This window comes from Danio rerio, chromosome 5 (assembly GCF_049306965.1).
Source record: "Danio rerio strain Tuebingen ecotype United States chromosome 5, GRCz12tu, whole genome shotgun sequence".
Lineage (NCBI taxonomy): Eukaryota > Metazoa > Chordata > Actinopteri > Cypriniformes > Danionidae > Danio > Danio rerio.
Window position 1 is genome coordinate 72,188,954 of NC_133180.1, and position 144,179 is coordinate 72,333,132.

A 144,179-nucleotide genomic window follows, 5' to 3' on the forward strand; every position below is an offset into this window, starting at 1 on the left:
TGAGGAAAGCCAGCAACTACTGCAATCAAGGGTTTTTGATCACTTAAAAGGGGGTCAGTTACAGTGCTGTGAAGACATTTTGGCCCTCTCATCTTTGCAGAATTGCTATAATTTAGCTACTTTGGAGAGTTTTCGAGCATGTACTGCCCTATTAAGGTCATGCCACAGCATCTTAATTGGATTCAGGTCAGGACTTTGACTAGGCCACTCCAAAGTCTTCCTTTTGTTTCTCTTCAACTGTTCAGAAGAGCACTTTCTGGTGTGCTTTGCATCATTAATTGGTGAACTTCTCAACATGTGCTTTTTATTTTATTAGTCATTATAAACTTTTTTTTGTGTAAACGTTTTAGTGTGTTAATTAACTTTCAGTTGGGGCTAGCCAGCAACAACTGCAATTAAGGGTTTTTGCTAACCTAAAATGAGTCAGTTACAGCTCTGTGAAGGAATTTGGCCCGCTCATCTTTGCAGAATTGCTGTAATTCAGCCCCATTGGAGAGTTTTGAACTGCATTTTAAGGTCATGCCACAGCATCTCAATTGGATTCAGATCAGGACTTTGACTAGGCCAATTCAAAAATCTTCATTTTGTTTCTCTTCAGCTGTTCAGCAAATGTGCAACAAATGTGCTTTAATTTTATTTTATTAGTCATTATAAACTTTTTTATTAGTGTAAACGTTTTAGTTTCACTTTGAGTTTCAGTGAGCCAAAGTAGTAAAGATTTGGAACAAATGTGGCAATCAATACCAGATAAAATGTACCAATTCCACACACACTAACACACACACAAATTTGACTTTGGTTACAAATTAATGCTTTTTTATAGGCTATATTGAGAATATAATTTTATTTTTAACTGATTTGATAGTCACACACACACATACACACTCATAAGTGCTCAAAAGTTTTGTCCAACAATTTATTTGTGTTGTGTATAAAATGTTCCTCTTTATTGTGATAGAACGTTTTATTTTAGCCTTAGACAACATATTAAAGTGTTGTTGAAATATTATGTTCAAATTAAAAACCCATTTCCAACTTTTTAGCAATTGTTTTTGAACCTTCTGTGAAAACTCATACAGCAAATGAATGTGAAGAACTCCAGTGCACTCTTTATTTTATTTATTTTTTACACTGCAGCATTAAACATCTTTATCATCACAATCACATTAAAAACAAGATAAGCCATGGTACTTCATATAAAATGATAACAAAAAACACACATGGCTTGCATTCCAATTCACACAAAACAGCTGCACAAATGTCCAGAATAATCTTGTTTGCCCTTGTATAGTAAGTCAATGTTTGACTCAAAGTAAGTCTTTACTGCGGTACAGCAGACCATAAATATTCTATGATGAGTCCAGCTGACCAGTCTGTCTTTAGCTTTGGCTATAAGATTTAAAAAAAAACATCAAAAAGCCTGCAAACCATTCTGGGCTAATTGCCCCTTGTGTTTATTTAAGCGGTAAAAGTGGTTAGACTTTCACAATCTTTTCATTCCAATGATTTTACACAGATCTAATCTATTATTTGACATTTGTTAATTCTAGGTATTTTTTACACTGCAAACAATTGTAGTCCAATTATCAAATTCTTAAACCAAGTGAAACATATTGTATTGTTTTTAAAAATAATAAGTCAAAATTAGGTGAGTTTTTCATTAATCCTTGTGCGCTGTTGAGGATGTTTTCATCCACTCTAGGGTGTTTTTGAGTCTTAATTTGGCCACATCTTTTTCTGTGTTCAGCAAGCAGAATGATTTATTGTGTCAAATCTTATTTTCAAAAAATATATATGTTTTTTAAGAAAAAACTTAACTATACACTCTGGGCAAATTTACTATTTTGTTATATTCGGAATGAAAATGTCCACTGAATTAAACTGTTGTAAAAATGCATCAGATTAATATTTCTTTCAATTATTATTATTATTATTATTATTTATTTATTTATTTATTTTTGCATGTATCTGTTAATCAGCCTCAGTCCTGATCAAAACTACTGAATGTTCTTAAACATTACAGGATTTTAACTCTTTAATTGCCAAATATACAAGTGATGTCTGATGTGGTGAAAAACACAAATTGACGTATTTTCAAGATGAAAAATAATTGTGGACTGGATTTTTTAACCTTTTATCAAAGTCTTGGACGTGAGTGATAACAACATTGTCTTTGATGCATTGTAAGATTTTCATTTCTCCTCCCTGATTTACTGTTGGTGGCTGTTTCTGCCCCATTGACTTCCACTATTGCCACATTTGATAGTGCAGAATTACACAGTCTTTGTTTTTGTTTACTCCATGTAGTTCTGAGAGCTGAGATGCATATTTTCAATATAAAACCTAATTATGGACTGGATTTTATTTTATTTTTTACCTTTTCTCAAAGTCTTGGACATGTGAAACAACATTGCCTTTGATGCTTGTTTTTGATTTTCATTCTTTTCTCCCTAATTTATAGTTGGTGGCTGCTTTCCCCCCATTGACTTCTGTTATAACCACATTTTCTTGATTATAAAACCATGACACCATATAATCAAGCATTTTTGATTGTTGCTGGTTTTCCCTCTTGGGAAGAGATAGAATTTGTAATTTTTACTGTTGATCATCAGTTGGGACCATTAACCCTTTAGATAGGCCTGTGCAAAAATAAAAGTTTACTATGTAGAATAACAGCAAATTAAAGTGTGTGTATATGGGTCTGTGAGTGTGTGAGAGTGAGCTTTGCGCACCTATCTTGATGTGTCTGAGAAAATCAATATATGCATCTCAGCTCTCAGAACTACATGGAGTAAACAAAAACAAAGACTGTGTATTTCTGCACCATCAAATGTGCTTCTAATGGAAGTCAATGGGGCAAAAACAGCCACTAACAGTAAATTAGGCAGAAAAAAATAATGAAAATCTAAAAACGCATCAAAGACAATGTTGTTGTTAATCATTCACATGTCCAAGACTGTGATAAAAGGTTAAAGAATTCAGTCCACGATTACAATCTATATTGAAAATACGTCATTTTGTGAGTTTTTTTTTTACTAAATCAGTGACATCATGTATGAATTTGGCAATTAAAAGAGTTAAAATCCTGTAATTTTCCAAACAATTTCATAGTTTTTATCAAAATTGAGGTTTACAGATTTCTGCCAAAAAATTTGAAATAATATGTATCTGATGCATTTTACAGCAGTTTAATTCAGTGGATGTTTTCATCCTGAACATAACAAAGCGATAGTACATTTGAACACTGCGAAATGGTGTAAGCAACCTGATTTTATTTAAAAGCCAAAAATAAATGTTATTGGCAGATTATTCAGCTTGTTTTAATTTAAAAAAATACTCAATTTTGACCTATTATTTCTGAAAACAAGCCAATATATTTTGCTTGCCAAGAAAATGCTTCATAGTTTGAGACTTTTTAGATATTTGGACAAGAAACGAGACAAACTCTCACATATTTTGCAGTGTAAGCTCAAAAATCTCATGAATTTGGTTGATAGTGACTGTTCAGACTATAACTAGTGAATATTGATTCACATTTCAACATTAAATCAGTGTTATAAATCTAGATTAAAGTATGAATCGAACGGTTTGATGTTAAAATGATAGTTCACGTTCAGTATAAACAGTTAAATCAGTGATCGTCTTGAGCAGAGAAATCTCACACTTTTTACATTCACAGTATCATTGATTGTGAATAAATATACAACAAACAGAGTTTCCGAACAATGCTTAATAATCAGTCAACTATAAAAATCAAGAGCAGCGAGCGTTGAGGAAAGTGCCAGGTTGGAAACTCCAGAGGTAGCTGGTTGAAGAGACATTTCCAGAGGTTTAACAATTAATAGAGTGATTTCCAGAGGGCTATTTTTTAACTGCGGCTGGTCGATGTGTAATGGTTTGGAAAGACGTTGCCTTTCAAACTCCTTTCAAGCATTACTGAAGCTTCTTGTAGTTTTAAGCATGATTGACCCACAGAAAGGGTTCGAGCTGTGTCTGTAGCTGTGCAGATTAACAGATAGAACATAACAGAGGTGAGTCACCCGAAAACCTCATTACCTATGGTCCTAAAGTCTGTCATTCCTGAATATGTGAAAACATTCAATGAAATTTTACACTGCCAAAGTAATTCCAATTAAATGCGTTTTCGATTATCTGTATTGTAAGCTTGCCAAAATAAAAAAGAGCTTGTGAATACCAAAGAATCACTCTAAAAAAATGTTACAAAATCCACCGTATAAATAGCAAATGATATAACTGACTCTTAAAGGGAATGTGAGATGAGACTCCGATTGGTTTAATGCATGTTATTCTCAAAACACACCCATAACTCATTAATAGAATAAGCACAACCCTTTTAAACCATGCGCCAGGGCGCACACCGTATTTTTCTGTTCTTAAAACAGCAAAATGGATTTGGACAGGCCCTTAATGCTTTTGCGCCATGCACTTTAGACTTTGTGCCTAGATCATTAAAATAGAGCCCATAGAGTTTTTGTCTTGTCTCTAGTCTAAATATGTAAAGATTCTTAAATCAAGAAGCATTTTCTCGACAAGAAAAAACATTTTGCTTTCAGAAATAATACAAGCTAAATAATCTGACAATGGGATAAGACAAATAATCTTATTTTCACTTGATATAGGGTCATTTTTTTTCAGATTATTTTGAAAAACTCAATTATGAAATATTGTTTCTGAAGACAAGACAATATTTTTCTTGTCTAGAAAATGCTTCTTGATTTAAGAATTCCTAGATATTTGGACTAGAAATCAGACAAAATCTAAGTAGGAAAAGCATTTTTGTACGATTGTGAACCCTCGGGGCGTAAAAGAATGTATATATACAGTTGAGGTCAGAATTATTAGCCCCCCTGAATTATTAGACTGCTTGTTTTTTTTTTTCACCCCCAATTTCTATTTCTGTTTAACGGAGAGAAGATTTTTTTCATCACATTTGTAAACATAATAGTTTTAATAACTCATCTCTAATAACTGATTTATTTTATCTTTGCCATGATGACAGTACATAATATTTGACTAGATATTTTTCAAGACACTTCTATACAGCTTAAAGTAACATTTAAAGGCTTAATTAGGTTAACTAGGCAAGTTAGGGTAATTAGGCAAGTTATTGTATAACAATGGTTTGTTCTGTAAATTATTGAGAAAAAATTTGCTTAAAGGGGCTAATAATTATGTCCCTAAAATGGTGTTTAAAAAATTAAAAACTGCTTTTATTCTAGCTGAAATAAAACAAATAAGACTTTCTCCAGAAGAAAAAATATTATCAGACATACTGTGAAAATGTCCTTGCTCTGTTATACATCATTTGGGAAATATTTAAAAAAGAAGAAAAAAATTTGAAGGTGGCTAAGACTTCAACTGTATATATATATATATATATATATATATATGTGTGTATGTATATATATATATATATATATATATATATATATATATATATATATATATATATATATATAGCGATTCCTTTTTTCTAACCCAGCAATAACTTTTGTGCTATTTAAGATCTTTTTTTTTTTTTCCGGTTCAGAACTGATGGAGCTAGCAACTAACCCCAGGCTCTGAACCCCCTTGGTGGATAAAGGGTACAATAGTTATTGTGCTGGTTGAGGTGGTCTCTATCACTAAACTCATTCCCAGTTCCTGCAATGTACACCGAGTTCACCGAAAAAGCAGGTTCTTCCACCAAGAGATTTAGAAACTCTGAGAATGTTCCTCCAATGCCAAAAAGCCCCCTAAAGATCCTTCATGTAACTATAAATGCCAGTAAAGAGCCTTTCTTTTGTATTGTGGTTAAAGGCGTAACTTACCCAAAACGGAAAGTGTACTCTATCCGCTTGTTGAGTGTGACGTCACGCGGAGCGGCTTCCGGGTCCAAGCGCTCTATTCAACTGAATAGGGAAATTCATGAAATGGTAACAATAAACGTTTACAAAGCGATTTAATACTTTCGAAAGTCACGATCGCAATATATATGTCCATGCCTAATATCCGATGGCCAGAAAGTGATTCATTGTTTTATAAATTGTTAAAATTTTGGTATTTTTTATGCAGCAAGCCCAGAGATTGTTGCGTACACTATGACTTTATGTAAAATTAACTATAATGTGTGATAGGAATAAAACGCGATCATAAACGAATGATTTCTCCACTCAAATGAATGGCGGCTTGGACCCGGAAACAGTATTACAAACGTCACAAACACGTCACCACTTAACAAGCAGATTTACTTTCCCTCAATTGATTATCAACCTTTATGAGTTTCTGTCTCCTGTTGAACACAAATTAAGATATTTTGAAGAAAGCTGAAAACCTGTAACTTCCATAGTAAAAAACAAAACAAATGGAAGTCAATGGTTACAGGTTTCCAACATTTTTCAAAACATCTCCTTTTGTGTTCAACAGAACAAAAAAAACCCATAAAGCTTAGAAACAAGTAAATGGTGAGTAAGTAATGATAGAATGTTAATTTTTGCGTGAACTATCCCTTTAGGTTGCATCGTTTCATAGGAAATGCACACCAAGTTGCTAAAACCCTCGTATTTCCACTAACAAAGTGCTTGATGGAATGAAACCGGACAAATTATTCATTCATTCATTTTCCTTCAGCTTAGTCCCTTATTTAAAAGGGGTCGCCACAGTGAAATAAACCGCCAGCTATTCCGGCATATGTTTTAGACAGCGGATGCCCTTCCAGCTGCAACCCATCACTGGGAAATGGTCAAAGTAATCTCAAGCTTTCAAAGATCCACTCGAAAACGTTTCCAAGTAAGCTCAACGACACAGTTCAATTCAAGACATATTTTTTTTTACATTTGACCTCTTTGTGTTCCTGTACAGGGATGCTGTCTTGTAGTACAAGCATATTGTCATTTATAACATCACTGACCACACTGTAGTCCTTCTGGTCTGGTTGCTCTCTGTCGACCTCAACATACCCCGTAGGTCCGGCAGACGTGATGTCGACGTGCTCACATTTGCATTCGGAGCTCATTCCAGTGTTTCGGTCATGAGCTGTTACACTGCAGTTAAGGTGAAGTGGCTTTTGGGGCTCTCCAAAGACAACGCCGTTCCCTTTGCTGCTTTCTGTAGCGTCTATAAGACAGATTTCTGCCTTATGGATCTCAAAATGAGCTTTGCCCACAGTCATTTCTTCATCACAGTCGGACACCACCAGATACTCCACTTGATGGTCCGTGCTCTGGGATATTTGCGGATATAATCCTGGTGTAATCAGAGCACTGAAGATCTCCTCAGACCTCCCGCTCTGTCAAATGACAAGAAACATAACGTTTTGCATTTCTGAGACTACAGCTTTTCTGGGGTCAATATATAGTGTGGTGAAAATGTAATGAACATGGCAGCACCTCTAATTTCAGCACAGATTGGCAAAATGTAATGTGAAGTTGGCAAAAAGACTGTTGTTTGTTGAGGTAATGGATTAATGAGGTAACCTGAAGATGGTTACTTATTTTAATGTACAGTTCACACTATTAACAAACCATTAACTAAGACTTTTAGCTCAATAAACTACTAATAATCTGCTTATTAATAGTTTGTTAGGTAGAAGTTGGGTTTAGGTATTGATTAGAGATGTCAAATAAGATAATACTCCATAACTTTTCAATCCAGATGGATGTGTGAAAAGCCTTGGAGTAACGATTGATGACCAACTAAACTTCTCTGACCACATTTCTAGAACTGCTCGATCTTGCAGATTCGCACTCTATAACATCAGAAAGGTCCGACCCTTCCTATCTGAGCATGCAGCTCAACTCCTTGTTCAAGCTCTTGTTCTCTCCAGACTGGATTATTGCAACTCTCTACTAGCCGGGCTTCCAGCTAACTCTATCAAACCTCCTCAGCTGCTTCAGAACGCAGCAGCACGAGTGGTCTTTAATGAACCTAAAAGAGCACATGTCACTCCGCTACTCATCCGTTTGCACTGGCTGCCAGTTGCTGCTCGCATCAAATTCAAAGCTCTGATGTTTGCTTACAAAGCGACCTCTGGCTTTACTCCTTATCTGCTCTCACTTCTGCAGATTTATGTGCCATCCAGAAACTTGCGTTCTGTGAATGAACGTCGCCTCGTGGTTCCATCCCAAAGAGGGAAGAAATCACTTTCCCAAACTCTCGCATTCAATCTGCCCAGTTGGTGGAATGAACTCCCTAACTGCATCAGAACAGCAGAGTCACTCGCTGTCTTCAAGAAACGACTAAAAACTCAACTATTTAGTCTCCACTCTCCTTCCTAATCTGCAATTGCCTCTCTGGCTCCACCGCTAACTGTACTCAAAAAAAAAAAAAAAAATCTTACATTACTAATACTTTCCTTCTAAGACTTTACACACCTGAAACTTGCCTATAGCACTTATTCATTGTTGCTCTTATAGTTGTGTAAGTTGCTTCCTTGTCCTCATTTGTAAGTCGCTTTGGATAAAAGCGTCTGCTAAATGTCTAAATGTAAATGTAAATAAGTGCTAATACAGTTAATATCGTATTAATCAGCATGTAATAAGCCAGTAGTAAATGGTGTGAATTGTCTCATAATTTAAAGTGTTACATCATTTTTCTATAAATAAAAAACAGACACTGTCAAAAGCGACAAGTTGACTGTACTTTAGAAGGTGAGTAAACCTGAACTTAATACTGCTGAGTCGACAACTTAATTTTTAGAATTATGCACATAGTTCATTAACTTCATAATAGTAAGGCAATGAGCTTTCTCCATTTTTTTTTCAAGTAAACTCAACTAATTGCTTTAAAAGCATGGGGTTTACTCAGTATTTTATTCAACTAATTGCTTTTTTATAGGGTACAACAGCACATTTAGTTGATAACCATGAGGTTTGCCATTTTAAGCTGACCTCAGAACAGTTAATAATGTCAGTCCCTATAAATATTCGCTAAAAACCCAAAGGTACAACTAAACTGTGCTAATATTCTACGTGAGAAAATTATCCCCATGAACCAGTATTATATTGTGATTTAGTTCATAGAGAAACAGAATATCATATTAAACAAAAGTGGGCGTGGCTTGTTTTTCTACTGGAAGCTGATTGGATGTAGTTAAGTAGGCATGTCATTCAGAAAGATCAGGAAAAAGGTTTGAGGAGTCATTACAACCTAATAGACACCTCCTCCACAACATTTCTGTTTGTTGTCAAAACCGACAGCTGGAGGGGCGTGGCTAAGTATGTTAGCTACCCCCAATACCTCAGACAGACCTAACCTGAGAATTTAACTGAAAACAAACAGGAAGTGCATTTTCAGATTTCAGTTTTAGATTACATGAGCAAACTATGTTTTGTTCTTAATGACATGCACAGGTGAATTGTTCACCACAAAACTAGCAATGTGAGCTAACTAAGGGTGCTTTCACACCAAGACTTTTGTCTTGTTTGCCCAGTTAGCGTGGTTCGTTTGGCATATGTGAATCTAGCAATCGCGCTCGGAACAATCGGTCCAAGATCTCCTGAATGAGGTGGTCTCTGCTCGATTGAAACAAACTCTGGAGCGGATCGATTGTAGTGAGAAAGCGATATGATCTGAGCCCGGCTTTATCACAGTGTGTTATGGATATGTAATACGGCTATTTAAAGACAGAATTATGAGTAGGGTGGGAGGTCATTCCAGACATCCCAAGTCATCTGGAGGTTTCGGAAGTCTCCCGCAAATGAACAGAGGCTCCCGGATGCCCGCAAACAAGTGATAATCTCCTGGTAATCACGCATCTCTCCCTCCCGGTCCTCAAATACATTGCACACCCTTCTCACCCCTCCCCACCGCATCTCTCCTCACTCTTCAAACAAGTCGCGCGCACCCTGTCAAACACCACCAACCCCCCAACAGCTGAGCGTGACTCTGCAAAACAAACCGTGAAACTGACCAATGTGAGGAAAGTTTACTCACACGTGACTTGTTTTAGCTCTTTTGCTCCGTTTAGAAACTCTGCAGTGTGAAAGCGAACCGCACCAAGAACAAAGAGCAACAATGTAACAATTTGAATCCCTGTTTCAGGACAGCTGAATCAGCCTGAATGGTCAGATGTCCTAATCTGATTGGATTGGTCATTGCTTACTGTGATTGTGATGTGATTGGTTATTGCTAATTACGGCATGTGTCACAAACGAAATGCCCATTACCATATCTGACAGGAAGCTTCCTTCCCTCTTCAATTTTGTTTTGTTTTGTTTGTGCTACATTATCAGATCGAATGGCGATATCATAAAAAATAATTAGTGCTGCTTGTTTAAACAACTTATTTAAAATGAGTTGAAAAACACAATTCTAAAGGCACAAGCTAATTGTTTATGTACAAACTAAGGCTGTGCAATTAATCGAAAATCCATTTTTGATTTTGGCTAAACGATTATTAAACGATTATAAACGATTATTGCATCATATACCGCCCACTTTCCAGTTGTACACATTTGTTGTTCTGCAAAGCTCAGTTCCACATGAAAATAACTAAAAGCATGTACTGTAATGTAAAGTTTGCAGCACGGGATGCGGATCAATCATATTTTTAAAAGCGTGAAAGAGCACATGCTATTGTGTGCGCGCGCCGCACTCATGCCCCATTCACACAGGGCTTCAGCGTTAACGCTTGACAGAGGGCACGTCTGAAGTTGGGGCTGACGCGATCGTCATAGCAGCGTCAGCCAAATAAATAAGTCAGCAATAGGCCACAGTCTGAGCTGGTGTATTTGCATACAGCAATCTGATTGGCTGACGCTTCCATCAGCACTTGAAAAGTTGAGCAAGTCCCAACTTTTGCAGCGAGCAACGCCTTTGAAGTGGCGCCGACGCATCCACAATGCAGTTCGGCAACGCCTGACATCACCCATTCAAAGCGTATTGGAAGTGTTGAAGCTGACACCCCGTGTGAATGGAGTGTTAGCCTTGGACAGGCTAGGAGACGAGCAGATCACACACATCTAACGGCATCTTAATGCGAGCGCTTTAATGGTCAAATACATGCACATTAGTGTCAGAGCGCGGTGTTTAGTGATTATTCATATTAACCCTCATTTGTGTAATAAGCAAACAAGTTGAGAATCAAAAGACATGTAAAAAAGAGAAACCATATCAGAGCCGCACTATTCTTAAAGTGACAGCACGCAATATTCCTGCTGCCGCCTGTTTATAATCAAACAACAAAAGGAGAAAATCCCTCACTGCTCTTGACTGAAGGACTGCTGTAGCTAAAGTTTTTTCTTACAGTGAAGATGAGTTTAAACAACAGATTTAATAACTCATTTCTAATAACTGATTTCTTTTCTCTTTGCTATGATGACAGCACATAATATTTTACTAGATATTTTTCAAGACACTAGTGTTCAGCTTAAAGTGACATTTAAAGGCTGAATTAGTGTAATTAGGCAAGTCATTGTATAACAGTATTTTCTTTAGCAGACAATTAAAAATATATATTTCTTAAAGGGGCTAATAATAAAGAGCGATTAAAATCTATAAAAAAATATTTAAACCTGCTTTTATTCTAGCCGAAATGAAACAAATAAGCCTTTCTCCTGAAGAACAAATATTGAAGGATATACTGTGAAAAATGTCTCTGTTAAACATCGTTTGGGAATGTATGTATATATATATATATATGTATATATATATATATATATATATATATATATATATATATATATATAAATTCACAGAAGGGCGAATAATTTTGACTTCCTCTGATAATCGTTTTGAATAATCGTGATTACAATGATGACCAAAGTAATCGTGATTATGATTTTTCCCATAATCGAGCAGCCCTAGTACAAACCACTTAAATTTGTAAAAACTATTAAGTTAACTTAACTAAGTTAATCGGTTTGTGTTGGACCAACATAAGGGAGATGTGTGGAACCAACATTATTGTCATGTGTATGCACGTACCATCATTTCATAAATACAATACTTTTTACATTGACCGGTTGCAGAAATGAAACAGAAATTCCTGACCAAATGTTTCAGCGCTGCAGAATCAGTTCCTTTTTTCATGCACAAACATCCACATTATCCAATGCATGAAAGATGATATTCAAAAAAGCATATTGGGGCCACTTAAACAAGCTGAAAATGCACAAAAGATGGAGTCTGCTGTACCTTTAGGAGCTGAGTATTTAAGCCGCTGATCTTTGGTTCTGGAACTGGTGGCAGCAGAAAATGCTTCACCCTAGAAAAGAATATGGAAACATTCAATTATCTTCATGTTTCTACGCACTTTGTTTTAATCTTAGAGCTGCACTTTTTTGACTTGGCCCATCAAATGGCTTCCAGAGATTTATATACTGCAGCTATTTAATGCAGTTCTTTTTGTAATTATAAATACATTGACCTGCAGAGACGCATGGATTTGAAGTCTTGCGAATTTTTTGTTTAGTTTGTGTTATGCATTAAAAGCATACAAGATTTTTCACCCAGAAATTACAAATGAAATATTTGAAGAACTTTTTTCAGATGCAAAATCTTCTAAGTGCCGTCTAAGTGTTTTTCTCAGAAACATATTATTATGTTCAGTTATTTACCTTTAAAGGCAATAAAAATCCCCTATTTTAAAAATACAAATAAAAAATGTAATTACTGAACCTGCACACAGAAGCCTGAGAAAAATGCTAATTTAAAAAAAAAATCAGGTTTTGCTTAGAGGGTTTTCCATCTGAATGCTTCAATTCTGTTATTAATTACTCATTCTTTTGTTGTTTCAATCTCCTGAGACAATTGTACATCTTCAGAACACAAATTAAGAAATTTTAGAAATCTCTTATCCTGCATAGAAAGGCAACCAAAAACATTTCTTGTAACCACACAAAGCTCAAAGAACACTATCGTGCACAAAAAACAACAACTTTGTTAGCCAATGTCAACCGTATGCAATGTCAATAGTAAGGTTGCAGAAGACAAGAGAAAGGCAAAGAAAAAAAGAGAAGTCATTTTTACCTTTTTTTGGCACACAAAAGTGTTATTGGACCTTTTTATACTTACAGTTGAACAACTAAAGTCATGTTTTGACCGTGTTTTGTTTCCTTTTCTGCACTTTGAATATCTTATTGCTGTTAATCGAGGATGAGAGAGCTCCAGGATTTCATCAAAAATATTTTAATTTGTATTCTGCAGTAGTGTTGTCACGATACTGGAATTCGTTACCAATCGCTACCATGGCAAATCAGTGATGTTTAGGAACGTGATCAACAGTGCTCAAATGTTAGTGGAAAATGGACGTTTTTAATATCTCAGTACTGATTGGTACCCAATTCCAATATCGTGACAACATGGTTCTGAAGATGAACTAAAAGGTCTAAAAGGATTGGAATGACTTGAGGGTGAGTAGTTAATAACCAAATTTTCATTTTAGGGCGAACTAGCGCTTTTTATAATACATGTACAAAATGGTGGATTATGAAGGAAGTTTTGGAGAAAATGTCTTGGTATTTACAGTAATCAGTTTAAACTCTTTTGCGGTTGTGATGTGGTAGGATGTCATGCTTACTGTGTCTTCTTAAAGGTCATTACTCCTGCCGTCAGCATGAAAATGACAACAGTTAGTGTGACGGCACAGATCACAACTGTATTCTGCATGACAGTCATATCTGCAATATAAGAAACACAAAGGCTTACTGACTGTTCACTCAAGAAACTTACTTTAGCTGCTTGTTCAAACCAATTATTTAAAATGAGAATTCGTTAGTTTTTTTTTTACTTAATTATTTTTAATTTTTTTATTCTTTTCTTTAACTTAATTGTTTTATATTCAATCCACTTAAATTCGTAAAAACAATGCAGTTAAGGTAATCCATTTGTGTTGGGACAAACTGGAGGACTTGTGTGGAACCCAACATTTTTTACCCCTTTAATTGGTTCTTTTCTAAAAGCATCTAAAAAAAACACCTACGGGCTTTGTAAAGAACCTAGGAGGTCATCAAGTTACTGTACAACCCTTTAAACAGGATAATAAATAACTGACAATTCCTAGTTACGACGTAGTGGCGCAGTGGGTAGTGCTGTCGCCTCACAGCAAGAAGGTCGCCGGTTCTAGCCTCAGCTGGGTCAGTTGGCATTTCTGTGTGGAGTTTGCATGTGTTCCCCGTGTTCGTGTGAGTTTCCTCCTGGTGCTTCGGTTTGCCCCACAGTCCAAACACATGCGGTACAGGTGAATTGAGTAAGCTAAATTGTCTGTGATGTATAAGTGTGAATAAGTGTGTATGGATGTTTTCCAGAGATAGGTTGCAGCTGGAAGGGCATCCACTGCTTAAAACATATGCTGGATAAGTTGGCGGTTTATTCCATTGTGGGGACCCCAAATTAATAAAGGGACTAAGCCGAAAAGAAAATTGAATGAATGCCTATTTACGACCTCTTTAATTGATTCTTTTCTGTGTTATGCTACAAATGTTGAGTTAAGTAGCTCAAAGGCTGTCAGTGTGATGATAGAGATAAAGGTAGAGTTGCTGGTGCTGGTATCATCTTACTGTCTGGGATCTGGATGAAAACTGAGGGGCTCCAGTCGCTCCAGAGTCCTTGGTCAAGTTTGCAGCGCACGTCTACCACATAGTTTGTTCCCGGGTGAGGACTGTAGATGCTAAACTCCAACTGTTTTCCAGCACTATATGACTACAGCCACAAGAATCGAACAAAAATGCGTCTCAGTCAGTTTTAAAATGCAAAAATATTCTCTCATACAGACAACAGGTTTGGGATAAAGCACATCGAGGCGGTTGTTATCGCAGAATAAACCCCAACAGGCTTATCAGCTTTATCAAGTCAAATTAAAGACTTTTATAAGACCAGTATGAATGAAATGTCATTCATTAATTCATTTCCCTTCGGCTTGATCTCTTATTTATTAGGGGTCGCCACAACGGAATGAACCACCAGCTATTCCAGCATATGTTTTATGCAGTGGATGCCCTTCCAGCTGCAACCCAGTACTGGGAAACATCCATGCACTCACTGACACACATACACTACGGCCAATTTACGGCCAGTGACCTTTTTGCTGTGAGGCCACAGTGCTGACCACTGAGCCACCGTGCTGCCCAGATGTATAGGACTAAATGGAAAGGATTTTTTTTTCTAATGGCCTGGTTGGGTCAATGGAAAAGATTTTTGAAAAGGAAAATCTGATTGATTTATTTCTAATATGCACACGTTTTTTCCAATATAAAGTTTCTTTTAATTTAAATGATTATAGTTGAATATATATGGAAAACTTGTAAACAAATGTTTTTTGTAAGGAAGATAATTAAACCACATTGTTTTTTGTTAAAAGTTTTATTGAGACTGATTGTTGGTGATTGAATGGGTATTAAATGTGTACTGATTGGGTAGATTTACATAGACAGAAAAATTAAGACCCATTTTAAATGATTTAAGACATAAAACCCAATATTTCAATTAATTTAGAACTTTTTAAGGCCTAAAATAAAGTAGTTTTTGAAATGTAAGACTTTTTAAGACCCCACAAGCACCCTGTTTATTTGGCGAAAACAACCACCTGGATATACTTTACCCTGCTTATTACACAACTACTTGAAACTGCTATTTGAAAAAAAATAATTTAAAACACTAATCAAAATTAGGCAACGCAGTGGCACAGTAGGTAGTGCTGTTGCCCCACAGCAAGAAGGTTGCTGGCTCGATTCTGTGTGGAGTTTGCATGTTCTCCCTGCTTTCGCGTGGGTTTCCTCTGGGTGCTCAGGTTTCCCCCACAGTCCAAAGACATGTGATACAGGTGAATTGGGTAGGCTACATTGTCTTTAGTGTGTGAGTGAGTGTTGAAAGATTATGTACATTTTAGTTCAGTTGCATTTACATTGATTAAACTCTGATGTGATATGATGGGTTGACCTGTGCCTCAACCCCCACTAACTGATATGTGTGAACTAAATGACCCTTTAACAATCTCAATGGGTATTAGCGAAACAACAGCTGAAACATCTGAAGAGGGTCCTGCTGAGCCTCGTAAACAGAATGGTTTGTTTGATGCTAGTATAAAGTACTGTCTCACAGACAGTACTTTGAGTTAAGTTACTTGAAAACCGACGGGTTAACATCACTGCTGAGGAACTGCACTATTGATTGTCTTCAATAAAGTCTTCTCTCCGTAAGAACTTTGGTCAGCTTACTTATTTTATGTATTAGAGTAATCTAATACATTGGCGAGCCACCCAATAACGGTTAAGCCAAATACAGCAAAATCTAACAGTGTGTATGGATGTTTCCCAGAGATGGGTTGCAACTGGAAAGGCATCCGCTGCGTAAAACGTGCTGGATAAGTTGGCGGTTCATTCCGCTGTGGTGAACCCAGATTAATAAATGATTGAATGAATGAATCAAAATTAGAAGGCATTTTAAGAGACTTAATTGTCATTAAAGAGGACCTAACATGCAAGAATCACTTTATTAAGGGGTTTAAACACCGTTGTGTGGCCATATGACCACACACAACCACAATTTGAATATAATGGTAAAAATTAATCAATTCTTTTTTTATATAATCACACCTAATAAAATCTGCAGAAACACTTTGATTGAGATTCTCTCTTTGTCATCAGAGGGGGAAAGCGCCACCCATAATTGACCATCTCTCCCTCAATAACATAGAACATTAGTCTTGTTTTGAATCTGCCACTGTGTTACTTTGCTTCCCTTACTTTACTTTTTTGGCAAAATAAAATTAATTAGTAAGTAGTTACTATTGTGGCTCAGTGGTTAGCACTGTCACCTCACAGCAAGAAGGTCGCTGGTTTGAGTCCCAACTGGGCAGGTTGGTGTTTCTGTGTGGAGTTTGCATGTTCTCCCCGTGTTCGCTTGGGTTTCCTCCAGGTGCTCCGGTTTCCCCCACAGTCCAAAGACATGTTTTATAGGTGAACTGGATGAACTAAATTGGCCGTTGTGTATGAGTGTGTGTGAATGTGAGAGTGTATGGGTGTTTCACCAAATTGTGGCCGGAAGGGCTTCCGCTGCGTAAAACACATGCTGGAATAGTTGGCGGTTCATTCCTCTGTGGAATCCCCTGATAAGTAAGGGACTAAGCCGAAGGAAAATAATGAATGAATGATTGAATGAACTAGTTACTTTCTAACTAATTACATCCAACACTGCTTCCAATCAAGCTTAGCTTTTGAAAATTTCAATTTAGGAAAGAAAAATTAATAATGGGGTGACGGAGAGGCGCAGTATGTAGCACAGCAAGAAGGTTGCTGGTTCGAGCCTCAGCTGGGTCAGTTGGCGTTTCTGTGTGGAGTTTGCATGTTCTCCCTGCATTCCTGTGGGTTTGCTCCAGGTGCTCCGGTTTACCCCACAGTCCAAAGGCATGTGCTATAGGTGAATTGGGTAGGCTAAATTGTCCGTAGTGTATGAGTGTGCATGGATGTTTCCCAGAGATGGGTTGCAGCTGGAAGGCCATCCGCTGCATAAAACATATGAAGGCACTAAGCCGAAAAGAAAATGAACGAATAAATAAAATAATAATAACGCTAATCATGAGAACCATGCATTTCTCAAAACTACTTGAATCTTACCTCCCAACTGCTGTCCTCCTCGTCTCTGCTGTTCAGGATCTTTGAGCGAACTTCATATTTGATGGTTACCCATCCGGAGCGCGTGTCGACATCATGCGGAGGCAGCCACTTCACCAGCACATACTGACTGTTCTGGCTCTGCATCAAACTCACATTCACGCTCTCTGGAGGATGAGGCTGCACTGTAGTGTTCAACAGAAGAAAGAAATAAACGTTTAGAACCACTTTCAAGCGTTCACACTTAGCTGATGATTGTTTATAAAGCTTGTTTGGCATGCTGTCCCGGGAGAGAGCCCTGAGCTCACAAGATCCTCGAGCCCGGGGCTCTCTCCCGTTTGCAAGGCGAGAGGGGAGTTTGAGCTCAGGTAGATCTCGAGAACTCCCCTGCTGTAGTAGCTAATGAACAGATAGTGATTGCTCTTAAGAGAGAACCACTTACTAGGAGCATGTCTATGGTGCCGATTTGGATTAGTCAATTTACTTAGGTTGCATGTTTTTTGAGGGTAGGAGGAAACCAGAGAACCCGGGGGAAACCAACATGAGTATGGGAAGAACGTGTAAACTCCACACAGAAATGTTGGCTGGCTTGGTAAGGACTAGAACCAGTGACGTTCTTGCTCTAAAGGAACAGTGCGAACCACTGGGCCACCGTGCCACCCATCTAGGAAAGGAGGAGAAGTAGGGGTGGAAGGGGGGATTCTTCAAAACGAAGATGGTTGTCATACGGAACTTGGGGTATTTATAGTGCCTTAGGAATCATCTGATTGGTTAATCATAAATTGAATAATGCGGGTCCAGCTGCAAGCAATCCTAAGCACGTGATCCTCTCGAAATTAGTTTCTAAATAAACTTCAGTTAGTGTGAGGAAATCTTTATTTTCAGGTGAACTCCCCCTTTATTCATTCATTTTGCTTCGACTTAGTTCCTTATTTATCAAGGTGTTGCCGCAGGGGAATGAACTGTCAACTATTCCGGAATATGTTTTCCACAGCGTATGCCCTTGCAGTCGCAACCCAGTACTGGGAAACACCCATACACACTCATTCACACACACAACAAACAATTTATTTTATTCTATTCACCTATAGCGCATGTCTTTGGACTTTGGGGGGAAAAAGGAGCACCCGGAAGAACCCACGACAACAAGGGGAGAAAATGCAAACTCCACACAGAACTGCCAACTGGCCTAGGCGGCAACAGTGCTAACCAATGAGCCCCGCACTCTCCCTTTTTAAAATCATAGGAGCAAATTGTTTCAGCAATCACGAACAAACTGCCATGTTTATCATCGCCTTTTCGACTATTATAAACTCGGAATGACGGAATTACTCTCTAACAGAGGCTACCTGTACATGTTCTTGTGAACATTGCAGACACAAATGAGAGGTTTGCACTGACTGTGGGCTATATTACGTGTGTTTTTGAACCCAAATAAGGACTAAATGTCTGCTGTGTGCAGTTTTTCTGTAATTGGTATCATATCGGAGACTGTAAGGGTCCGGATGTGTTCATATATGTTGCATTTATTTATTTATTTTAAACAATTGCAGACGTTACATTAGGCTTTTTCGCTATTTTCGCTATTTCATCATTGATTTGCAGTTATAATCAAATTAAGTTCATAGAAAAGTTAGTAATAAACATTTATACACAAGTATTTGTGTATAAAACATCCGTTTTGTGAGAAGTACTTCTCATATGATATGTAAACGATCTGTACGGCTTTACTGTAGACATTTATTCGAGCACGAATGATGTCAAAACTTTTTGTAATACACCATACCCACCAAAAAGGTTTCCTCAGTAGTGGAAAAGCAAGCCTGATAAAGCTGACCCGTACCGACCCGTACTGTACCAGTCAGAGAAAACATGCCATTAGTCTCTATTTTAGAGGTTGTCACAGTGGAATGAACCGCCAACTATTCCAACATATGCTTTACACAGCGGATGCTCTTCTAGCCGCAACCCAGTACTGGAAAACACCCATACACACTCATTCACACACTCTCAAACACTACAGCCAGTTTATTCAATTCCCCTACAGCGCATGTCTTAGGACTGTAGGGGAAACTGGAGCACCCGAAGGAAACCCACGCCAACCTGGGGAGAACATGCAAACTCCACACAGAAATGCCAACTGGCCCAGCCAGGACTCGAACCAGCGGCCTCCTTGCTGTTAGGTGACAGTGCTAACCACTGAGCCACCCTGATGCGCCAATAATAAAGTCATAATAATAATAACAGTTCATATTTAGAGGCATGTTAATATTGATAAACACAATAAATGAACTCACCGATATCCATAACATCAACTTCCACAGGCTCTGAATAGGCTTTTCCTAGTGCATTAGAGGCCACCACGGTAATGTTGTATATGATCCAAATAGCAGTGTGGCGCTTCTCAAAATGACAGGAATTGATTCCAGCCTTGTGGTAATCCGGGCATTCAAAGACTTCCAAAGAGCTGGAACAGATTATCCATTAACATTATACAATTTGTATTAATATAATACTTCACATCCTTGAGGCAATTTGACAAGAGCTGCGTCCTAAATCGCATACTTATGCACTATTCTACGCCATTTTGTAGTATAAATAGTGTAAGTAGTGCGTTCACACTGAAAACTCTAAAAATAATAAGTGCACTTTAATTACCCGGATGATGCACTCATTCAGCCGCTAAAATGAAGTGTGTAATGATAGATACTTCACGCACTCAACGACCGCAGGTTTGCTTACGTAGCGGAAGGGGCGGAGCTTTCAGACGCACATGTTAAATAACTTTATTTATTTTGGATGGTGAAAGCAAAACTCTCCTACGAGAGTGATTATAGCGCCTCTCGATGGTGAATGTGGCAATACTCACGGCAGGTGTTATTTGATAATTCTGTTGTTTATTTCACTGATTTGGCAACAGTCAAACGTCATCAGGGAAACGGTTTGAATTTCCGCTTAGTAAAAACACATTAGTGTGCCATTTGGGACGACACTACATACATATACTATCCTGTTGAGTGTGTAAGTGCATAAGTACATAGTGCATGAGTGCATAGTGTATAGTGTGCCATTTGGGACGCAGCTAAGGACTTTTCTTGCTGCATTTACTTAAAGCAGGTACAAGTGTTATCAGCATAACTATGAAACGAAATGCCGACTTTGTTAAATATAGCTCCCAAAGCAATGATATAGAGCAGGGACGTCCAAACTCAGTCCTGGAGGGCCAGTGTCCTGGAGAGTTTAGCTCCAACTTGCTTCAACACACCTGCCAGGAAGTTTCTAGTATATAGTAAGAGCTTGATTAGCCTGTTCAGGTGTGTTTGATTAGGGTTGGAGCTAAAATCTGCAGGACACCGGCCGTCCTGGACCGAGTTTGGACACCCCTGCTTTAGAATGTAATAATATTCACATGAACAAATCCACAAGATAAGCCCAATTCTTAGATATTTTCTTTGTAAGCTACATAGTTAGCAGGTAGAGTGATGAATGGAGATTTAGTCTGCACTCACTTCTCTTTTCTGTAATAGAGCTGGTATCTGGTTGGCAGTCCACCGCTTGATCCAGTCTCCCACCAGCAACTGAAAGTCTCTTTCTCAGGCGATCGGCATCTTGTTAGTCTAGGCCTCCCTGGTGGAGAATGACCTGGACAGATATTGTCATTGAAAAGCAAGATATGATATCGGTATTATGCAGAATATAATAGGGCTGCTCGATTATGAGAAAAATCATAATCACGATTATTCAGAGTGATTATCAGAGGAAGTCAAAATTATTCGCTCTTCTGTGAATTTATATATATATATATATATATATATATATATATATATATATATATATATATATATATATATATATATATATATATATATATATATAAATATTTCCCAAATGATGTTTAACAGAGGATTTTTTAACAGTATTTCCTGCAATATTTGTTCTTCAGGGGAAAAGCTGTTTTGTTTTATTTCGGCTAGAATAAAAGCAGTTTTAAATATTTTGAAATCTTTTTTAATAGCTCAATAACATTAGGTCCTTTAAGAAATATATATTTTTGATTGTCTGCAGAAGACACTACGGTAACACTTTAGAATAACTATCAGTTATAACTAGTTATTAGACCATTAATAAACTGTTAGGTAACAAGTTATCAATGACTTGTTAAATAAAAGTGTGTTAATTATTTATAACTGTGCCTTATAGATGGCTAATGGATAACTTACAAGCTGTTAGTTAACAAGTTGTAAATGACTTCTTAACTGTATTTTAATGATTTATAACTATACCTAATAAATTAGTAATAGATCAGTAAAATTAGTAATAGACCATGTGATGGTTCAGTATGTGTGTTTCAATACATTAAACACAACGTTTAACATTTCATCTGTGGAGTTTCTTTGGGAAAACACAGCACACAGAAAAACCTATAAGTGGAACAAGGTTAAGATACAAACATTTTATATTTTAATTATCACATCAAATTTCTGTAGCTTGAACTTGTTCCATCCATTTGCTGTTCTACAAAGTTTCACTTGTATTAGTAGGTGGTTAACAAAGATGAACAACTTATCTGTAAAGTGTGAGTAAATATATTAGTTAAGCGTTAGTTATTAGCTTAAGCATGTTATTGGGTTGTTATTCTAAAGTTGCAACTATTCCTCATTTACTAACAGTTAATAAATGAAAAATAGCTGCAACTTTAGAATAACGTCCCAATAACATATATACACTATTAACTGATACTTAACAAGTCTTTATTAAGTTATTTACTAATCGCTTGTTCATGATCTATTACTAATTTATTAGGTATAGTTATAAATCATTAAAATACAGTTAAGAAGTCATTTACAACTTGTTAACTAACAGCTTGTAAGTTATCCATTAGCCATCTATAAGGCACAGTTATAAATAATTAACAAACCTTTAACTTTTATTTAACAAGTCATTTATAAATTGTTAACTAGCAGTTTATTAATGGTCTATTAACTAGTTATAACAGATAGTTATTCTAAAGTTACCGAAACTACTGTTATACAATGACCTGCCTAATTACACTAATTAAGCCTTTAAATGTCACTTTAAGCTGAACACTAGTGTCTTGAAAAATATCTAGTAAAATATTATGTGCTTTCATCATTGCAAAGAGAAAAGAAATCAGTTATTAGAAATGAGTTATTAAATCTGTTGTTTAAACTCATCTTCACTGTAAGAAAAAACTTTAGCTACAGCAGTCCTTCAGTCAAGAGCAGTGAGGGATTTTCTCCTTTTGTTGTTTGATTATAAACAGGCGACAGCAGGAATATTGCGTGCTGTCACTTTAAGAATAGTGCGGCTCTGATATGGTTTCTCTTTTTTTGGTTTCTCACAAATGAGGGTTAATATGAATAATCACTAAACACCGCGCTCTGACACAAATGTGCATGTATTTGACCATTAAAGCGCTCACATTAAGATGCCGTTAGATGTGTGTGTGTGCTCTGCTTGTCTCTGAGCAGCATGCACTCTTTCGTGCTTTTAAAAATATGCATGATTGGAATGTACATCAATAAATGATGCGCATCCCGTGCTGCAAAAGTTATATTACAGTACATGCTTGTAGTCATTTTCACGTGGAACTGATCTTTGCAGAGTGATAAATCTGTACAACTTGAAAGGGGGCGGTATATGATGCAATAATCGTTTATCTTGATTAATTAGTTAGAAGCCAAAATCGAAAACAAAACCGGATTATCGATTAATTGCACAGCCCTAGAATATAATGCAATATTGGTGCAGATTTTCCACACATTTAAGTATTTAGAAGCATCATGTGATGATATCGAGAAATCTGAAGTGGGCTGTGTTTGTTGACCCTATCGCAATTTAATCTGGAATAAAACATGCAGGAAATCTTATTCTTCAATATCTGTGATGGATTTTTTATATTTATGATCATATATTGATAAATGTTTCAAACAACTTAAATGTTATGTCTAAAACAGGGGTGGGCAATCTCGGCCCTGAAGGGCTGGTGTCCTGCACAGTTTAGCTCCAACCCTATTCAAACAGACCTCCCTATAGAGTTCAAGTGATCTTGAAGACACTGATTAGTTTGTTCAGGTGTGTTTGACTAGAGTTGGAACAAAACTCTGCAGGGACACCGGCCCTCGAGGATCAAGTTTGCCCATCCCTGGTCTTAAAATACTACTAATATTTTTAAATATGCTCTTGTTTGCATACATTTCTAGCACAGAAATCTGAACAATGCTGCCTCTGTAAGGTATGGTGTACCTCAGGGCTCTATATTAGGGCCACAGCTTTTTTTTCTCTCTACTCTGTAAAAAATTAATCTTGAGGCTTGTAATTTTCATTAAAAAATTGATGTGGTCATTAAAAATAATGTGCATATTTTCTTTAAAAAATTTTAATTCTGGATTTATTACAAAATATTGAGAATATTTTGCTAATATAACAAAGATTTAAATTTCACTTATTTTTTTAAGCAAACTAGTGCAATTATTAAGCTTAATTTGAAAACCAATTGAGCTAATAATATTGAGGAAAGATGGCTTCATGTTTATTTTAAGAAAATTCACCCAATTATGTGGATTTCATTGAGATGTTTGCATTTGAATCTCAACAACGGCACTGATCAGATGACATTTTGAAGGAGCAGATCAACCGTGAGATTTAACAAATTTGGAATTCCATTTGATAGTTATATGCTGAAGACATGAATTTGTACCTGCTTTTAAAAAAAAATCCTTGTTAAATAGCCTTGAGGAGGTAAAGTATTGGATTTATATGATTGCTGATTCAGGGGCTTTTGGTATTTTAGTGCTTTTAGACTTAACCGCAGCTTTTGATAGTTTCTCATAGCATACTTTTGCACAGACTTTATAACTGGGTTGGTGTGGATAGGATTGTGCTAAATTGGTTTAAATTCTATCTTTCTGGATGTCACGGTTTATCTATGGGGGTGGGGGGGTCACAGATCGCGTACTGTTCCTTTATGCCATGGTGTCCCCCAAGGGTCAGTACTTGGTCCACTTCTCTTTAGTATTTACAGTATATGTTGCCAGCAAAAATTTGAAATTAGAGATCATTGTTATGCCGATGACACGCAAATCCATATGAGCACTTCTCCCAAGTCATCAGCATCAATGTCATCGCTTAACGCATGCTTATCTGAAATTAAAGCTGGGATGCAAAATAACATTTACATTTATTCATTTAGCAGACGCTTTTATCCAAAGCGACTTACAAATGAGGACAAGGAAGCAATTTACACAACTAAGAGCAACAATGAATAAGTGCTATAGGCAAGTTTCAGGTCTGTGAAGTCTAAGAAGGAAAGTATTAGTAGTATTAGTATTTTTTTATTTTTATTTTTTTGGGGTACAGTTAGTGTGACATTCAGAGAGGCAATTGCAGATTAGGAAGTGAAGTGGATTATAATTATCTTAAACTGTATAGTTCAAAAACAGAGATTTTATTAGTTACACTCCTTCTAACATCAAGAGGTGTAGTGAATTTCCGTTAATGTTTGATGGGTCTGTCTTATCACCAATCCGCAGGAGCGTAATCTTGGTGTTTTCCTGGACTCCCTGAAGCCTAATTTTAAACATGTAGCTAAAACGGCCTTTTATCATCTTGGAAACTGGAGGACCCGGGGAAAAACCCACACGAGCACGGGAAGAACATGCAAACTACGCACAGAAACGACAGCCGGCCTGACAAAGGACTAGAACCGGTGATGTTCTTGCTGTTAAGCAACAGTGCTAACCCCTGGGCCGCCGTGCCGCCCTATGAAGGGAAAGGTGGAGAAGTAGGTGTGGAAGGGGGGATTCTTCAAATCGAAGATGACTGTAGTGAGAAACCCTGGCTCTTTATAGTGGGTTAGAAATCGTCTGCTTGGTGGATCATACATAGCTAAAGCAAGACCAGCCATGTTTAATCATAAGCATGTGATCCTCTCGAAATGAGCTTATAAACAAACTTCACTTAAAAAACTTTCATCAAAACCATAAAAAAATCAGAGTACACAATTTCAGCTTTCTGCATTGATTAACTGAATGATGGAGTCACGTACACATGCTGTGTGGGATCCCGCAGAGGAGCCACACCAGAGTCAGCACCTGCTCTGCATCTCTCATTGTGTCCTGCATGACAAACACAAAATCATTAAGGCGTCCACACGTTAAGCTCCACCTGTAGAGTTTGTTTCTACTTTAAACAGCAAGCTAGACACGCAAAAACAACTTAGCATGTGTAAACACCTTCACTCATCACTTCAGCTGAAAGGTCATTATGGGTGCAGTTTGTTTAACTAATTCTTGGCCACGACAAGATGATTCTTATCTGATTTCATAAATAATGGCCATGATGGCATTAGCGGACTTTCCTTTTCATAATCAATATAGTAAATACACAAAGTCAATTATAATCGACACTGATTTGCTTTCCCGGGAGATTCAAATAAAAAAAAAATGCTATATTTAGATTTTTTTCTATGGAGACTAAAATGATTGGTCGCTAAAAGCCAGTGAATAGCTCAAATTCTGATATATTTTTTATATTATATACAGTTGAAGTCAGAATTATTAGCCCCCCCTTTGAATTTTTATTCTTTTTTAAATATTTCACAAATGATGTTTAACAGAGCAAGGACATTTTCACAGTATGTCTGATAATATTTTTTCTTCTTGAGAAAGATTTTTTTATTTTATTTTGGTTAGAATAAAAGCAGTTTTTAATTTTTTAAAATCTATTTTAGGGTCAAAATTATTATCCCCTTTATTACATTTATTATCATTATCGCTGGTCTACAGCAGTGGTTCTCAAATTGTGGTACGTGTACCTCATGTAATATGTACATGCTACATATGTTTCAAAATTTATCAAAAATGATTTCTATATGAATGTGACATATAATAATATTCATTATATGACATATTGCCATACTTCTAAGGTCCAGGCAACATTTTCAGGTATTGATGAATTGGCTACTATATGTTAATATTTGGGCGAGGCAGTGGCACAGTAGGTAGTGCTGTCACCTCACAGCAAGAAGGTCACTGGGTCGCAGGTTCAAACCTTGGCTCACTTGGTGTTTCTGTGTGGAGTTTGCATGTTCTCCCTGCCTTCGCGTGGGTTTCCTCCGGGTGCTCCGGTTTCCCCCACAGTCCAAAGACATGCGGTACAGGTGAATTGGGTAAGCTAAATTGTCTGTAGTGTATGAGTGTGTGTGTGAATATGTGTGTGGAAAAATGAATGAATGTTAATACTTTTCATTTAAGTAAAGCTCTTTTCTTTTTACCTTTTACACATTTTAATTTAAATGTTGAATCTTTTAGTTTGTTTTTTTTTTACATATAAGCACAGTACAGTGTTAACGTTCAGACTATTTATGTTTAAAGTGGCTGACAATAATAAATATTCTTAATAATAGGAATTAATCTGCCTTGTTTTTGAACTGTGCAGAACTGTAGCTGCTTCAATGGGCTTACTACGCTACTCTGTAATTCAATTCTGCTCATTATGGTGGTACTTGGCGACAATTTTTTTCTGAGGTGGTACTTGATGAAAAAAAGTTTGAGAACCACTGGTCTACAGAACAAACCATCATTATACAATGACTTGCCTAATTACCCTAACCTGCCTAGTTAACCTAATTAACCCAGTTAAGCCTTTAAATGTTACTTTAAGCTGTATAAAAGTGTCTTGAAAAATATCTAGTCAAATATTATGTACTGTCATCATGGCTAAGATAAAATAAATCAGTTATTAGAGATGAGTTATTAAAACTATTATGTTTAGAAATGTTTTAAAATCTGCTCTCCGTAAGACTCTTGGGAATCTAGCATTTTACCTTTGTAAATTTTCATCTCTAACTCGTATATTCATGATACTGACTTTGTAAAAACGTGAATACTTTCATATTTTATTAATGTTTATGCTACATATGTCATGTATATATATTTATGTATATTTGTAAATTAAATTATTTTGTATTATTATATTTTTTCTTATTGGTATTGTACTGTTTTTGTTAAATATCTTATAAAAAATGTCAAATAAAACAAAATATTTTAAAAAACACACAGTTACACACCCCTTTCATTGATTTCTGTTTAACAGAGAGAAGATTGTTTTTAGCGCATTTCTAATCATAATAGTTTTAATAACTCATCTCTAATAACTGATTTATTTTATCCTTGCTATGACGACAGTACATAATATTTGACTAGATATTTTTCAAAACACTTCTTTAAAGCTTAAAGGTACATTTAAAGGCTTAACTAGGTTAATTAGGCAGGTTAAGGTAATTAGGCAAGTTATTGTATAATGATGGTTTGTTCTGTAGACTTTCAAAAAAAATCTAGCTTATAAGGGCTAATAATTTTGACCTTAAAATGATTTAAAAAAAATAAAAACTGCTTTTATTCTAGCCGAAATAAAACAAATAAGACTTTCTCCAAAAGAAAAAATATTATCAGACATACTGTGAAAATGACTTTGTTCTATTAAACACCATTTGGGAAATATTTAAAAAAGAATAAGAAATTCAAGGGGTGGGGGGTAATAATTAGGATTTCAACTGTATAAAAAACTATATGAAAAATTAAATTATGAATTCTAAGAAAAACTTACAAGCACGTTTAGAAATTCCAGAAATGAACTGAATGATAAATATTTTTTACAGCATGGCATTGTAAAATGTTATGAACACAAGGCATCAAAAAAAAAAAAAACCAATAAGGTCAAACGTGGCAAACGCAGGTGCAGAGAGAAGACTTCATGGACATGTACTGCCTTGAAAAAGACGAGTTCAACCAAAGTGTTTTATGTTTTTGGATTGGTACTGTATCATCTGCTATCTGACAATTCAGATGTGATTGCAAATATTCACATTTCCATTTTTACAGACGCACCAGCAACATTATTTGCAGACAATCATAAAATAGTCAGTTTGATCCTTTATTTTACCACATCATATGCACTTATTGACAAGGAAAAGGATTAAAGTCCGAGTCTTCAAAACATTTGACATTAACTTTCTATTTTGGTGCCAGAAAATATAAAAACAAATTAATTTGGTTGTACAAAAGCAAAATGGAACCACCCGACAGCTCAGTGTTCAATACAAACAGGGAAACATTTGGCATAATATGCATATTCTTAAAACAGCCTATTTAAAATGTAAACAACAGGAAAAACACATAAAAGCATAAACACAGACATGCATGCGCTATTTGCAAACAGAAATAATTGTCCCTGAATCACCACAATTGTCATTTGTCACCAAAAATATATATATATAAAAAAAAAACTATTCAGGATCACAGTGCAGCAATCAAATATGATTTATTTGTCATGTTATACCTTTATGCTTTGCCACAACCCTTCAAGCTAATATTTCTAAGCAAGAAGCTTTAAATCAGATAAATTATACTTCAAATGTAGCATGACCACTTACTTTTTATATATCGTAATAGTGCATCAGAACAGGTCTATCTTTTTGACACACAGTAGTCAACATTTCAAATGGATCCAAAATGTTTTTCGAAATAGTCCTAAAACAATAAAGGTTGCTGTTCAGCAGATTTAGGACAATTTTGATGAATGGTTTTGAGCCACTTCAGATGTTGACTTTACTTTTAAAAAAATGCAGGGTTCCACACAATTCATTCATGTTGCACAACATAAAAAATTAAGTTGTCCCAATGAAATCTCAAGAATTGTGTTGTCTCAGCTCATTTTAAATAATTAGTTTGAACGAGTAAAAACAAAACTGAGTATAATATGTATTTGTTAGGCCGAATGACACTGAAATATGAATCCTAAAATTAAGTTAGAATTTTAAAAATTATATTTAATTATGTATAACATAACTATCATTGCAGTTGTCTGAGACGATCTCATATAATAGGCTTTCAAAGTAAAATCAGCTTTGTAAAATAATTTAATGTGAAAGCCAAAATGGGACATTCATCTTTGAATCATGTTAGATAGATAGATAGATAGATAGATAGATAGATAGATAGACAGACAGACGGACGGACGGACGGACGGACGGAAGGACGGACGGACGGACGGACGGACGGACGGACGGACGGACGGACGGACAGACGGACAGACAGACAGACAGACAGACAGACAGACAGACAGACAGACAGACAGACAGACAGACAGATAGATAGATAGATAGATAGATAGATAGATAGATAGATAGATAGAAAGATAGAAAGATAGATAGAAAGGTATATAGATAGATAGATAGATAGATAGATAGATAGATAGATAGATAGATAGATAGATAGATAGATAGATAGATAGAAAGGTAGATAGATAGATAGATAGATAGATAGATAGATAGATAGATAGATAGATAGATAGATAGATAGATAGATAGATAGATAGATAGATAGATAGATAGATAGATAGATAGATAGATAGACAAGACAATAGATGATGAGACAGACAGACAGACAGACAGATAGATACACTATAAATCCCAATAAGTAAAGGTAATTCAAACCATTTGAGGAAACTGACTGTAACAAACCATTAAGTTCAAAATATAATCCTAATGAGTACTGTGAACTTAATCCATTTGATTAAACAAAGCATTTTGAGCACAGTAAAACCCAATAAGTTAGGGCAACTCAAACCGTTTGAGGAGACCGATTGCTACAAACCATTTAGGTTAAAAAAACAAATCTATTTGAGTACTGTGGACTTAATTTATTTGAGTTTAAGTAATGACATATTTAATTAATTCATTACCTTCAACACAGAGATTAAAACTCTTTTCAAGTGAGTAGAATTAACTTTTAGTACATTTTTCAGTTAACTGAATTATTTCATTTGATAAAGTTGACTGTTGGGTTTTACAGGATAGATGGATAGATAGATAGATAGATAGATAGACAGACAGACAGACAGACAGACAGACAGACGGACGGACGGACGGACGGACGGACGGACGGACGGACGGACGGACGGACGGACGGACGGACGGACGGACGGACGGACGGACGGACAGACAGATAGATAGATAGAAGGACGGACGGACGGATGGAAGGATGGGTGGATGGATAGATGGACAGACAGACAGACAGACAGACAGATAGATAGATAGATAGATAGATAGATAGATAGATAGATAGATAGATAGATAGATAGATAGATAGACTCAAAAATATTTGTTTTACTTGTTCAAACTACTTAATCAAAATGATCTAAAACAACACAATTCTTGATAGTTCATTTGGGACAGCTTAATTTTTTAAATGTTCAATCCTTATAAATTTGTTAAAAGTGTTAAGTTAACTTAATCGATTTGTGTTGGGATAACACAAATGAATTGTGTGGAACCCGGCATTTTTTACAGAGTAGATAGATAGACTTATAGCTTATTGCATGAATTAGTACATCACTAGTATGTTTCTATATAGATTAGTATGTTATTAACATGTTTCCAGTATAAATTAGCATGTTTCTAGTATAGATTAGTATGTTGTTGTTTCCAGTATAAAATTTGCATGTTGTTTACAGTGTTTAATTTTTAGATTCACTTTCATTTAAACATTTAAGAACGTATGTGTCTGGAAATGAACGAAGTTGAAAGGTCTTTTCTAAAATCAGTTTATCTAATGTTCATAACATTACTAGAGAACGGAAAACTCCACAATGGCTGAGCTCTCCGTCCTCCAGGGGCCAAATCAGCCACGGCTTTCTCAATAATAATGCGATAATCATAAACAAACGATGTTACAGAAAGCCAACATGAGGAGGTTTAGACCGTCAATCCATTTAAAAAAATCTATTTTGGAAAAAAAGACGTCTAATTAGCCTATTTCTATACATCACGTCTAACAATATATATAAAAAAAACTATATTATGTTTTTAAAAATAATAACTTAAATATGATACAAGGCAATAATAAAGGATAACAATGAAAACAATATAGAGAGCCGACCAAACGTGGGTTAAACTTTCAACCTAGGCTATAATAAAATGTGAACCCTCCGATATTTTATTCGTGACATTGCTGCGCAAAATACATACATATTTTTAACATAATAAAATTGACTATCGTGTGTGCAAAAACATACTCAGAAAGTATCTGCAGAGTTCTAAAATATTAATATCATAGCGTTTGATGGAGACTCACCTGGATCCGCCAGTTCATATGAGTGGAAAAACACACAGCTTCTTCACCTGTGATTCTCCCATAAACCGCACGCGGGCTGCATGTCGGACTGATTTTACTTTTTAAAACGATTTTCCCGAAACGAGGTGTACTATAAGAGGACAAAACAAACACAAAGTCACCCTGTTGACACCGCAGTCCTTCTGGGTCTCTAGTTTCACACAAACAGCCCTAAAGAGACTTGAGGAGTGACGTATTTGTTGTGTGACGTTACTTAGTCGTTACCTACCAATGACCCGGTGTCTCTCTCTCTCTCTCTCTCTCTCTCTCTCTCTCTCTCTCTCTCTCTCTCTCTCTCTCTCTCTCTCTCTCTCTCTCTGTGTGTGTGTGGGAGAGAGAGCAATTGTAAACCAGAGGTGAGTAATCCAGTAGGCTATAACACTTTTATCATCGCCTGATAACGCATTGTTTGTGAGTTTAAATGATTTTAAATGATTTTACATTTAAAAGCCTATACAAGGCCCTTATATACATATTCATTCATTTTCTTGTTGGCTTAGTCCCTTTATTAATCCGGGGTCGCCACAGCGGAATGAACCGCCAACTTATCCAGCAAGTTTTTACACTGCGGATGCCCTTCCAGCCGCAACCCATCTCTGGGAAACATCCACACAAACATTCACACACACACTCATACACTACGGACAATTTAGCCTACCCAATTCACCTGTACCACATGTCTTTGGACTGTGGAGGAAACCGGAGCACCCGGAGAAAACCCACGCAGGGGGAACATGCAAACTCCACACAGAAACGCCAACTGAGCCGAGGTTCGATCCAGCGACCCAGCGACCTTCTTGCTGTGAGGCGACATAATTATTATTATAGAAATGTTTATTAATATATTTTTATGCCAGAAATGTATGCATATTTAAAAAAATAATTAGCGTGTTTTGGCCTAACATTTAAGTTATTTAAATATTTAGAAAAAAAAATCTTGCATTATGTTGTGCATGCTCATTTACCTAAACGGGATAGTTCACCCAGAAATTAAAATTACTCATCCTCCCCTTGTCCCAAACCAGACTGAGTTTGTGCCTTCTGATGAACACAAAAGAAGATATTTTGAAGAACGTTGAACATTTTTTGACTTCCATAATATTATTTGTTCCTACTAAGTCAGTGACTGCCTTTTTTCCTGAACATTTTTCTTAAATGTATCTGGCTGACACGTCTTTGCAATGTCACATGGAGGTCGGGGACAGTACCTCTGGACTGAGCAACTGGTGTGGTGGTTCCCATTTTTAATAAGGGGGAGCGCAGGGTGTGCTCCAACTATTGGGGGATCACACTCCTCAGCCTCCCTGGGAAAGTATATACCAAGGTACTGGAGAGGAAGATCCGACCGATGGTTGAACCTAGGATGCAGAAGGAACAATGCGATTTTTGCCCAGGTTGTGGCACACTGGACCAGCTCTATACCCTCACCAGGGTGCTTGAGGGTTCATGAGAGTATGCCCAATCAGTCCATGAGTTTTGTGGACTTGCAAAAGGCATTTGAATGTGTCCCTCAGGGCATTCTGGGTGCTGTGGGAGTATGGGGTCAGAGGCGCTCTGTTAAGGGCTGTCTTGTCCCTGTATGAACAGAGTTGGAGTCTAGTTTGCATTGCCAGCAGTAAGTCAGACTTGTTTCCAGTGCATGTTGGGCTCCGGCAGGGCTGCCCTTTGTCATTAATTCTGTTAATATTTTTTATGGACAGAATTTTAAGGCGCATCCTAGGGCTTAAGGGGATCCGATTCGGGGACTACAGAATTTCATCCCTGTTATTCACAGACGATGTTGTTCTGTTGGTTTCATTGAACATGGACCTTCAGTATGCACTGGGTTAGTTAATGGGATTTGTGGTTTTCAACAGGGGGACAGGGCTCACCTGAACAAACTTCCAAAGAAAATTTCAAAGTTTTTTATACAAAAAAATAAATATTAGAAATAAATTATTTCTGTAGAGGAAAAAAATGTAGGAGCATACAAGCATTCATACATTCAGTAAAAAATAATAAAGAAAAGCAGCAACAGAAAATAGACGTGTAGCCTATTTATTAAGAGAGAATGTTACCAGTTCTAGGTAACTTAGTATTGAAACATTCCTAATAATAGACCTTAATAATATAACATTTTTTCCCAGAGATGGGTTGCGGCTGGAAGGGCATCCGCTGGGTAAAAACATGCTGGATAAGTTGGCAGTTCATTCCGTGGTGGCGACCCCGGATTAATGAAGGGACTAAGCCGACAAGAAAATGAATGAATGAATGAATATAACATTTTTATCATTGATGATATAATATTAATAACAATCTTGTTAATAGTGCAATTATTCGTTAAAGATTCATTTATTATTTTGTATTTTCATTTATAAATGTATAAAAGAAATAATAATATAAAAATTCTAGATCTAATTATTTTTAACACATTCTTCTTATTGTTTTGTATCATATTCTTTTTGCTAGACATTGAGAAATATTGTATTTAAATAGGAAGTAAATTTAAGTGCTTGAAGATGTTGAAGTTGGAAACATTTGTGTGTTTACACTTAACAATATAGGACAATGACTATCTAATAAACAAAAGTAAGCACGCCAAAGCTTGCTTGTATCATATTCACATCATTAATAATAATAATGAATATGTTAATATGTAAGATAGATGCAGAGATAAGAGAGATATATTATTTTAGATAATAAATAATATATTAATGTTACTCAAGAATGACTAATATCTTTTTCTTAACATGCAAAGTTAAAGATATACCCTGCAGGCAGGCACAGGACGTCAACATGACGTCAGACTGACGTTGTACCCCAACGTCATCAGGATGTTGGACTTTGGTTAGTTAATTCCACAACCTAAAATCAACCAAAGATCAACGTCTTCTGATGCTATACTGACTGACTGACTGACTGACTGACTGTTATACTGTTATACTGATGTTATACTGACGTTGTATGGACGTCTTATTATGTTGTTGATGTTAAACTGACATTGGATTTTGCCCCCCTAACATCGCAACCAAAATATAAATAAATACCTACATCATATAAGGCTGTGTGCCTACTGGGTATAGACATAAAAGAGAACATTTTGATGATTTTTAAATAATAATAATGTAATATACTAGTAATATAATATAATAGTAATAATAATAATAATAATAATAATAATAATAATAACAAAGACAAACAGCAAAAAATAAATAAATAAATCAAGCAATTCTCAAACCAGGATTTGCACTGTCCTGAAAAAAAAAATGAATATACAAGCAATCCTAATTAAAAATAATAATTTAAACGTCCCTAAAAGTAGTAAACACTATAACATCATAGGAATTATTATACTGGCTAGCCCGTTATATAGGCCAGCCCGTGCCAGTCCTCCTGCACCCTGGCTCTTGGATGCTCTCCGTGAGCATCGCTCAAAACTTCGGGCTGCAGAAAGAATTTGGCGGAAAACTAAAAATCCTGCACAGCTCTCAACATACCAAACTCTTCTGTCTTCTTTCTCGGCTGAAGTTACTTCTGCAAAGCAGACATATTACCGTCTGAAAATCAACAATGCCACTAATCCTCGCCTACTTTTTAAAACATTTTCCTCCCTCCTGTATCCTCCTCCTCCACCCGCATCCTCCACACTTACTACTGATGACTTTGCTACATTCTTTTGCACCAAAACTGCAAAAATCAGTGCTCAATTTGCTGCACCTACAACAAACACGCAAGATACACCACCAACACCACACACACTCACCTCTTTTTCTCAGCACTCTGAGTCTGAGGTGTCCAAACTCGTGCTATCTAGCCATGCAACCACCTGTCCACTCGATCCCATTCCCTCTCATCTCTTGCAAGCCATCTCTCCTGCAGTCATACCAACACTGACTCACATAATTAACACATCTCTTGACTCTGGTTTATTCCCCACTTCATTTAAGCAGGCTAGGGTAACCCCACTGCTAAAGAAACCCAACCTGGACCATACGCTACTTGAAAACTACAGACCAGTATCCCTGCTTCCATTCATGGCCAAGATTCTGGAGAAAGTAGTGTTCAATCAAGTCCTCTTACTCAAAACAATCTCATGGACAACAAGCAATCCGGCTTAAAGAAAGGCCACTCAACTGAGACTGCCCTGCTCTCGGTCGTGGAGAATCTCACACTGGCTAAAGCAGACTCTAAATCATCAGTCCTCATTTTGCTGGATTTGTCAGCTGCTTTTGACACTGTCAACCACCAGATCCTGCTATCTACGCTCGAGTCACTGGGCGTTGCGGGCACTGTTATACAATGGTTCAGATCTTACCTCTCTGACAGGTCATTCAGGGTGTCTTGGAGGGGAGAGGTGTCCAACCTACAGCATCTAAACACTGGGGTACCTCAAGGCTCTGTTCTTGGGCCACTTCTTGATTTAATTTTAATTTAAAATTTAACAGCAAATGAATATATATATATATATATATATATATATATATATATATATATATATATATATATATATATATATATATATATATATATATGTGTATATATATATATGTATGTATATATATATATATATATATATATATATATATATATATATATATATATATATATATATATATATATATATATATATATATATATCTGATTTTATTCAGTGGATGTTTTCATCCCGAACAATCCCGAACATAACAAAAGGCAAAAGGAAAGTAAATTTGCCCAGAGTGTATCTTTGAGTTTTTTTGTTTTAAATTTTAATTATTTTCACAAAATATAGTATATTTCAAAATAAGATTTGCCACCAAAAAACATTCTGCTAGCTGAAACAGACAAAGTTATGGCCAAATTAATACTTGAAATCTCCTCAGAGTGGATGAAAACATCCCCAACAGCACACACAGTAAGGGTTATTGCAGAAAATATACATACATATGTAGTCTTTAAGTAAAAATGTTAAAAGATGAGCAGATATGAATTAATATTAATTCCATTCAATATATTAATTAATGCTTTTCTCATTGTTTCTAGCCTACATCTCTTTTTCTGGTACAATGAAGAGAGGTTTCCCTTGTAAACTGGCATCCATGAATGTGTATTTTCCTCACACAATAACGAAATAAAGTTCATAAAAAAACCATCATCCTTTAAAGATAAATAAACAACCCCAAATCACATGTTTGTGAAGAGCGAGTTTGACTGAAACACTTCCGTTTAAGCACTGCGAGCTGCTCAGGAGTAGTGTACTCATGATGAGATGAACACCTTCCCCTTTGTCAGACACCAGGAAGTGATGCGAACACACACACACACACACACACACACACACACACACACACACACACACACACACGTACTTTTGGATTTCCCCGCATCAGTCGGATTCATGTATCGTTTAATAATGGGATACATGACAACACATAATCCGTGTACGGTATGTCAATGTTTATACTGCGTGTTTTTCAAGCCTTCTGTTTTGTGTTTGGTGAATTCCGATATGTTGTTTGGCTACTTTTGAAACATGAACGTTTAGTCCAGTTCATACATTTCATAATCTTAAAATCTAACTTAGAAGTGCTAAATACTTTATTAAACAATAATTTTTTACCAATATTCGCTTGCTGACTAGACAAAGCGCGATGGAAAAAGTGAAATTAGCGATTGTACAAGTTGTTGACGTACCAAAGGATGACAATACTGCTTTGTTTTTCGTCTTCATTTTTAAAGTCGTCTTGCCGTTCACACTCGTCTTACTTTACTTCTTCTGTGGATCATAAAGGAAAATATTAAGTCTTCTTTCACTTTTAGATGATTCTGAATACTTTGGATGACATTTCATTCATTTGAATTGTTCACGGAAATAAATTAAGGAACTGGAACAACATGAAGGAGCAAATTATTACAGGGATTTAATTTTGAAGAAAATGTCTTTGATATGATCTCTAATCTGAATTTAAAGATATTAAACTAGTGTGTCTAATGTAGACAGGTGTATACACTTACCGGCCACTTTATTAGGTACACCCGTCCAACTGATCGCTAACGCAAATTTCTAATCAGCCAATCGCATGGCAGCAATTCAATGCATTTAGGCATGTAGACATGGTCAAGACGATCTGCTGCAGTTCGAACCGAGCATCAGAATGAGGAAGAAGGGTGATTTAAGTGATTTTGATGGTGGCATGGTTTTTGGTGCCAGAACGGCTGATCTGAGTATTTCAGAAACTGCTGATCAACTGGGATTTTCATGCACAACCATCTCCAGGGTTTACAGAGAATGGTCCGAAAAAGAGAAAATATCCAGTTTGTGGCAGTTCTGTGGTCACAAGTGCCTTGTTGATGCCAGAGGTCAGGGGAGAACGGCCAGACTGGTTCCAGCTGATAGAAAGGCAACAGTAGCTCAAACAACCACTCGTTACAACCGAGGTCTGCAGAAGAGCATCTCTGAACGCACAACATGACTAACCTTGAGGCGGATGGGCTACAGCAGCAGAAGACCACACCGGGTGCCGCTCCTGTCAGCTAAGAACAGGAAACTGAGGCTACAATTCACACAGGCGCACCAAAATTGAACAATTGGAGAAATGTTGCCTGGTCTGAAGATTGTCAATTTCAGCTGCCACATTCGGATGATCGGGTCAGAATTTGGCATCAACAACATGAAAGTATGATTCCATCCTGCCTTGAATCAGTGAATTAGGCTGGTGGTGGTGGTTTGATGGTGTGGGGGATATTTACTTGGCACACTGTGGGCCCATTAGGACCAATTGAGCATCGTGTCAACACCACAGCCTACCTGAGCATTGTTGCTGATCATGTCCATCCCTTTATGACCAAAGTGTACTCATATTCTGATGGCTACTTCCAGCAGGATAATGCACCATTTTTTTTTGTCAGGCATAATTAGATCAAGGGTTATTTGATGGTGACATTTTGTAATACTTTTAATACAATTTAGTATGATCACTCATCATTTTATATATCTTGAGAAGTGCAGGTCAGAATAAATAGTTAATTCGCTTTTGTAAATCACTTTTGTAAATGCCACAACAGTTGATATCTCATTTATTACATTTATAATACAAATATTTTCAGAATATTCATGTATTTTAATATGTTATATATTCATATTCTAGTGGTGTTAAATAAATATTCTTATATTTCTTATATGATGTATACACTGCTAATAATGTCATGTTGATTTTCCGTTTGGCAGGTGCTTTGCTGACTACTTAAGCAGTTCAGCAGGTCAAACCAATCACAGCGGTGCATCTGCCTTATTCTCAAACATGTCGGAATCGAATGAAAGCTCTTTGAACATAAATTTCTTGAAAGAATCTGTATTAAAAAGGCTCTGTGAGTCTCTTGATAAAGCCAACAATAAAGGATGGCGAAAACTGGGGGAGATTGTGAAAAATGACAAGCGGTTTAAAGTGAGGTAACAGCTCTATTGTTCTCTCTTCACTTTACCTCCTAATGTAATATCCACTTTGAAACTTACATTTCGTAATGCTTTCTGAATTCACTCATATGCACAGTCTCGAAGACATGGACATGTGTTCTCTGAAGGCTTTGAAGGCAGATGGTAGTCCTTCCCGAACTCTTCTCAAACTCATCGGAGATCAGGGCTGTATCCAGGAAGAACTGATGGAGTTTCTACAGATCATGGGTCACACAGAGGCCCTGCAGTGTCTTAAACCTCCAGGTACAGTTACCTTAATAGTGTAAACATAGTAGGCAGAGTTTTTATGTTGTGCAATGCTGTATTACATTATCTTTTGTCTTGCTTATCCAAATTTACATGTCGCAATTCCGTGTTAGATCTAGCGATTCAGAGATAGATCATGCAATTCTGAGTTTTGATCTTGCGATTCTGAGATAAGATCTTGTCGTTCCGAGTTTAGATCTTATGATTCTAAGATTACATGTTGAGATTCCAAGTTTTATCTTGCGATTCTGAGATTAGATCTCGCTATTATAAGTTTTACATGTTGCAGTTCTAAGTCAAGATCTTGAGACTTTGAGTTTAGGTCTTGCTATTTCTAGTTGAATCTTGCAATTCCGAGATTAAATCTTGCTGTTCCGAATTTAGATCTCACCACTTCGAGATTGGATCTTGTGATTCCAAGTTATATCTAGGAATTCTGAGTTGAGGTTTTGCAATTTGCGGTTTAAGATCTTGCCGTTTCGAGTCTAGGTCTTGTGAGTTCGATATTACATTTTGCCATTCCGAGATTAGATTTTACAATTCCGAGTTTAGATTTTGCTATTCCAAGTTTAGATCTTGTGAGTCTGAGATTGCATATTGAGATCCCGAGTTAGATCTTGCAATTCCAAGTTTGCATCTTACAATTCTGAGCTGGAATGTGATTCTGAGTTTAGGTCTTGCTATTTTGAGTTAGGTCTTACCATTCCGAGTTTAGATCTTGCAATTCCAAGGGTACTTGTTGCGATTACGAGTTTACGTCGTGCAGTCATAAGTCAGATCTTGCAATTTTGAGATTAGATCTTGCAATTCAGAGTTAGATCTTGCTATTCCTACATATTCCAAAATTGTATGTTGCTATTCCAAGCTACATCTTGCAACTCTGAGTTTAGATCTTGCCATTCTGACTTTAGATTTTGCAATTACAGTTAGACCTTTAGATTTTGTGTTTAGGTCTCGTTATTTTGAGATTAGATCTTGCAAGTCTATGTTTGTATCTTGCGATTCTAAGTTTACATCTTGCATATCCAAGTTAGAAGTCCAATTCTGACTTTATATCTCATGAGTCCGAAATTAGATCTTGCAAGTACAAGTTTAGATCATGTATCTTGGTTTACATGTTGCAATTCCAAGTATACATTGTGTGATTATAAGATTACTTTTGGTGATTCAGAATGCATGTTACGCGATTCAGAGTTGAGATTTTGAATTTACTTCTGCCAATTCCAAGTCTAGACCTTGCAATTCAGAGTTTAGATCTTGCTATTTCAAGTTTACAAGCTGTTATCCCAAGTTGGATCTTGCCATTCCGAGTTTAGATCTAGCTTTTCTGACTTTAGATCTTACAATTCTTAGATTAAATCTTGTCACTCTGAGTCTAAATCTTGCAATTCCGAGATTAACACTTGCCACTCCGAGTTTAGACCTTGTGATTCCGAGAGTAGATCAGATCTTGTAATTCTGAGTTTACATCTGGTGAATCAGAGTGTGTGTAATGCAGTTCAGAGTTTACGTGAAAACTATACTAATTATTACAATACTTTTCCAATGTGAAAATTAATTCCAGGTCCACATTGTGCTATTCTGACTTTTCTGTTTTTGTCTCACAGGAATTCAAATCCTGCTTCAGCCACAGTCAGTATCTGTCATTGCCGGACACAACCTTCGCCTTAGCTGTTATGCTGTCGGTGCTTCACCTGTGCAGTTCCAGTGGTTTAAGAAAACTGAGGAGGTGTGTAGACCAATAGTTTTATAGTTTTGCATCTTTAAATGAGTTTTTATTTTGATACTAAATTGTATATTCAATTATTTATTTTTTACTGTTGATGTTTGTTAATTACTGAAATGCTCTTGCCATGAAAATAGCCTTAGTAGCTGACATGGCAATAAATAAATAATGAATGAATGAATGAATGAATGAATTATTTTGATACTATTTTAAAATTTGCTGTACGTTTCAGTTTAGTTCAATAAATAAATGGTTTGATAAGTTTTAGTTTCTTATTCTATGAACAAAATTCTTTTTAGTTTTTATATATTTATTTTCAGTTTTAGTGTAGTAATTCTACTCTAACTGAGTTGACAGAACATGTCCAGTGTGGACCAAAGCAAAGTTTAATGTTTGCACAGCTTGCATGAACTCTTGTGCAAAACACTTAGTAAAAAAAATAACACTGAATACAAAACCCAAAATGGAACTTAAATGGATAAACGTACAAATTATAAAGAATTCAGACAAACTTTTTAATCTGTAAAGATAATGTATGTGGTTAAATGTGCTTAGTTTGCATTTTTTGGCAAATAAAGAAAAGTTAGACGACATGTTTTATGTTTATACGGAAAAGGTGTTTCTGTATATAATAGTCATGTGCTTGACTGATGTGTTTGATACTTCGATAAACAGCCGTAGCTCAGATTATTTGCCACAGAATGAGTGCTTATGAATTGTGAAAATTATTATTTAGTTTAGCAAATTTAGTTTTTTTCAAATGAGTGGCACGGTGGCTCATTGGTTAGCACTGTCGCCTCACAGCAAGAAGGTCACTGGTTCAAGTCCCAGCTGGGGCAATTGGCAAATCTTTGGGGAGTTTGCATGTTTTTCCCCTGTTTGTGTGAGTTTCCACCGGGTGCTCCGCTTTCCCCTACAGTCCAAAGACATGCGCTATAGGTGATTTAGGTAAACTAAATTGCCCATAGTGTATGAGTGTGTGTGTGTAAAGAGTGTCTATGGGTGTTTACCAGCTTTATGGCTGGAAGGGCATCCTCAGCGTAAAACATATGCCAGAATAGTTGGTGGTTCATTCCACGGTGGCCACCCCTAATAAATAAGCTGAAAGAAAATGAATGAATTTTTTCAAATATATTTCAAATGTTGTCAGTTTTAGCTTTTAAGTTATCATGAATTATTTATTTTATTTCAGTTAACGAAGTGTTTTTTCACCAATAGTTTTAGTCTTAGTTTTCGTTGTGATAACATGTGATATTACAAATGAATAACCTAATTAAAGGGATAGTTCACCCAAAACTGAAAACTCTTTAATTCTTCACTTTTCTCAAAACTGTTTGAGTTTTTTTTTTTTTTTTATCTTGTAAACAAAAAATATGTTTTAAAAACTGGCTGACTTCTATAGTATGTGTTTTTATCTGCTATGGAAGTCAAAAGTTGTCAGCTTCAAGCTTTCTTCAAGAAAATCTTTATGGGCACCTATCATGAAAATCAACTTTTGTAAGCTGTTTGGACAGAACTGTGAAACACAATAAGTCTCTTTTTTTTAATTTCCTGACTTTAAAATAGGACCCAAATCCCAGTAATTTTGAGGTCCTCTGCAATGTTATGTAGAAGTGCAGTTTTCCCCGCCCACTGAATTGATTGACAGGCGCCATGATTCCATAATAACATGTCTACACCTGTTCACAGAACAGTTTTTTTAACAGGGAGTAAAATATCTGTTTCAACTCACTGTGATTTTTATAAGTTTAAAACGTCTTTAAAACAGAGCACATTTGTAATAAAGACGTTAAATTACATTGACGTGAAGTTAAATTGCTAATTCTTAACCGCTATAATCACCATGTACACATGGTGTCAGTAAACGCTAATGTGTGAGACTCATCATTTCAGAAAGGCTTGAATAGACTCCACCACAAATACATCAAATAAACTTACTTGGTGTTCTTGACTAAATAGCTGTATTTCAGCTTTATCCGAGTCTGTCTTTATCACTGACTGCTGTTTATCTGACATAACGCATGATGAGAAGCAGACACGCACATAGGAAAAGTGGGCGGGGAAAAGCAGCTCATTTGGATTTAAAGTCACAGGCTACAAAAACAGCTGCACTGTACTTGGACACCAAAAGTGTGCATATTCTGGACGTTATAATAAATTATCTGATGGGTATTTTAAGTTGAAACTTTACAGACACATTCTGGAGACACTAAAGGCTTATCTTACATCTTGTAAAAGGGGTTAAATAGGTGCCCTTTAATTTGTAATCACTTGAGTAAATAGTAAATACTTTTTCATTTAAGGGTGAACTCTCCCTTTAACTGATGGTGATTTAAACAAATACTATAACTAATGCAACCTTTCAGGTACGCAGCAGCTCTTCCCCAGACCTTGTGTTCAGCCCAGTCCAGATCAGAGATGCAGGGTTTTACATCTGTAGGGTAAACTGTGGAAGCACATATGAGTTCAGTCAGTGGGCACAAGTAGATGTCCTTGACGTCCCAACAAGATATGGTAAGCGATACGCATCTTAAAATGATCATGCTTTGTTGCTATATTGAAAATGGATGTTTTTTGTTTAGGTCTAGTGTCTATGGGATCGGAGGTCAGGCTGAGGGTGTTGATCCAGCCTCAACCTCAAAAGCTGCTGACTGGAGATTTACTGTATCTGGAGTGTGGAGCTGCTGGCAGACTGCTGCCGCAATATCAGTGGTACAGAAATGGAGCGCCAATCAAAAAAGCCAACAAGAGGAAGTTCACTGTACGAGAATAAATATATGCTCAAATGTTCAGTTTATACACAAAATAATACACACAGGGTGTCTGCTGGGTCTTAAAATATAGACTAATATATACTTAAAATATCTTAAATGACAAAAAAAAAAATTTTAGGCCTTAAAAAAGTCTTTAGTTTACTGAAATATTGTCTTAAATAATTGTAAACAGGTCTTAATTTTTCGATGTTCATGTAAAGTTACCCAATCGGGCCAACGTCCATTCAATCACCAACTAAAAAAAAATCCATCTAAAAAAAAAAAAAAAAAAAAGAGATTTACCATTTTTATTAATCAACTCTATTTATCAATATGGTTTAATGATCTTTCGTACAATAATATTTGGTAAATGTTCCATGTATTTATAGCTACCAGGTTGGGACACTAGCCGGGGCAGACTGTTTTGCATACTTTTAGCTTATTATAGTTTTTAAAACATGTCATTATTGTTTAAAAGAAATGTTATGTTGAAAAAAAGAGTTCACTGGTTTTAACACATTATTTAAAATATGTAGCTAAAATGTTGCTGAATTTTTTTGATGAGGCAAGTAAAAATCTTTTCCATTGGGCCAACCGTTTAGCCCTGTATACAGTAAGTATGAAATTTTATTCATGATAGTCTTAAATACTTAAATAGTATTAAAAAGGAGCCTAAACTGGGGAAAAAATTGTAGAAACAACAACACCTAAAAGAAAACGTATCCAGTAATCTTAATTATTAAAATTATTTGGTCACACGTTATTTTCATATACAGGTATGCTATTAACATACCATTAACTGAGGGTGCACTCACACTAGATCATCTGAACTGTTTCCCGGTTCATTTGACAAGTGTGAGTGCTCAGAATCGGGCCCATGCGCAGTTCAGTTGGCCGGCCCTGGCACAATTCGTTTAGGCTTTGGCGCAGTATGCTTGTAGTGTGAGTGCAAAGCACGCCTGAGTGCAAAACTGAAGACGTGACATGACTTTTAAGGGACTGTTTCATATGGATTTATCAATCATTCTTACTGTTCAATGAACACAATCTGTCATAGCTTATTAAAGACACAAACCCCTAGCTGCACGTCAGCTGCACCTTCAGCAAACCTCATAATACATGCAGCACGATGACTTCTATGATAATTAATGAGTGTCAAAAGTGCTGGGTCTGTTCAGCAATATATTTAACTGTGTGTCACTGCATCCCAAAATACTCAAAATAATACAAAACGATTTAACTAAAGCAAAGTCCACTGTGCTGAGGGAGAGCACTACCTGTTAAACTAGACAGTCGCAACATCGATGACGTTAGCATGCTCTGGCTTGGAAGGTAAGCAATGTGGGTGCAGGCCGTCGGGGGAGAGAGGAGGGGGGACTAATGTGCCTCAGCACGGTTCAAGGCAACTACCTAGTGTGAGTACGCCCTAAGACTTTTAGGTATTGGGCATAGGGTTTAGGTATTGGGTAGGATTAGGGATGTAAAAATAAGATCATACTGAATAATAATAATCAGGTAATAAGCCAGTAGTAAATGGTGTGATTTGTTACTTATACATAAAATGTTACTGATTATATTTATAGTTTATTTTTTTATTTTATTTAAAATCAGGTCAAGAATGTGTTGCCAGAGCATCAGGGACGATATCGCTGCGAGATCTGCTGCAATAATGAACGAACATGGAGCAGTGAAGTTGACGTTGTTATTGGTATGTATCAAGTGTTTGTTTTGTATTTATTTATGTATTCTCTAGTTCTAATCAAATTTTAATTGTAACAGTAGCGAGTTGTACGGCCAGTAAGGCTAATTATATAACTCTCATTCAATCGATCATTCTGAAAAGCATGTTGTTTCTTTCTTGTAATTTAGTCTGGCGTACTTCCCGATTATTGAGAGCATTTAATGTTAAGATAAACTATTCAGAATAGGTCTGTGTGTACCGCCGTATTTTTAGAGATGTTCTTAACACTCGAAGTCAATCTTTTGCTGTGGGTGTATTTTTAAGATACCTTGGCTGATTTAAGCCTGTCATGGATGAATAAATATAATACTGAAATTGGCAACAGGGGGTGGAAATTCTGTCTTAATGAATGATAATTCATATTCAAAACATAGGCTCGTTCTGAAAACGTAGCCCTATATACATTTCTGGAGATCGCAAATTATGTAGCCAGAAGTACGTATGGCTGCATTTCGTCTTTAAAATAAACGATACAGAGCGGTGTGATGCCGTTTCTTTTCGCGCTTTCTCGCTGTTACCAGTTTGTCCAGTGGCTTCCCATGTACATCGGCAAACTTGAAACGCATAGAGAAGTTGACCACGATGACTGGGTTCAAGTCTGGTGAAGAACGGTTCCAGATAGCGGGCAAGTCAAAAGCAGAAGCCAAAAAATAAAATAAACAAATAAAAAACAGGGTAAGAATGTGGTAAAATCTGAAAACATGATAAAAATTTGCTGAGGGCTTTTCCTTTTTTGGATTGTTTTTTAAAACTGTGTGATCGGGTCAATCGGTGCTTTTATATACTATTGATTGGGTTTAGGAAAGGAGGAAGGTAGGTCAGTCAATTGGTCAGTCAGTTGACAGCGGCCTCTGGTGGATTTATGTGAGAACAGAAGGCGCGGATGGCACTAGCGAGATAAATTTTATATCTTAAAAAGCAAACACAGCGGCCTCTAGTGGATTCACACAAAAAAAACGGCAAAAAAAAGAAAAAGTAGCTCCTGAGATGTATTTTGCGATCTCCAAAAATGTATATAGCGGTATATTTTCAGAATGAGCCTGGTTTGGAACTATCCCTTAAGCTGTAATAACGATGCGAGATTGGAGGTTGTTACAACAATGTTATCACAAATCGTAATTAAATATCACACATTCGTAACCTGAGGTAAGAGTTTTCATTAAAAAGGAATAAACTGCTATATTTTTTTAAGTTTAAACTCTTTTTGTTCTTTCTTTCTTTATTCATTTTGTGGTCCAACCCTTTATTCCTTCTCAAGCAAATCCTTGCCTTTCTCAAATGAAAGAGGCACGAATATTTCCTCAAATATCTGGAGCTATGGAGTGCTCTGAAGGTATTACCCAAGAAGTAGCATCACCTTTCTAATATCTGTGGGCTTTTGGAAATCAAATCCTTTGGTGGACTCTGAATCTGTTGCATGTACTACTAAATTATCACACCAAATTAGCTCAAAATATAAAATCAGACATTCCATGTTCAAAACAAGCTTAGATCATAGTCAACCGCATTATTATTATTATTATTATTATTATTATTATTATTATTATTATTATTATTACTACAAATAATCTGGGTTCCCACGAGTCATGGAATTTCTAGAATATCATGAAATTTCTGTTCTACACTTTGAAAGTCAGGAAATTTGATATATTATTGGTCAAAAGTCATACAAAAACTGATTTTTATTTGTTATTCTAGTTTTATTTTGCCTGTTGTTATTGTTAGGCTATTTTCCTGCTTTTCCCTATTATTAGCTGGCAATCAAATGCAGTCACCAGGCAATTTTACCTGTTAAAATACTGTGTGTGGCAATATTTTGTCTGCTCTGTGCTCAACCAGTCTCTCCTGGATTTTGCAGGAAAAAAATCTGGTTCTTGGAGCTCAAAATTACTTATTTTTGCACTGACATTTCTCAGAATTATGTCAATATTTCTGGCATTTCTTATGTTGTGTTGCTGTAACAATATACTCAAATTTACGTTTTATCTTTTCGACTTCAAGAACCATTGATCTCTATATTTCAAATAAAGGGAACACCAAGAAAAACAATGAGAAAAAGTGCTTAGCTCTTAACTATATAAAGCCTACTACACCATATTTAAAACACAGGCTCATTGTAAGTATGTGCCCAGGGCTACATTTTTGAGAACCGAGAAGTGTGTGCTTGCCAGCACATATGTCTGCTTTTTGTGTGTAAAACGAAAACATTGGGGTACCACTGACTGCTTACCTTCAAACAGCTTTTCCAGTGTGATTCGTTTGCTCGGTAGCTCACCACAAACAGTGTCAGACATGCAATGTACCGAGGTTCAAGTCCAAAAACAAAAATGAAACCCAAAAAGCAGTGCGAGATTGCGGTACAAGCAGTAGTTTGCTTTTGAAAACATTATTGGTTTGGTTTAGGGAATGGGGTGAGTCAGACGATATCAAGCTAATATATTATGCATGACGACAATCCAAGATTATTCTCTAATAGATGCATGCCTGAAGGTGTGCAGAAATTTACACAATGAGAAAACATGCCCCAGAAATGTATTTGAGATTGTTAAAAATTTACACGCCGACCTCAAGTGAATTTGTGAAAACAAAAGCTGCAAGAAACCGTATCCCAGGCTACGTATTTCTCGGTTCTCAAGAATGTATCCCTGGGCACATATTTCCAATAAGCCTGGCATATTGCATATTTAATACGTGACTGTACATGACCAAAATTGACAAACCTGTTAAAGCTCTTTAATGGGTAAATAGAAGAAAGAAAAGTCATGTTAAGATTTCTAATTATAACAATCGACAGAACAAATCTTGTATATTTTGTAAAAATGAATATTTAGTGATTATAAGTCATGAAAATTCTCATTTTTAGGCAGGGAAAGTGAGGAAAAAATTAGGGAATATGAAATTTGGCTTGGAGTGGGAACCCTGAATAATGTGAATCTATTACTGTAACCATGATTAGTTTTGTGATACTCGCAGCATGTCACAGTTGAGCTTGTATTGAACATGGAAAACCTATTTTAAAAATTTCACTTAATCTCTTGATTTCTTCTTCTGGTAGAGGTGGTGGAAAAACCTTTTTATAAATCTGATGGCTTTAATAATGCAGATTTGCATGACTTTCAAACTTGTAATGCAGTGTGAGAACATACTAAATGTTTGGTGTGGGTTAATTGAGGCAGGATGGGGTTAGCTATAATGCATCAAATCAAATTATTTAGTCTCTAAAATGGTTTCCGCTTCCTCACCTGTAAAATAGACCCTCTTCAATTATTTTTTACTGTGCTTTCAAGAATAATCTAAACACCTCATATGTTTTTCTGTTATAGATGATTTTTTGTCCATCAACAAGGGTAAGCTTTTATGTTCCCATTATGTTTCTTGCTTTTACTGAACCAGTGACCTGATTAACTGTTTTTCCCCATCAGATAACAGTTTTGAGAAACCTTATGGTGAGTAGACAAATATATTTCATTATTTAACATAATTGAACAAAAACAAGAACTACAAATGACTGGAATGTCCCCACTGTATATACAGAACAAACCATTGTTAACAATGACTTGCCTAATTAATCTAGTTAAGCCTTTTTAATGTCACTTTAACCAGTTAAACTCTGCTGCTATTTTGGGATTTCTGCCTGGATTTTGCCTACCCAAATTTAAAAGCTTCCCAAATCCACATGCAGAGGTCTCATTTTAAAGAAAACCCTTTGAATTTTCATAAAACACTAGTGAAAGTGTTTAAAATATTTGTATATGTTGTCTATGTTATAATAAACACCTAAAAAAAAGAGGCGCTTTTTGTATTTTTTTTATAAACTCAAATTTGAAAGTGTACCTTTTAGGTTCTGTGTAGTCTAGTGTGCTGTAATTAATTTTGGTGGTTCCTGCACATGCCTGTAATCATAGGAAAAAGAAAAATGTATCCACCATAATCTATGCAAAAGTTATCGTATTCCAACTGAGGAGAGGCGATGTACAAGCCACAGGGAGCGATCATTATTTACATATTTAACTATTCTTTTGTTTGATCAAACATAATTCACTGTGTTTGGACCACGTCAGACATATAAAAGGATTACTTATGCACATCACCTCAAAAACAGAGGAGAAATGTCCCTTAAGCGCACAGCATAAGGCAAGAGATGACAGCTGTCTGTGCTATCTAGGGCTGCTTATTGATCATAAATGTATTGTTTTCACTTCTGCTGCATGGAAACATCCCGATTCATTCGGCAACTGTTTGATATGTGAATATAATTCAGTAAAAAGAATGCTAGAACCGTATGAGCACTGGCAAGAGCTTTCATTTGAGCTATAACTTGTACATGTGTCATATGAAAAATATGAAAATTATCCAATGTAAAATACCCAGCTCGGGTATGCAAAATACTGTGTATTTAAGTGTAAATACATTTTGTACAGTAGAATAAAAACCAAAGTGATGCATATGTGCATAAAATATAGATTCTGCACTTTCAAACGACACCACTTAAGGGGGTCTGGTGCAATGCCAGCCCTTGAAATCTTAAAGCGAATTTAGATGACGGTACCTTGTTTGCGAAGTTTAACTGGTTTAAGCTGAATACTAGTATCTTGAAGAATATGTATAATATGTAGTCAAATATTATGTGCTGTCATCATGGCAAAGATAAAAAAAAAATTATTTAGTTTTTAAAACTATTTATATGCCGTTTAAAAATGTGTTGACATTTTTTCTTTCCGTTAAACAGAAATTGGGGGAAAAATATACAGGGGGGCTAATAGACAATCGAAAATAAATATTGCTCAAGGGGGCTAATAATATTGCCCCTAAAATGGATTTAAAAAAATTTTAAACTGATTTTATTCTAGCCGAAATAAAACAAATAAGACTTTCTCCAGAAGAAGATAATATTATAAAGAATACTGTGAAAATTTCCTTGCTCTGTTAAACATCATTTGTGAAATATTTGAAAAAGAAAAAAAATCGCAGGAGGAATAGTTTTGGCTTCAACTGTGTGTGTGCGTGCGTGTGTGTGTGTTTCTCTCTTCAGCTACAGACAAAGTGGCTCTTCTGATTGGAAACCTCGCATACCGAAACCACCCACAACTGAAAGCGCCCATGGTGGACGTGTACGATCTCACCAATCTGCTGCGGCAGCTGAACTTTAAAGTGGTCTCTCTGCTGGATCTGACAGAGTCCGAGATGAGGAACGCTGTGGAGGAGTTTCTTTCCCTGCTTCATAAAGGAGTTTACGGTACTGTGGCTTTTCCTGTACACTAAATAAATCAGTACAAATTAGGCTTGGGCAGTATCTAAATTTTGATACCATCAACACCTCCTCCCTATTTTACATCTGTATCCGGTATTACCGTGCATAATAAAAAAAATATGAAGATACAAGATGTGCAGCACCTGAAACTACAGATATTGGAAGCCTGTGCTGGCATTTCACCTGCGGTGTGTAAAGTGTGGGAGAAGAGGGTTGCATTGACAATCCAACACAATGGGCAGCACATTGAACACATTTTATAAGTGGTCAGAAACTTGTAAATAACTCTTGAAAGAATGAAGTTACGTTAAAACCAAGCACACCATTGTTTTTCTTGTGAAATTCCCAATAGGTTTGATGTGTCAAGTGACCCTCTTCCTATTGAAAAAAACAAAAGTTGGATCCAAGATGGCCGACTTCAAAATGGCCACCATGGTCACCACCCATGTTGAAAAGTTTGCCCCCTCACATATACTAATGTGCCCAACAATTCCCATTTTATTAAGGTGTATCCATATAAATCAGTGGTTCCCAATCTTTTTCTTTGGGGCCCCCCCCATAAACATATACAAACATTGGAGCCCCCCCACCATATAAATACACACGCACGCACGCACGCACACACATATGTACTGTGTATATATATATATATTTTTTTTAAATATTTTTTTATAAATATTTCCCAAATTATGTTTAACAGAGCAAGGAATTTTAACAGTATTTCCTATAATATTTTTTCTTCTATTTGTTTTATTTTAGCTAGAATAAAGATAAAATATAAAGGTTTAAATATTTTGAAACCAATTTAAGGTCAATATTATTAGCCCCCTTAAGCAATATATAATTTTTGATTGTCTGCAGAATAAACTACCGTTATAATGACTTGCCTTATTACTCTAATTAAGCCTTTGAACTGCACTTTAATCTGAATGCTTGTATTTTGAAAAATATCTAGTAAAATATTATGTGCTGTCATTATAGCAAAGATAAAAAGAAATCAGTAATTAGAAATGAGATATCAAAACTATTATGTTCAGAAATAAGTTAATAAAATATTCTTTCCATGAAACAGAAATTGGGCAGGAAAAGGTTTGCTAATATTCAAGAGGGCTAATAATTCTGACTTCAACTGTATACATACATTATTTTCCACCCTGCAAAGGAAAGAGAAATAAATACAATAGAATAAAAAAATGAAACAAACTGTGCTTTAAGCATCTTCACTGTAAGAAAAACACTTTAGCTACAGCAGTGCTTTAGTCAAGAGCAGCGAGGGTTTTCTCGTTATGTTTGTTTAATAATGATAAAAACAGGCGGCAGAAGGATTATAGCGCACTGTCTCTTTAATGGTTTCTCTTTCACGTCTTTTGATCCTCAACTCGTTTGTTTATTACACAAATGAGGGTTAATGTAAATAATCACACCGCGTTTTGACACCTATTTGACCATTAAAGCGCTCACGTTAATGACTTTAGATGTCTGCGCTCCTCTGCTCGTCTCAGTGTGTGAATGAGAGTGAATGCTGACCGGCCGCATGCTTCTGACTGCGTGATCGTGCTGCACACACACAAGCTCTTTCGCGCTTTTAAGAGCAACACGTGTACAACTGTGGCGAAATATGATGCAATAATCATGTATCTCGATTAATGCTTTTTTATAATCGTTTGAAACCGAAATCTAAATCGGATTTTCAATTAATTGCAAAGCCCTTTATAATAGTGGACCATTTTTATGCCTTTTTCTACCTCAATACTTATCCTCTCCCGCGCCCCCCCCCCCCTGTGAACTCTGGCGCCCCCCTTAGGGTTGGGAGCCACTGATATAAATGGCCCACCTTGTATTTTCTGTGTATTTATTTAACGTGTTTATCATATACACTTATTTATACTGTTAGTTTATTGTTTTTTATTGTATAATTGTATACAATGCTGTACAGTGACATTGATTTCCTTGAAAGGCGCTTTAAATAAAATGTATTATTGTTATTATTACTTTTAAAAGTAACTTTACCCCAACAGATATTGTGACTACAGTATTATGTTTTTTTTTGGGGTGCACTTTTACCCTTTTGACATTTACTCATCTCCGTAGGTTTGTTGTATTACGCTGGACATGGTTATGAGAACTTTGGGAACAGCTTCATGGTGCCAGTCGATGCCCCGAATCCCTACCGTTCAGGCAACTGTCTGTGTGTTCAGAGCATTCTGAAACTCATGCAGGAGAAGGAAACCGGTCTCAATGTCTTCCTGCTGGACATGTGCAGGAAAAGGTGAACATTTTTTGTGATATGAATTAGCATGATAATTGATTATATTGATTCTAACACCTATTATATTGTTTCAGGAACATGCACGATGACGCCATGCCAAACGTCATGCTCAAAGTTACAGCCAATATTGTGTTTGGATATGCTACGTGAGTTATCAACCAGAAAAACATATTTTTTTCTCTTTACTGACATGTTATTATTATGTAGGTAAATCAGTAGTCAACCTCGAGAGCTTGCAAATCTAAATGTGATAATAATATTTGTATGTGTAGGTTGACATTTACACTCGCAGCTCTAATGTAAATAGCTGAATCTCTCGATTTGCACACACACACATTAACACCAGTGTTTTTAACTCAAAGTTGCAGTTTAGTTATTATGTACTTATTAAATTTGATTTATTTGTATTATTTGTTTTTTTATCTATAAGGGATAAAATCACATAACATAGGGGGTCCGTTCTTCGTACCTCGCTTAAATGATCTAAGATGATTTGACAGATCCTGGATCTTTTCATCTCGATAACTGATCTCTCGCTAATTTGGTTCTTCAAACAAGTTCGCGAATCAGATTAGAATGTCTGGATGAACTGATCTGAGATCGCTGCGTGTGTTGTGAAGGACAGATCTATCGATCCTCGAAATCATGATCAGCTATGCAGCGATTGGCTGACGGCACAGCAGCGTAATGACATCATCTGATTAATATTCAATTATCCATGTGAGCAAAATTACATCAAATTAGCAGTAAACCGTTTGTTATATATGACACGCAGTGAGCTGCAGGCTTTACACTTTCTTGTGTCAAGAGTATTCATCATGTATTTAAATGCAAATCAATGTATTTAGTTCTACATTTAGAAAATATTTTCTTTATTATAGTAGCCGTTTTTTAATCGCTGTAAAGAATAACTGGTTGTTTACAAAAGCATTTTGATATTGGTAAAGGCATCTGCAACTTTTGTGAAGCATCAAATCACCGGCATATTAACTATCAAAACATGTTTATGACTGCATAAATGTGTTATTGCTTTAAAAAAAAAGTCACATATTGTGCATTTCTATCATACACAATTTGTACTAAAGCGATCTAAAACGTTCATATCAATATGTTTTCTCTTTGCACCAGCAGGCGGCAGTCTTTGTACTTTCATTTCGAGGGTGCAGATTGCATTCGTTTTATTAATATGTATAACTTTATTTATTTTATTAATGACTATAACTTTATATATATATAGTTAAAAAATATGTACCATTTTCCCAAGTGTACATAACTACTACTGTAAGAAAATATCAGAATTCAGAACATACTTTCTGTATTATCTTTGCTTGAACTGAGCCGATCTAATCCTGTTTATATGAATTAAACCTGCTCCTGATCAGGTTTGAGCTAGCAGAACTGTTGCTATGACAACAACTCTCGGATCAGCTTTGAAGAACGAAACGATCCTGGATCGTGTCAAATCGTCAATATCCAAATCCAGCTAATTGAGTAATCCACGTACGAAGAACAGACCCAGGGGGTCACATAAAATCATGTACATAGGGCATATTGCCAAAGTCCCTTTAAGGCAGGGATTCTCAATCGGATTCTCAACCGGTTCTCACTAGTGGGCCTCAATGATCCTGCAGGTGGGCCGCGAGATGGCTTAAAATTAACTCAATATTCAGTGGTGTAAAGTAACTAATTACAAATACTCAAATTACTGTAATTAATTACTTTTTCTCAGGAATTGTAATTTACTGAGTAGTTTTAAAAATGTGTACTTTTACTCTCACTTGAGTACATTTTTAGTGCAGTATCTGTCCTTTTACTCCACTACTTTCCTTCAACCTGCAGTCACTACTTTATTTTTTCTTGTCTGTGGGGATTAGAAATTCAGTCCTGTGATTCCTGTCCAATCGAATCACACAGAAGGTAAATCGCCTCATAATGAACTACCTCAAGACATGGGCGATTTATAAATGCAGCAAACTGTTTGGAAGCTTTAAAAGTGACCAAGAAGACGTCCAAAATCTTTACACGCATTGACCCAGAGACTGTTTAGATGCAAGTCACTAATGAGAAGGTGACATGTTTACTGTATGGGGACCGAAATGGCCTTAAACATCCAGCAGGCACAAGACATCAGCATGATGTCAGATTGACATGTACCTCAATGTCGTGGGGACGTTGCATTTTGTTTAGTATTTACCATGATCTTCAATGTAAAGCTGCTTTGACACTATTTACATTGTAAAAGCGCTATACAAATAAAGGTGGACTAAATTGAAATGAAAATCGGGTTGACGTCAGAACTCAATGTCAGACCAACGTCAATGTCCAACCGAAAACCAACCAAATATCAACGTCTAATGATGTCACAGCTTGAAGTTGTGTGAACGTTACCACTATTTTGGTTGCCAAACCTGATGAATAAATATCAGTATTTGACGTCAATATGATGTTGGTTTAAGATGTTGGCTCCACGTTGGATTTTGGTCACTAAAAATGTTGGAATGTAAAATGTTGGAAGTAATGCACTTTCGCTGTTAGGCTTTACATAATAAAAATAAATAAAAATCTACTAATAAAAAACATGATAATACAACAAGGGCAGCACGGTGGCGCAGTGGGTAGCACAATCGCCTCACAGCAAGAAGGTTGCTGGTTCGAGTCCCGGCTGGGTCAGTTGGCATATCTGTGTGGAGTTTGCTTGTTCTCCGCGTGTTGGCGAGGGTTTCCCCCGGGTGCTCCGGTTTCCGGTTTCGCTTTAAGTGAAATGAATAAACTAAATTGGCCGTAGTGTGAGTGAGTGTGTGGAAGGGTGTGTGGGTGTGTCCTAGTCTTGGTGGTTCATTCCGCTGTGGCGACCTTAGATTAATAAATGGACTAAGCCGAAAAGGAATGAATGAGTAATACAACAAACATGTATGTACAGAGCCACAAACGTAAAATGTGAGTCAATCTGCATACTGCAAATGTCATTCACAACTACAAAATGACAGACACAAATGTGCACTGCAATTTATCCAAGCACTTTATTGTAATTTCATTGTACAACCATAAGTCGGCGCTTAAAACCTCTCAGATTCGGCCAACCCAGGCTCATTCTGAAAATGACCTCTATTTAAATTTCTGGAGAGCGCTTAATACTGTCACCGACTCGGTCCCAGTCATTCCCCTCACTGGCCACCAGAGGCCTTCTCAACGGACTATTGAACACTACATCCCCCATAACCCACTCGGCCAACTGATTACGCTGCACCTGACTCTTGTTACTCCCGCTCACACACACTTATAAGCAGCTCTCGCTCTCACTTCATTGCGAAGTCTTGTTCTGCCCTGCTGACATTACTGAGCGTTTCTTACCCTTGCCTGATCTACTGTTGCCAACCCGGATTGTCCTCGACCTTGTCTTGCCTCTCACCTGCCCTGATTACCTGACTGTCTTACCGATCTTGCATCTCGCTGCCTGCCCCTGACCCATGCCTGCTATTCTGATATACGAATGTCTGCCGCCTGCCTATCGACCTTATAATCCTGTGATTCATGCGAGTTCATTCACCAGTTCATACTGTGTGTTTATAATTAAACTGTGTTACTGCAAATGGATCCCTCTGTGTCAGCCTCCTCGTTACAAATACGTCCCAGGATATACGTCCCCGTTTTTTTTGGTGTTTTTTTTGGCAGTTTTTGTTTGGCCCAGAGGCCACTGTGTACCCTTTTTAATATCTCAAATTTCCACCAGAGGCCGCTATCGACTGACTGACTGATTGACTAATCTACTGACCCACCCTCCTCCTTCCCTAAACCCAACCAATAGTGTTTTCAAAAGCACCAACTCGAACCCCATTGTCATTGTCAATTTCTCTCTGCGTGTCAAGTCTGCCGACGTACATGGTGAGCTACTGGTCAAACTGGTAACAGCAGGAAAGCAGTCCATACGGAGGTAGGCAGTCAGCTGGTAAAAGTGAAGAAAGGAACGGCGACATACCAACCCGTAGCATTCGTTTTGAAGATGAAATGCAGCCATTCGTACTTTTGGCTACATAATACGTGATCTCCAGAAATGTACATAGGGCTACGTCTTCAGAATGAGCCTATGTTGGATTTGGCAGTACAAATTCAAATCCTCGTGCTCTGACTTTCGCTACACATTTTGCAATAATCCTGTTGCAAAACTCACTTGTGCACTTTAAAAAAAAGCTGTTTTATTGGCCGATGCCTGACCAATGAACAAGCAGTCAATGTGACTTTGGTGCAAAGAATAATTTGTATGATGATTTGTATTTTATTATTATTATTTCATGAAGCTGCCAAGACGCAGAGGCCTTTGAATTGAGCTCAAGTGGATTCACCAATGGAGTCTTCATTAAGTTCCTGAAGGAGCGCCTCCTGGAGGATGAGAAGATAACTGTTCTGCTAGACAGAGTCGCTGAAGGTGAGCTAACTCCGGGGCATGTTGAGGTTAAATGAAGCATGTCAGATTTTATTGGTTGAAAACTGCAGGTCCATTAATCTCGAACAAATGATTAACTGATCTGAAAAGAGCACAACTCATAGTACACTTTCCCTTACAGTGCAAAAACTCCTTATCTAGTGGGAATATACATTTATATCATCTTGTTTCAAATTAACAGTAATCTACAGTATATATAACTGAAAAGTTATATTCTTTGTTTTTTAATTATATAATTTCATTCAAAACCATATCAGCCCCGCTGTAGGGGACATTCAATCTTTTGCTTCCTGAGTGATGCAAGTGATGCAAATGCTATGGGCAGGGTCTTAACGGCTGTGCCTTTGTCTTTGGGTGATATTTTCAGGCCAAAGGAACCCTTTTGTTGATAAACTCGATGAGATCAGGGTCTCTTTATGGAAAGACACCAGCTCAGTCAGTTGTCGATTACAGACTAATTTCATTGGCTGATGCTGCTGTAACGGAGGCCAGCTAGTAAGTGCTGTAAACCTCACTCCTCTGACCTCTAAAGGCGCTCTAGCCTAGAGGTCATGGTCTTTAGCCTCCTTGGGAGTGAGGTTAACCAATGGTTAACCAATGTAACCATTCCGGGTTTCGGCACCAATTTAACCCCACCGGTCCTACACCACCCAACCCGCTCCGAGCTGGTATCGAACCGGCGACCTTCCGCATGGGATTCGGTTGCTCTACCATAAAGGCTAAAGACCATGGCTTCTAGTGTAAGTGCTGGGAAGGTAAACCTCACTCCTCTGTCCTCTGAAGTTGCTCTAGCAACAGACCCTAGAGGCTATGGTCTTTAGCCTCCTTGGTAGAGCAACGGACTCCGATGCAGAAGATCGCCGGTTCAATATCAGCTCGGTGCGGGTTGGGTGGCATAGGATCGGCGAGGTTACATTGGTGTCATGACCCGGATGGGAGTGAGGTTTAGGTTGGTGAGTGTAACGGAGGCCAGCTTGTAAGTGCTGTGCAGATAAACCTCACTCCTCTGACCTCTAAAGGTGCTCTAGTGACAGACTCTAGAGGTCATGGTCTTTAGCCTCCTAGGTTGAGCAACCGACTCCCTTGCGGAAGGTCGCCGGCTTGATACCAGCTCGGAGTGGGTTGGGTGGCGTAGGACCGGCGGGGTTACACTGCTATGACGATCACATCAGCCCCAACTTTAGACATCCTCTCTGTCAAGCGTTGCCGCTGAAGCCCTGTGTGAATCGGGCGATACGGTCTTATTTTTATTATACGGTATATTGCAACAAAATTTATTGCCATAAATGATATTTTTGTTATTTTATGACAAATTTATGCCACTCATTAAATTATGCCAGAATGACACTATCAAGAAAAGCAAAATTATTGTCTTGTTTTCAGAAATAATAAGTCAAAATTAAGTCAGTTTTTCTTTAAAACAAGCAAAGTAATCTGCCAATGGGGTAAGAAATATCATTAGCAGATATTTTTACTAAATAAAAAAAGCTAAATATTAATAATCAATTTATTCAAAAATTAAAAGTAAAAAAAAACATTATTTTGTTAACATTATTGACAGATTATTTTAAGACTATTTATTTTGAGATTATTTTAGTTTTTTTGCTTGTCTTTTTTTCAGAAACAAGACAAAAACTAAGAAAAGGTTTATTTGCAGTGTAGTACTGGGTTGGACTTGATTTCTACATGGCACAGATTTTACCAGTTCTCAGAGAAGTTGGTCTATATTAACACGAAGCATCATAGAGTTGCTGCAGATTGATTGGCTGAACATTATACGTCTTCTAGAGTCTTAAAATCTGTACCAAACCCCACCAAAAAACACAAATGACTTCTCATCCAAACTCAACATGTTTTTAAAAGAAAAGACAGTATATGTTAAACACATACCAGTGTTCAGCTAGAGTGTGTAGTCATTTCTGAATATTAAATAAAATAACAAAACAAGCAGTTTATGTCTATATATTGCTTACCTGTGCTTGCTGTGTGTTTCCAAAATCAAACTACTGATTGTTTGCAGATATGGGTCAGTTTGACCCCACTAAGGGTAAGCAGGCTCTGGAGATCCGCAGCAGTCTGTCCGAGAGACGATCCCTCACCGATCCCATCTGCCACGGGGGATATTCGGATGCAACCGAGGCACACAATCCACTCTGGTCCAAAGCACACGGTATTGTTAGCTGATTCATAAAACTGTACCAATATTTTTACTAAAGAGATGCTTTGTGGAGCTGAGATGTACAGTTGAAGTCAATATTATTAACCCTCCTGTGATTGATTTATTTATTTTTTTACTTTTTTAAATTATGTTTAACAGAGCAAAAAATTTTGTAGAGTATTTCCATATTTTTCTTCTTCTGGAGAAAGTCTTATATGTTTTATTTCGGTTTTTATTTTGAGGTTAATATTTTTAGCCCCATTAAGCAATATTTGTTATCGATTTTCTACGGAACAAACTATCATAATGCAATGAATTGCCTAATTACCCTAGTTAAGCCTTTACACACTTTAAGTTGAATACAGATATATTGACAAACATCTAGTAAAATATTATGTACTGTCATCAAGGCTAAACAAGTGTATCAATTGCAACAATTTGTCATTTTTGGGTGAAATAACCCTTTGAACAACTTATTTAATTGAATCAAGATCACATAAATAAAAATCTAATTTAGTTTAGGCATTCATTTTATTTTATTTTATAGTTAGTTATTTTTTATTACAAGTTATTCATAATCTATTTGAACAAGACTACTTCATCATGTCGATTGCTAAAATTTGTCATTTTTGGGTGAAATAATAATTTAAAGATCATATCTAAATGACACAAAGGCATATCAATTTGTTCAAATAGGTTATGTATAAGTAATAATTAAAAAATTATACTCGTCATTTATTAATCCTCATGCCGTTCTAATCCCCTGAGACCTTTGTTAATCGTCAGAACACAAAGGAAGGTATTTTAGATGAAATCAGAGAGCTCTCTGACCCATAGACAGCAACAGCCCTGAGACGTTTAAAGTCCAGAAAAGGAACTAATAATATTACGAACAAATTTCAAAGATGAAGGTCTCAGGGGATTGGAACAACATTAGGGTGACTAGTTAATAACAGAATTAAATTTTGGGGTGAACTAACCCTTTAAATCACATATATTACTTTTGTTGATGAAAATATAATTTAGTTCAGACAAAAAAAATTGTGTTAAATTGTAACAGAACAAACTGTACACAATTGGAATGCATTTATTTTTCACATATTTATTATTATGATTATTATTAGTCGTTAATTTTGTTAATTTAAAGCTACACCATATTTTTTATAACACATTTTCCATGCATTTTTTCTAATTTAGCTCCTCTTTTTAATTTGCATTTTAATTTGTCATATTATGTTAGGATGCATCTTTTTCATCTTATTTCATCATTATTAAAATTTTTCTTAGGAAAACCTCAATCAAGCAAACATTTTCTCATCTTATATTATAATAAATTATATTTTATTAACACTGATGATAGTTATGAAGTAAAACAGCTCAAACTTTATGCCGCGTCTGTGCTCTATCCCAGAACTACCAGAGAGTAAAGTTCTGGACTTTGAGTGCGGAGTTCGGATAAAAATGGATTTCGCTGCTGAGTTTTCCAACGTTCTGGTCATCTACACCAGCATTGTGAAGAAGCCGGAGGAGATGCAGTCGTGTCAGGCACACATAACTGACCTTCCTTTGGTAAGTGCTCTTTCTTTTATTGTGACGTAAATAGTGTCTAAAAAAAAAAATGAATAAAAAACCATTGCCTTAAAATTAAGTAACTATTTACATTATTATAAAAAAAGAATAAGTCAGCTTTATAGTTCCAAGTTACAATGGCTTTACTCGAAAGTTTCAGCAAAATGTAAAAGTATGTTTTCCCAGTTTTTGAGGCTCCTATAAATGAGACCAAATTATAATAATAAAAATTCAACACCTTCAAGTGTATATATTTTTTGTCAATTTCAGTGGACATCAGATCAGAACAGTTGTACTTCCGAACATTATACAGGCCCGTAACCAGGGGGGGTCGATGGTTCAGAAGACCTACCCCTCAATGACAAATTTCCAAAATTTGTCCCATAATGAGCTCATGTGTCGTATTTTGACTGCTCTGCTATCATAAATAGTGTAAATAACTCTTTGAAAAAGGCTTTAAGACTAAGCGGAATCCTCTGTTGGCTGTGGCTTCCGTGTTACTTCAGCTAGTTAGTTTTGTCCAATGCTAACAAATATATATTTTTTAAGAGTCAACATCCAGCTTTGCAAAAAACCACACAATCTGATGTAATAGAAGTCTTATTTTGCCTCTGTTTTGTTTTTAAACAGAGAAAACATTTTTAAAGTAACTTTTATTCTAAATCTTTTAATTATTTTGTATTCAAATGGCCTTGAATGTGCTGGCCAGTTTGTTATTTGCCTAATAAATGACAATATGCTAAAATGTTTTGATTTAAAACGTCAACATATTCCTATTTTTTCTCAAATGATATATGATGTTAAGTCATTCATTCATTTTATTGTCGGCTTAGTCCCTTTATTAATCCAGGGTCGCCACAGCGGAATGAACCGCCAACTTATCCAGCACATTTTTACGCAGCGGATGCCCTTCCAGCTGCAACCCATCTCTGGGAAACATCCTCACACACACTCATACACTACGGACAATTTAGCCTACCCAATTCACCTGTAACCTATGTCTTTGGACTGTGGGGGAAACCGGAGCACCCGGAGAAAACCCACGTGAACGCAGGGAGACCATGCAAACTCCACACAGAAACGCCAACTGAGCCGAGGTTTGAACCAGCGCCCTTTATGATGTTATTAATTTATATATTTAAAAATAAGATTATTACATTTCTTTATTCTAAACCTTATGAAAATATTTGGTACACCAAAAAGTCTTTATGATAACCATCTGACAAGCTAATTCAGCAAAAAAAAATTGTGCTTAAAATGCAGACTTGAAATCTCATAATTGGATAAAAAAAATGAGGCTAATAACTGCCAAAAGTTTAACTTATTGAGAAAAAATAACCACACCAGGCTGACTATTGTCCTGTTATACCAACATTATACCAACTTAAAATACAAAATAGAAAAAAACATACACATGACTGCTGGTATAATCCTAAAATTAATTTTTTAAATCACAAAGATTAAACATTTTTACTTTACTTTTGAGGTTTTTGTTGTATAGGTTGAATCTTGTTTATAACAAACTTTATCTTCCTCTTCCTCATCCCTCCACATAATGTCCACATCTGAGATATTTCCATCTGATATATGCTCAAGAACTTCAAGATCTGTAAATTCTGCATATGAAATTGTTTCAGCAATGAATTAATACATCGGTATAGCTTTTTTTATATGTAAAAAAAAAAATTGAATCAGCATTACTGGAGATTTACTTTCAGATGTTGAACCCGTAGTACCTCCTAATGGACAGACGTAATTGAAAAATCCTGATCTAAAGCTTGCAATGTTACAGAAGATTTCAAACTTTAATTAGTGAGTGCAATCCGTCTTTTTTACATACAATATATGTAATATTGGCAAACATATCAATAAATCTGAATTAAAACATTGCAACTGTGGCTTACGTCTGTGTCTGGAGTGAAGTGATGCCATGCTGCTTTTTAGTGTAGTGGATTTTTTTTTAATTGCAGCTTGCCGAGCCTTACCACCATTTGATTGGATGAAAATCGCCCACTCTCATGGACTGCAGGCTTTAAATTAGATGAGATTCTCAGGAACCCAAAACAACATGCGCTGAGATATGTGATGTCTATTGTAATGGACACAGGGTCCGAAGGGGTTAATTAAATGAACTAATCACTTTTTACAATGTAAGTGCATGTACAATAAAGTGAAAACCACATTTCTTTAAGAAACCCTTTTTTAAAATGAACACATTTATTATTTATTATACATTTACAGTTGCACAAAACGTTTATTTTTTACTTTCTATTCATTTATCAATCCTGAAAAAAATCACACAATCCTCTCTCTTTCTCTCTCAAAAAAAAGGCATTTACCGTTACTTTGAACTACTTATTTAAGATGAGCTGAAACAACACAACCCTCGAGTTCTTCTTCGGGACAACGTAATTGTTTCATGTTCAATCCACTTAAATTTGTTAAACTTTATCATCGAATCAGAGATCTGTAGTGTAATCGTGATTGGGTTAATGGTATCGTTGGCATTATTCCATTATGTCTTAATTAAAACATGTTTTTGCAATGAATATTTTTGATTTGAAGGACCTCGATGTGGACCCTAAGCTGATGAATAAGGAAACTCTGGAGGAAACGGGAAGCTTCCTACTGTCAGGAAGTCTCCCTCAGCACTGCCTCTACACCAGACTGAGCTCCCTGCAGAAACTCAAGGTTCATCTTCATCAACACATGCTGATTCATAAACACAGGGGTCACACACTAAACTAAACATCAAATTCCCTGACTTTCACTGTCCAAAAAGCTGAATTTCAGTAAAAATTTGACAAAATTGACCTCTTCCCAAAAGGGAAAATAGGATATATGATTAAATAGTGTCATGGCTTTGCAATCAAAAATGTCATTATAATGGAAGCCAATGGGGTCAAAACAGCCCTGAACATAATGAAAGCATGGTCAATTTGCCCATTGTTTATTGTTGAGTTTAAAAAAAAAAAATTCCCAAAATATGTGTCAAATTAAAGTTTGTCACCAAAAATCATTTCATTTGCTGAAACACAGAGGAAAATGTGGCCAAATCAAGACTCAAAATCACCCCAGAGTGGATGAAAACATCCCCAACAGCGCACAAGGGTTCAAACTACCACATCTCTCATGTCTTTTCTCATTTTTACAGGAGGAACTAGCTTTCACCGTATGCCTACAAGTCCAGTTCAGCTCCCTGGACGACCTGGTCCAGTGGAACATGCATGTAAACATCGGCAAACCCCTCACCGCCAAACTGGACCTGTACCGTCCCACCAGAAAGAACAGCTGTCAGGTGACGTGCCACATGCCGCACAGCCCATCCACCAGCCCGAGCCACAGTCCCGGGTCTGACCGCCGCTTCCACAGCCAAGAGCCCTGCTGCCCCCAGCCCTACGCAAACCCCTACCTCAACGTCTGCGAGCATCTGCATGGAGCTCAAGCAGGATACAGAGATTTTCAGCTGAACACAGATCATGCTTATCAATACATGCCATTATCACCGCTAACGAACCCACCCAGCATTCCCATCGAGACCACCGATGACATTGATGACATGCAGAACGACTTCATCAATAGTTTGCATCTTTATAAGCATCCGTGAGTGTGAGTATTGACCCCTTTCACAAGACTGTTATCACTCGTTTAACGGCCATCATAATCTTAAATCCCTAATATTCATATCCCTACATTTTTTTCCGCCTCACCACTAGAAGGTCGCTGGTTAGAGTCCCAGCTGGGTCAGTTGGCGCTTCTGCGTGGAGTTTGCATGTTCTCTCCGTGTTGGCGTGGGTTTCCTCTGGGTGCTCCTGCCCCACAGTCCAAACACATGCAGTATAGGTGAATTGGGTAAACTAAATTGACTAGTGTATGAGTGTGTGTGCGTTTTGTTAATTGGGCTACTTTTTATGTAATGTAATGTGTATTTATATACCGCATTTATTGTGTATGGCCATACACCCAAAGCGCTTCACAATCATGAGAGGGGGGGGGGTCTCCTCACCACCACCAGTGTGCAGCATCCACTTGGATGATGCAACGGCTGCCACAGGACAACGGCGCCAGTGCGCTCACCACACGCCAGCTATTAGTGGAGTGAAGTGACAGTGATAGAGCCAATTCGGTTGATTGGGAGGCCATGATTGTAAGGGCCGATAGAGGGACTTTGGCCAGGACACCGGGGTTACACCCCTGCTCTTTTACGAGAAGTGCCATGGGATTTTTAATGACCACAGAGAGTCAGGACCTCGGTTTTATGTTTCATCCGAAAGACGGCGCTCACTGACAGTTTAGTGTCCCCTTCACTTTTACTGGGGCATTAGGACTCACACAGACCACAGGTTGAGCGCCCCCTGCTGGCCTCACTAACACCACTTCCAACAGCAACCTAGTGTTCCCTAGTGGTCTCCCATCCAAGTACTGACCAGGCTCAGCCCTGCTTAGCTTCAGTGAGTAACCGGTCTTGGGCTGCAGGGTGACATGGCTGTAACCACTTGTAATTAAAAAACAATGCTGTTAGACCCACTACCATCAAATAAACCAATGCAATAGCTGGTAAAAGGTTAGGATGATATATGTAAATCCTTCTAAATATTTTAGCATGAAGTAAATACTGTAACATTCTACAGCTGTATTAGTCATGTAATGTGGACATAGTGTGTGTTTAAAATGCCATCACATCTTTATAACCTCATGTAGATTTTAAATGGAGGTTTAGAAAAAAAAGAAGCTTTATTTTGAAATAAAAAGCGCATGAATCATATGTCATGATGGTGTTTCAGCATTCACATACAGGATTGGTCATTAGTCTTACATAGTAATCTTCCATTACAAAGTTACAAATCAAAACAATAAAAGAACCAAAAACCAATAAAAACAAACACGACTTCATTTCAGCTCATCTAACATTAAATGCTGGGTTGTTTCAACATTTACCCTTTGTTGGTCATGTTCACGCTAACACATTTTTGTTTAAAAACACATACTTTTCTCTCCATTTTGCCCTTCTGTCAACACTCTGACAGCATTTTTAGGAAACAAAAACTATTTATAAAAATAACTAAATATGAAAGTATTTTTGAAACCGCTGTCCACAGTGCATAAAATTGAAAATTCAGTTTTAGAAAAAAATTAACTTTATTTTAAAACAAAAAGTGCATAAATCATGTCATGATAATCTTTTAGCATTTACATACATGATTGGTGATTAATCTTGCATAGTCATTTCCATTAGAAAGTGACAATTCAAAACAATAAAAGACCCAAAAACAGAGGAACCAAATAAAAAACAAACACCATAAAATTCCAGCTGAAAAAAAAAAATAAAAAAAATAAAAATAAAAGCTAAAAAATGAATGCTGGGTTGTTTCAACTCGGATATTAGGAAACGATGGTATATCTTTTTGAAAACGCTGTCAAAAGTGGACACGTTTTGATGTTGCCGTGTGAACTGTGAAAACTGAGGTTTTCAAAAATGATGACGCATTTTAGTCATGCGATGCAGACAGGTGACCAATTCTGCTAACAGGGATGACATTGTAAAGCAGAAGATTTGAATGCTGTCCATTTTGACACCTTTATTAAAGATTAATGTCAGTTTTTACATGCTCCATACATACCTGTCAACATTGCAATGTGAAAATAAGGGATATGCCCACCATAATAAGGGATTACACCCCCCCCCCCCTCTTTTTTTTATTTTATTTTTTTAATAAATCTCCAAATGACTAAATATGCTCAATTGGAGCTGTTTCATTATAAATAAACAGTTAAATGGTCAGCTATATGTTTTGTTGTTGTTATTTACAAAAGAAAAAATAAATATATACATTAGCCGCAAATACATTAGCAAACAGCTTATTAAAAGTAATAGCTATTATAAAGATACAGAATCAAGCTATCAAATATCATTAGCCGTTTCTCACTGTATAACTTACACATTCTGATTAAAGAGCAACAAATGAATCTTTCATTTATTAAAAATTTTTTCGTACTGAATAGCGGTGTTGTCGCGCACGTACTGAATAGCGGTGTTGTCGCGCGCGTACTGAATAGCGGTGTTGTCGCGCGAGTTCTTATCAGCTGTGTTGTCGCGCGCGTTCTGATCAGCTGTGTTGTCGCGCGCGTTCTGATCAGCTGTGTTGTTGCGCACGTTCTGATCAGCTGTGTGGTCGCGCGAGTTCTTATCAGCTGTGTTGTCGCGCGCGTTCTGATCAGCTGTGTTGTCGCGCGCGTACTGAATAGCGGTGTTGTCGCGCGAGTTCTTATCAGCTGTGTTGTCGCGCGCGTACTGAATAGCGGTGTTGTCGCGCGCGTACTGAATAGCGGTGTTGTCGCGCGAGTTCTTATCAGCTGTGTTGTCGCGCGCGTTCTGATCAGCTGTGTTGTCGCGCGCGTTCTGATCAGCTGTGTTGTTGCGCACGTTCTGATCAGCTGTGTGGTCGCGCGAGTTCTTATCAGCTGTGTTGTCGCGCGCGTTCTGATCAGCTGTGTTGTCGCACGCGTACTGAATAGCGGTGTTGTCGCGCGAGTTCTTATCAGCTGTGTTGTCGCGCTCGTTCTGATCAGCTGTGTTGTCGCGCGCGTTCTGATCAGCTGTGTTGTCGCGCTCGTTCTGATCAGCTGTGTTGTCGCGCGCGTTCTGATCAGCTGTGTTGTCGCGCGCGTTCTGATCAGCTGTGTTGTCACGCGCGTTCTGATCAGCTGTGTTGTCGCGCACGTTCTGATCAGCTGTGTTGTCGCGCGAGTTCTTATCAGCTGTGTTGTCGCGCGCGTTCTGATCAGCTGTGTTGTCGCGCGCGTTCTGATCAGCTGTGTTGTGTAGCGCGTACTGTAAAGCGGGACGGAGGGTATGTCGCGTCGCGGGGGCACTTTTGATCATTTTGGAAGGGAACTTTCTATCCAAGACTAAAAAGGGCATGTGCACTGCACAGGTTGAGCCCTATGTGTGCACGTGCCTGCAAGTTGGGGAATACGACTAATAATCAGTCATGGGGACTGCAGAAACACAGCACACTGTTCAGATTGATGCAGACATGAGATCTCTATCTTACTCATGGTTTGTCCTCTCAAGTGGGGGAAAGACAATGCACAGCGTTACCCACTGCTGTCAACCTGGGCCAAGTCATATCTCTCTTGTCCCAGAAACCTCAGTCCCAAATGAGAGGTTTTTTTCTGTTGCAGGGGACATTGTAAATACTCAGAGATACCAGCTTTTACCAGATTATATTTATATGATAATTTTCCTTTAAACCCATCTCTATCTAAGTGAGTGAGTGATTAAATGTTGAATGTGATGAGTTTTCAACAATACTAAATTGAAACTTAATTTTTTTACATGGTTTAATATTTTTTTGTTATTAAAATTGAAGTTCCTGTTTCAAAGCTTACAGATAGATGGCTAATTTGTATGTCATTGACACTTTTGGCACTTTTTTGGAGTATTTTCATAAGTTTTGTTTTTTCCTGTAAATGATTCAATAAATGCCGTACCGTGACATTCATACCGAGGTATTACCGTACCGTGAAATTCTGATACCGTTACATCCCTACCGACCATACATTTGAGCTTACCCCAGAGCGCTTTTTGTTTGTTTTTTCTGGACTAAATTAGTTGTGTTTGAAAAAAAACACACCAAGATTGAAATCTTTAGATGCTATTATTATTAATTATGTGTACATGTCTGTTTAAACACGCACCCAAAAGCCAGACTTTCGCTCCGCTTCTAATCGTGTGCACAGAATCTGTTTGGGAAACACCGCCTATTTATCACTATGAAGCACTTCAGTTGACAGGCATGTACCATGTACTGTTTTGAGGATTGCATAGGAGGGGTGACGAATTGCACCATTTTTATATTTATTTCAAAGTGTTTTCGTGCCTAAACAAAGCGAAAGCACAGAACAGACTCACATTTAAGAGCGAGGGGCGGCCCCTGGTGGTTCGGTGGTATGGGCTGCATACAGGAAGGCTCGCCTCTTTAATGTTTTTTGCCACCCTTCAGAGAAACACTGGAAATATGGGATGATAGCGGGATAGAACTGTAAAATACAGGAGAATCCCAGGAAAAACGAGAGGGTTGACAGGTATGGCTCTATATTATCTCTCTTTAAAGCACATGGCATGTTTACTAGGAGCTGTTGTTTAGCAGTGGAAGCAGATGACAATTGTCGTTTTGCCACGATGTTTCAAAGAGACAAAGTAAATACACGACAGACATATATGACGCAGGTAAAAGCATCTTCTGTCTGTGCGCATGTGCAGTACATGACTGAAAGCGTTTTATGAAAGTCTGTTGAGCGCGTACACAAAATGGCAACTCATCGCTGTTTAACAACGTGCTCAACAGCGCTCGAATGTTAGCAGGAAATGAACGTTTTAAAAATTTCAGTATCAACTGGTATCGAATATCAGTATCGTGACAACCCCACTACATAGTACGCTGAAAACAGTATGCGAGACGAGTAGTATGTCCGAATTTGTAGAATTCAAAAAACAGTATGCGAGAAGTGCTCGGATGACCTACTACTTCCGGCAAGATTCTAAAGTGCGCATCCGATGGACGCTACGCTTTCCCATGATGCATCGTGAGAGAATTCATCTATAGACTGATTTCACGCGGCCGCCATTTTCAAAAGCGAAATCGAGGCTGCGGTGGTAAGAAACCTGGAAGTATCATTGTGAGTTAAATAGGAATGTTGTGTTACTGGCTATATAGCTTATCAGCGAAGAGAAAGTGACACAATTTTATCATTTCTCCACCTTCCGGGTGACCCGGAGGTCCGTTCTGAATGAATGGTGAATATAATAAGGGATATCAGAGCTCGTTCTCAGCTAAGTTAAGGGAAATGGCATTAGTTAGCTAATGTTTTCTTTCCCAGACACACGTTTAAGATGCTATTTATCAAACTCGAGTTAATAAACTGATTCTTTCATTATAAAAGACTTGTCAGGATACTGAATTAAAAGAAAAAAACATAAATATCCCACGAACATTAAGACACTGTTGATGGCTTTCTTAAAACAGCGCTGATTTGCTATTGTGGTTCACGTGTTCAACAAAAATTATTGTGATTGGCCGAGAAGGTCATGAGTTCACCGCTGTTCACCGAGCACACACACAACACAGACAGAGGAGCGATCTGCTTGATGACTCGACTGATCTTGATGGCTGCTTCAGTCTCCGTGTATCAGTGTGTTTGCACTGGGTGAAGAGCGGTAAGCTGAGTGCAAACCAAACACAGATACACGGAGACTGAAGCGCGAAGCCGTGAAGATCAGTCATCCGCGCTCAGCAGCGCTTCCATGTTAGCGGGAAATAGCCGGGTTTAAAACTTCAGTACCGGGAAAACACTATTACAGACAACACGAGGATGTGCTGTAGAGGACTCCAGTGTTTTATCACTCACCGGGTTACATAGGCTGAAGCAGGAAAGCGTCCTCACGGTGTTTAACTGGTGCCATGAACTGAAGCCCAGGAGGACACTTAAGCGCATCACTGAGATTGTGATGTTGTTTGATGCTAAACTGCTTTTACTTGTTTAAAATAAACTTAATGAATGATATTTAAGTGATGGTTACATCATTTCTGCATTGTAAAATCTCGGCAACAGCTGGAGGTTTATAGTACACGGCATGTTACTGCAATGTTTACAGTGCTGGTCCTATACTTCCGGGTTTCTTCCCACCGCAGCCTCGCTTTGGTTCTTTAAAATGGCGCCCGCGTGAAATAAGCGTATGGGAGTGAAGTGACGTGAAGTGATGCGGGTAGGTCACATGATCATTCATACTGTACAGAACATAGGTGTCAAAGCCAGTTCCTGGAGAGCCGCAGCTCTCCACAGTTTAGTTTCAGCCTTGATTAAACACACCTAATCAAACTAATTGAGTGCTTTATAGGCTTGTTTGATACCTACAGATAGGTGTGTTGAAGCAGGGCTGGAACTAAACTCTGCAATTGACTTTGAAACCCCTGGTATAGAATGTACTTTTCTAACGACAAATAAATGCAAATGCAGTAGCTACTGAGTAGTAGGTGATTTCGGATGCAGCTGTAGTTTATCCATATTTGACCCAATATGGCAGTTGCTTGTTTTGTCTTTATTTCCAACGTTTTTGTGTATTTGTCCAAACTTTGAACGTCTCTATATGCTTTTTGACTATGGAGGATGAGAGAGCTCCAGGATTTCATCTAAAACATTTGCATTTGCGTTCTGAAGATGAACGAAGGTCTCGAGGGATTGGAATGACATTAGGGTGAGTAATTAATAACAGAACTGACATTTTTGTGCAAATTAACCCTTGAAGCTGCTCACATAGAGTACATGAATACTCTGAGCTGTTCTGCGAGTCACATGACGGTGCATTTCTCCTCAGCCTTGGACTTCATCTCCACCAGCGTGGCCTGGGCCTTTTCTTTCAGCTGGCCCACGTCCATGTTCTGCAGGTTCTGCATCTGGGCCATGATGGAGGGATTCTCCTCTTCCTGCGGCGCCTCTCCGTCCACCATCTTCACCAGCTCTTCTGGCACATCAATATCATCTCCTGCCTGCTGGAGCATAATCTCATCTTGCTCACTCTGGGAGAAACAAACAAGCTGCTTTTAGATACACACACACACACACACACACACACACACACATATATATATATATATATATATATATATATATATATATATATATATATATATATTAGGGCTGTGCAATTAATCGAAAATCCGATTTCGATTATGGCTTCTAACGATTATGAAAAACCATAACATGAGATAAACGATTATTGCATCATATACCAAAAGCGCGAAAGACCGCGTGCTTATGTGTGTGTGCAACACACGCACACGCATAAGCACGCGGTCAGCATTCGGTCTCATTCGCACACTGAGACGAGCAGAGGAGCGCAGACATCTAAAGTAATCTTAACATGAGCGCTTTAATGGTCAAGTAGGTGTCAAAACGCGGTGATTAGTGATTATTCATATTAACCCTCATTTGCGTAATAAACAAACTAGTTGAGAATCAAAAGACACGTGAAAGAGAAACCATTAAAGTGACAGTGCGAAATGCTGCCGCCTGTTTTATCATTAATCAAACGACGAGAAAATTCCTCGCTGCTCTTTACTGAAAGATTTTTGTAGCTAAAGTGTTTTTCTTAGGGTGAAAATGCTTGAATCAGTTTGTTTTATATTTTTATTCTATTGTATTTATTTCTCTTTCCTCTGCGCTTTGCGAGGTGGAAAATAACTGTATGTATATATATGTATATGTATATATATATATATATATATATATATATATATATATATATATATATATATATATATATACACATATATATATATATATATATATATATATATATATATATATATATATATATATATATATATACATATATATATATATATATATATATACATACATATATATATACATATATATATACATAATATATATATATATATATACATATATTAGCGCTGTCAAAATTAACGCGTTAATGCATGCATATATATATATATGTCATATAAAATCATTTATTCTGCGTGAATTCTTATTTGAACCCCTCGCTGTGCTGGTAAAGCTTATCACCGTGGGTGGTTAAGCTACGGACAGCACTATTTTAGTCTACTATTTTATGACTTAATCTCCTGGCACGGTTTGCCGTGGTCAGACAGTTTAATGATGCTATTCTTGTGCACAGTCAGTCAGGGACAAACTCTTTGAGGGATTTCTTCATCCGCCTCACCTTCGGGATCCGATATTTTTCTCTTAAGCAAGTCCTCAGACAAGCCCTTTCGGCCTTCTTTGTAGCAAACTCGGCGTCTCTCTCCATTCTGCAATACAGAAACATGATGTCTTTTTTTATATAAAAAAGGTCATGAGCAGCTTATACTGAAGTCAGTCTGCCAAAACGACAGGTTGTGGAATGTGGTACTTTATTACGTAATAATATGTCTGAACTCTGCCTCTACAAAAGAAGGTCAATGCCTTTTATGCCTCGTTTTCACTGAACAGTAAAGTATGATTCGGTGTACTGATTAGATTGTCTTTCCACTGCCAGTATTACCGGTGGAGTGAGCATTTTCACTTCATTCCAATAGAAGTTGAATTATTTAAAGGGGTAGGTTGGGTCTGGGTGAACCGTATGTTGCTGAGACTTTTTTTGTTCAGTATGTACTTCTTTGTTCAGTATGTAAATGATGTACTTTTAAAAAGAAAAACAAGACAGGACCAGCCCGTTGTTAACAAAATGAAGGAAGACCCTCCCTAAATGACTGATAGCCCCGCCCTAATGGGTTGATAGTCCCGCCTTAAATTACTGATAGCCACGCCCTATATGACTGATAACCCTGCCCTTATGGGTTGAAAGTCCTGTTTTAAAGGACTGATAGCCACACCCTAATGTATTGATAGTACCGCCTTAAAGGACTGATAGCATGGCCCTAAATAACTTATAGCCACGCCCTAAATGACTGATAGTTCCACCTTAATGCAGGATAGTCCCACCCTAAAGGACTGATTGCCACGCCCTAATAGATGATAGTCTCGCCTTAATAGACTGATAGCCTCACCCTATATGACTGAAAGCATACCCTAAATGACTGATAACCCTGCCCTTATGGATTGAAAGTCCTGTCTTAACGGACTGATAGCCACACCCTAATGTATTGATAGTCCCGCCTTAAAGGACTGATAGCCTCCCCTAAATTACTTATTGTTCTGCCCTAATGGACTGATAGCCTCGCCCTAAATGACAGATAACTCCGCCGTAATGGACAGATAGCCTTGCTCTAAATGACTGATAGCTCTGCCCTAATAGATTGATAGCCCCGCCTTAAAAGACTGATAGCCTCGCCCTAAATGACTGATAGCTCTGCCCTAATGTATTAATAGCCTCGCCCTAAATGATAGCTTGCACTAAATGACTGATACCCTGCCCTTAATGACTGATAGCTCCGCCCTAATTGATTAATAGACCCACCTTAAAAGACTGATAGCCTCGCCCTAAATGACTGATAGCTCTGCCCTAATGTTTTGATAGCCTCGCCCTAAATGACTGATAGCTTGCACTAAATGACTGATACCCTGCCCTTAATGACTGATAGCTCCGCCCTAATTGATTAATAGACCCACCTTAAGGACTGATAGCATCTCTCTAAATGACTGACATCCCCGCCCTAAATGACTGATAGCTCCGCCTAAATTAATTAATAGCTCCGCCTTAAAGGACTGATAAACACGCCCTAAATTATTGATAGACGCCCCAATGGATGATAGTCCTACCTTAAAGGACTGATAGCCACGCCCTAAATGACTGATAGACACACCCTAATAGATGGTAGTCATGCCTTAAAGAACTGATAACCACGCCCCAAATATACTGATAGCTCCGCCCTAACTGATTGATAGTCCCCCCTTAAAAGACTGATAGCCATGCCCTAAATGACTGATAGACACGCCCTTCTGGATGGTAGCCCTGCCTTAAAGGACTGATAGCCATGCCCTAAACAACTGATAGACACGCCCTAATAGATGGTAGTCCCACTTTAAAGAACTAATAACCACGCCCCAAATATACCGATAGCTCCGCCCTAATTTATTGATAGCCCCCCCCTTAAAAGACTGATAGCCATGCCATAAAGGACTGATAGACACGCCCTGATGGATGGTAGTCCCACCTTAAAGCTGCGGTCACACCAGAGTTTGAGCATGCAAAATTCTGTCGTACGGCGCGAAAAGGGGCAGGATTAAACAAAATGATTAGACATTTAAAAAGCGAGCGATTGGACCATGTTTTAAATTTCTGTCCAGAGTGGTCATGTTTTGATCTTTGACTGATTTCACGCAGTCAAGTGAAGCGATTTTGAAGGTCAGAGTTTACCAAGCTTCCAACACATCGAAGTGTGAAACTTGCTGCACGACCTTGCGTTTCCGGTCTGACGCATTCACTTGAGTATGAATGGAAGTCTATGGGGGAAAAATGCAGTGTGACCGCAGCTTAAAAGACATAGCCACGCCGTAATAAATGGGGGTTACAGTCATGTCATGCCTTATAATAGTCATGCCCTAAATCAGGGGTTCCCAAACTTTTCAGCCCGCGACCCCCAAAATAACAATGCCAGTGACTCGCGACCCCCAATATCCTCTGAGGTGGTTAAATAAATACAGAAACCTTGCATGCAATGACGCAGACACACCAATAAATGTGTCAGTGCTTTAAATGTGCCATCAAAATGCAAAAAAAAATCAAAATGCATCTGACGCTATTGCTGCCTTTAATATAATGTAATTACCCCAGGGGTCACAATCCAATAGAACTAGTAACTATAAGCTACTATAGTAACTATATAGTATATAGTAACTATAAACGACTATTTTTATTTTCAGTATAGTTATGGATAAAATATGTTAATTCTTATGGTTTAATAAAAATAAATAGGTTTTTGGAAATCACCAGGTGACCGCCCCCTTCATTGCCCCACGACCCCTCGGGGGGTCCCGACCCCCACTTTGAGAACCACTGCCCTAAAAGACTGATAGTCTCATCCTAATGGATTGCTAGCCCTGCCGTAAAGGACTAATAGCCTTACCCTAAATGACTTCTAGTCCCGCTCTAAATGACTGATAGTTCTACCCTGATAGCCCCGCCTCAAAGGACTGATAGCCACGCCCCAAAGGATTGATTGTCCCGCCAACAGAAGTAAAGCAAAGTCAATTAAAGGGGGGAGGGAAGGTTGTGGTATTTGGTTAAAGATTATGAGGGCATATTAGTTTTTACAAAATAATGAAGTGCACAGATACACCATTTATAACAAACACTGATACACATTTATAAAATAAGAAGAGTATATTTTGATTTCGTGTCGACTTTAAATATAGAAAACTTTACATATGCAAAACTTAAAAGTAAATCTGCCACAAAACTAATTCAAATAGCAAAACAACTATGATATTTTTGATGTACAAAATCTTTCAAATATTATATAGTAAGAGTAACTCTGAGAACCGAACAATAAAAGCCTAAAAATGCTGATCATGACCACTTTACATGTGTTTGTTGCCTGCTATTGCTGTTTAAAGCATTATGGGAAAAAAGTGTGTTTTGACAAGAGCCGTACACTTACTTTTCCTCCACCATCTGCTTCTGGTACTCCTCATACTCCTCTCTGGACATCCCATCATGAGACATTTTTGATTAGCTGTTCCCGTTTCTTCAGCCGGCTGATCACAATGAATGTGAAGCCGTGATCTTTGCTAGAGAAAGACACGCTACTCTCTTTTTTTTCTCCCTGAATCAAGCCTTATTCTGGCTTCAGGATTGGTCAGTGGGAGTAAATCCACTGAGAGGCTTTTCTGAGCGACGGCTCTGCATGTAGAGGACAGGTTGCATCACCAAGAACATCCTGACAGTGACCTGGGCCAAAAAAAGAGGAACAGCGTTCGGCCAAACGCAGCTCTGTGGCCACCGGCAGAAAATAGATGTATTAATCAGGTACACCGTTGGGCCTTCCCCATTGCAGTGCAGGATGAAAACATTGTTCAACTATTAACGATAGTAATGATATGAATCTGCAATTGTTAATTATTGTTAAATAAATAAAAATTAAAAATATTCGTATAATTGCGGATTTAAATATTTCCACTCAAAAACCACATATAATGACAACAATAACCATAAAACAACTGTAATGCATCAATTGTATTATTATTATTATTATGTATTATTGTTATCTATTATGTGACACTCAATAGAACGTTCGATTGCAACAGCAGCGCCCAGCAACAGCCCGGGATTCCGCCATTTTGGAGTGAAAGTGATCGGCCGTCCATTGGATCTCATTACTGTCGCGATGGCAAGCAGCTGCGTTGTTTTTTATTAATTTATTTAAAAAGCACATTAAAGCTGAGATACAACCTGAAAGATGACAATACAACATTTGTTATCATAATCATCAGCACTTTTAATAGTTTATTTTACAGACTTATAACATGCTGTTGGAGTTTTTATTCCAAAATGGCCGTCGCGCCCTCTAGTGGTTGTTTCCCAAATTACACTAGAGCAGAGGTTCCCAAACTTTCCAGCCTGCGACCCCTAATATGACGATGCCAGTGACTCGCGACCCCCAATATCCTGGTTATGAATACAGAAACCTTGCATCCCTACAGAAAAATCCAGCTTAAACCAGCCTAGGCTGGTTGGCTGGTTTTAGCTGGTCGACCAGCCTGGTTTTAGAAGGGTTTTGGCCATTTACAGGCTAGTCTTAGCTGGTCAGGCTGGGAGATGACCAGCTAAAACCAGCTCGACCAGCCTAGCCAAGCTGAGAGTCCAGCCAAAACCAGCTATGTCCAGCTTAAACCAGGCTGGTCAAGCTGGTTTTAGCTGGATTTAGCTGGTCATTTTCCAGCCTTACCAGCTAAGACCAGGCTAGAAATGGCTGGAAATCAGCCTGGAAATGGCCAAAACCCCTCTAAAACCAGCTTGGTCAACCAGCTAAAACCAGCCAACCAGCCTACACTGGTTTACGCTGGATTTTTCAGCAGGGATGCAATGTCACACACACACCAAAACACCCAGGGATATTCTTCGTTTAATGTCAGTGCTGTAAATGGGCCAGAAACTTTAACCTGGTGTTATAAAATCAATCTGCTGCATCTGACGCTATTGCTGTGTCTTTAATATAATGTAATTACCACTGGGGTCGCAATCCAATAGAACTAGTAACCATAAGCTACTATAGTAACTATATAGTAATTATAAACGACTATATTTTTCTCTTAAGTAGGTTATGGATAAAATATAATCATTCTTATATGATTCAATAATAATAGATAGATTTTTTTAAATCACCAGGCGACCCTCCTTCATTGTCCCGCGACCCCTCGAGGGGTCCCGACCCCCACTTTGAGAACCCCTGCACAAGAGTGTCCCCTCTTGGTCATTCTAAGCTCTTTGATTGGTAGTATTCAGAATCCATAAGTTAATGCCTAGTCATTTAGCTTCTAATAAATTGTTGTTGCTATAGAAACATTCTAACAGTTAGAATCAGTTAATTGCCTCATTTAAAAAAAGAACACCTTACAAGAAGACACTTACAATCCACTCATCCTGTGATCATCTGTAGAAGCATTGTCTGTAAGTTTATCTGTTTGTATTTATATTCTATCTCAGATATTATTTTTGTGTACATAGATAACTAGCAGGTTTTATGTACATCTTTTTACATAGTTTCACTCGGTTTCAACATACTCAATGTGGCATGGAATGAAGCAGCATTCTCCCACAATCTCACGTATTGGAAAGAGTTGATCTGTCTGTCTAACTTTGGGAAGAGAGATGCCGGAGTGAGGGCAGAACAATTATTATTATTGTTGTTGTTTTTATCTATTTCCACTCAAAAAAAAAGCACTTTCACCTTGCTCAGAAAATGTGAAAATTTATTTAAGCAATTGTTAGGAAAAATGTGTATATATCTGTTATGGATTGCAGTAATATTATAAATTGCAGTTGTCTTTGAAACAATTAATGATTGGTAAATAATAATGACAACAATAACCATAATACTGTATTGCATTGTATATAATAATTATTATTATTCATATTTTTTATTAAGTTATCTCTACAGTCATACATTAAAAACTTAATACTTTAGTTAAAAATAGTTTTATTAAGTACAAATATTTTTATTATGTAATGAATTAATATTACTTAATAAATGCAATATTTATTAATTGCATATTCCTATTAATATAAATTTTTAATATTAACTGTATATAATATTAACATTAATTCATAATTTTATTAATTCATAAATTATTATTAATTTTATAATAATATTTTATAAAAATATTATTAAGTTGTTTTATTATAAAATAATTAATATTACTTTATAACTGCAATATTTATTAATTGCATATTCCTATTAATATACATTTTTATTATTAATTGTATATAATATTAACATTAATTAATAATTTTATTAATTCATAAACTATTATTAATTTTATAATACTATTTTATAAAAATATTATTAAGTTGTTTTATTATAAAATAATTAATATTACTTTATAACTGTAATATTAATAGATTTTATATTATTACTATTAGCATTATTATTATTATTATTAAGTTGTCTCTATACATAGTATATTTCCTATCCATATCCATGTCTTTGTAGAAGCGTCCAGCTTTAAATAGGAAAATTATCAAAACTCTTTTGTTTTTTTTGTTGTAGTTTTTTTTTTTTTGTGAGATGCTAACGGTCTAATCCGATTCAATGATCTATGCTAAGCTAAGCTAAAAGTGCTTCCAACAGACCCAGAGATTAATATATTTTTAAAAATGCTAAAATCTCAACTGTTGGGGGAAAATTTGACTATTTCACCATAAAATAGAGTGTTGCTTTAGTTACTGTACTTGTTTTACTCTATTATCCTGCAGTGGGTTGCCTTGAGTTATCACATCTAAACAGCGTCTGCAGGCCTCCAGTCATCTGATCAGGCAGGGCTGTTTCTCCTCTGACGCTCATGATTAATTTAAAGCAGGAGGAGCTGAAAGCGAACACCAGTCCTGCTAAGTCACCATGGCTGCAGTGAGGAGAGGCTGTCCCTGTGGACCTGCTTCACCTCAGTCCTCCAGTACAACACTGCAGGCAGACATGGCGAAATACATGGCTAAAACTGTCCTGCTGCTGCTCTTCTGTCAGGGGATCCACGCAGGTAAACGCATCTTCACTTTTTAGTGTGCTACATGCATGACATTTTATGATGGATTATGTTACGGATTGCAATAATATAAAAAAAGTACAGCTGCCTTTCAAATAATGAATGTGTGCTAAATAATAAAAGCAACAAAAACACTTTTCAGTGTGCTGCCTGCATGATATTACATGACATTATACTATGACCTTGTTATCAGTTAATCGCATGCAAGTCCTCTTGCCTGTTGTTGTTTTTTTTCTCTGTTACTGAAGTAATTGTTCAGTTCCTGAATGTTTTTCATTATTTTACAATATGGTGCCGCTTGGTTGTTATGAAAATTTTATTTAACCTTGACTAAGATAGCTGCCGAGTCAGAAAGTTTCCATTATGGATGTACACTCACCGGCCACATTATTAGGTACATTTGTCCAACTGCTTGTTAACGCAAATTTTTAATCAGCCAATCACATGCCAGCAACTCAATGCATTTATGCATGTAGACATGGTCAAGATGATCTGCTGCAGTTCAAACCAAGCATCAGAATGGGGAAGAAAGTTGATTTAAGTGACTTGGAACGTGCCATGGTGCCAATCTACTGGGATTTTCAAGCACAACCATCTCTAGGGTTTACAGAGAATGGTCTGAAAAAGAGGAAATATACAGTGAGTGCCAGTTCTGTGGGCGCAAATGCCTTGTTGATGCCAGAGGTCAGAGGAGAATGGCCAGACTGGTCCCAGCTCATAAAAAAAGCTACAATAACTCAATCACTTGTTGCAACAGAGGTCTGCAGAAGAGCATCTCTGAACACACAACACGTCCAACCTTGAGGCAGATGGGCTACAGCAGCAGAAGACCACACCGGGTGCCACTCCTGTCAGCTAAGAACAGGAAACAACCAAAATTGGACGATAGAAGATTGGAGAAATGTTGCCTGGTCTGATGAGTCTCGATTTCTGCTGCCACATTCGGATGGTAGGGTCAGAATTTGGCATCAACAGCATGAATCCATCCTGCCTTGTATCAACGGTTCAGGCTGGTGGTGGTGGTGTAATGGTGTGGGGGATATTTTCTTGGCACACTTTTGGCCTATTTGTACCAACTGAGCATCGAGTCAACACCACAGCCTACCTGAGTATTGTTGCTGATCATGTCCATCCCTTTAAGACTACAGTGCACCCATCTTCTGATGGCTACTTCCAGCAGGATAATGCACCATGTCATGAAGCTCAAATCATCTCAGACGGGTTTCTTGACCATGACAATGACTTCACTGTACTCAAATGGCCTCCACAGTCACCAGAGCACAATCCATTAGAGTACCCTTGGGATGTGGTGGAACCGGAGATTCACATCATGGATGTGCAGCTGACAAATCTGCGGCAACTGCGTGATGCTATCATGTCAATATGGACCAAAATCTCAGGAATATTTCCAGTACCTTGTTGAATCTACGCCACGAAGGATTAAGGCAGTTCTGAAGGCAAAAGTGGGTCCAACCCAGTACTAGTAAGGTGTACCTAATAAAGTGGCCGGTGAGTGTATATTTGCATTGGAATTGTTTTTGTTTACCTTGATAATTGTTTTAATTTAACTTTTTTTTGTTTGTTGTTAACTTTACAATATTGGGCATAAAGTTATTGTGAGTTAATGTATTTACTAACAATAAACACAATATTACAGCATTTATTTGTATTTTTAAACATTAGTAAATGAAAACAAAATCATTTATTTTGGTTCATGTTGACTCGTGGTGCTTTAACGAATGCTAGTGTAGAAATAAAATAAGTAATAACTACGTGTCCCATATTATAAAAGAGCAAGCTGTTAGTAAATGTAAAATCTTAAAGTATAAATATGTACTCATAAAATGTTAGCATGCCATGATGTGAAATACATTTTTTTTAAACAAATTGTGATACTTTTGGTATACTTTTTTATAAATTGAACACAGTTGTGTCTAATTGGACGTTTTCAATCTTATAATCAATAGTGTTTAAGTCAAGTTTAATTGTGCAGGGGCATTTTAGTGACTTTATCTTAAATTGTGTAGTAATTTTTTGACCCAATTAAATTTCTCACCCTTTTATTTAGTTTATTTATTAATGAGAGGGGGTCACTTGGTTATTTCCAAAAATCTAATAGATTTGAATAAACGTTTTAAATTACCATTGTTTATCTATAACTTACAGAAGATAAATATAGTTACATAAAAATGCAACATCCAAACAAAAAGCCATCAGCCTTTCATTTTTTCCCCATTGGATTGCAACCCCTGGGATTTTTACATTAGATTAACGACAGAGCAATAGCGTCACTTGCAGCAGATTGATTTTACGGCACTAGATAAACTTTCTGACACCTTTACGCAACTTATGTACATTTAAAATAAATACAGACACGACTGAATTAGTCTCCAAAATTAAACCCAGAAAAGACTTGCGATGTAACTTAAATAAATATTGTGCCCACCAGTCTCATTAGGTAAGGTTAATATTAAATAATAAATATAAATATATATATATAGTTCTTAGACTGTTGCACTTTTTGTGTTGTCAATATGCTTGTGTTTATAGGCCTATTGGTTTGTGTGACCACTTTCGAAAATAGTGGGGGTCGCCAGTCATTGGCATTGTTATTTTGGGGGTCTCTGGTTGAAAAGTTTGAGAACCCCTGATTTAGTAGAATGGAAGTTGTGTCATGACATTTTAAAATGTTTTTGTTTTTTTAGATACTACAACTTCTCCAGAGTCTGATCCTGTAGTTACAACTCGGAAAGCTGCACCCAAAGGTGTCGTACTTTAACAAGACTAGCATGCATTTGACATCAACATGAATAAAAGGCACATTTTTATATGACAAAAGATAACTGCAATGAAGATGTTTGTTGTGCTGATGAAGCCGTTTATGGTTTCTTGCCATATAGGTCAAGGTCAGGTCATTATTGAAGAGCTTGCAATCCTGACACCCCAATATATTGAGCTCTTATGCAACCTCACCGATATACCAAACAACCCTCCATACATGACTGGCTATTGGACTAAAGATGGAAAAGAAATCGAAAACTCTGAAGAAACTATAAATAGAAACAATGCACAGTATATCCTTAAAAAGACGTAAGTGAAAGACGCCTGTTTCAGAACATTATTACGTGTGATTTCTGTTAAAGATGTCAAAAGAATACGAAGAAAAGTGTTAACCCTTGTGTATTGTTCAAATTGACTATCCTTTTGTTATGTTTAGGGATGTTTTTGCCCCATTGACTTCCATTATAATGACTTTTTTTTTATTGCAAAGCCTAAAATTGGCTAATTTTACCTCTTCACAACAGGGAAAATTCCTAACAATACAGAAAGCATGATTATGGTGTTAATGTAAAAACAGTAACATAACAAAAGGGTAGTGAATTTGCTGTGTTGAAGGGTTTTTTTCCAAAGCATTTTCCCAAAATATGTGTCAAAATAAGATTTATCACCAAAAAATCATTCCATTTGCTGAAACACATTAATTTGTGGCCAAAATTGAGACTGAAAAATCACCCCAGAGTGGATGAAAACATCCCCAACAGCACAGAAATGAGCACTTCAGTATATTACAGTGCTTTCAGTTGTTTAATCCTCTTCAGTTTCAGCATACAGGCCAGAGATCTGGGAAATTATTCGTGTGTCTTCAGAGAAAATGATGCACGAGTGACGTTTGTTTTACAAGGTATGTTTATCATAAAGATACACGATGGGTTTTTTTTTTCGGAAATAGGCGCATTTTACAAGTTTACAATAGTTAAACAGGTGAGTTTTTACCATATTTATACCATATTTACCATATTCTGAATCCATTTTGCTGATCTCCGGGTCTGGCACTTTTAGCTTAGCTTAGCATAAATCATTGATACAACACAGAATATTTGAGATCGTCAGAAATGTACACGGCGCTCTCTAGTGGCCACATTCGGATTTGTGAAAACAAAAACTGCAAGAAAACGTAATCCAGGCAACATATTTGTCGATTTAACTCAATAGGACTTGTAAAATGAGCCTGACTTGTCAACAATCTGCTTAAAATGATGAATGTGGTGTATTTCTTTTCCTTAAGTTCCTGTGATGAAGGACAAACGGGACAAGCCTGTGGTGAGCTACATTGGAGATTCAGTTGTACTGGTGTGTAAACTCAAACACATGCCAAACACCTGGAACTGGTACAAGGCTAACAACACCGAAAAGGTGCAGTATAGTAGGACTAATCGTCATTTGTGGCATTTTTCTGTTATTTTATTAGGTTTTATGCTGGAATAGTTGACAATTCATTCCGCTGTGGCGACCTCTGATAAATAAGCGACTAAGCCGAAAAAAATTGAAAGAATGAATAATCTTATCATAATTTATATATTTTTTCTAACAAATTGTGTGTGTGTGTGTGTTTATATTTTTTATTATTTTTAAACATTTTTATATAATTTTTTATATTTTATTCTGATATTGTAATGTTGATTCATAATTCATTTATTCATATTTAATTATTCATAACCTTCTTTTTGTTATTTCAGCTTAACACGATATTTTACATCTCTTTTAACTTTCCTTTCAACTTGAATTCATTTTGATATAAATTTAGCAATATTTATTTATTTATTTTATATGAAATATTGTCTATATATTGTTTGCAAAATTATATGTTTCCACTTTTATTCCAGTTTTGACTTTTATTCTCTCTCTCTCTCTGTTCACAGGAGCTCATCAATGTTACCGCGGACCCTCTAAAGTACAAGATCCTTCTGAATGGAAATGAAACCAAACTGACAGTGCTGAATCTGACCGAGGCTCAGTCTGGAAAGTACATCTGCAGTGCTGAGTTTGACATTAAAGCCAGCGAGTCTCAGGTGGAGCTGAAGGTGCTGTCGTACACTGAGCCTCTCAAACCCTTCGTGGCCATCGTGGCTGAAGTCCTGCTGCTCGTCACGCTCATCTGTTTGTGGGAGAAATGCAGCAAACCCAAACACAGCAGCTCTACTGCAGGTCACACACAACTCTCTATTGTTTGCTTAGAGATTTCTTTAAGTTTCTATATGATGTTTATACTTATGCTAAAATATTCATATTAGATTTATATTTTTAAATGATTATTAGCTTTAATATATATATATATATATATATATATATATATACAAACCTGACTAAAGTCTCGAGTTATTATTTGTTGCTCTTACAACTTGGATCGATGACAAGACTTTTGTCAGGTAGTGTAAATATATATTAATAAATTTATTACTTTTTATTTATTTGAGTAATTGAGTAATATTTATTTAAAAATATGAACATAAAATATTAATATGTAAGTTTTTAGTTATACGCTAAGGTATCATGTAATTAAAATATTTTAACATTTGTATTTTATTTTACATCCACCGCTTATGCTATTATAATATTTATTCATTTCTGTATTTAGCTTTTATTTTTATTAAAATTGTAGTCACTTGATTTGTCTATTATTCGTTTTAATTTAATATATTTGTTTACCTTTTTATTTATTATTTATGTAGTTTGTTTTTTTTTAGTTTTCCTTAAAATTTCAAGTGATTTCCTTTAGCTTCTAAAGCAGGGGTCACCAAACTTGTTTCTGGAGGGCCGGTGTCCGGCAGAGTTTAGCTCCAACCCTAATCAAACACACCTGAACAAGCTAATCAAGCTCTTACTAGGGATACATGAAACACCCAGGCAGGTGTGTTAAGGCAAGTTGGAGCTAAACCCTGCAGGGCACTGGACCTCCAGGAACGAGACTTGTGGCCCCTGTTCTCTTATATTATATTTCTCAAATATATTCACTTTATATGAAGAACAGTTCTAGAATATAACTCTGAATATTAACACTCATTCATTCATGTGCAGATGATGTGTACTCTGAACAAACCAGCAAACTGTAAGTGTGTGTTCAGATTTTACACTCTAGCTACATTTTTTATGCTTAATTTTTTAATTTTTCAGACATCAGTGGTTTTTTTTTCATTTCTCTTTCAGCACTCATGATGAGAGCAATGGAGTGGAAAACAACACAACAAGACAAAGAAAGCTGGAGCACTGAGATCTCTTCTGTTTTCAGGAGCAGCACTGAACACATTGCCTTTATAGTCTGGCTGCAATCACATAATGAGCAATAATGTTTTGCTAAACCTGTTCAGCAATATAACATATATTTACTGTATATTCAATATTTACATTCTCAATATTAAGTACTGAAAGTATGAGGAATGTTTTCCAAGCCTCCAGTATAGTGTTACTGAGATCAGTTCAAGTCTGACATTTTTCTGTTTCAGTCACATGTTTATTTTTAATTATTTGAATTCTCATGCATATTTATTTTTATTCTAATGGAGAAGCTGTCTAAAATACCCTTGTAAGTGCTTCTTTTATCACTCTTTATTAATCTGTGTTAATGTAATCAAGACACTGCAGAGTATAATAAAATATATTATTCACATTAACCATATTCACCAGCTGATTAATTAATTAAATATAATGACTATATTAACAATTGCCCAAAAATGTTTTAAGCAATATGCAAATAAGACATTATTTAACTAACAATTAGCAGAAAAAGTATGATTGTGTGTTTAATATGCAAATTAGGCATTTTTAAATGAAATATTCACTCATTTGTATACATTTCCAGAAAAAAAATTTGAACACCGGATGAAGATTTAACGTTTTTTTTTTCTTGATTTTTTGACGACGTAATTAATCATATTCACCATCTTCCACAGCTGATTGATTAATTATTATGATTATATTAAAAATTGCCTCACCCCAAAAATGTTTGATTGTATTTTTATTATGCAAATCACTTGCCAAAAAAGTATAATTGTGTTTAATATGCAAATGACTTGCCAAAAAACTATGATTGTGTTTAATATGCAAATGATTTGCCAAAAAAGTATGATTGTGTTTTATATGCAAATGATTTGCCAAAAAAGTATGATTGTGTGTTAAATATGCAAATGATTTACCAAAAAGTATGATTGTGTTTAATATGCAAATGATTTGCCAAAAAGTATGATTGTGTGTTTAATATGCAAATGATTTGCCAAAAAGTATGATTGTGTGTTTAATATGCAAATGATTTGCCAAAAAGTATGATTGTGTTTAATATGCAAATGATTTGCCAAAAAGTATGATTGTGTGTTTAATATGCAAATGATTTGCCAAAAAATATGATTGTGTTTAATATGCAAATGATTTGCCAAAAAAGTATGATTGTGTGTTTAATATGAAAATAGCTTGCAAAATGTATATATTTTTTTATATTTGATATGCAAATGAGGCATTATTTAATCAAATATGCTCTGATTTGTATATTTCTAGAAAAAAAATGTTGAACCGAAGGAAGATTTAAAATCCTTTTTTCTTAGTTTTTTTTTAACAAAATTATTCATATTCACCATCTTTCCCAGCTGACTGATTAATTATGAGTAAGAATTTCCCAAAAAATGTTTGGCATCATACTTGTATAGTTAATATGCAAAAGACAAATGTCAAAAAAAGTATAGTTATATGTTTAATATGGTTATGATGCATTGATTATTCAAATATGCACTCATTTGCATACATTTCTAGAAAAAAATCTAAACCGGATTTAAAATCCCCCCTTGTTTTTGGACAATAATTAATCATATTCACCATCTTCCAATCAATTATAATGATTAAATTAAGAATTGGCCATAAATATGATTGTATGTTTAATATGCAAATGACTTGCCAAAAATTTACGATTGTGTGTTTAATATGCAAATGATTTGCCAAAAAAATGCTTGATTGCATGTTTCATATGGAAATTATGTATTTTATAATAAAATATTCCCTCATTTGCATTTATTTTTTTTGAAAAAAAGCTATTTAAAATATTCCAATGCATATAAATATAACTGATGCAGTATGTCAAACCATTAACCTAGAGAATAATAATAAAAAAAATATTTATATATATATATAAAAAAAAGTAAAAACAAATAAGAGGGAAAAATGCAGACTTGGCAACCCTGTAAGTAGGAGTCTGCAACAGCAGTGTGTGTTTGTGTGTTTTATTCTTCTTGCTTGTCAAAAAAGTATCACACTACATAAACCATAGAAGATAAAATGTCATCAAACTAGGATTATATTTTAAAAAAAGCAAATAGAGTAAATCTCAAACATTTTTCCCCAAATATTTGTTTATTTTATGTTTATTACAAGAGACATTCAAACATGGCTAAAATATGATCTACTAAAATAATATTAAAATACATGTTGATGCATAGACGACACATTTATTATTAGGACAGAGTAAAAAAGCAAAAGAGATTTCGGTAACACCCTACTTAAAGGGGATAAGTCTGAATATACAGCCGCTGGTCGATATGTGGCGACACTGAAAAATCATTTTTAACCATGGTAATTATGTTTGTCATCAGATATTTTGATATGTATACATATATAACCACACACAAAACAATGTAAATCCAATTCTCCAACTTTTAAGGCTAGTCCACCTCCGCAACTACTTGACAATGATTGATAGAATAATTTCACCCACCCTAACGCAACACCCAATCTCTGTGCATTTCTTTAATGGAAAACAAAAATAATATCGCAGTGTATTTTTTGTGTGTGTGTGTTTACACTAAAAAACAGTTTTTCTGCATGGCCAAACTATTTATTTAAAGGCGCAGTGTGTAAGTTTGACGCCCAGTGGTCGAGCTAGGTATTGCACCCTTTGTTCAAAACACATGCAAGCGCAGGTTGCCAGATTGACGACACCAATAGAATTGTGCCTGACTGTCGAGCCTTAAGACTGATTTAAGGCTGATTTAAACCGTGTAAATCATAAATAAAAGCAATGGCACAAGATAGAAGGAATATTTTCCATATTAAAAGGAGTTTTTGTCTTAACCAACACCTGAATTTTATAGAAACGGCTTCAGTTTCTTCCAGCCGAACAACAGAAAACGCACAATGATCACCTCAGGTAAACCTCATGTGCTTCATTCAGTGTTAAATGCTAATAATGTGAGTGTGAATGTCATTTTACATGACATTTATTGCCATACTACTGAAAGCAGCAGCAGCAGATAGTTCACGTCAGATCTTGAAAATAAACCCTTCGAAATTGAACTTTAGAAAGGTGACTCAATGCAAGCCAACACATCTCAGTGATTCAGCATCTACATTTACTATTGTTAAAGAGCTTTAATATGTATTAATTAGATTATAAACCTTACCATTTTGTTGAAGTGCAGTGAGTGCACTATTCTGTGCTTCTGAATGGCTGTATTTAATCTTCTGTTGTGTTTCAGCCTGGTGTCTGGTGTAAACAGCCAAATTGCTTATCACTGCAAATCTCTTCACGCATAATGTTGCTAGGACATGGAGTTACGATGTAACCTGCTCACCTAATGTTTACATTCGTAATATTTATATTATTTGCTAAATAATAACCATCTCATGTGGAACTCTGAATCTGCGTCTCATTTTTCGGAGGCTGTTACTGTCCATAGATATATACACTAGATATCGCATAGGGACACTGAGCATGCGTCAATAGCGCCGCCACATTGGTACAGTGCTCCCAGGACAAATGTCATTCAACTGCACTAGACAAGACGGTGTTATTACGTGAAGATGCGGGACTTTAACGCTGTCTACATGTGTAGTAACGAGCAAAGGCAGAACATTTCATAGGTAATATTACGTTTTTTTCTGTTTTTGTATGTTCTGAACTTTTGTGCTAGTCAGGTAACGTTATTGATGATAACAGTCACTTACTGCATTCACCATACAGCAAAGCAGCTCCAAAACACTCACTAAACACTCTGCTTATGCTAGTTTTGTTGATTAAAATCAGCAAACAATGCAAAAGAAATATGACAACGAGATGCTGCGCTGCCAGAAACTTGTATTATTGTCTGCTAACGTTAGTGAAAGAGTCGTTCGGGGGGATTCATTCACAAACGAATCGCTCCCTCCGTCAGTATGAGAAGTGAAAGCAGGAGAGGAGCTGTGTTTCAGGACGTGATTAGATTAAATTTAACAGGGAGTGTGAATAGTACATTTCTGTACACACAAACACAAGCTTTTTGTCAGGAATGCCCGTATGTCACTGATCCATCAATGTAGAAAAGTGATGTAAAATTATAATCTTCGTAATTAGAAAAAAAAATTACATACTAACATCCAGGAAAACTCCCCATCATAGATATATGTGTATATCTCTGGCTTTGGATGGCCACAGTCCTCCACTGTACCTTGGTCCCGCATTCATTTCAAAGGAGCGCTACCCTGTAGCAAGATGGCGGCGCTATTGACGCATTCCTTCCAATAGACAGCAATAGGCCAGGCGACATCTAATGTATATATCTATGGTTACTGTCCACCGGAGGTCGCATTTCGGGCACGCACACACTTTGAGAGCTTTCATGACTGAATGAATGAAATGTACCGTTTTCCAACAAGGCAACCCGGGGTGTTGAAATATAACTGGCTAAACTAACAATGAGCGGGTTAAATGACCAAAACAGAGACAGACGTTCTGGCACGGAAAACAAATTTTTAAAGCACAATATCTGTCTTCAGCATTGTTTTCCTGACATTGTTTCAATGAGCATGTTTCTTAAATATCTGCTGGCATTTTATGCTAAAGTATTTTATGCTTTAGAGGAGTCAAATACTTACATACAGCACCTTTAAAATTAAAAAGAGCTGAAAAATAATTCACAATTCCTGCGATTTTTCTGTTTTGGGACATCTTAATTGTTCAATCCACTTAAATTTAACTTAATTAATTTGTGTTCGGACAACATGAAGGACTTGTATGGATGCCTACACTTTTTTTACAGTGTATTCTACTATTAAAGTCTGTGACATTTAAACTGTTTGAAATATATATTCTGTGTGTTCTAAAGAAGAAAAGGCAAGGTTTCAACATTTCTGCAAAATGATAATATTCAATATAACAACACCTACAAAGTGAAATGCAGAGTTAAATCTACACTAAACCCTATCCCAAACCTAAAAAGAGATGGAGACGGGATTTTTAAGTTTGCTTCTAAAAGCATTTGATCTCTCTTTTTCAAGTTTACCGTCAAAAAAAGATGATTATGTGATGTAAATATCAAAACGTACTGGTTTAGAAATACACTGTGGTATGTTTTAAAGACATAACATCACACGAAACACACACACACGCACAAATAAATTAATAAATTAAATTAGTAATCAATAATTGGTGATGTAATCAAACTTATTGAGAAAAGTTTACAGTAATGTTTATTGACAGTAGTGTTCATTTCAGCAACAGACTACAGTGAATTGTTCATATAAACGCATCTTTGGAGTTTTGCAAAAATGTAGGCATGTTTTTCCAATTAGCGGTCATTTTGGGGGTGAACTGACCATTTTAGCCAGATGTTACACACTATTTGTCTTATCGTCATTTTAAAAAAAAAAGTTTATAAATGTATGAGGAACACCCAGAACTATGGCTCTATATCTAAAATAAACATTATTTAAAGCCCCTAAGGCACTCTCAAATGAGGGAAAAAGGCAAAGGTCTCACGCGGAAGATACAATAAAACATTTAAGTGAGCAGACATCGGAAAAAAAAAGAGAAACTTGACAGGAAGGTTCGAGATGGGTTCTGTATTCACATCCATTTGACAGTCACTGAGTCTTCACATATCTTCATCCCACATATCATTATCCAGATGTGCTCACCTTAACTGTAAAAAATACAGAAAGGTTTAGATGTTAATGCATTCAAAAAAATATTTTGCTTGATTTAGTCATGGCACAACTAAATACCATCTTGCTATTTTACTGTAATCCTCTAACTGAAAAACCCCGGAGTCAACATTGGTCTGTTTCTCATTATATTGTAAGTTATTGTGAGATTGTTGTGCATGTGTGTTATCGATTTCAGTATTGTTGGTCAATCTCCACAAGTAGTGGAGTAATTAGTTAGTACTAGGTATGGACAATATTTTTTAAGCAATAAAGGTTTAAAGTTGAAAAATCATGTACTGGTATCAAATTAATTTTCAGAATGTAAGAACTAACTACCGTTAACTAACGTGCAAACTAACTAACTAACATACCAACAAATGAATGAACTAACTAATGTAAGATCTAACCAATTAACGTACGAACGACTGAACTACCTTAACTTATGAACCAATTAACTAACTAACATACGAAAAAATAAACCAACTAACTAACTAACTAACTAACTAACGTATGAGTGAATTAACTAACTACACTGTAACTTATGAACTAAGGTATGAACAAATGAACTAACTAACATTTGATTGAATGGACTAACTTACAGACTAACTAACATACGACAAATTACCTAAATAACTATTGTACGAGTGAATTAACTACCTAACAAACTTACAAACTATCACCATAACTAATTAACTTACTAACAAACTACTAATGACAAACTAACAAACGTATGAATGAACAACAGAACTCACTTATGACTACTAACTGACTGACTGACTGACTAACTAACTAACTAACTAACTACCAAATGTATAAACGATTGAACAAACTAACAATTTAAATAACTGACTTCTGAATGACCAAACTAATTAATGAACTAACTTACGAACGTAAAAAACAAATGATCAAACTAACTAAATAACTAAATAATAAAAGATAACTAAAAAACTTGCTTACTAACTGACAAATTAACTAAATTACGAACAAACAACTTTATGAATTAACTAAGTAAATAATTAACAAACTTACTAATGAGGTTTAAAAGTTGAAAAACCAACAAACACATTAACAAACTTACTAACGGACAAACTTACTTACGAATGAACGACAAAACTATGAACTAACAAACAAACAAACTTAAGGAAGTATGAACGAACAACCTAACTAACTAACTAACAAACTGACTTAGAAAAGTTCAAACGAACTAACTTATGAATTAACAAACTAACTAATGAACTAACTTACTAACTAACTTACGAATGTACAAACAAATGACCAAACTAATTAATGAACTAACTAACGAACTAACTTACGGACACAAAAATGAATGATCAAACTAACTAAAGAACTTACTAAATAACTAACTGACTAACTAAATTACAAACAAACTACTTTATGAATTAACGAAATAAATAACTAACAAACTTACTGATGAGGTTTAAAGTTGAAAAATCATACACTGATATAAAAAAAACTAACTAATAAAAAATAAACTAATGTTGGAATGACTGAACTAACTAACTCACGAACAAACAAACCAACTTGCAAACTTACTAACGAACTAAACAACTGAATTAACTTACAAACTAACCAACATATGAATGACTGAACTAACTTAAGAACTAACTAACCAACTAACTTATGAATGAACGACAGAACTAACTTAGTCTGTTAGTCAGTTCATGACTTACGAATGACCTAACTAACTAATGAACATAACTTACTAACTAACTTGCGAACTAATTAACCATCTGACTAACTTAAGAATGAACTAACAAATAAACTAAATAATTAACAAACTTATTAACGAACTTACTAACAAACTTATGAACGACCAAACTAACTAAATAACTAAATAACTAACTTAAGAACGAACAAATTAATGAGCTTACTAACTAATGAACAATGTAACTAAATAACAAACTAAATAACTAACTAACAACCTAAACAAACTAACTAAATAATTAACTAACTAACTAACTAACCAACCATGTTAGCCTCTCAACAGGGACCCCTCTGTGTAGTATTTGACAAAATACTGTAAAAGTGTGTAACGTTTATTAAACAGTGTTACCATGGTTTTAGGTGGGATGTTGGGTTTTTGTGCGAGAACTGGTTTCTTCATTAGGCCGGGTTTGGAGCTGGGTTTTGGGGAGGCTGGAGACGCTTTCAGGCCATTGTCTTCAGAGAGCTGTTCTAGAGGAACTCCTGCTATCTCGTAGTGTTTCTTCCTGAGTTCACCCAAACGCAGACGCTCATTCTCTAACATCGTCTCAAGCTCCAGAACCTTCACCTGAGAAAGGACATTAAAAGGATCAATTATATGCATCATGCCATGATTCCACACTCAGTAATGGCATCATGAAAAAAACACCTTTGTTTGTTGTGAATACGCGCCCTCTAGTGGTGAAAATGACAAACTGTGCCTTTTAATTGTAATAAAACTTCATAATGCTCCGTCAAAACATACCTGTGATTCCATTTCTTCTTTTTTAAGCTTAATTAGAGACAGTCCAGAGAAGTCCATGGTGTCTAAACATAAACATTAGAGGAAAACAAACTTTTTATTTCTTATTGAGGTGAAAGATGAGACACTATAAACCAAAAGCCCTCTATGGCATTACACTGACCCTTATCCTCGACCTGGTCCTGCCCTGTCTTGGTGGACGCCACCACTTTAGCAGCCATCTCATTAACATGACGAGAGGCCTGCTGGAGATTGCCAAGCCTTTTACTGCCACGGTCGGCTTTCACCTACAGAGGGGGAAAAAAAAGACCTTCATTCAGATATTCATTAAACATTCAGACAATGGTACCCCTGAGAAAATATTGTATTCTGTCAGACAAAAGCCCAGACTGTGGTTATATTTGAGGACCTTTTCCTAACACATTACCACGGTTACACTTTAATAATTGACTATTTCATATAATAAATGTTAGTTTTGCAAGTCTTTTGTTATTGTTGGTACTTTCTCTTATTTTATAATAATATATAATTTATAATATAATGTCTTATTTTATTGTTTTCAATGTTTTATCACTTTTATCATTTTTAAATGTAATTTATTTGTGCATTATTTCTGGACATTATTGTTTTTATTTATTTTTACCATCAATCACTGCAGCTTTCTTTATGTAACATCTAAATGAGAATTGTTTTGACAACATTTGTCAGCTGATTGACCCTTCGCTAACCCACACCCAAAAAACGCCACACACCAATCGTGGCTTAGCAACCGTAGCTACACGAAGGGGCTCTGTCAAGCTTTCGAGCGAGGGAAACAAGTCAAAGCGTTGTGCATATGGATTGTGCAAATCGGACACCCGGCGTCCTTAAAGTTTGGAGGAGGTGGTGAATTTTTTTTCCCTTTTCAAAAGCAAAAACCCAAAAGGAGAAATGCCAGCGTGGATCAAGCTGTGTGAGGGGCGCTAAAGGAGCGGAGGGAAGTTGGTTTTGTTTTAGATATTCACATTCAGTAATAGACTGACGACAATAACTCACACACCTCTTACCCATAACAGATCTAAACTGAAAAAACATTGAATATTTTTTGTCTACTATGGATGTCAGTGGCTGCTTTTTCCAACATTCTTCAGAATATCTTCTTTTACATTTACATTTAGTCATTTAGCAGACACTTTTATCCAAAGCGGCTTACAAATGAGGACAAGGAAGCAATTTACACAACTATAAAAGCAACAATGAATAAGTGCTATAGGCAAGTTTCAGGTCTGTAAAGTCTTTTTTATCAACAGAAAAAAACGTATAATTTGTTCTGAACCAATTGAAGGTAAGGAGGAAATGTTCAGTTCTAGGTGAACTGGCAACTTTGTTTTTGCCTGATTGTTTCTCTGATTCATTGCTCTAAAAGACATACGATAAATGATATAAAAGTGAAACCTTGGAGGCTGCAACAAGCTGTGCAGTACTAGCAGCGATCTCGTGAGAGCAGACGATCAACTCTTCATATTTCCCAGTGTGCAACACCACTTTATCAGCAGAATCACTGATGGAAAGTGAAAGCAAAGTTGTGTTAGCAAAACAAAGAGCTAACCATAAAATTACACAGTCAAATCTTTATAATCAAAGAATCTGAATGTTAAAATGAATGTTCAGAGGAATGCCAAACATCAATACAAACATCAGAAAACTACTACAGAAATAAATAAATATAAATAAGCACACTGCAAAAACTGCTTTACTTACTTAGATTTTTTGTCTTGTTTCTAGTTCAAATATCGCAAAACTCATGAATCAAAAAGGATTTTCTAGAAAAGCTACAAATATTAATCCAGAAAAACAAACCAAAAGCGCTCAGGAGTAACTCAAATATTTGGTCGGTGCTCTTTGGGTAAAGGATTCATCAATACAACAACAGGAATCAGTCCACGGCACTCAAAAAATGTGGAAAATTTAAAAAGCCTTTATTTACATGGCTAAATCCTAAAAAACCTACGCGTTTCGGCAAGAATCTGCCTTCATCCTGTTACCCTACGTTAAAAAAACGTAGGTTTTTTAGGATTTAGCCATGTGAATAAAGGCTTTTTAATTTTTCCTAATTTTTCAAGCTAAAATTATTGTCTTGTTTTCAGAAATAATGAGTCAAAATCAAGTGAGTTTTTACTTAAAACAAGCAAAACAATCTGCCAATGGGGTAAGAAAAAAATGATTGTTTTGACTTTGATGATTTGTTCTTACCCCTGTGGCAGATTTTCAACACACGTATTAACACAAAACACAGAAACAGTTAATTAACAGATATTTTACATCTCTCCAGATACAGATCATTGCCTGATAACATTACAAACAAGGCATTGCAAAAGTATAGGTTTTAATGAGCTCTTGAACATGCATAAATACATACACCATCTGCGTCGCGCCCCATCCCACAGCTTTGGAGGCAGAAATAAGACCCTCTGTCCAGCGAGAATTGCGCGCATAAAACTCTCTGACTGAAGCTGCACCCTACAAACAAAAAACAACAACAGATCATGTGGTAATATCACAGCAAACACAATCACATATAGGGCAATATTTTTCAATAGAAATAGGCTGGGTATATACTAGTGATGTAACTGATCACAAATTTCACGGTTCAGACCACATTACGGTTTTTGAGTCATGGATCAAACCATTTTTTTGGATTGGCAAAAAGGAGAGAAGACAAATGTTATTTGCTTCCCATTTATTACCAAAAACAATAATGTTTAAAAAAAAAAAACATATCTTAGAGTCTGCACTTTTAATAAAAATATAATCAAGAAATAACCAGCTGGTTAAAAAAAAGAAATGATTCAATACTGTGATGATGCTAAATCAATTTAACATTATAATCATGTACGACAACACATCATAATTATTTTCAATTAATAATCCAAAAACGTCATGTTCATTACTAGATATATACATTTTGAAGAATTATTCAGTGACACGTTTTTGATGCCACCTATTGGTCAAACAATGTAATTGCAACAATTTTCATTTTGAGCGTGAAGTTGCATTAAACATAGATTCTAATCTTTATCATATACATCAGTGTTTATATCTGAACTATAAACGAATCTCCCAGATCTTCAGTGTTATTTGATAGTATGTAATTAGAAATAATACTGGCTGGAAAAACTAAAGGCTGAATCTCTTTCACAGTCAACGGCAGATTTGAATGGAGCGCATCGAAGAATGAATAAACATATGCAAATCATCCTTTATAATTTAGGTCATAATTTAGGTTTGTGCGTGGGTGTTTGAATAGAGATCCCGAACTTTCAAAGATGAATTGTGCAGCTTTACACTCAATGCATTAATGCAGACTAAACCAGTGACAGAAAACACCTTTAATAACTTAAGAAAGCGTTTAGGTGCCACCACAACTTCTTACCTCAAAATTTTATTTTACAGGAAAGAAAAAAATGCTTTCATACTGTCGATCTCTCTGCGATCATTACAAAATGTATGATTAATCTAAAAGTAAATGTAATAAAAAAGTAATGTTTTGGACTGTCGGAATTTCATTGTATTGATGTAGACATAAATAAGTGAATGATGATAATTGATATGTGTTTTTTAACTGTTAAATAATGTTCTTGAAGGTGAAGCTAAACATTTCTTGTTTGGTTAATTATGGTATATTGAAATGAAAATGAGATTAAGTGGTAAAATAAAAACTGTATGAAGCCATTATTGAATGAGTGCAAACCACGACCTTCTGAATAATCTAAAGGTAAAGAAGAAGTTATTAATCTGCAGGACACGTGCGCTCTGAACCGTGGGTTGTGATCTAAATCAACTGTGATCTGTTACACCACTAGTACATACTAAAAGGTTGTTTATCTTATGGGATTTTCAAAATGTTAGAAGTCACAAACAGGAGGACAAAAAAATGCTAGATTTCACTGTTTTGCTCGTATAGTGCGTGGCCTGCCACAATGTGACAAAGAAGACTTGAGAACAGAAATGGCGAACGATGAAGAAGAAACAATGACAGTCTTTGCAATTATTTTGATAGCTCAAATCCAGCCAATTTCTCCTGTGGTGTTTCCCCAGCATTATATAACAGATTGAAACTTAAAAGTACTAATAATCAATAGAAAATCAATAATCAATGAATCAACAATAATTTAAAGAAGAACACTTTACCCTTCCACCTTCCACAATCTCCTTCTGCAGGTCTGTGGATGCCAACACCAGAAGACGAATGGCCTGCAGGACATCAACATTAAGACAATTACATCATTGATAAACAGTGATGCTTAATTTAGCAGTGCCCTTGTGTTGTATGCAATTATTATTACAGTAAAGCATTCATAATTACAAGCAAGCAACTAGCTCAAATGCCAGCACTAACTGACTCTAATGCCTTAGTAAGTGCATGATGTACTGTAGAAACTCAAATGTTGATTTTTGGCATCGATGATTCAGTGTGTGCTAATCTCACCTGCATCAGGTCAGTGCAGCTGTTCAGGATCCTTCAAGACAAATATTAAAAGACAAAATGCATTTTTATAGGCCCATGCAAAAACTCTTATATGTTAATAACTTATATATATATATATAACACATAGTAACATTAATAATTAATTACTCATTTATTATATTCAGATATTAAAAGAGTGACATTTGCATTTAACAATTAAAAAATTAACAATAATAATAATAAAAAACAACAACAACAACACCAACCTTTCATTCACCTCCAGCTGAACTCCAGTTGCGTCTTTTCTGGTCTGACTCATCATTTCCTATAGAGCCAAACAATTAAAATTGAGATCAAAACAATACAAGATATATATAATAAATATGGATGTTTCAAAAACCATGTATTAAGCTTAATTAAAACAGCCTTAAAACTAAACAATAAGTGAACAGAAATGCTTGTTCATCAGTTATTAATCCGTTAAAGACTTTCATAGATCATTTATTTTCGACATTTATTACAAAATTATATAGTATTACACAGTATTATTATAATATAGAATTATTATATTATATTCAGGGTTCTTACACCTTTTCCAAAGCCAAATTTAAGAAACTTTCAAGCTTTCAAGCACATTCCAGGTGAATTTTCCAGCCCATTTTAACTAGTAAATTGCATATTTACATGTACTGTATATCTAAATATATAAATAGCCTCCTCCTCCTTCTGTATTACTCCGCCCACATAGTGACAGCAGATCCATAAACTCACTACAGTTTGACAAATATTGCTGCAGTTGGACAACATAATGTGCTTTTGAGACTTTTTAAAGTCGAGAATGTGGTTGTTTAGATTGCAACTATGCAGTTTATTTATAAGAATAATGCCTATTTTAAATATTTATCATTTCCGAGATACACCGCATTGGCAGCCTGTCATTGAGCAAGGCGGTTGATGTTGTCCATCCACAAGATGGCAGCCGCATAATAAGCCTCTAGAGGAGAAAAGATCTGCATATTTTCAAACTACAGCTGATCAAAACATTATTAAATTGGTGGGTGACAGAGATTCTAAGTCGATCTCTCTCTTTTGTATGTTGTAGGGCTGTTTTTATACCATAGTAATTGTAGTGTATTGAGTGTGAGATGGGACTCGGGTATTATGTTGCACACTTTTTGTATAACCTTTTTGGTTGGCCATCTGTTTGTTTCTAATGAGTCTCTTAGTAAACAGAAAGAAGGAAGAAATGCCCGCATGTGTTTAGTGTTTTTCCTTATCGCGAACACAACAGTAATCTGCTAGTGTTTGCATTGCTTTGGCTTTTTTGGGGTCAGTTATTGTGATACTCCTGATCACAACAGAGAAACACTGGGATATCTCTGTAGATTGATGGCATTTCATGCAGTTCAGTCTTATACTCTTAAAAAGTCAGCAAAATCACCTGTTTTGTCATCACTTTAGACATTACGCTAGAGAATCATTCATCAATACTAGCTCTAAAGTCACGATGGTGAATTAGAAACAGTTTCTGCTGTTCTGATGTCAGCTGCAGATGTGAATGAATGGCGGAAGAAAGTAGTTCCTCTTACAAAAAGACTGTTTCTTTTAAACAGAGAGAAAAGTTTCTACTCTTCAAAAAGACTACTCTTATACACGCTTTTGCTGTCGAACTGTTTTATAAATGCAATATCACACATGTAGCAGTGTGATATGGCTGTTCCACCTCACTTGTGGGACACTAAGGCACTCGGCCTGTGTCCTCAAACCAACGCACGCCTCCCGCCAGTGCCAATATACAGCCATAGCATACTGCTACTCATGTGATATTGTTCATATATTATATATGTGTTAAAAAGAAAGTAACTCTGGTTTGAAACAAGTGGAACATTAGAAGGCACAGATTTTCTGTGATAAATACTTTTCTACTCACATCTATTCTCCTAACAGCCTCCTCAATAGCAGCAGAGGTAGCAGCCATTTCTTTATCCACCATATCTCCCAGCTCATCCTTGCCGACATCTAAACCTTTTGGCCTTAGATCCTGGAAGTAAAATACAAGCAGCAATAGCCTTGAGTAAATGAATGATTGCATTATTAGCATTTAAATAACCCAAACTATTTGTGTCTTACCTTTCCTATTCTAAGAATCTTCTGCACCGCTGCTTGGATGGCGGTGGGATCAGCCCCCCTTAGAGATGCTTTGGATTTAAGACTCTTAAGATACTGCAGACTCTGGGTGGCGCAACTCTTACACTGCTCAGTCAAACCTGTAGACAGACATGCGTTTCAAACTAAATTTAGGATTCATCTAGATGTTTTAAATATGTGTTATTAGTTCCACATGGGTCAACTGTGATTCATTGCACCCCTACACACTGGCATATATAATATAATATAATATAATATAATATAATATAATATAATATAATATAATATAATATAATATAATATAATATCAAATAATATCAAATAATATCAAATAATATAATATAATGTAATATCAAATAATATAATATAATATTAAGTAATGTAATATAATCTAAAATTAAATAATATAACATAATAAAATATAATATAATAAAATATAATATAAGATAAAATAATATAATATAATACAATATCAAATAATATAATATAATACAATATTAAATAATATAATATAATATTAAGTAATGTAATATAATATAAAATTAAATAATATAACATAATAAAATATAATGTAATATAAGATAAAATAAAATAATATAATATAATATAAAATAATTCAAGATAAAATAATATAATATAAAATAAAATAATATAACATAATAAAATATAATATGATAAAATATAATGTAATATAAGATAAAATAATATAAGATAAAATAAAATAATATAATATAATATAATTCAAAATAATATAATTCAAAATAATATAATATAATATAATATAATATAATATAATATAATATAATATAATATAATATAATATAATATAATATAATATAATATAATATAATATAATATAATATAATATAATAGTGTTTTTCACAAGGTGTGTGCTCTTACGATCAGCATGGTCAGTAGGGGCCATGTGTGCCGTCGCACTTCCGTTGATTATTGTGTCAGCAGCAAGATGAGAAAACATAGTAAGAGCCCTAACCAGACCCCCAGCATCTGAATCAAAAACAAGTTAATCATGAAATGAGATAAAGTACAAGCATTAAAAATTATATGGAAACATCATCAAGCGAAAAAGAGACAGAACATACCTTTCATACTCTTCACATACTCAGAGTGGCCTGCCTGCACCTTCTCTACAGAGCCCAGCGTGGCCTCAGCCCGGCTGATGAGGTAATCTAATGACAGACAAGATGTTGTACTATAATCAGACAGATGTAAATGGTTTAAATGTTATAATGAGGTATATGTAAGAGGACTATTCATTTTGAATATGCCTGCTCAATCGCTTCCGGTGAACTGTCATGAAAGAAAGAAGAACTGGTTTGTTTAAAATTCAATGATCTTCACTGCCTGATTGATGTACGACATGAAGTGGGGTTCCTACCTGACAACAAACTCTGTACTAAATTCCATTGTTCCACACTATGGGTCTTATAATACACCCGGTGCAATAAGGTGCAAGACGTATTTGGTGCGATCTGTTGCTATTTTCAGATCAGTGCAACTCTAATTTTCATGTTTTCGACCACATTGTTTAAATAGCAAATCCATTCGTGCCACTTTGTGGGCTAATGGGTGTGCCGGTCTGAAAAGGAGGTGTGTTAAGGTGCATTGTTGGCACATTGTTTTTTGAGGAACTGAATTGGACCACGCCATTGACCAAGTAAAAGCTGCTCTAAAGTCCAGCGCAGAACGTGTTAGTTATGGGCCTATGCAGGTGGAGCGCTTACAGGTTGCTTAATACACACAAGATGTACAGCGATGCAGAAATATCTGTACATATGAATGAAATTCAAGGAATAAAATGTTACAAAAAATTATTTTCTTTTTAATTATTTTATATTATAAATATAAAAACAGGGTGACACAGTGGCGCAGAAGGTAGTGCTTTCGCCTCACAGCAAGAAGGTCGCTGGTTCGAGCATCGGCTGGGTCATTTGCTATTTCTATGTGGAGTTTGCATGTTCTCCCTGCGTTCGCTAGGTTTCCTCCAGGTGCTCTGGTTTCCCCACAGTCCAAAGACATGCGGTACAGGTGAATTGGGTAGGCTAAATTGTCCGCAGTGTGAATGAGTGTTTATGGATGTTTCCCAAAGATGGGTTGCAGCTGGAAGGGCATCCGCTGCGAAAAATATGTGCTGGATAAGTTGGCGGTAAATTCTGCTGTGGCGACCCCGGATTAATAAAGAGACTAAGCCGACAAGAAAATGAATGAATGAAATATAAAAACCACAACCTGCATGCCCTTACCTCGGGGGGCTTTTTTCAGTTTATTCATGACAATTTGCATGTGTATAATGCTATTATTAGAAGCATTAGTAGTATCATTTATTATATGCATATTTATATTTGTCTTAATAATAAACAGTTTAGATTTGTCCACCTGTCATGTTTTGGAGGCGTCTGCATCACCATATGGGGCATAAGAATAGGACGTGTGATTGGATATAACTCAGTTTTTTGACCACACTTCGTTATTATTGTTTATTTATTAATTTGCTGGAAATTAGAACGGTATTTAGAAATAGTTTTGAAATAAATGTTGGCGCTTAACAAACAAAGCTAAATTTGTAAGCTGATGGATGTCTTCAGTGGAGTGAGTAAAACACTGTTTCTAAATCCATTAAAGTAAAGGAGTAAAATAGAGAGTAAAAGTAAAGAGAAAGTAAAAAGACTGATTGTAGGAGGCTCATTCTTTATCCTTGCGTTGCAGATGGTCTGTTTAACTGTTTTCTCGCTAGTAAAGCGTTCAGTTTTTCCCCTTACAAAGTCCGTCATGTAAATAGCAAATGCGCCATGACGCGACGCAGCTGACTTTTGGGAATGGGAGATGAGACTCCGATTAATGCACGTTATGCTCAAAACACACCCATAACTCATTAAGAAAATAAGCACAACCCTGTTAGACCATGAGGTGGGTGCAGAGCATATTTTTCAGTCCTTAAAATAGCTAAAGTGAATTCGGACAAGCCCTTAATGCTTTTGCGCCATGAACTTTAGACGCTTAGATCATTAAAAAAGAGCCATATGTCTTTTAGAATATGGACATTTATTTACCACAGTATTTTCAATGAAGACTTTTCACATTTCTATCAGACATTGGTTGCCATCCCTGATGAACAAATGTCAGTATTTGACATCAATTAGACGTTGGATTTTGGTCACTTTCCAACATAACCTGAAAACAACTAAATATAAACTTCATTTGACGTCGTTATTGGACGTCAAAATAACTTTGTGCAGTAAATAACTAAGTGCAGTGAATAAGAGAGTACAAAAACTATTTTGGCATTTCATTTGGTTCAAATAATTAAAGAAAAACTCAACTTAGTGTTGTCATGTTGTCAAGACTTAGTGAACAAGGAAAAAGCAATAAAGATGTCAAATATACTGTCCCACCCATAAACACTGAATTAGAAACGGTAATTAGTTTTTTTTTGTAATTTGATGCAAAGATGATATAATACAGGTACACCTTTATAAATGTACCTATATACATTTTTTAAAAATCTGAATATTAAAAACTTACAAGGGTTTAAGGGTGCTTTCACACCTGCCTTATTTAGTTCGATTGAATCGCACTAGAGTTCGTTTCCCCTTTTGGTGCGGTTCGTTTGGGCAGGTGAGAATGCAGCAATCGTACTCGAGTGCGCACCAAAAGCGAACCAAATAAGCGTACCGAGACCTGCTAGAAGAGGTGGTCTCGGTACGCTTTCAAACGAACCCTGGAGCGGTTCGTTTGCGGTGAGAATATGATCCGTACTAAAACAGGTCCAACCGCAAAAAGTACTGAGCGTTTTGGACTAATTCAGCTGCCGTAGGCCGATGCACTGTGCATTATGGGATATGGAGGAAAAATATTTGTTGACAGCGCTTTACCAACAGAGAGAGAGGGGAAAACATTACCTGATGGATCGTTGGTAATATTTCCGCAAGGTGACCATGTTGCAGTTTAGCTAAATTAATTCACGTCTCCTCCTGAAGTGACGAGCGATGTATAAACACTGTTTTCCAGCCGCGGCCGCGCTTCATTTTCCTAATGTATAGTTTGTCTAAAGCAGGGATACAATCAGCCAGCGCAGTCGTCCCTCCAGAGTTAAAGGTTTTGTTTACCTGCGGGAGTTCACTGGCATTTTCTCGCACGTGAATTCTGACCAATCAATAAGCAGTTTAGGAAATATGTTCAAAAACATCTGGCCAATGAGAGATGTGGATTTTGTCAGATGACTGCATTTTGGTTCGTTTCAACTGGTTCGGACCAAAGCCAGCAGTGTGGTGTGAAAACGACCTAAAGACGGCAGAAGAAGCAACAATGTATCATTTATTGCGCTTGGACCAAATGTTAGTTTGGACCAAATGAAGCGAACTACAGATGTGAAAGCACTCTAAGATGCTGATGATCGTTAAATGCAACTTAACCGAAATTGATTTTCTGCTCTCCTCACAGCGATTGCATTTAAACAAGCACTTCATCACGTTTCACGCTTAAACAACTAAATGAATGTTAAAGTCGATTTAACTAACTATATTTTGATTAAATCACATTAGAGATGCTGTAAAACCTTATCAAATTTAAAATAGTCACTTTAACCTTTCACCGGAAATTTATCGGTGGCTTAAAAACACTTGCTATGCATTTAGCCCACTGAAATCACATGAAACTACCTGGGGAGCTGGAACAGCTGATGTGTATGGGGTCGTCTAGTTTAGCCACAGCGTCCTGAATAATGTTCTCAGCCTCCGTGACTGTAGCCTGCAGCAGCGTGAACTGCTCATCTAACAACTTCTGCTGCAGCTGCTCTTCACGACTCAACTACAAACACAGAACACACAAGCTCACTACAGTCAACCCAGTGCTAGTCAAAGTCAGAATTATTAGCCCTCCTGTGAATTTGTTTTTTAAATATTTTCCAAATGATGTTTAACAGAGCAAGGAATTTTTCACAGTATTTCATATAATATTTTTTTTCTGGAGAAAGTATTGTTTGTTTTATTTAGGCTAGAATAAAAGCATTTTTTAATTTTATTAAAATTATTTAAGGTCAATATTATTAGCAATATATTTTTCTGATGAAACTAAATGAAATAAGACTTTCTCCAGAAAACCTAATAAGAGATACTGTAAAAAAATGTCCTTTCTCTGTTAAACAGCACTTGGTAAATATTAGAATGATAAAGAAGATAGATAAAAAACTGTAATTTCACAAAAGGCCTGCTAATGTTAAGCTGTAGATCTGTCTGTACCTTCTCTTTGAGTTTGCCTTGCAGTTCCTCCAGCTCTCTGATGGTCCTGTCTCGCTCCTGCTGTAGAGAAGACTCTTTCAGCTGAGACTCCTTCTTCAGCGAAGACAGTTCAGCATCTTTCTTACTGATAGACTGTGTTAGCCTGTCTTTCTCAGCCTGAAGTGCAGCCATAGAGCTGTTCATATGCACTCCTGTCTGAAGGAAACACAGCAAGAAAAGACATTTCAGAAGGAATCTACAGCATCTTCATAACACAAACACATTTTAAAAATGCACTGCATTTTCTCACAATGCGAACAGATTAGGAAAATGCCTGCATTTTCTCTCAAAGCAAACAAATAGCATGAAACACAACAGAAAGGGGACTCGAAAACATGATGAACCCAGCTATTTAGGTTATGGTTATTTAGGCTAATAATATACAAAAGACAGGACAATAGTGTAATCAGGATGTTCAAAATAAACAAAAAAAAACTCTTTTAATGATCACCTACAACTTCACAGAGCAACAGTCACGCCATAATAAGCAAATTCCAGCCGGGTGTGTCACATTTTTGGGTCCCCTTGAAACATTTTCTTTGTGCTGTTTGTAATAGCATGTGTTTTCTTTAATTCCAGTACATTAAGCTTCCTCGGCCACCGTACATTCTCCAGGAACTGCACCTGTCTATGTAGTCTACAGTTGTAGAAGTCTGAATTATTAGCCCCCCTGTTTATTTTTCCCCAATTTCGGTTTAACGGAAACAAAAAAAATTTTCAGCACAATTCTAAACATAATAGTTTTAATAACTCATTTCTAATAACTGATTTATTTTATCTTTGCCATGATGACAATAAATAATATTTGACTAGATATGTTTTAAGACACTTCTATACAGCTTAAGGTAGGGCTGGGCGATATGGCAAAAAAAAAAAATCTAGATTTTTTATAAAGTTTGACCGATTCACGATTTCGATTTTTTTTTTTTTATTCTGTTACTAGTCAACTTAAAATATTACAACAACATGACTGAAGTGGCATTCTCTTTATAAATAACTTGAAAAACCATCTGGTTAAGGAACATTGTAGTTTTAATGGCCATGCCATACATAAATTGGTCAACAAGGTGTAAATAAATGTAAAACAAATTGACAAGTTAAATATCCTTGCAGAAGATTTAAATACAAAATATTTGTGTAAATATTGCAGTTGCAGGAATACAGGGGTATTTTTTGCAAGTTTTGCTGAGCCTTGGAAAGATTGGCTGTCACCTCGGCTTTGACTTTGTCTTCTTCTGATTGAATGACAGGTTGTAATGCTGCTGCCTTAGATACAGTGGAAGGACTGAACATGGAAACTGTAAAGCTTAATTTAACCCAATGTGTGAAGTTGTGGACGTATAGCAGGAGCAAATACAAGCACCAGATGTGTGTCTAATATAAAATAATATGTTTAATCTATTTTTCTTTTTCCCCCTTTTAAATACTGATCATTTCATGCGCTTTGCTCCACTCTCTGTATTATGCTGCCTGATCTGTCTGGTTTTCAACTAGGTCTGCTCAATGACGTCATGGGGGCGGGTACTTTCATTTTCACTGCTACTGGCCCTGACCTCTGCTAGTGTTCAAACCAAAATATCAGCGCAGTTCAAACTAAGATCGGCGCGTTTTTTCACATGGCAGGTTTTTACGTCCTTCATACATGTTGAGATCGAGTTCATCGACTTGATGAGGGAATATGTCTTGACAATCCAGGCGTGACGCACAGACATCAATTAGTCTATAAATAATTAATTTTGTTTTTTAAGCGCAAAGATTTGTTTTAAAACTGTTTCTAAATTCAGTTCTAATTTCTAGCAAATGAATAAATGAACAATAATAACCAAGTGTGGTCAAAATACTGAGTTATTTCCAAATACACCTGCCATGCCCCATATGGTCTAAAACCTGACAGGTGCAAATCTAAGCACATTTTTAATAAAACAAATATAAATATGGATATAATAAATAATACTGCTAATAATAATAACATTATACAAAAGCAAATTGTTATGAATGAACTGAAAAAGCCTCCCGAGATGAAGAAGACATAAAAGCAGTGATTTTTCATATTTATATAGGCTAGAAAATAATATGTTTTGTAATATTTTAATCCTTTATATTTATATTCTATATCTATTCTTATTATATCCTATATATATCCTTAATATTTAATTTTTTTCATATGTAAAGATATTTGCCTATTGCTCTCTTGTGTGTATTAAGCAGTGTGTAAGCGAGGCGCAACTCTGCGCTGGAGTTTAGACCGGGTTAGTTTTGGTCTAATGAAAAATCTATTTTAGTTTCTCAAAATAGCAACGCGCCAGCGGTCCGCCTCAGAACGCCTTCCTTTTTAGACCAGAACGCCTATGGGCGCACAATTGAGCGCTAATGCATTTGCTATTTAAACAGCGTAGCGCAACGCCTCAAAACAACTCTTGCGCCAAGCTGAAACTACCAAAAGACTATTGCGCCTTGCGCCACACTGCGCCGGGTGTATGATAGGGCCCAGAGAGTGAACAAAATCGCATTGATGCCATTACAATGTATCAATTTTTTTTTTTTTTAAATCGCAATTTCTCGATTTAATATAAAATTAAATTGTCATCAAAACGCAAATTAGGGTGATTAGGCAAGTTATTGTATGATGATGGTTTGTTCTGTAGACTGTCGAAAAAATTGCTTAAAGGGGCTAATAATATTGACCTTATAATGTTTTTAAAAAAGTTAAAACTGCTTTTATTCTAGCCAAAATAAAACAAAAAAAAGACTTTCTCAGGAAGAAAAAATATTATCAGACATACTGTGAAAACGTCCTTGCTCAGTTAAACATCATTTGGGAAATATTTTGTAAAAAAAATCCAAAGGGGGGGCTAATAATTCTGACTTTAACTGTATGTAGACAGTTCGCTTTAGGGTGCAGAATAAAGTTAAACAATCCAGATAAGTTTGTTAACATGGAAGAAATACTATACCATCTCAGAGGTCTGCAATGAACTCCTGACTTTTTGGATCTCTGCAGCTTTGGCTTCAAGCTCCCTCTTCAGCTTATCCATTTCAAACTTCTGTTCGTCAAACTAAAGCAACAAGAACAAGAGTTCGTGAACAAGTGAAATCAGTCTTTGAGGGCTGGTGTCAGTTCAGATGAATGAGGACACACTTTACCTTCATGTCTGATTCTTGTTTGACTCGGTCTACCTCAAAGGCTAACTGTTGCTTAGTTCGTTCAATTTCCTCTTGAGTCTGCTGCGTGGCCGACAGCATCTTAACTGTGTCTGCACTCTATAAAAGATAAACATTAACATATACCATAGCGCATAAGACAATTCCAAGTGGCATAGAGTGCATTGATCGCCAAGCTGATTTCACCAAGTAGGACATGTTCCTAGATTAACATCTATGTTGATCCTGGAACAACATTTAATTTAGCTTATCAGACATAAGTGATATGTTTAGCGTTTATGTTAAGTTTAGGCTTACAGTTAGGTTTATGCACTTCTACTTGAATGTTATCTATTATTATTCTCCTCTGATGTGGGAATAATTTACAGTTATGGAAGGGTTTAAGTAGGGAATAGGTATGAATTACAATTTCAAACAAAAATGATGTTCCAGGATCAACATAGATGTTAATTAGGATCGCATCATACTTGGCAAAATCATGATGTGCATGCATTGATAGTCAATTGATCTTCAATCTTTCTATATAGATTTATGTGGCTTAGGTAAACTCAAAAAATTTGCCAGGAATGCTTTTATTTGCTAATTTATAACCAAATGAGTTAGCCCTAGAATGACAACCTCGCTTTGACCGTATTTGGAATGATCATGAATACTAATGAGATCTGTTCCGATGCTCTGCAGCTCATGTCAGCGCCTGCTCTTAGATACAATGTAATGTACTTTGATATATGCATGTGCAAAATAATCATACTTCATTCATCCATTTTCCTTCTGCTTAGTGCCTTATTTATCAGCGGTCGCCACAGCGGAATGAACCGCCAACTATTCCAGCAGAAGTTTTATACAGTGGATGCCCTTCCAGCTGCGATCCAATACTGAGCAATACCAGTACACTCTCGCATTCACACACACACACACACACACTCGTACACTATGGCCAATTTTGTTTACCTAATTCACTTATAGCGCATGTCATTGGACTGTCTGGGAAAATGGAACACTTGGAGAAAACCAATGCGAACACAGGAAGAACATGCAGAAATCCACACAGAAATGCCAACTGGCTCAGCCGGGACTCGAACCAGCAACCTTCTTGCTGAGAGGCGACAGTACTAACCACTGAGCCACCGTGCCGCAATAATTATACTGTTTATACTTAGCTAGTAGGAGTTATGTCACTAGGGTATCCTAGTTTGCGCCTGTTGTGCTGTGAATAAAATATGTGCAAAATATAATTATAATCTACAAAGGAGGCCGAAAAATATTTATTAGGAGGTGTATTTTAAAGCTTAAACCTATATGAAAAAAATGATTTAATATCAACCTCCATTAAAACAGACGAGCTTTAGAAAGTTTATTGGTATCCTTTCAATCAAAAAATTGGAGTAACATGACACGACAGATAACGTAAATTATACACTTATTTTCAGCAGTTTATATGTGTTTGTTGCCTCATTATAAACATACAAAAACATATTTAACAATATACACAATTAAACAGACCTTAAGTCTCTTTGGGGTGGCGCTAAATAAATTGATTTGAATCCATATATCCTGCATTTTGCTTTCTGATGAGCTGTGAACATGGCTGCCTGCTTCACAAAACTGCTCCTTTTTACTCTCCCTGCCTCCCTCGTTTTCAAAATAAGAGCCCCACATACATAGTGTGTTTATGAAAAGCTTAGATAAACTTAAAAATAAGGGGGGTGGGGGTATACCGTTGTTGTAATCTCACTAGGAATCATTGTGGCCAATCAAACGCTGCATATTAATGATCCCATTTGGATTATAAGAGTCTGTTTTGTTCTAATTGTTTTTCGCTGGAATTTTACTCTTATGGGATTTACATAAAAAATGAGCAAACAATAGTGTTTAAGCCTCAAAGTATGTCATTTCGGGCATCACAGTGGCGCAGTGGGTAGCACGATCGTCTTACAGCAAGAAGGTCGCTGGTTCGAGTTGCAATTGGCATTTCTGTGTGGAGTTCGCATGTTCTCCCTGCGTTAGCGTGGGATTGCTCCGGATGCTTCAGTTTCCCCCACAAGTCCAAAGACATGCGCTATAGGTGAATTGGGTAAGCTAAAGTGTCCTTAGGGTATGTGTTCGAATGAGTGTGTTTTCCAGGGATGGGTTGCAGCTGGAAGGGCATCCAGTGCATAAAACATATGCTGGATAAGTTGGTGTTTCATTCCGCTGTGGCAACCCCTGATTAATAAAGGGACTAACCTGAAAAGAAAATAAATAAATGACCATGTGATTTCAATGTACTAAAGTCTTATTATTCAGCTATGCCTAGGTATGTGCAGATTTTCATTCTATGGCACCTTTTATACAGCCTTATACCAGTTAAGTTATTCATATTTTTATATTAAAAAATCTAGTTATTAAAACAAGTACACATGCATTTTTCGTCATACCTTTCGAAGCAGTTCGGCGTGGTTGGCAACCAGTTCGGCATGTTTTTCTTTCAGTTTATTATAACGCAATTCTGTTGCTTGGGCTCTTTCTAAATGAGAAAGCCATTAGTATCAGATGGCACATTTGTGATTCATCAGTAATCCATGTGTGTACTCATGCACAAACTCACTTTCTGTCTCCACAAAGTTGGTCTGCATGCTCTCGTGTTCAGTGTTGCGGCGATGGGTGGCCTCCAGCTCCATGCGCAGCTGCTCATTCTCCACCAGGGTGCGCTGCTTCTGCATACGCTGTTCCTCCAGTTCCCCCTCAAGGCTATTGATTTGTGCCTTCAGCTGCGTGATATAGCGCTGAGCCTGAAATTACACCAGAGGTTAAACGGTAGAACAAGTGTGAGTGCCTTCGCAGAAAATAACTGTTAATGTTAATCACACAATTAGCATCTTCGGTTAACAGGCCAACATTTAAACCATTCAATGTGAAGGGCCACAAATTCCATCTAATACTGTATTGCAGCTGATTTAGAAATGCAGCTATTATCATTCTTATCATTTTTATTACTATGCTTTTAAACAAAATTAAGTTGCTCTTTAATACAGCATATGGGCCCTTCCTGTACTGTAAGTCTTGATAAGCACAAAATGAGGCTTTTCAATTTCTTTTTAATGCAAGAAAATGTATACTTTTAAAATGGATCTCAGATAAGGCTCCTTCTGTTAGGACGTGGCACTGAACTATTCTTGAATGCGTGTCATTAGATTATCTGACCTCTATTGTACATAATAAAAGTGGAGTTTTTCATAAAATCTGGGATCCTTTCCTGGCATATATTGATTTTGATACCGCTTCTATTCTGACAAGAGGATTTATTTAAGAATGTCATGTTTGGTTTTATTGATTGTTTCACACTTACTATTAATACTTCAATATTCGTTCAGTTTTCCAGACCTACTGAACTCCCATGTATATGGGCACATGTAAAGCCCGATTTGTGTTTGTGAGCTGAACTGTACCTTTTTGTTTGTTTTTTGTTATTTGTTTAACTGTTGTTGTCATTGGATCATCATTATTTTGGAGGATGTTTTTTTATTTATTTTTTTGTTATTTGTTTATATGTATATAAAAGCAAAAACTTAATAAAAATATATATACAGCATATGGTACATAATGGGTCTATGGGTCTATAAAGACAGTGTCTTACCTCTCCTTTGATCTTCTCAAGCTCAGCTTGAAGCAATTCAATTTCACGTTTCAAACGTTCGATCTGGAGGTCTCTGTGTTACAGAAAAGCACAAAGTACAGTCAAAATAAACAATGTTACTTCCATGAATCTTGAATAATGTATAAACCACAAATTTGTAATTGGCAAGTGTTCTCATAATTCAAAATGCTTAAAAATCAGACTTAACAAGGCCTTTTTTTGGCACAGGATTTCTGTGAGGGTTGGGTTTAGGAGTAGGGCTAGAGGTAGGGGTAGGGTAAGTGTGTATTTTTGTGTGTATGTCAGGCAATTCACCTCATGAATACTTGATGATAGTAATTGTGAAACAAACATCACTTGCTATACACTTTTTAAACACATATACACTTATTTAACAACACACTTGACATGCCATTTTGCACATACCTAACCGCTGCACATACAACGTTGTATATAGTAATATAGCTGTACATACACTTGTCAATTTGTATATTTGCATTCACTACTAACTTCTATTTTTAAAATATGTTTATTATCTGTTTATTGTCCAGTCTCTGTAATTTTGGTGGACTGTAGGAGCTTCTGTCACGAAAACAAATTCCTCGTATGTGTGAACATACCTGGCAATAAAGCTCTTTCTGATTCTGATGTGTATGTGCGTCTGTGTGTGTGTAGGAGAATAGGGTATGATTATCAAGAATGACCTACCTATCATCAAATCCATCTTTAGGTGGTCCAAAGGCCTGATCAAATATATCACTCTTGAAAAAGAAAAGAAAAACAAATCAGGACACATTTAAGAAGTGGCTTAAACAGGAGCCAAAGCATTCGAGAAAGAAAGGTCCAGGGCTTCAGACTGCATTCGCTGTAAAGCTCCAACCTGTGAGGTTGCACATAATTGTTCTGTGCCAACACAATGAAGCAGCTTTAGAGCTCTAACAACCATTTTATACTCAACATGTTACAACATATACATTGCTCAGCATAAATGAGCTTTTAAAATTGAATATTTGTATCTATCTCTCAGTGAATATTGCAAATTGACCAGTTATATCCATTAGTGTGGTCATCTTTAGGAATAAAAATATATTTAAGGTAATTAGTTTTTGCAAAAAGCAAATTACAAACTACAAATATTGCAACAAAATTTTATATTTATTTTTTTTCTTGATTTTTCACTATTTATAAAATATATATTTAATATACTTCCCTAATAATTTAATATATTTATAAGAATAAAATTATATTTAAACAAGCTTTTGCAAAAAAACAAATAACAAACCACAATTATTGCAACTAAATTTTATATTTATTTTGTTTTTCTTTATTTTTCCCTGTTAATATTGAAATTAATATCAATTTTCTTCAAATTACTAATTTTTGTTAGATTAGTTTCAGTTTTGGCTTTGCTATCGACTAATCTAATGTACATGGACAAAAGATAAAGATCTGTGAGGGGTGTACTGTTGCAGAGCGCTGTACATCACATGCTGATCGCTTCAGGTACCTGCAGCGGCTGAGAGGCTGCGACTGGCAGTGCCTCGCTAACATCTATCAGAGGCTCGGGTTCATCCTCCTCCTGCTCCTCAAGCTCCTCTTCATCTGGGATGACCACCATGGGTTTCACATGCTCGGCCAGAGCAGAGGCCCGAAGGAAGTTGGGTGGAGACTTTAAAAAAGGGATTTGAAAATGCAGTTAAAGTCAGAATTATTAGCCCTCCTGAATTTTTAGCCCTCTTGTATTTTGTTTCCCTCAATTTCTGTTTAATGGAGAGCAGACTTTTTCAACACATTTCTAAACATAATAGTTTAATAACTCATTTCTAATAACTATTTTTTTTATCTTTGCCATGATGACAGTACATAATAGTGGACTAGATATTTTTCATTTTACATTTAAAGGCCTACCTAGGTTAATTAGTTTAATGAGGGTAATTAGGCAAGTCATTGTATTACAGCAGTTTGCTCTGTAGACCATAAAAAAAATTAGCTTGAGGGGGCTAATAATATTGACCCTAAAATAATTAAAAAAACTAATTAAAAACTTTTTTAGCCAAAATAAAACAAAAAAGACTTTCTCCAGAAGAAAATATATTATAGGAAATACTGTGAAAAATTCCTTGCTCTGTTAAACATCATTTGGGAAATATTTTAAGAAGAAAAAGCACCATAGGAGGGCTAAACATTTTGACTTCAATTGTACAAATTCAGGAAAATGCTGATAATGAGACATAAACAGAATACACAGATTTTCTTACATCAGGCAGTCTCGGTATCTGGATGAGCCTCTTGAAGTACAGCATATCTCGTGCTTTATTGAGGAATGTTTTGAGACTACAAAAAACAACATCAAATGGTCATTAGAAGATATGGCGATTGGTTTAAACAGTTGTTACTTAAACGTCCCGTGAAATTAAAACCATTTTTTTAGATGTTAGTAGGGCTGTGCGATTTGGGAAAAACATCTAATTGCGTTTTTTTTTTTGACAGATATTGAGATTGGGATTTGATTAGCGATTTAATTTTGTAGTCAAGTTTCAGTCATGTCAAGAATTTAGTGGTGGCTGGCTCTTAAAAATTACCTGTTTTTTGTTTTATATTGTTGGAATAAGTGGTCTGTTATTCCATGCGTGTTCAATACAAACTCAGAAGGCGGAGATCAATTTTAAAAATATTAGTAATTTACTAAGTAGGGTGATGCAGTGGCGCAGTAGGTAGTGCTGTCGCCTCACAGCAAGAGAGTCGCTGGTTCGAACCTCGGCTCAGTTGGCATTTCTGTGAGGAGTTTGCATGTTCTCCCTGCATTTGCGTGGCTTCCTCCGGGTGCTTTGTTTTCCCCCACAGTCCAAAGACTGCGAGTGTATGAGGGTGACAGGCCCAGACGACAAGCCGACCGGAATGTGTAAAAAAGTCGTTACCATATGGACAAGTCTAAAATGGCTTGTTCCAAAGAGCCGACCCCGCAACCGTACGAGACTAAGGCCAAAGAAGAAGAAGTAGTAATTTACTAAGTACAAACTAATAATTTGATTAGGGCCATGGGTCGCACAATATTATATATATGCTATATATAGGTTATACAATGCTATCCAAGAGAACACAACAGGCAATCTGCAAGTGTTTTCTTGAACTAAAGACCCAGTTTATATACACAGAAGAAGGAGAAGGCAGGTTGTCTCTGTTAGCTCTGTACAGAAGAACTGGACCAATTAAATGCACATGCTTAGAGACCTCCTCAGGCCCCAATATGTTTTCATAAATGGTTACACAGAAAATCAGAAGCTAGGCACACGTTATTTTGATCGTTTCTGCTGCATATTTCTTGTCCATGATAGCTCTTTCTGCAAAATGCCTCAGTAGTATGCAAAACACATTTCCTTAAAGGCCAGTTTCGATTAACATATAATTTGACAGAGAATACAAAATATAGTTAAGAATATACAAATATACATGGTAAAGAATGACTGTAAGGTAAATGATTTAACATCTCTTTAGACAAAGCATACACAACATACCAATAGAGAATCAAGGATAACTCTAATGAGGGAAAAAAAAAGATTATTCTTTTCTACAATATATACTGTTCATATATATATATATATATATATATATATATATATATATATATATATATATATATATATATATATATATATATATATATATATATATATATATTTTACAGACTTTAACAGAGTGTAAAAAGTCTTGATGGTTCTGTGGATCTCGTCTATCAAATTTGATCCTTATTTTGTATTTTCTATTGGATTCAAGTCAGGTGATTGGATGGGCCATTCTACAGAATTCAAGAGGTTCCTTGGCTGTGTTGTAGATCATTGTCTTGCTGAAATGTCAACCCTGGTTTCATCTTCATCACTCTGCTAATGTATATGTTGGACTGAGGCAGCTAATATTTATTTACAATGACGAAGGGTGGACAGTTGATGAAGAACTACTGAGAGATTTCAGCTGCTGTCTGGGCTTTCACTGCCTTTCTACACCTCCCTTTCTTCATGTGTTCAATAGTTTTATCTAAAGCCGCTTTTCCACTATCGTGCTGAATCGTTCTTTAAACAGAACTGTTCCATTCCGTGCCAAACCGGGCCAGACAGCACGGATACGGTTTCATTTTCCACTGTCGTGCTGCGACAAAGCTCTTTAAAACATTACACAAAACGCATCAGTAGTTGCCTTGGTAACGCAATGTAAACGGCTCCCTTTGTTCAATTAAAGTTAAATAAGAGCCGAAACTATTTATTTATTTATTTTTCATAAAAGCAAAAGCATGTGACTAAACACTGTTATGCTGCTCTATCAAATAGGGGTGCTAAATGTGCACCCATATTTATTTATATGTTGCGCAGCTCTGGCTAAATTTTATTTGGAGGAAAAATTACCAAAATGTAACGTGATGATTAAAAATAATTGGAGGGGAAATAAATAATATTTAAAATCTCTGAACATAACAGAAAAAAAAAACAATGATAAGACAACAATAATAGTGCATTTGCATTATAGTGGCAAAAATATAATTTTGGACAGGCCTTGTCAAAGGTGAGGGGGCACTTTCACTAATAAAAACACAGCACATAAATTATTTCATTTTTAACAATTAATTAAATTACACTGCGTATTTATATCAAAAGTTGATAATGATATAAAATATACTACATTTTGATGGTAAAATGAAACCATTTAAGCGATGGCTGTTATTTGTTTTACTATACAAACATTAAATAACGAATGCAGCAAGTGAAAAAAACGAATATGAAACAACACATATTTAGCAGGATTTAAAGCATATAAAGCACTAAAATGCTGCTTTATTATCTTTTTATTTTGATCATTTTATTTTTATTTTTATAATTATTTTTGTGTTCATTATTAACTAACAAGCTGTAGGCGAAATATTGCTAGACGTTTCAGAAAATATTTGCGTAGCTATATTAAAGATCACCACAAAAAAAAAAAAAAAACACAGAAACATGTTACATGCCTCATAAATGTCATATAACTTGTGTATAACTGAATCATATAATTGCCTATAGCTGAAATGATGAAAATTGCTCATTTTATTTTTATAAAACATTTGTCAAAACTTATTGATATTTTTTGAGTAAAAGCAATACTGACATTTAAGAATCCATATTTATTTAATTCATTCATTCTTTTGACTTGTTTATTAGTGCATATGCTGTAATATAAATCATACAACAGTACCTTGGACAGTTACAATGCCGCTCCGTAAAGCTTTCAAGCAATGTCTTTTGAACGGCCGACATTACAACACGAACACGCCGTCCTTCAGGTGGTCTCGCCGGTATTAACAAGCTGTCCTGGCTTTGAATTAAAAAGTGCAATGATTTCCTCGTTGTTAAAAGAGTCTGCAAGTTCGTGTTCCATGAATATAGTGATGTTGTTGTGGAATTTGGACATCGACGATGCAAAGCGTGACTTTATTCGCTTTATTCGATGCGCAGCAGGAAAAAAAAGTCAGCAGCGCAAGTCGCTGGCATGTCTCTCCCGGATCAGAGCGAGTTTTGTGCTGTGAAATACAGCGCTGCGTGCAATAAACTCACATTCAGCAGGCGAAGTAGGTCTGTATTCAAGTCAATAAAATAATAACTTTAATGAATAAAATATCTATATACAGTTAGAAACTGTATCGTTTAGACCTGGATCATTATTTTATATTAAATGCACTGTAGTTTATTAAGGATGTCTGATGACTAGCGCGCTTCTGCTGAGCCAGCTGTGGTAGCTTAGCAACCGAGTCGCGACGTCAACACACAGAATCTGTCAGCACAGTTCAGCACGGTTGTCTAACCGTGCCGAGATATCCGGGCCGAGAACGGTTTGTAATCGTGCCGCCGAAGTGTTCTTAGAACGGTTTGGCACGATAGTGGAAAAGCAGCTTAAGTTTTCTAAGTTTAGTTTTCTTTGGTTGATATCAACATACAGTAAAAATTTTAGGTCAACAGCACCTTTTGAAATGGTGACGTGTTTAATACTTACCCCACTGTAAATATAGTATGATTAAAATCCTAATCCTTTTTCTTTGGTAAATACAGTACAGCACACAAATTATTGAAGTACCTGTGGAACTGATCATGGAAGCGTTCACGGTGTCCTTGGAGTGTGTCTGCTGGTAGACCTGAGCAAAAAAAAAATAAAAAATTAAATACTAAGTAAACCTAAAATAAACCTGTTTAAATAAGCGATTAAATCTAATTAGAGTGCAATTTCAGAATTGAACATCCAATGAAGTGCTTTGTAATGTCCCTTTTTTATTCAATGTTTGCCATAATCTCAATTGAAACATGCAATTAAGGCGGGGCATAAATTAGCTCCTCCCCTTACAAAAAAAACAGCCAATAGAGTTTCGTATGATCACCACTCTGCCACTGAGAGCAGTTGAGCTCAAGTGCATCAAATAAAGGCAATTGAAAAGCGTCTTGAATGGGGCGGGGCATGTCAGATACTAGACAGCATTTGATTGGTGTGAGGTGAGGTGATGTCAAAAAACTACTGCAAGCTTTAGATGTATATCTGCTAAATGCAAATTTTGTCACTGTTGTAAAATACTAACATCTAAAAAACGATATGGGACCTTTAATGACGTACACACAAGTCATATACAGTCGTCTTATTAACTGATAATGATAATAATTTATTATTTACAATTTTAAAAACAAGTCAAAATGAATTAAACTAAACATTCTCATAAATGCATAGCTGCCAGTCTACAAAACCTTTATCAACTTTGATTAAGATCAAGACATACACAACTTTTTTTCTTGATCAACCAGCGTGCAATATACCAGTGTTTCTCAACCACATTCCTGGATGACCACCAGCTCTGCACATTTTCCAAGTCTCCTTAAGCAAACGCTCCTGATTCAGATCATCAGCTCATTAGCAGAGTCTGCAAGACCTGTATTGTTTGTGACAGACCTATGACACATCTAAGACACGCAGTGCTGGTGGGCCTCCAGGAACATGGTTGAGAAACACCGCAATATACTGTAGTAAGTGGAATTAGTTTTAGATGTATGCTGGAGCTGGAACTCTTACAAGCGTGCAGTTTGAAGAGCAGTTTGACGGTGTAGTGGTACAGGTGACTGCAGTCCTGGATGACCTGGATGAGCGGTGCTAGTTTACACTGGCCTGACGTCAGCGTGGAGATAGCGATCGACATGTTGAGCTGGTGAAGCACTAGAAATATAAACAATATACAGAGTGAATGAGCAGATTATGCTGTTGCTTGGTCTGTTTTGTTCGAAAAATGTCAAACACTGAGCATAGACACAAGTAACCTCCATGGCATGATTAAAAAAGGGAGACTGTAATATATATGTGAATCTAACATACATTATTAATAAAATAAATAAATAGATAAATCTGGATTTTTGGCCAGGTATCGTGACCCATACTAATTAAAAGCATACCATATAACCCATACCCTATTAAAGGGATAGTTCACACAAAAATGTAAATCCTGTCATTATTTATTCAACCTTGACTTCTTTCAAACCTGTTTGACTTTCATTCTTCAACACAAAAAGATATTTTGAAGAAAGCTGAAAACCTGTAACCATTGACTTCCATAGTATTTGTTTTTCCCACTATGGAAGTCAGTAGTTACAGATTTTAGGCTTTCGTTTGTGTTTACCAGAATAAAGAAAACCCTAGAAGTTTTCACCGGCAGCTAGCTCTCAACAACTCTCACATGGTTGCCCACTGAAGCTAAGCAGGGCTGCGCCCGGTCAGTATCTGAATGGGAGACCACATGTAACCGGAAGCGGTGTTAGTGAGGTCAGCAGGGGGCGCCCAACCTGCGGTCTGTATGGGTCCTAATGCCCCAGTATAGTGACGGGGGCTCTATACTGCTCAGTGAGCGCCGCCTTTCGGATGAGACAATAAACTGAGGTCCTGACTCTCTGTGGTCATTAAAAATCCCAGGATGTCCTTCGAAAAAGAGTAGGGGTTTAACCCTGGAATCCAGGCCACTGGCCTCTGTCCATCATGGCCTCCTATGGCTTTATCACTCTGTCTCCTCTCCATCAATCAGCTGGTGTGTGGTGTGCGGTCTGACGTAAAATGGCTGCTAGGAGGATGCTGCACATTGGTGGTAGAAGAGGAGAAACCACCCTATGTGTAAAGCACTTTGAGTGCACAGAAAAGCGCTATATAAATTTAAGGAATTATTATTATTAATTATTATTATTAATAACCACTTAAAGGTGTGTAAATAGAGAGTACAATTTCATTTTTGGGTGAACTATCCATTTAATGTTAGCGACTAATAATTAAATAATATGCTCCATATTATTAATATAGAACTCCAGATGCTTTACAATAATAAAACCACAATGAGCAGTCATAAGTATGCACAAAAATCTTATTGCGTTTTATTATAGCATGTTTTTTTACTGCTAAAGTTTAATAATATAGCATATCCTTACAAAAAACAAAGACTGTGTTAATAATTATGACAAAACTATATGCATAGCTGCATGCATCACAGACAATTAATAGAAATGTGGATATACTGAGTTTTGGATATACTGAGTTTTGGATATACTGAGTTTTGGATATACTGAGGCCTGGAAAGGAAATGCAGTAGTTGAAATGTTAAGATAAAAACGCAAGTAACAGTGTTTTGGATTCTCAAAAAGCTCATTAAGGGGTAAATGTGACAATGTTTTAGGGATGAAGATAATAGATTGAGGGGGTTTCTAGTGTAAATTGTGCTATTAACACTTTAGTTTATTAAGTTCACTGTGTGTATGGACTTATTAAATGTGGTGTCCATGTACTTGTTTTTATATCCCAATGGGGACCTACACCTGACCCACTTACCTACACTTACCCCATGGGTAAACATGCCTATAAATCCCACAGAATGAAGTATTTCAAAAATGTAAAAATGTTGATTGTTTCCTGTTATAGTTGAGGTTATGGGTAGGATTAGGGAGATCTATAAATAAAGATTATATATAGAGATATAAAGATTCCACAGTCTGTACAGTAGAAAGAAACATCATTATGTCTATGAGAGTCCCCACCAGGATATAAGAAACAAGTTTGTGTGTATTTGACATCAATTATTTTAAGTGATGCTAGATTTGTAATCTTTTAAAAAGCCATTTTAGTAAATATACACCAAGGCCATATTCTAGGATGGTATTAATTAATTAACCTCAAAAAATGAAAAATGTAATTTTCACATGTGAATTGACCAGCGACTGACAGACTGGTTCCCTTCAGGATCAGACAGTGATCATATTTAGGTTCGATTAAACATGCATTCATCATCCAGGAGGCCAAAATAATATCTAATAATATAAATAATACCTGGTATGATATAATTTATTTAATTGTAAGCATTAAAACTGCAAGCTTAGCCAAAAACTGGCCTTCACAGAATTTGGTATGTTTGATCGCATCAAGACTAATGAAACATTTAAAAAGAGCAGACACCCACCTGCTTCTGCTAATCGCAGCTCTGCATCCATGTAATCAAACACCTCTACTGTGAGCTGGAACCTGGAGCAGAGAAACCCCATTAAAGGTTAATGTCTTGAATTCAAAGGATTTAGGCATCCTCACACAAAAAGAATTTGCTGTTAAATCATCATACACTGTATTTAGTTATGTGTTATGAAGTGCTAAATCCAATGCAATGCAATGTGAAAGGAAATCATTTATGAATCATTACCTGTTAAACAGATGTTTTAATCTAATATTGATGGGTTGTTAGTCGCTAATTTCCAACCTTGGCTTTAATGTGTTTGTCTTTCTTATTTATTGACATAGAGTTAAAGTCAAAAATCAGATTCTTTCAAAACACTTTTTAAACTTAATAGTTCTAACATATGATATTTTATCTTTGCCATGATGACAGTTCATAATATTGTGCTAGTTATTTTGCAAGATATAGTATTCAGCTTAAAGTGTCATTTAAACTAGATTAATTAGGTAAATTAGGTGTTAATTTTGCCATTAATTAGGGTTTAGGCTAATAATTTTTACCTTTAAACAGCTTTAAAAAAAAAAAAATTAAATTACATAAAATAAGATAAAACAAAATAATAAAATAAAATAAAACAAAACAAAATAAAATAACATAAAATAAGATAAAACAAAATAAAACAAAATAATAAAATAAAATAAAATAAAATAAAATAAAATAAAAAACAAAACAAAACGAAACGAAACAAAACAAAACAAAACAAAACAAAACAAAACAAAACAAAACAAAATTAAAATAAAATAAAACAAAATACAATAAAATTCATTTTAATTAAGTTTTATTTGAAAATTTAATTTGGGAAATATCACTTGGGAAATAATTAAAAGATAATATAAAATATACAGGAGGGTTAATAATTTGGCTTAAACTGAATATAGATGCATATATCAAATACACTTCATTTCCAGCCGATTCGAATGTTATCACTCGATTGAATGGGCGTTATCAGTGGTTATCAGCTGACAGATATGGGCCAGTAGGGGCCTTCTGCGCCTACTAGTAGGCTCAGAAGGCTGTTATCATCCATCCACATGATTTATCAGCTATAGATCAGATACAGCTGCGGCCAGAAGCTAACAATAATATTTATTACATTTCACATTAATAGTATTTTATCGACGTCTAAACCCAAACGTCACAGTAATGTAAAAACAGATATGGATCTGGAGTGTTCTCTGTTAGTATAGCTGCTTAACCATGTGGATAAATGATTACAGCCTTGTGAGTCTACTAGTAGGCGCAGAAAGCCCCTACTGACCCATATCTATCAGCTGATAACAACTGATAGCACCCATTCAATTAAGTGATAACATTGGAAGCGGGTGTCATTTCCCAAAATGACATAATTATTAAGGTTTGGAGTGTTCGATTCCAGGTTGAATTTACTGGTCAATAATAACCATGCGTGCAGATTCTGACATAGGAAATGCAAAGGATGCAAAATAGCCATAGAAGATCTGCATGCATTCTCTGAATGTTTTCACTTTGGACAACTTTACTTCAGCATCACACTCTGCATGCCTGAGACAGTATCAGATTGTGTGGTTATTGTCGCTAACTCCACATTATATATATAGAGTTTTCTTTAAAGGCGACCTATTATGCGAAAATCACTTTTATAAGAGGTTTAAACACAGTTGTGTGGCAACAGTCTGTGAATATAATCAGCTTCTAACGGTAAAAATGTATTAATTAAAATTTTTATAAACACACTTGATAAAAAAAACATAGCATAGATCGTTAGTCTTGTTTTTGAATCTGCCCCTATCCAACGTCACGCGAAGCGGCTTCCGGGTCCAAGCGCTCTATTCAACTGAATGGGGAGATTGATGAAATGGTAATAATAAACATTTACAAAGCGATTTAAGGCTTTCGAAAATCAAGATCGCAGTAAATATGTCCATGCCTCATATCCCATGGCCAGAAAGTGATTATTTTTTTTATAAATTGTTAAATTTTTGGTATTTGTTATGCTGCAAGCCCAGAGATTGTTGTGTACAATATGATTTTATATAAAATTAAGTTTAATGTGTGATAGTGTTGTAAAAAAAAAATAAATGAGTGAAAAGAGAAGAGAGAACCCAGTCCAGGAGACTCGAAACAAGCAGAATTCCTTTATTGAGACGTGTTGGTTAATCTGCAGTCATACAGCGTCTTTTAAGATGTCCATATGTCTGCAGGAGCCTACTAGAGGTCCGCAGTCTGCAAGTTCTTTCACAAGTCTCTCACAAGTCTCACACAAGTCAATGATTTCATGGCTATATTGTGTTCTTAGGAAGAGGGGATATAGCTAAACAAAGCATGCAAATTCAGTATTGGAGTCAGCATGGCATAGGTGTTAAAAAACGGCCCAGCTACTGACCACACAAGTTAATCAACATAGGGTTTCTGTAGCATAAAAGCAACACCCGAAGACAAAGACAGAGTCGTTTAAAGCATTTGCATCACTGGCTTAGCCTGTAGTCAGAGAGATAAAGGTTAAATGTCCCTCCTAGCTGGGACGTTAATGAAATTATATAATTAAAAACCAAAGAATATAACTTTTCAGTTATACGTAGATTATTGTTCATTTGGAATTAGTTGATAGAAATTTATATTTCCACAATAGGAATAAAACGTGATCATAAACGAATGATTTCTCCACTCAAATGAATGGCAGCTTGGACCCGGAAACAGTATTACATACGTCACAAACACGTCACCACTTAACAAGCGGATGCTCAAACACAGGCATTTGTAGCTCCGCCCTCTTTTGAAAAGAGCACAATCTCATTTGAATTTAAAGCGACAGTCACCAAAACAGCACAATGAGGATCAAAGTCTAAAAGGGGCTAATAATTTAATAATAACCAAAAATATTTATTCTGCTTAAGGAAAAAAAACATTAATTAAATAACTTTGGATCAACTTAAAATCCAAATCGAAGTGAAATTGTACTTTGGACTAAACTGCTTGTTTTAGAGAAAAAAAACAATGCTTTGAATGTTTCTTAGGGGGTTTGTTTTTTGATTTAATGCAAATTTACTAAAAATTGTTTGCAGAAATCATGCTTTTTCAGTTAATCCAATATAAAAATCTATTATGAATGAAAGACACAGTAGTTTAACTGTTTTCAATGTTGGGATTAGAGAAACAGTAAATATGTGAGTGGACACAGTCAACAATGAGGGCTGATTCCTATGGTGGAGTTGACTTCAACTCCAGGTCTATTTAAAGTCACCTTATATGTAGTCTCTTGTCTTCTTAGAGGATTTAACTAAACTAAACATATTTTATTAAAATGAATGCCATTTTGAAAGCGAGTCTAGCTTCAATAGAACAACTGACCACACTTTAATGTGCAGTTCAGGCTATTAACAAACCATTAACTAAGACTTTAAGCTCAATAAACGACTCATTAGCTGATTATTAATAGTATAGTAAGTATTGGGTAGGATTAAGGATGTAGATTAAGACCATACTTTATAAGTAATAATAATCAGTTATTATCAGGCAGGTAATGAGCCAGCAGTAAATGCTGTGAACTGTTGCTTAAAATAAAGTGTTACCTTATTTATAAACAGTTAATATATTAAGAATAGAGAGGTAATAAGCCCCTAGTAAATGGTGTAAATTGCTATTTAAAATAAAGTGTTACCTTACTAATAAACAATTAATATCTCAATAATAGAGAGGTAAAAAGCCCCTAGTAAATGGTGTAAATTGTCATTTAAAATAAAGTGTTACCTTACTAATTACAAAACAGTTAATATCTTAATAATAGGCAGGTAATAAGCCACTAGTAAATAATGGGAATCGTTCTTTATACTAAAGTGTTATCGAACAACTGTATGACTGGCTTAATTTCCCAACAAAACTGGACTTCCTCAGAAACATAAAACCATGCAATAAATCTACAAGGGTCAAGATAAATAAATAAATGAATAAATAAATAAAAATCCAGTTGTTTTCTGTTTATCCATAAAAAAATCTTTAAGGTAATCTATAAAAAAAATTGGTGGCAAAGATCTGCAAAGAAAATGGGAATGGATGGTAAGTTTAATCATTTATTTAAGATCTAAGAATGTATTTTGTTGCAGGTTTTGAACAAAGAAAAGTATTTCACCCGGGGTAAAATGCATGCACTGTGATGCAGCTCTGAACTTTTAGCTGAAGGTGATCAGTGGTTTGGTATTTGCTATGAAAGCACCATTCATCAGTCATTTGCTTCCCACATCATGTTCAGTGTGAAAGACTCTCCTCTCTCCCCTTCCGTTCCCACCAGGCTCAGGTAACTCAAAGTCCAATAAGAGTGTCAAACTTGCATTCAGAAAACTTATATATCATATACTGGCAAGCAGTGTTGGGTAAGTTAAGTACGTTGGTTAAGTTTAATGATGTTTTTTTCTGTAGACAATCAGAAATAAATATTACTTAAGGGGGCTAATACGAAATTCTAAATGGTTTAAAAAATTTTTTTTAAAACTGCTTATATTTAAGCTAAAATAAAACAAATAAGACTTTATCCAGTAGAAAAAAAGTTTAGGAAATACTGAGAAAATATTCCCAAAAACATACTTTGGGAAATATATAAAAATAAATAAATAACAACAACAACAACAACAACAACAACAATAATAATAATAATAATAATAATAATAATAACAACAATAATAATAATAATAACAACAATAACAACAACAATAATAATAATAATAATAATAATAATAATAAAATCACAGGAGGGCTAATCATTTCGACTTCAACTGTATTCACCTTATTCTTCACGTAAGAGCAGAGTTATACTGCTTGATGTTGCAAACTGATATTTTCTTATTATATTATTCTACTTGGTCATGCAAACACTTGTTTGTAGAGCAAGTAGTTTGACCGTTTTCTGCCATTTATTATTCCTTGTCATTTCTCCCATATGCAACTGAATCGGAAGTTCGAAAGCAATCGCAAAAATGAGCGCACTTCCGCATTGAAGAATAAGGTCAACACTGTGATGAAGAAATAAATATACAGTAACTTTACATACACGTTATTGATGTCTGTTCCAGCTGTACGCTCCAGGAGTTCATCCGTGACTTCTAGACTGGCTGGAATTTCAGAATGCTGCAAAAGAAAATCCAGATGATCTTCCTCTGTGGTTCATTTGACAAGCTAAAATTGCTCATTTCCCTGTATTTAAACATTTTTTGAAACATTTAAGATAAAGCACATATGGCTGCAAAATATATAATATAGTTCTAATGTCTTTTTGGATATTTTAATAAAAGAAACTTGCATTTAATCATCCCATGTGTGCCGAACTGCCATTTGTGTTCAAAACCTATTACAGATCATCACCCTACATAGAGTATATCATCCACAGCTAACTTTTACATACAGTTGAAGTCAGAATTATTAGCCCTCTTGTAATTATTAATTCTTTTATAATTTTTCCTCAGTTTCAGATTAACAGAAAGATTTATTATCAACACATTTCTAAACATAATAGTTTTAATAACTTATTTCTAATAATTGATTTATTTGATCTTTGACATGACGACAGTACATAATATTTGACTAGATATTTTTCAAGATACTCAGCTTAAAGTGACATTTAAAGGCTTAACTAGGCAAGTCATTGTATAACGATGGTTTCTTCTGTAGACATTTAAAAAAATATTGATTAAGGGGGCTAATAATTTTGACCTTAAAATGGTTTTTAAAAAATTAAAAACTGCTTTTATTCTAGCCGAAATAAAATCAATCAGACTTTCTCTAGAAGAAAAAATATTTTAGGAAATACTGTGAAGAATTCCTTGCTCTGTTAAAAATCATTTGGGAAATATTTAAAAAAGATAAAGAAAGAATCTACAAATCATAAAAGACTGGCTTGGATTGATGACTTTCAAATAGATATTACAGAAAATGAATGGGGAGAAAGTTGTGTTCAAGCGCAAACATTATCAATCAATACCCGTTTTAAACTAATCCAATATAATTAGATAATGAGAACATAAATAACCAGAAATGTTAAATAAATTTAATAGAAATATTCTGGACATTTGTGGAAAATGTTTGACTTACAAGGGCACACTGTTCCATTGTGTTTGGCAATGTGAGCACTTGCAATTCTTTTGGAAAGAAATAATTAGTGTAATTTCTAAAACTATTGGTAAAGAAATGCCTGTTTGCCCTAAAATCTGTATTGTTGGTCTTTTCCCACCTGCCTTATCACTGAAGTCATATGAACAGAAGTTTATAAGTCTGTGTCTATTGCATGTGAAGTGCTTGATTGCCATTCACTGGAAAAGTATTCATGCTCCATCTTTGTCACTCTGGATTAAGGAAATGTCTTCGTGTTTAGCAATGGAATGGTTGACTTATTCAATCAAACAAAAAATGCACATATTCTTCAAGATTTGGGACTTCTTCCTTCATTTTTTAAATAAGAGTGGACTGACCGTTTAGTAATCCCAAACAATGTGACTGTGTTAATATGCACTGTGTTTGTAATGACTAACTTTAATATATTTTTCACTTTCATTAGAATGTATATGTTGAAATGTCAATGTCTTAATGGTATTTTTTTTATTTATTTTTAACAAAATTGCCCACTTTTTATTTTTATTTGTATTATTATTTTATCTTATTTTTGTTAATTTTTTTATTTACTATTTATTTGTTTATGTAATACTTTCCTCGCATGAGAATACTTTAAATATATATATATATATATATAAAATTTTAATGGTTCTGTTGGGATGGGGCGGGTGTTCTTTCATTGGTATTTGGTTGTATGTATAACATTTTTCTGAAACAATAAAAGCGTTAAAAAAAAAAAAAGATATAGAAAGTCACGGGAGGGCGAATCATTTAGACTTCAACTGTATACATTATTTAATGAATGAAATAAAATTGAGAACACTTGGAAATGTACCTTAGTGTGAAACTCAATCTTGGTACAGAGGAGTTTGGCATGAAGGGAAACCAGCAGTGCATATCCGTGTCTGTCCCGTGTGTTAGTCTAAAGATAAAAACAAATCATTAAAACATTTTTGTCCAAAAAACAAAACACTACGTATTAATGCAACTTACCCATAATAACCCTGTCTCGGCAATGTCGCTGTAGTGCCTCATGCAGTCTTGTAACGTCTGAACGAATAAGACAGAAGAAAGAATAAGACAACAAACAAAACAGTCTGCTCCGAGAACAAAAAAGAAACATTGAAAGGATGGTGGTGGCACAGTGTCTCAGTGGTTGACACTGTCGCCTCACAGCAAGAAGGTCACTGGTTTGAGTCCCGAATGGGCCAGTTGGCATTTCTGAGTTTGCATGCTCTCCCCATGTTGGCATGGGTTTCCTCCAGGTGCTCTGGTTTCCCCCACAGTCCAAAGACATGCACTGTAGGTGAACTGGATGAGCTAAATTGCCCATCGTGTATGACTGTGTGTGTGTGTGTGTGTGAATGAGTGTGTATGGGTGTTTCCCAGTACTGGGTTTGGAGTGGAAGGGCACCCGCTGTGTAAAGCTTATGCTGGAATAGTTGGTGATTCATTCCGCTGTGGTGACCCCTGATAAATAAGTGCCTAAGACGAAGGAAAATGAATGAATGAATAAAAAAGGGGTAGTTCACGCAAAAAATGAGCATTTCCTGTTAATTTCACTTAAGGTCACTCAAGATGTAAGTGACTTTCTTTCTTCAGTAGAACATCACAAAGGATTTTGAGCAGAATCTGGGGTCTTTGGTGAGTAATATAATGGCAGTGTATGGTGACAGGTTTTTTAGATTAAAATTCAACACATACAAGTGAGTCCAAATCAATAGCCACGGCTCCTGATGGCACACTGAGGTCTTGTAAAGTGAAATGATTGGTCTGTCTAAGAAACTAAACATTATTTACAATATTATTAGCTTCAATGTTGGCGCATGTGCGATAGTAGCCCTTCACGAATGTAGTCCGAATGTAGTTCTATGTGAATGTGCGAGTGCTGGCGACGCAATCACCAATATCTATCAACAAACTGTGTCACCTGACCTCCCATCCAATCATGCGCTCTTCTGCTTTCATCATTAAAGTAATCGGACTACAATCCGACTACATTCGTCGCACATGTCGAGAACCAATTGACCAGGTTGTGGATTAAAGCTAATAATAGGGTTGGGTCGATAAATGATGCCATCAAGATAGACATCACGATGCTGAGCTGGCATCAAGATCCTCCACCCTGCCCCCGTAGCAGCAATCCGCTTTGAAAAATACACACTTAGGCCCTGTTACACTAATACGTTATAGTTTTAAAATGGCACACACACATACAGTCATGCGCTCTAGCACTTGCGCACGTCTGAGCTACAGGCAGTCAGCGGGTGTTTTGAGCATAAAACCCCAGCGAGCAGTGAAAGTTATCGGTTTATCAATGATATACCGCTGTGATTCGTACCGGAAGTCATTCGTTTCTAGCGGAGAGCAGTCCGGGAGCTGCGCTGAGTTCCGATCATCTCCGTATGCGTTAAAATTAGGATCCAAATTGAGCTTCAGATCCATTAAAATAATTGAACTCCTGCGACTAGACTGTATGCGACCTGCGACCTGCCGACCGGATATGATGTATTCCAGTGTTGTCCAAGCAGATCAGTGCGCGTGAGATGAGAAATAAGAGTTTATTTAGTTATTTTTTTAATTATAAAAAGTCTATTTAAAAAAAAAAAAACTTTTCTGTTCAAAAATGTAAGTAAGAAAGTAATAAAAATATATTTTTTAATGTTATTCCCACATTCCCTCCAATATTTTAGCGGTCTGTGAGTTTCTAGTATTCATTCATTCATTAAACCATGTAAACGCACAGAGAAAAAAAGGCTATTGCTTTAGCCCTCCTTTATTTTGGACACCGTGAGAATCAGCTTCTCCCCCGTGGTGCACAACAACACTGAAAATACTGCCACAAGCGTCAGTACACTGCTTCAGTCTTTCACTTTCACTCTTGTACTTAGTTATTTTAGCTAAACCTCAGATACTGTTGGTTGGTTCCTGTTGGTTGTGCACCTTTTTTTACCAACCAAGTTTGTCGACGCCATTATAACGACACAGATCACTCTGCCTATTCATGCCAGAGGGGGTAATTTGTGTGCAACTTTATTTATTTATGATTTAGTTACGTGTAAAACAAAGACCATGCATGTCAGGTAGTTGAAACGGTAGGCTACAAATAAGTAAATCATTATGTATTAACTAATTATTCATAAATAATGAATTCACTGCCACCTACGATGACAAAGCCATCGTCCATCGCGATGTTTCACATTAGTCATCGTACGATGTTGACAAATTGGTTGACATCGCCTAACCCTAGCTAATAATATTTTAAAAATATTTAATTTCTTAAACAGACCAAATATTTAGCTTCACAAGACCTCTAAAAACCTATTCACTACCATTATACTGGATGAATCACCAAGAACAGCACAAAGTCTTCCACTGAAAAAAGAAACTACATCTTGGATGACTTGTGGCTGAGCAAATTAAGAGGAAATGTTCATTTTTGGTTGAACTCTCCCTTTAATTTAGTCTGAGCAGGAAAATTCTTTAAATATTTAGACGCGTAGGCAGCTGCAGTGTTATTGAGACAGTTGTTATGCTAGGAGGCTAAGACAGCAAATTCTTGTTGCTTTTTCATCTCAGAAACGTCACTTGTATGTTGCTCTGGATAAAAGCATCTGCGAAATGAAATAAATCTAAATGTGCATGTAAAACGGCATGAAAAGCTGACCTTAATGCAGCTGCGGTCTTATCCAGATTACAGCGCTTAACATGTCTATTTGAACCGAGATGGCACTGCTATAATGGGTCAATGTTTTACTCAGGAGGCAGTTTTCACAATTTACAAAATTAGATGATCATATGACGTAAAATGTTTTTTTTAAATTAACAATCACATGGAAAAAAAACAACCGAGGTATGTGAAAGTGAGGAAAAGTGCTGCACTGAAAGATCAAATATAGTTTTAGCTTTAGAATTTAGTTCATTTAACTTCATTGGTCACACTTTACAATAAGGTTCATTAGTTAATGTTAATTAATGCATTTACTAACATGAACAAATAATGAACAATACATTTACTACTGTATTTGTTCATGTTAGTTAACGTTAGTTAATGAAATACAGTAGTTCATTGTTAGTTAATGGTAACTCATGGTGCATTAACTAATGTTAACAAGCATGGACTTGGATGTTAATAATGCATTAGTAAATGTTTAATTATGATTAATAAATGCTGTACATGTTTTGTTCATGATTAGTTTATGTTAGTAAATGCATTAATTAATTAACCTTATTGTAAAGTGTTACCACTTCATTCATTCATTCATTTTCCTTAGGGTTAGTCCCTTTATTCATCAGGGGTCACCACAGTGGAATGAACCGCCAACTTATCTCGCATATTTTCTACACAGTGGATGTGTTTAGACTGTGGGGGAAACTGAAGTACCCAGAGGAAACCCATGTCAACAAGAAAGAAATGCTAACTGGTCTAGCTGGGATTTAAACTAGCGACCTTCTTGCTGTGAGGCGATAGTGCTAACCACTGAGCCACCCGTTCAGATAATTACAAAGAAATTCAAATACCATACTTACATTTCGGTGGCCATCGCGCAAGATTTTGTGTAACACATGACAGAACTTCCAGCTGAGGATGGCGCTGCTTGGCAAGGGCAGACCAACGGCGTATGACCAGAAGGTATAGGCCCCTTTCTCTCTGTGGGTTCCCAAAATAATTCCTGTTCATATCTTTAAGGAAAACACTTAAAAGCACAACTGAATACTTTGATAATGAACAGATCATACATACACATTTTTATTGTGTACCAATTTTATAATAATACATTGTATACAATAAATCAGTGTTTCCCAACCTTGTTCCTGGAGGCACACCGACAGTACTTCCCTTATCTGACCCCTTAACTTCAGGTTTTGGAGTCTCTTCTAATGTTCTGATGAGTTGATTCAGGTGTGCTTGATTAGGAAGAAGTTGAAAATGAGTACTGTTGGTGTGCCTCCAGGAACAGCATTGGGAAACACTGCATTAAATTACTCATTAGTTTAATTAAATAACTGACACCTTATTTTATGTTTAATTGTGAAAATTTCAACCCAGGCTCAATTCTGAAAACGTACCCCTATATAAATTTCTGGAGAGCGCCAAATATGTCCCAGGAGCTACATTTTTTTGTAGTTTTTGTTTTCCCAAATCCACCAAAGGCCACTGTGTACGCTTTTTGAGATCTCAAATTTCTCTTGCGAGTGCCATTCGTGCCTGCTCTTTTTGTGTAAATCCATCTGAGGCCGCTGTTGACTGACTGACTGGCCTACCAATCCACCCCAAGCAATTTACTTACCTAAACCAAGCAATAGTGTTTTAAAAATCACTGATTGACCAACCACCCAATTTCCTAAACCAATCAATAATGTTTTAAAAGCCCCGATTAACCCACCCACTTCCCTAAACCCAACCCTAAACACTATATTTTATTGCTATCATTTAAAGGGCACCTATGGTGAAAAATCTACTTTTCAAGCTATTTGGACAAACATATATGTATATATAGTGTATAGACCATCATATTGGGGTAATATAAACACACCCAGCCCTTTTTTTCAATTTAACAACATAAAAACGGTGGACCAATTAGAGCGGTTTTCAGACCGACCGCAATTTTACGTAGGAGTGCGGTCCCCCTGCCCACCGAATTGATTGACAGCTGCGCGCATTAACATGTTCCGGTAGTCACGTGTATATGTCAACAAGACCAGACAGACATACGCAAAGCAACCGGAAATAAAAGGTCTGTTCTGTTTGCTAGGATCAGCAATCATCATCAAATGTGATTAAGAGTAAGTTTCACATGTTTAAAGTGTTTTAAAACAGTGTTTTAAAAGTGTGTAATGAAATTACAGCGATTTACTTCAGCTTTAACTTACTTCAGCACAGCCGCATTTCAGAACAATTATAAAAGAAGACGCTTCAATCCCGGTTTGTGGAAGTTAAATCAGGTTTATTTTGTACACTAGCATAACAAATATCCACACAGCACTGGAGGTTAGCCTGTATCCTGTCACATTTGAGTGCAAAACAGTGCTAAACTAAGCGTGCTCTGTCTGCCTGCATGTGTGTGTGTGTGTGTGTCAGCTGCGGTGTGCGTGTGTATCTCTCTGTGTGTGTGTGTGTGTGTGTGTGTGTGTGTGCGTGACTAATCAATGCAACTTCACAATACAGATTAGTAAAGATTAGTTCTTACTGTAGTATTTCTCACAAACGCTACGTGAGACCTTCTTCCTTTAAGTCTGTCTGTTGTCTGACGCAGCTGAGGGAGGAGATTAAAGCACACGGGAAGGCACGTAGAAACAGTAGGCGGGCAGAACTCGCCTTAAAGGCGCAGTAGAACAAAACCACCCCCTGCTGGAAATCAGTATAAAACAGCATCTTGTAAAAGGTATAATGAAAAATCTGATGGGTGTTTTGAGCTGAAACTTTATATACACATTCTAGAGATGCAAAAGACTTATATTAAATCTAAAAAAAGGGGTAACCTAGGTGCCCTTTAACAAAATGTATCAAATTATAGAAATATTACAAAGTAAAAACGACAAATACTGTAAACAGTGGTTAGGGTAAGGTAAGGTTCAGTTGCCATTAACTAAACTGAACTGCTAATAAAACATGTTGTCTAGTTTCTAAATGTCGTTTTAATTTTGAAGGTTTCGTGCTCTCTTGTGAGAGCACTTCGCTACTTATGACACACTGAGGCTTTAAGTCTTTTTTGCCGTCAATATATGTAAATCCATACTTTACATATTCAGGGTCGTACTTGAGCTTTGACATATTTGTTGCTACAATTAAATGAAATTTCACATGTCAAACGGTACGGTTGTCGTGCATGCATTTCAAAATAAAAGTCTAAATAAGTTAAAAAATTAAACCTCTTTTGTTTTTTTGACCACACACTCCACGACCCACTAAAAATGTTCCCATGACCCACTTTTGGGTTGCGACCCACCAGTTGAGAAACACTGGTGTAGATGTTGCCACAGGCTTTATAGTTTGCAGTTGACCTACCTGGTGGTCTAATAATAGTTGAATAAACAATAACAAATGGATGTCTGAATTAAGGATACTGCGTGCATGCTTCTCCTTCAGTGGTGTCTCTGTGGAATTGATTGCCTTGCTGATGCTGCTGAGCTAAAGAGGAAAGAACAAGAAAAAGAGAGAAGAAGAAAAATTACTAAGGACTTTGTGTAGTAATATTATTTTCTCTATGCACTTTATGAGTGGGACATGAGATTAAAAACAGGAAGAATTGCACAAAAAATTTTATTCTGCCTATTAGGTGTGTGATAAGACAAGAGCCTGGGTTTACAAGAATGAGACGAGACAAGATTTTAAAACATTAAGAAAACTCTCAGTGATTACAGTTTTTCTCAGTCACTTTGGTGCATTTCTCACAACACTATTTACATTTGCACAACAGTTAATGCATTTCTCAAAACAATTAGTCATTTGGGCACATCCTAGTAGCAGTTTCTCATTCCATTCAACAAATTGCCAATACTTTTGGACAAGCATCAATTGCTTTTATACAACTCTCTGCTGTTTATAACATTACCATTTGCTTATGTCATGTCAGTCAAAATTAACTAAACTTGTAAATGCTGAATAGTCATTGCAAATAAAACTAACAGTCCTCATTTCATTACTTGAGTCTTTACATACAAAAATGATGAACTAGTTGTCAAAATCATTATTTTCCTGAAAATGCCTTAAAAATTGAACAATTTCATGGATGATTTACAGACCTGTGTATGTTGTTGGCTTAGTTTCCAATATGTACTGCAATATTGTTTACAGTTGTGCACAGCTCTACCTAAGGAAAGTTTATGTTTGCTGTACATAAGAGTGTATTTATTATTTTGCACAATGCTGTGAATAAATTAGAATTGTAAAGAGCAAATGCAGTAAAAATGTGAAACATACATATTCAGTGTCTTGTACACAAATACCTCACTAAATGCAGTGAACTTTACAGTAGTTTTCAAATGGCTCTGCAAATAGTATACAGTGCTGTCTTGGGCATTTTCAGGAAGTGTCACCAAAAAGACTTTTTTGCATTGAAAAAACTGTACAGCGTAAACCTTCCTAATGAAAACATGACTAAGCCATTTGACTATCTTGCTCATAAACAATGGTGTCAGGACTTTTCATTTTGATCACACTGACACTTTGATTGACATGAATACTTTCTTTTGAGGAATAAACTATCTATTTTGAGCATGTGACGCGCTTTTGCAGGTTATCATCTAGGCTTTGCAGTTTGCACTAATTGTTTTGAGAAATGCATTAACTGTTGTGCAAAAATGCACTGGTGCTGTGAGAAATGCACCAAAGCGACTGAGAAAAACTGTAAAGACTTGTGTATGTTGTAGGCTCAGTTCCAATATGTACTGCAATATTGTTTACAGTTGTGCACAGCTCTACCCAAAGAAAGTTTATGTTTGCTGTACATAAGAGTGTATTTATTATTTTGCACAATGCTGTGAATAAATTAGAATTGTAAAGAGCAAATGCAGTAAAAATGTGAAACATACATATTCAGTGTCTTGTACACAAATACCTCACTAAATGCAGTGAACTTTACAGTAGTTTTCAAATGGCTCTGCAAATAGTATACAGTGCTTTCTTGGGCATTTTCAGGAAGTGTCACCAAAATGACTTTTTTGCATTGAAAAAACTGTACAGCGTAAACTTTCCTAATGAAAACATGACAAAGCCATTTGACTATATTGCTCATAAACAATAGTGTCAGGACTTTTCATTTTGATGACACTGACACTTTGATTGACATGAATACTTGCTTTTGAGGAATGAACTATCCATTTTGAGCATGTGACACGCTTTTGCAGGTTATCATCTAGGTTTTGCAGTTTGTACTACTTGTTTTGAGAAATGCATTAACTGTTGTGCAGAAATGCACTGGTGTTGTGAGAAACGCACCAAAGCGACTGAGAAAACTGTAAAACATAATCTTTTATTCAGCTGAAAAACTAAAATGTAAATCTGTAGATGCATTTTGAAATCAACTTGTGCTTAAATAAAAACTTGGAATAAATTACATGCAGTAATACACATGTGAACACAGCAAGATTTTCCCCTATAAATACACAAATATGTATATATAAAAATTTATTATAACACAAATATCCTTGGGCGTCACGGTGGCACAGTGGGTAGCACAATTGCCTCACAGCAAGAAGATTGCTGGTTCAAGCCTCGGCTGGGTCACTTGGCGTTTCTGTGTGGAGTTTGCATGTTCTCCCCGCATGATGTTAACATAAAAATGATAGGTTATTTGGTTATTTTATCGGTCAGACCCACAATAAGGTTTGAACATGAACTAACTATGAACAATACTTGTACTGCATTGATTACCCCCAGTTCAACATTTACTAATGCATCATTAACATCCATGCTTGTTAACATTGCACTGCGAGTTCATTCATTCATTTTCTTTTCAGTTTAGTCCCTTTATTAATCTGGGGTCGCCACAGCGGAATGAACCACCAACTTATCCAGCATATATTTTACGCAGCGGATGCCCTTCCAGCTGCAACCCATCTCTGGGAAACATCCATACACTCTCATTCACACACATACACTGCGGACAATTTAGCTTACCCAATTCACCTATACCACATGTCTTTGGACTGTGGAGGAAACCCACGCGAACGCAGGGAGGACATGCAAACTCCACACCGAAACGCCAACAGACCCAGCCGAGGCTCGAACCAGCGACCTTCTTGCTGTGAGGCGACAGCACAATCTACTGCGCCACTGCGTCGCCTGCACTTCGAGTTAACGAACTGTATTTTCATTAAAAAACACAAACAAATACTGTAATAAATGTATTGTTCATTGTTTCTTCCGGCTAGTTAAAAAACAATAACTAATACAACCTTATGTAACAGTGTTACCATTTTGTCTAAACAACTTACTGTAACTGAAATGTTGTACGCTTCCTAATTAAGAAATATAATTAAACCTGATTGAGAAATGGAATAAAAGAGCTTAGAGTTGATCTGGTCTCTCTGATGCACACACTATGACTTAGCGTGTTGATCTATGGCTCATTAACGTGCTAGTGAGATGTGCTAGTTGGCCACAAAACTAGGGAGAACTAAGGGAGAACTAAATGAAGGCCATGAACAGCACAAAGAGCAGATTGTGCAGAACAAAGCATGTCACCACGAGGAATTGGGCTGTTTGGTGCCAACACTGGCAGTCAGACTTAGACAGATGGTCTGCCTATTGGCTAACTGTCATAACAGGCCCCATTCGGGAGAGAGTAAGGGGCACTAAGACCCTGCTCTCTACAATTTAATAACCAATCATAGGCCTGGACGATTAATCATTTTTAACCAAAATCGTTATTTGAATCAGAAAAGCGGCAATTTTTTTTTATGAGATATCAAATATGGTAATAAGCATATACAGTGCTCAACATAGATGAATATACACCCCTCACAGATCTCTCATTTAGATTAATATTTTCGAAAGGAAGCTTTACAATATTATATTTGTGCATATACATTAGATTATTCAGTGAGGAGGCTAACGAAATAACTATGGTTATAATGGTCCAAAATTGGTACACCTAAATTTATGCGTTAGAAAAAAATATTACATAACATTTTTTTTTAAATAAAAATTTACAAGAAACACAAAACGTAGAAAATTTTGCTGACATTTTGTAGTTTAAATGTTTTTTTCCTAATATTTGGCTTGAATTTAATTGTTTTACCTTTCTATTTTTAAAGATGTTCAGTGACTACAATATTATTTTAATAAATATATCTGTTTAATAAATATGTTTTGTTTAAATGCATCAAAATATATGACTTAAATTCACTGAGAAATGGATAAAAATACTTATTTATTAGGGCTGTGTGTGTATATATATATATATATATATATATATATATATATATATATATATATATATATATATATATACACATACATATACTTTTAATATGAAAAAAACACTGAAAATAATTTACTTTGTTTACAAAAGTTATTTATTTTCACTTTTTTATGAGAAAAAAGTCATTGTTGGTTTTAGGAAATGTGTGTTTTAATTTTAGTTGATTTTCAATAAATACTCATAGACAGTAGATAGTGTGTTTTTCCTTCAATTATCTTAATATCAAGTAAATACCCTTCATTCAAAAATCTCTCACTTGAAAGATGTGAGCAAATTATTGTACAAAACCTGTCTATAAACTATGAAGGCAAAAAAATAAAATAAATGAAATATTCATTAATCGTAAGTTTTGATATAATTATTCATTCATTCATTCCTTTTCAGCTTTGTCCCTTTATTAATCTGGGTTCGCTACAGCGAAATGAACCGCCAACTTATCCAGTCCATGCGCAGCGGATGCCCTTCAAGCTGCGACCCATCACTGGGAAAGATAATATTATTAAATATCCCAATATTTGTTTGTTTTTTTAATTAATCACAATCTTTCTGCTCCATCCTTAAACAACAAAAAAAAAAATATTCCAAGTTGGAGAAAACATCACGAATGACACGTTCTATGGTAAGAGGGGAATGTATTGTCCTTAGACGCAAGACCTCTTTTGGTCAATCTTCTTTTATTTATTAATGCCACAAATCTATATTATTCTCTCCCAACAGAAACAATCACATGTACAAATCAAAAGATGTTTTCACGCCTGACTAGGAGATGGTTTTTGTCAAATCAAATTCGTACACACTGATTGAGATGTTTTTGATTGGTCAGTGTTTTAGTTTATATGCGATTATGCCTGTGTGTTTTAAACTGACCTTTTAATTAATTGGACATTACTGTTTTATTTTTACCTGTCCAGAGACTGCAGGTGGAAAATAGAAATCTTGCTGCAACCTGGCACAATGCATCTTTCCTTTTTGAGGTTAATGTAATTTTTGTGCATGTGCCTGATAAAATATTCAATTAATTGAGACTTTGATTGTTGGCCAAATCCCCCAGCCCTATTATTTATATACATATTTATGCTGAGCACTGAAGTGTTTGAAAGTTCTGACAGTTGAGTCGGGTGATTGGCTGGGCCATTCTACAGCTTGATTTTCTTTCTCTGAAAGAATTTGAGAGTTTACTTGGCTATGTTTTGGATCATTGTCTTGCTGAAATGTCCACCTTGGTTTATCTTCATCCTCCTGCTAATGTAGATGTTGGACTGAAGCAGCTGATATTCATTTACAATGAGGAAGGGCAGAGGGTTGCTGAAGAACTGCTGACAGATTTCAACTGCTGTCTGGGCTTTCACTGCCTTTCTACACCTCCCTTTCTTCATGTGTTCAATGCTGTTTCTCTATGTCGTTTCATTTTATTACGCATAATCTTAATTTGAAAACTATTTAGATTTGTTTTATGGATTTCTTTGTTTGTTATCAACATTCGGTAAACATTCCAAGACAACAGCACCATTTAGAAATATTTTTTTCTGAGAAAAATAGTGACGTGTTAAATAATACTTATTTTCCCCACTGTATATAAAGCCCTTTTTGCATATTTTCTGGAATAACAATCTTTATAAAAAAAAAATATTGTGAAAGATATCATTAATGTGAAATAAACATTCTTATACGGTGAAAAAAACTCGAGCCTAGGCCCTAGCTGGAGGCCAAAATTAAAATTTCAATGAACTGCACCAGGTCTAGAAGAACAGCACTTATACCACTAGAAGACGCCTTTAAGAATGAACAGAAATAAAAATAAATGTCCTTGGAAGACCTTCTTACAGTATTATGTCTACTGTCTTTTTGTGTCACCAAACAGAGCAACAGCACACAGCTTCGACACTCAACACTGAGGGAAACCTGAGCCAGTACTGGGTTTGTCCTTTCTATTCTCAGTCAATAGAACGGCATACTTTAACTCATTTCATAAAAAAGGACAACCGTGTGAAACTGTGCCACAGGAACACCACCAGAGTCCTTTATAAAGTTTTGCTACACTTTCTTTTTATGTGTTTTGCTGTTTGACAACCATAAACAACCATCCTTTTATTGCATGGCGGTAGTTGCAGTTTTATAACTCAAATAATCTGTTTTAGAACACCTGCTATTGTTGTAATTTACAGTCTCTAGTGATGTATTGTTTTATTATTTGATGGTTTGCTATGTAAAAAAAGATACAGTGATATCTTGAGTCAAAGCAATGTGTTGGGTTCGAAGATAAGCTCGAAGACACCTCCCCCGACTTTCCCCTGACTTTCACTGACTAAATAAAATAAAACTAAATAAAAGCAGGGAGCTGTTGTGTTGAGCAGTCTCTCCAGAATTTTGTGATTCTGCGACTGATGGATTTAACGCAAAATCAACCAAATAGCTTTTGACACTTTTTGACTCTATGGTCAATTAGTTGCGCATGTCTTTGGGCTTTAGGGGAAACCAGAACACCCGGAGATAACCCACATGAACACAGGGAGAACATGCAAACTCCACACAGAAATTCCAACTGACTCAGCTGGGACTTGAACCAGCAACCTTCTTGCTGTGAGGCGACAGTGCTACCCACTGAGCCCATTTTGCTTTTTGTTTATTTATATTTTGGATATTTAGAGACATTTTACTGTTCAAAAATAAATGTTGTTCTCTATTTAAAAAGTTTTAAATGTCAAAATGTAAGATCATTAAACTCAATATGTGGCTTTTGCATTAAAAATAAATACTTACGCTACGCTGTATAATGCGCTGATTTACCCATTTATTTTATAATAAGTAAAATGTCAGAAAAAAAAGTATTAAGTTTGTCTCCAATAAAAAAAAAATTGCCCAACTAATCAATTATCAAAATGCTCATTAGCTGCAGCGCTAATATCACCCAGCAGGCACAAAACGTCCACATGACATCATACTGTTTCTTGCACATAAGCCAATTGTACTAGGCACTTTTTGTATAATAGGCACAATTTTACTCAAGAAAGTGCTATACATTGTTTACATCTGTTTACATTACTCCACAATTAGTATTATATACTGTTTACATTCATAGACTATGTATCATAGATATATCACATATACATACATATATATATATATACATATATATATATATATACATATATATATATATATACACACATATACATATACACACATATATATATATATATATATATATATATATATGTGTATATGTATATGTGTGTGTATATATATATATATATATATATATATATATATGTGTGTATATGTATATGTATATATATATATGTATATGTATATATATATATATATATATATATATATATATATATATATATATATATATGTATATATATATATATATATATATATATATATATATATATATATATATATATATATATATATATATATATATATATATGAGCAATATCACACGAGTAGCAGTGCCTTAGTGCCAATATACAGCCATATCGCACTGCTACGAGTGTGAGTTTGCGTTTATACAACAGTTTGACGGCATAATTGTGTATATAAAAACAAAATCAAACATGGAGAGTCTCAAAAACCCTTTTTGTATGAGGAACTACTTTCTTCCGGATTCAAATCATAAGCTGACAGTTAAACAGCTAAGCAAGCATCTTTTAAACTTTAGATCTGTAGTGTCTGCTTTTTGCTGGCTGTATGTGGGCGGAGTAATACACAAAGGGTAAAGAGGCTGTAGGAGTTGTGATATTGCAGAATATCGCACAGCTATCAGCCAATCAGATTTGAGAACCAGACAGAACTGTTGTATAAATATATATATATATTCATCATTTTTTTTATTTTTTATCTTCTGCCACTTTTCCGGGGCCGGGTCGCGGGGGCAGCAGTCTCAGGAGAGAACCCCAGACTTCCCTATCCCCAGACACTTCCTCCAGGTTCTCCGGGGGGATCCCGAGGCGTTCCTAGGCCAGCCAAGAGACATAGTCCCTCCAGCGTGTCCTGGGTCTTCCCTGAGGCCGCCTCCCGGTGGGACATGCCTGGAACACCTCCCTAGGTAGGCGTCCAGGAGACATCCTAAACAGATGCCCGAGCCACCTCAGCTGACTTCTCTCGATGTGGAGGAGCAGCGACTCTACTCCGAGCTCCTCACGGGTGTCAGAGCTTTTCTATTATGTGCCTAATGCTGTTGTTACTGTTTTTATGCTCATATCATGTGTTTACTTTTTTTCTGTAAAGCACTTTGTGCAGCCTTGTGGCAGTTGGAAACGTGCTATATAAATAAATTGAACTTGAACTTGAACGTCTATCAGATGCTGGATTTTGGTTGCCATTCCTGAAGAATAAATGTCTTTGGCATCAATATGACGTTGCTTTAAGATGTTGTCTCAACGTTGTATTTTGTCTCTTTACAACACAACCTAAAAATCTACAAAATATCAATGTTATTTCACCTCATTATTGGACATCAAAATAACGTTGTCTTTTGATGGTGGTGGCCTAAATCTAACCTAATATTACATCGTATGACTTTGTGTGTCCGCTGGGCAATAACATGAAACAACTTGATTTTAAAAAACATGTTAAATGGAAAAGAAAATATAAAATGACAAACAATAATCTATGATGTTTTATGATTTGGACAAAACAAAATATATAAAACTCCCTAACTTTCACACAGTGATACCGGTAAATATCTGGAAAATTTCCGGAACAACTTTACCGGTATATTC

At 36.0% G+C, this 144,179-nt stretch overlaps 5 protein-coding genes across 15 annotated transcripts in view; 2 read left to right on the forward strand and 3 right to left on the reverse strand.

Moving 5' to 3' along the window:
- Positions 1–6,807: 6,807 nt before the first annotated feature.
- Positions 6,808–31,889, reverse strand: prlrb (prolactin receptor b). 2 transcript variants are annotated; one of them, XM_005165610.4, is made up of 9 exons: positions 31,706–31,889; positions 25,618–25,687; positions 21,059–21,191; positions 19,847–20,016; positions 17,553–17,734; positions 14,499–14,640; positions 13,520–13,619; positions 12,136–12,205; positions 6,808–7,288 (listed from the first exon to the last, which is right to left on the reverse strand). In XM_005165610.4, the coding sequence occupies exons 1-9, from the start codon at positions 31,721–31,723 to the stop codon at positions 6,809–6,811; spliced, it is 1,365 nt and encodes a 454-aa protein (XP_005165667.1). In that variant the 5' UTR covers positions 31,724–31,889; the 3' UTR covers position 6,808. The 2 variants fall into 2 exon arrangements, with proteins under 2 accessions (XP_005165667.1, NP_001106972.1); NM_001113500.1 differs by lacking the exon at positions 31,706–31,889 and having other exon boundaries at positions 6,809–7,288; positions 25,618–25,693.
- Positions 31,890–37,063: 5,174 nt separating this feature from the next.
- Positions 37,064–67,118, forward strand: malt1 (MALT paracaspase 1). Of its 2 annotated transcripts, XM_005165612.6 has the most exons (18): positions 37,064–37,148; positions 38,931–39,152; positions 39,253–39,419; positions 41,030–41,151; positions 43,515–43,662; positions 43,731–43,909; positions 45,513–45,609; positions 46,901–46,975; positions 48,966–48,989; positions 49,065–49,088; positions 50,675–50,878; positions 52,985–53,162; positions 53,237–53,308; positions 57,458–57,585; positions 59,624–59,773; positions 61,173–61,330; positions 63,896–64,021; positions 64,485–67,118. In XM_005165612.6, the coding sequence occupies exons 2-18, from the start codon at positions 39,004–39,006 to the stop codon at positions 64,935–64,937; spliced, it is 2,454 nt and encodes an 817-aa protein (XP_005165669.1). In that variant the 5' UTR covers positions 37,064–37,148; positions 38,931–39,003; the 3' UTR covers positions 64,938–67,118. The 2 variants fall into 2 exon arrangements, with proteins under 2 accessions (XP_005165669.1, XP_690409.3); XM_685317.9 differs by lacking the exon at positions 46,901–46,975.
- Positions 66,030–77,144, reverse strand: cplx4b (complexin 4b). 3 transcript variants are annotated; one of them, XR_012406138.1, is made up of 4 exons: positions 76,459–77,144; positions 73,080–73,167; positions 71,053–71,910; positions 66,030–69,981 (listed from the first exon to the last, which is right to left on the reverse strand). XR_012406138.1 is itself a non-coding variant. In NM_001169147.2 (3 exons), exons 1-3 carry the CDS (start codon positions 76,521–76,523, stop codon positions 71,683–71,685), a joined length of 381 nt encoding a protein of 126 aa, NP_001162618.1. In that variant the 5' UTR covers positions 76,524–76,577; the 3' UTR covers positions 71,561–71,682. The 3 variants fall into 3 exon arrangements, 1 of the variants encoding a protein (NP_001162618.1); XR_012406139.1 differs by having other exon boundaries at positions 71,027–71,910; NM_001169147.2 differs by lacking the exon at positions 66,030–69,981 and having other exon boundaries at positions 71,561–71,910; positions 76,459–76,577.
- Positions 77,145–77,224: 80 nt separating this feature from the next.
- Positions 77,225–86,834, forward strand: emb (embigin). Of its 7 annotated transcripts, XM_073949647.1 has the most exons (11): positions 77,225–77,488; positions 77,876–78,467; positions 78,561–78,676; positions 79,874–80,050; positions 82,762–82,821; positions 82,957–83,146; positions 83,656–83,738; positions 84,123–84,250; positions 84,757–85,042; positions 85,913–85,943; positions 86,042–86,834. In XM_073949647.1, exons 4-11 carry the CDS (start codon positions 79,915–79,917, stop codon positions 86,103–86,105), a joined length of 978 nt encoding a protein of 325 aa, XP_073805748.1. In that variant the 5' UTR covers positions 77,225–77,488; positions 77,876–78,467; positions 78,561–78,676; positions 79,874–79,914; the 3' UTR covers positions 86,106–86,834.
- A 4,841-nt stretch (positions 86,835–91,675) lies between these two features.
- hip1rb (huntingtin interacting protein 1 related b) overlaps positions 91,676–144,179 on the reverse strand; it is a 62,720-nt gene continuing 10,216 nt past the window's right edge. Inside the window, exons 2-32 of the mRNA NM_001083565.2 lie at positions 135,590–135,653; positions 133,052–133,194; positions 129,515–129,571; positions 129,357–129,443; positions 127,467–127,543; positions 122,399–122,460; positions 119,986–120,126; positions 119,008–119,065; positions 115,170–115,245; positions 114,419–114,580; positions 113,620–113,672; positions 112,912–112,984; positions 111,883–112,066; positions 111,713–111,801; positions 109,278–109,394; positions 109,088–109,189; positions 106,095–106,289; positions 105,516–105,663; positions 101,940–102,026; positions 101,737–101,844; positions 100,819–100,955; positions 100,619–100,729; positions 98,955–99,013; positions 98,710–98,740; positions 98,412–98,474; positions 96,640–96,740; positions 95,676–95,781; positions 94,405–94,528; positions 94,245–94,306; positions 93,849–94,067; positions 91,676–91,770 (exon numbers count right to left, since the gene is read on the reverse strand). Coding sequence (NP_001077034.2) covers positions 91,762–91,770; positions 93,849–94,067; positions 94,245–94,306; positions 94,405–94,528; positions 95,676–95,781; positions 96,640–96,740; positions 98,412–98,474; positions 98,710–98,740; positions 98,955–99,013; positions 100,619–100,729; positions 100,819–100,955; positions 101,737–101,844; positions 101,940–102,026; positions 105,516–105,663; positions 106,095–106,289; positions 109,088–109,189; positions 109,278–109,394; positions 111,713–111,801; positions 111,883–112,066; positions 112,912–112,984; positions 113,620–113,672; positions 114,419–114,580; positions 115,170–115,245; positions 119,008–119,065; positions 119,986–120,126; positions 122,399–122,460; positions 127,467–127,543; positions 129,357–129,443; positions 129,515–129,571; positions 133,052–133,194; positions 135,590–135,653 — 3,105 coding nt within the window. The 3' untranslated portion in view covers positions 91,676–91,761. The remainder of the gene's footprint in view (positions 91,771–93,848; positions 94,068–94,244; positions 94,307–94,404; positions 94,529–95,675; positions 95,782–96,639; positions 96,741–98,411; positions 98,475–98,709; positions 98,741–98,954; positions 99,014–100,618; positions 100,730–100,818; positions 100,956–101,736; positions 101,845–101,939; positions 102,027–105,515; positions 105,664–106,094; positions 106,290–109,087; positions 109,190–109,277; positions 109,395–111,712; positions 111,802–111,882; positions 112,067–112,911; positions 112,985–113,619; positions 113,673–114,418; positions 114,581–115,169; positions 115,246–119,007; positions 119,066–119,985; positions 120,127–122,398; positions 122,461–127,466; positions 127,544–129,356; positions 129,444–129,514; positions 129,572–133,051; positions 133,195–135,589; positions 135,654–144,179) is intronic.

Bases quoted from the DNA above. Each gene is read 5' to 3' on its own strand.
- prlrb (XM_005165610.4), bottom strand. The intron at 17,735-19,846 runs GTGAGTTCATTT...TGAACACTACAG, and splicing joins AGTTGATGTTATGGATATCG to TGCAGCCTCATCCTCCAGAG. The intron at 13,620-14,498 runs GTAAGATGATAC...CTTATATTGCAG, and splicing joins TTTCATCCAGATCCCAGACA to ATATGACTGTCATGCAGAAT.
- emb (XM_073949647.1), top strand. From the start codon at position 79,915: ATGGCTGCAGTGAGGAGAGGCTGTCCCTGTGGACCTGCTTCACCTCAG. The intron at 80,051-82,761 runs GTAAACGCATCT...TTGTTTTTTTAG, and splicing joins CTGTCAGGGGATCCACGCAG to ATACTACAACTTCTCCAGAG. The intron at 85,043-85,912 runs GTCACACACAAC...ATTCATGTGCAG, and splicing joins ACACAGCAGCTCTACTGCAG to ATGATGTGTACTCTGAACAA.
- malt1 (XM_005165612.6), top strand. From the start codon at position 39,004: ATGTCGGAATCGAATGAAAGCTCTTTGAACATAAATTTCTTGAAAGAA. The intron at 45,610-46,900 runs GTATGTATCAAG...TTCCTTCTCAAG, and splicing joins TGAAGTTGACGTTGTTATTG to CAAATCCTTGCCTTTCTCAA. The intron at 53,163-53,236 runs GTGAACATTTTT...ATATTGTTTCAG, and splicing joins CTGGACATGTGCAGGAAAAG to GAACATGCACGATGACGCCA.
- cplx4b (NM_001169147.2), bottom strand. From the start codon at position 76,523: ATGTCTCATGATGGGATGTCCAGAGAGGAGTATGAGGAGTACCAGAAG. The intron at 73,168-76,458 runs GTAAGTGTACGG...TCTGTATTGCAG, and splicing joins AAGCAGATGGTGGAGGAAAA to AATGGAGAGAGACGCCGAGT. The intron at 71,911-73,079 runs GTGAGGCGGATG...TGTTTCTCCCAG, and splicing joins AAAAATATCGGATCCCGAAG to AGTGAGCAAGATGAGATTAT.